The 144179-nt window shown below is 40.5% G+C and overlaps 4 protein-coding genes across 7 annotated transcripts in view; 1 reads left to right on the top strand and 3 right to left on the bottom strand.

Annotated features, from left to right (window-relative positions):
* Positions 1 to 45870, bottom strand: part of abhd12 (abhydrolase domain containing 12) — a gene marked incomplete in the record, with an annotated part of 48077 nt that extends 2207 nt beyond the window's left edge. Inside the window, 13 exon segments of the mRNA NM_001142129.1 lie at positions 1 to 1607; positions 4721 to 4848; positions 5733 to 5811; positions 6299 to 6381; positions 6819 to 6898; positions 8229 to 8266; positions 9332 to 9461; positions 12629 to 12674; positions 15161 to 15191; positions 16198 to 16317; positions 18173 to 18278; positions 20091 to 20215; positions 45661 to 45870. The exon segment at positions 1 to 1607 is cut by the window's left edge and continues 917 nt beyond it. Coding sequence (NP_001135601.1) covers positions 1577 to 1607; positions 4721 to 4848; positions 5733 to 5811; positions 6299 to 6381; positions 6819 to 6898; positions 8229 to 8266; positions 9332 to 9461; positions 12629 to 12674; positions 15161 to 15191; positions 16198 to 16317; positions 18173 to 18278; positions 20091 to 20215; positions 45661 to 45824 — 1161 coding nt within the window.
* Positions 45871 to 54815: 8945 nt separating this feature from the next.
* Positions 54816 to 57116, bottom strand: uqcc2 (ubiquinol-cytochrome c reductase complex assembly factor 2). Of its 2 annotated transcripts, XM_012963136.3 has the most exons (2): positions 57027 to 57116; positions 54816 to 55561 (listed from the first exon to the last, which is right to left on the bottom strand). In XM_012963136.3, exon 2 carries the CDS (start codon positions 55466 to 55468, stop codon positions 55094 to 55096), a length of 375 nt encoding a protein of 124 aa, XP_012818590.1. In that variant the 5' UTR covers positions 55469 to 55561; positions 57027 to 57116; the 3' UTR covers positions 54816 to 55093. The 2 variants fall into 2 exon arrangements, with proteins under 2 accessions (XP_012818590.1, NP_001072250.1); NM_001078782.1 differs by lacking the exon at positions 57027 to 57116 and having other exon boundaries at positions 54851 to 55550.
* A 326-nt stretch (positions 57117 to 57442) lies between these two features.
* On the top strand, positions 57443 to 62612 carry gins1 (GINS complex subunit 1 (Psf1 homolog)). Its single transcript, NM_001016164.2, is given in 7 exon segments — positions 57443 to 57541; positions 57818 to 57882; positions 59430 to 59528; positions 59937 to 60027; positions 61408 to 61524; positions 61917 to 61991; positions 62420 to 62612. Coding segments are annotated over 7 exon segments (591 nt in total). The 5' UTR covers positions 57443 to 57466; the 3' UTR covers positions 62489 to 62612.
* Positions 62613 to 66051: 3439 nt separating this feature from the next.
* On the bottom strand, positions 66052 to 130214 carry ninl (ninein like). 3 transcript variants are annotated; one of them, XM_018094234.2, is made up of 29 exons: positions 129945 to 130214; positions 112262 to 112466; positions 102416 to 102512; positions 102122 to 102300; positions 98054 to 98120; positions 95603 to 95793; positions 94915 to 95061; positions 92735 to 92902; positions 92131 to 92267; positions 91454 to 91594; positions 90758 to 90932; positions 89790 to 89900; positions 88689 to 88775; positions 85512 to 85671; positions 85360 to 85425; positions 84548 to 84666; positions 83381 to 83727; positions 77883 to 79199; positions 75926 to 76030; positions 75740 to 75809; positions 75128 to 75412; positions 74354 to 74638; positions 72936 to 73220; positions 72740 to 72814; positions 71349 to 71462; positions 70354 to 70467; positions 69249 to 69461; positions 68529 to 68642; positions 66052 to 68081 (listed from the first exon to the last, which is right to left on the bottom strand). In XM_018094234.2, exons 2-29 carry the CDS (start codon positions 112442 to 112444, stop codon positions 67890 to 67892), a joined length of 5544 nt encoding a protein of 1847 aa, XP_017949723.2. In that variant the 5' UTR covers positions 112445 to 112466; positions 129945 to 130214; the 3' UTR covers positions 66052 to 67889. The 3 variants fall into 3 exon arrangements, with proteins under 3 accessions (XP_017949723.2, XP_017949724.2, XP_017949725.2); XM_018094235.2 differs by having other exon boundaries at positions 70354 to 70458; XM_018094236.2 differs by lacking the exon at positions 77883 to 79199 and having other exon boundaries at positions 129945 to 130210.
* Positions 130215 to 144179: the final 13965 nt, after the last annotated feature.

Genomic DNA, 144179 nt, shown 5'->3' with positions numbered 1-144179 from the left:
TATCCAATGCAATGACGTGTGGGTCACATGACCAGGCCACGCGCCATCACGAACTCTGTAAATAGGCTCATGCACACATTAGTTCAGTGCCTAATTGAAGTGACATTATCCAGATTTAAAATGTGCCAATTTCAGAGACAGACTAGGTAAGGAGATGTGCACCACCGGAACACAACACAAATAGCCCCAAACAAACAGAACTCGCTTCACATCCACGAGATGGAACGTATCAGTTATACCATATCCAGGAATATATCACTGGGAATAACAGTGAATCTTGTTAATTCTGTGCAGACAAAGGCAACGCAGGACATATATGCAGGGTTAAGACGAAAAAAAAAAAATCTGTACATGAAATACCTCAATGTTAATTATAGCACAAGGCCAGGGTTGTGTCTGTAGGCACCCAGACAAGAAGTCATACCATCACAGTGAGCAGGCATTAAGGGTGATGTCCCTGACACCCAATCTGTGTATTGACACCCAATGCATGAATGGTGATTTTGCACACAAAAAAGTTGTTCAAATAGGAAATTAGCTTTCCAGTACAGTCAGTGGGAACTGGTCCATGAAGCACCCAGCACAAATAGCGGGCCGCCCCGGCAAGGCCTCCCACCAACTCTACTGGCAATCCATTCTGGCCAGGATTTTAACCTGGAAAGTCACTATATTCAAAATGCAGGGGGTGCACTTACCATTAGATCTGCTCCGTTATAAAGAGCTGGGATAATGTCCCAGACCCTAAACCTTGCCAGTATGACTATAATGTACATACATGCTCATTTTCTGGCCTGACATGTTTAGCATGTATATTAGAGGACAGGTTCTCTACAAGATAAATTTTGGAACATACCAATAAATTAAAGTGCAATGGAGTGTGGTTTCAACTTCAGTGTCATTATGAAATAAAATACATGTTTTAAAATATTAGGGTGGCTTTGGGATGGGAACCTAGAAATAGATGTGCTACTTGACCAGCAAGACGGTTGTATTTTGGGTAAAAATCCTGCGCAGCCTCCTAAAATGTAATATCCTATGTTTATCCCATGCAACCCCCCAGCATGTTTATCCCATGCAAACCCCAGCGCCAAAACCCCCATTATTGTAAGTTACTGCTGGGATACTTGTGGCGTCACACTGCATATGGTCCCACCTTTCCAAACCCTGCCAATGGAAAACTACAACTGGGAGTCAATCCAAACCAGCATCTTATGTGTTCCACTAGCATCCAAGGGTAATTCCATGGCATACTGACCAATTCTCAATGAAAGTAGCTGTCCCAATAACCATTTCTTAATGACAGCAGATGTTCCATAGAGCTTGGTACCAACCCAGTCCAGCCATGCATGTTGCAAGGCTAGCAGATAAACAGTAAGCAGGACACGCACTCATCCTGTAGTGGGACCCAGTGAGAATGGAACTGTTTGGACCCCATGGCATAAAGCACAGACAGGGAACACACAGCAGTAGTGACTCCAAAGCTCTGGGTTTGTTCGCTGGCTGCAAAAGTTTCCTAGGCTGCTGGTCCACAAGTCTTCATGCTAAGGGACAGCTGGGTTGTCTGGTTTTGTTGGGTTTATTGTTGCTCTGTGTTTCCCAGGAAATCCCTGCAAATTAAAAAAGGGTGTACAAGGTGAATAATAGGCATATAAAGGCTCATTGCTGTGTCACCATAAACACTAATCAAAAGGACTTTATTTCACAGAGAGATGTTTTTAAGGACCTATCCCTCAATCCTGTTTAACTCCCAGTGTAATAAACCCTGTGTTTACAGTAACAAAGTAATTAAAACATAATGTACAACTGCCCTGCACTGGTAAAACTGGTGTATTCTACAGAAATGCTACTATGGTTTATATAAATAAGCTGCTGTGTAGCCGTGGAGGCAGCCATGCGGCCATACTGTGCTGTGTCAAACTCATTACCCACAGTTTTTACAGCCCTCTTTGGCAGCAAAGTCATATTCCAAGAATTTGAACACTTCTCTGAATGTAACCTGAAAAATCATCTCATTTTGGCAAATGTTGATAGTTGATAGTCCACCATTAGAAGAACACTGAGCAGCAATGGTGTGTATGGCAGGGTAGCAAGGAGAAAGCCACTGCTCTCCCCCAAAAATATTGCTGTCCATCTAGAGTTTGCTAAAGATCATGTGGACAAAGCAAAACTGGAAGAATATTTTGTGGATGGATGAAGCCAAAATAGAACTTTTTGACTTGAAAGTGGAGCGTTACATTTGGAAAAAGTGTTCTGTTTTGCTGCATCTGGGCCTGGACGGCTTCCCATTATTAATGGAACAATGAATTCTAAACTATACCAGAGAATTCAAGACATCTGTCCAAGAACTTGATTTCAAGAGACAGTGGGTCATAGAGCAAGACAATGATCCTAAACACACAAGTCGCTCTACCAAAGAATGCTTAAAGAAGAATAAAGTGAATGTTCTGGAATGGCCAAGTCAAAGTCCTGGCCTTGTTGTTGACATGTTGTGGAAAGACCTAAAGTGAGTGGTTTGTGTGAGGAAACCCACCAACATCCAAAAGCTGAAGCTGTTCTGTATGGAGGAATGGGCCAAAATCCCTGTGCGGGACTGATGAACAGTTACCGCAAACATTTAGTTGCAGTTATTGCTGCACAAGGGGGTCACACCAAATACTGAGAGCACCATTCACTTACTTTTGCCAGATACATCATTGGATCATTTTTTTCAACAAATACATGACCAAATATAATATTTTTGCTTCATTTGTTTCACATTTGTTTTTTATCCACTTTTTGGACTTTTAAAAGTATTTTTACCTTGAAATTTTAAAGGGGTCACAAAATTTGGAGCAACACTGTATATCCATTAGGCTAATTTCACACCATTTCTCAGCTGGCAGAGGAGAGCCAAAACTACCCCTGCTGCCTCGCCTCTATAAGTGAGATGCGAGGGCCAGTTTTGACTCTCCCCTTTGCTTAAATGGGAAATGCCTTGCAACGCAGGAACTTTCAGTGGAGCATTTTGGAGCTGAGTAAAGCCAATACTAGTGCTACATGCATTTCCTATTCATGTAAAGGGGGACGGTGGTGGCTGGTTTAGCTGTTTCTAGGTTAGTAAACAAGTGAACAATGCTCTGTATCGATACTCTTTATTATCTGAACTCTGCACGGGTCCAGCTTATGGTATTTATAGAAAGCAGGGTTGCAGCATTTGATGGACTATTCACAGCAAGCCTTTGTACACACAACTTCTTGTTATTTATCCAAGTGTCTTTAAATCAATAGCAGGCATTGTGTTTCCACCACTTCCAACAGAAGGAGGGGCAGAAAGATTACAAGTAGCTGTGGCACAAAGAGACTTTTGTGCTACAATTTGTTAGGATTTTGGTGCTCTACTGGTTGTGATGTTATATGAAAAATTTTATGAGTGGGGGTAAAACGGACAAACTAATGGACTACAGAGTGGTAACTAAAGTGAGCCATAAACCCAAAGATCAACTAATTTAGTGGCCGTTGCCTGATTAGGCCATCTCACGGATCATAATAAGCGCCTGTGCAGCCCAAATGAGAGAGGATCGCATCCATGACCCAAAGCAGTCCTTGCCCAACCTAGCTTGATAGATCTGACTTATACCAATCCAAATATAAGTTGGGGAGGTTGTTGTTCTGTACTTAGTAACTCCACACAGGAGGGGTTAAATGCAGTGGTCTCTTGCAACTGGGATCTCTACTCTCTGCACCAGATGCGGCATTAAAAGTACAACAGGCATAAGGGCCATGGCAGACAGGGAGATTAGTTGCCACGTGACAATGCAACTGGCACCGCTTTTGCCATCCCACCAGCAATTTACATTCTTGCTGGTGGGATGGCATATCAGGGAGATTAGTCCCCCACAACATGGGAGATTTATCGCGGGCGACTAATCTCCCCGTCTGTCACGGCCCTAAGGGTACAGACCACAGCAGCAGATGCAGACGATAAGAGCATTGTGTGCTGGTGGGAGGGATTCTGTGCCCAGTATAGTGCCTTGCAAATGAACCCTATAGTGCATCATGCTTATTGAGGCTATTCCTGGCTTTTCTTGATCTGTCACATACCAGCACTTACAGTACCTTCCATTCCACCTTCTTATTAGTGAGTGGAAGCTTTTGTGCAAGCTCTGATTGGTACACAATGCGGCAGTTATTCCCAGGTATAAATCTCAATAAGGAATTATGACAAATGTGTATTTTGGCCTGAAGTCTGGCTGTATCAGATGCAGCTAGCTCCACTACAAACCCATTTGTGTCAGGAAGGGACTGACTGCAGGAAGGGACTGACTGCAGGAAGGGCCACACTTCCATGTATAACAAAGCAGTCACTGCTCATCTGTTTGATGTCCAGCATTGTTCACAAGCCAGAAATAGCCACTGGTACTAAGGCTTTTTAGGGCTAAATTATCTGGGAATGCTTTCTGCCACCTCCCCACAAAGTTTCTTAGCAGATACTTTCTCATTGGCAACAGTACAGGACAGGACTTTGGCTCACCCTAACCTCTCTGATTTAATCTAATCAAATGTAATTTAATGTATGTATAACTTTAACTTTATTAATCTAAGGCTAAGAAGTGAAAACTAGGCACCAGGTTAAAAGCAGCTCCAGTTCAGTTCGCAAAGTCCAATCTTTTCTGGACACAATCTACATTGGAAAAACAAGACTGCTCAACAGAATTTGCCCCCCCCCCCCAAACTGCTTTACCTCAGTATCTGGCGCAACTCTGGACTACGGTAGATGTATTTGTGCCTGTATCCCAGATCTTTATGGAATGGAACAAACTGGACTTTGTAATCACGTAAACTTCGTGCCGGGGCTGCAATGTTGTAAAGCTGCAAAGATTTAAGAACAGCGATGAGTGAAACATACAGCTGCTGGGGGATGAAATTAGGAAGAAAGCTGCCCTATGTGGACATATGCACTCACCAGGAGCACTGCTCAGACTCTGTTATCATTCTCACTATTTCCTGCTAACCAGGACATAAACAGTTGAGTGCCATATGCTTTAATAATCTGTCCTGAGAATATGATGGCAAAGTTTTATAAAAAGATAAATTAAAATACAGAAATGGATTTGTGCTTTAATAAATAATGGCCACTCACAAATGTGTCATTAGCTGATAATACAACTTCTGTATCTATACATCTAGAAGCCAAGTCTGTGCTAAATATAGACACAACTCAGGTTGGTCAATAGACACAACTCAGTCGGTCAGGGGTCAGACCAAAAATAAAAAGACGGAAACTTAACAGGGGTTTAAAAGCTATAAGAGTATATAAAGGGAAACAATGACAAAAACTAGGAAATGCTGATAAAGCAGTTGATAGGCAGCAGTGAATCCAAGGCCAATATTATATGCAAGGACATATAATTCAGACCTGTAAGGATTATAAGCAAACGGTATAAAAGCTTGTGTTTGCATGATGGCACTGGATGGTGTTTCCTTTAGCTACAGGCAATTCCAGTAATGTAATAAGCATGCTGTCATACTCTTGTCATTGTATGCATTGTAAATATATGCAGAAAAAACTATGATTTGCATTAAAGAGTATTGTTCAACCCTTACAAATTTAATTTACTTACTTTTTATATATTAGCAGTTTTACACTGCTAATATCATGCTTTTAGCTCAGTGGTGCCACGTAGTGCAAAGTTCTCTCTCATTCCAGGAATGCTATAAATACTACCTTCTCACAAAACATTTCTATGAATTACCTTTTTTCCAAGATGAAATGGAATAACAGGATCATCTTCTGCGTGTAAAATGAGCAGGGGACAGGAAATATATTTCACACTAGAACCAGAGAACAGACAAGAGGCATTTGTTACTCCACAATAGAAGTCTGGAATCTATAAAACAGACTCGGAAAAACAGGGCAGCTTTTTAATATTTAAAGTAAAGAGTCTAAAATAACGGAGAGAAACATTACTTTGCCTTGGTCTCCCACTTACTCAGCAGTGCTACCATACAGTATAGGACAGACTGTTTGTAGCGGTACATCTCGTAGAGTAATTATTACAGTCCAAAGTGCAACTGATGCAACGACTGCCAATAACCCAAGACAGCTGCACTGATGCTGAGAGCTGTTGCAAGTTGGATGTGCTTGGTATCCAGAATTAAAAAAAAGCTTGCTTTCTCAAAGCACACAAATCCCAAAGGAACACTGTTGTAAGTCATCATATTCAGTTCTCTAATGATAGGCTATCCAAGGCAAGCACACATGAACTGAGTCAGGTAAGAGACAGAAGGACCTTCTCTGGCGGAAGCATCAGTCACTTACTTGTCATCGTTGGCAAACTTAATGCCACTTGCTGTGATGGGGTCTAAGAAAAACCAGTCAAAACCCGGGAAGTATCTATATATCTGAAAGAGACAGAAAAAAAGTAGAATTTTAGATATCAGACACTTAAGTGCTGCTGCAATCACACCAGCCCTCTCCATGTGCAACAGTTTTATTACAAAACTATACCTTTTGTTGCTGCCTATGCAATAGTAGGGCCTATTTAACACTAAAATTGCTAAAATCTGCACCATAAATACTACTGGGGTGAAGACACACGGAGCTACTAGTAGCAGAAACTTTTTCACAGCTACTAAACTCCAGAAAATACCCTGCCATAGACAATACTGAAAATTGGCTCTACTAAAACACACAGAGACAATTATCAGTAAACGATCAGTCTATTTTAGTAGCCACAACAAGTAGCTGCTTCTAGTAGCTCTGTGTTTCTTCACCCTTATGTAGGTCATGATGGTGGGCAGGGCTTTATAAAAGTTGTATCAGCACAGATTATACTTGCCACAGAAAATGGATGACTCTTTGCCTCTTCCCGAATATTGGTAAATGGAGATTCCAGGATCAGAGAATCAGGAGGGGTTTCTGCAAATATAAAACTTATTACCAGAATATCTATTAATACAAAGTATATTATTTATTCAGCATACAAGCAGATCATTAGCAATGCAGTACTGAATGATTTATACTATGTGACATTTGTGGGGGACATATGGATATAAAATACTAAAATGAGTTGATTGATGAGTTGATATATATAATAAGTTGATTTCTAGGCTCAGTAACAGACGGCAACCCAAAACGTGTTTGGAATCAGTAGAAAAGAAGGTGGGGAGGTAATGGGGGCATCTTTGGTGGCACAGATCTTCATTGCTCAAGGGCTTTCCTATAATTCAAGTTCAAAAGTTTCTACCATAACAAATCTCTTAAATTCATAAACAATTATCTACCTGTATAAAAATTAATCAATAAAGAAAATAAATATTGTGTAACTATCAGTATTGTTTAATAATTTGCAGGTAAAACACAGTCCCTTTGTTAAATGTATATTGAAGCAGTAGAACAACAGTGTGTTTTTAAAGATTCCTGTTTGAGTTCAGTTAAATCTGGGAGTGGCTCAGTCATTCTAACAGAGGTACTATGGCTAATGAGCAGCCAACCATTCAATGGAAGGGAGATATTTTAAAACAATGTACAAGTCTGACTCCTAACAACAGAAGTATAGACTTATAGTACCTAGTTCTTGGGGGGGTTGAAAGTGCTGCCCATAGAAAATGGAATTGATAAAGAGATGTCATCTTTCATTTTTTTAATCTTGAATCTGTCTGCAAGTGACCTTTTCCTTCTTCTTCTCTGCCGCAAACACCATGTGACCCATAGGCCTCAGAAGATACAGTTATCATGCTCTACGTACTAACATGGAATGTGCCAAGGTTTGTACCTTTATCAGAGATCCATTCTGTGCAGCAGAACAGAACAGCAGTGCATAACGTTTGAGTTCTATAAGAGCTTATAAAAGTATAATCACAATAATGTCTGTGGGCAGGAGTAGATCTTTGAATGCCATGGTCCTCTAAGGATTAAGTGTGGGGCTCACAATACCCTTTATAGTTGCTTCTCATTCGTTTGAGTGGTGAGAAGAGTAAGGATAATCTATAGCTACCGCAATTGCACTAAAATTGCCACAGTCGTTGCCCAAACTGACAGCTTTCATTAAAGATACTTCCATACACACTGGACACATTGCAGAGATCTTGAATAGCAAAGGCTGTGATTAAAGGTTTAAGTTTCCAAGTTTGACTTATCAGAACATAAAACTACAAACACAACAAGTCCAGAATCTAGCAACCACTGCAGACCAACAACAGTATCCCATTCATCTCTGTCAGAAATGGAGAGAATATTGGAGCTTTACCTCTTTCACAAAGTCTTCTTACTAGATTGGTTGCAACCCTGGAAGTAAGAGCAAACAGTGAGGGAGATCTTCATAATTTGTATTCTCATTTACTAACACTGGTAACACAATGTAACCAGCCCCAGTGCAGTAACCCATAGCAACCAACCAGTAATTATATTTGATCAGGCAGCAGCATAAGTAAATCTTAGGTAAACTGCTATGGTTTATACCCTGGGGCAAATATGACCAAGATTGATAAATCAGGCCTTAGTGCAGGTGAATTTAGTTCTGCAGTTATTCCTTCTTACTAGCTAACCAATCACTTTCTAATGTTGTGGCCCAGCAGCAATAGGGTGTATACCTGGCCAATACCTCTGTCTGCCATCCGCCCTTCCGTGCCATTTCCTGCACAATAACTGCATGTAAATACTGGGCTTACTTGGAAATCCATCCTAAAACAGAAGGTCAAAGGGCCCCCATGCTTTTAGCCAGATTTAAATGTAGAAGTTTTTGGGGGGCTAAACCAGCTTTAAAAAAGTTTATTTGGCCATGTGGACTGGTAGTACTTTCTTTCAGTAAACTGATGTTATTGTGATACAAAGACTTACCTCCAAGCCAGGGATTTCAAAACAAGCACCTGCTTTGAGACTACTGGGAGCAACAATTAGAGGGAATATGAATATCCCAAACCTTAGATTTTTAAGCTAAACGTGGCCATACATGTTGCGATCCGCTCGTTTGGCATGGTCATAAAATGAGTGGATCTTCTCCCGATGTGCCCAACTAAGGTGGGCAATACAGGGCTAATTCTCTAGGGTCAAACAATCGAATTAAATCAGTGGGCATAGGCCCTGTCAAATTGTCTGAAGGACCCAAATCGGCAGCTGAAATCTGCTTGTGTATGGCCATCTTAAGGTGGTCAGAATGCAGAATGCATTTTTAAAAATTATTTCTTAGTAAAACATATGACCAAGTATATGCATTTTGGGCAGAAGTCCTGCCCAGTAAAACTAAATTTGGGTCACGAGCACTGAAGCTCCTGAGATGCATGCTATTTTCCCACCTCATTTCCAAACATCTAATATACCTTCTGGGTTCATTGTTTTTGACTGACATCTTACCCTGTGCCTAATGAGTGCCCCCATATGTAAACTGGATTGTCGCCGCTCCGTGCCTTTATCCAATCAAAAACGTGCAGCGCATCATAGGTCATGCCGCTCTCTGATGGAGAACCTACAGAATCTCCCCATCCTAAAACAGAGATTTTTTGTTAGTTTTGATGTCATTCCACTCTCTTAGCGTATGTAGATCAAGCAGATGCTAAACTGATAAAACATGATATACTTAATACACATTGTATTGATTTCTCTGGGAGGTTTTTTTTGGTCCTTTTGTAATTGAATTCATCAGTTGTATCTCTGCAGTACTGCAATCTAAACACATACCCAGCTTTAATTTATTCCCATCGCATCTAGGAAGAAGAATTTATATTGTTATTATACTGTTGTTTGGGAATGGACTGACTGCAACATTCCTTCCATGCATGTTCCCTGTACAAAACTAATTAGGGGTGCCATGCTGCTTGTCCTAGACTGTGCATACTGCTCGCCCTAAATGCAGCATCTACCGTACCTACAGGACACCACACATTCAATTCTGCGGCATCTGCAAAAAGCAGCTCACCCAACAGGACACACCTAGCAGTTAGTGCTGGGGTATGAATCCAAAAAGGCAGAAGGAAAGTTCTTTGCAAAGCCCAATCTAATCCTTTAAGAACAAGTGGAAAATAAACTGCTCTTATAAAGTGGGTTTCTGTTTAAGCAAATGCTTTGTGACCTAGTGCTTGCTACTTACTCTGATTGATTCTGTTCTGCCTTTGACAAATATTGATATTTACTCAACAGACGCCATTTTTGTCAATAATTAACACAATTATTGTTTTCATGGTGCACACATTCATGAGTTCAAACCAACTGGCCCTGGGACTGATTAGTCACATATTGTGCAATTAGCCACGGTACTTGGTCAGTTAACATAATCAGTGTTCAGGTATGATCCTAGGCTATTCTGGGTTGACCAGTAATCCATACTCATCCGAACAGGGGTCGTTGGCCAACCCGATTTACTGTTTTGGATGAGCATCTTTAGTGTGATCCTTCCAAAGGTACATACAGGTATCGGACCCCTTATCCGGAAATCCGTTATCCAGAAAGCTCAGAATTACGGAAAGCCTGTCTCCCGTAGCCTCCATTTTAATCAAATAATTCAGAATTTTAAAACTGATTTCCTTTTTGTCTGTAATAATAAAACAGTACCTTGTAATTGATCCCAACTAAGATATAAATAATCCTTATTGGATGCAAAACAATCCAATTGGGGTTAATTAATGTTTTATTAATTTTTTTATCAGACTTTATCAGACTTTAGGTATGTCCCGAGCATTCTGGATAACGGGTACTATACCTGTAATAAGAAATCAGTTATATTCCCTGGCGCGTGACCACGCTATAGGCCCCATACAATGCGCAAAAAAGCCTGCATCCTTTAGTGCTCCTGTGATACATAAATGAGCCTTAATAACTGTTATACTATATCTAGCCTGTGAATATATAAGTAAAGCAAAGGAGAAATATGTATTACCTCAGTATTAAGTAATTAGGGGCAATGGAAGATTCCTTGCTGGTGCTTAATCTTTTTCAGAGAAGTTCAGGACAAAACATGCCATCATACAGAACAAAACATCTCCAATACAGATTATAATACTGTGCCCACACTCTGAAAAAACTAATTTAGAGTAAAAAATAAAAAAAAATCTAGGGATAATTTAAAAGTAAAGAAAATAGCAGTAGAGGCTCAGGCTACTTGAGCTGAGCAGTACTGAACCCTGCAGGGACAGCCTCACAGAGCTAATAACAGAATATGTTTCTCATTAAATATAACAGATTAATAGCTCATCAGATCGTTTGCAAGCCTTGTTATTCTGCTGATCATGCACACCCACACACAGGCAAAAATAACTCACTGCATTTAAAGCTTTATATACACAATACTGGGCAAGTTAAGTTGGCCAGCTGGTTCCTTTCTTTTATTAAATTCAGTCCTCCATGTGTAATACCAGGCACTAAGCTGGTTGGTTAGCAAACCAGTAGCAATTTTGCACCTTTTATTACATTCCCTCCATGTATTATCTAAATTGTATGTCTGTTTGAACTGGCAGTTGCTCCAGTCTACCTTTTCCCTTATTATTCTACAGTGAGAGTTTATCTAATCAGCAAATGGCTACTGCATATCCCTCATATCGCATCTTACACATTACTCTGCTGCACAGTTAGATCTTGGCTGATGGGTTACACCATTGTAAACAGGTTGGATTTTAGGCCTTAAGTTTTACTTCATTTATTGTATCTGAAAACTGCAGAAATGCCATGTACAGCAGGTTATTTGCATTTATTTAGAATTGTCCCGACACCTGGTGCTTTGTACAGAAGGGCTCTTGCTGAATCAGCGCTGTCATCCAAGCTGAATTCTGCACAACAACTAGAAGAGGCAGTGCTGACACATACAATAAATGACAGGGTTAAGCCATGGCACCGGCTGAATGATATTCTGGGCTGCACATAGTAGGTATTAGAAAAGATTTCCACCCACAACCTTTTTTTCTCTCTCTTTTTCTCACTCTTTTTTTGTGCATAATGAAAAAAAATGTAATTCTGACACATTTTCAGTGGTTTTAAAGTTATCTCTTGTTGATGTTATTGCTTCTGAAAACAGTTTTTGTTTATTCCTTTCTGCATTCTGGGTCTGACCCTTAAAACAAGTTAACAGGCAGATCGGTAGTGCAGAGAATGTAAACAGTCAGACAAATACCACTTTCAATACCAATGTCATTTATACATAACTCTTGAACCACCAAAAACGTAAAATTAATATACAATGGAAAGTTGCTAATTACATTTTCTTCATTACACAAAACAAAACCTTTTTAGTGATCTCTACCTTTCATAATAATTTTTAGTTTATTAGTAGATCATTATTTTAAGTAAGATGTGTACTTTTACCTTTCAATTCCACCTATCAACCAGTTGGACAAGATTAGTCGATGCGGTGCTGCTATGGTTAGCCTTCTTACAGCTCTCAAGTTTGAAAGCCCACTCTACATGACTACAGAAATAAGTATTTATAATTCTTATTATTTTAAATTGTAAATAAAGCCTGAATTAGACATACAACTGTGCATAAGTGGTCAAAAACCATGGGAAAGATGTGGTCAGAAGTCATATTCACAAGACCTTTCTGTTTCATTATACTTTTAATAGTTGTATGTAAGCACAAGTGCGTCACCACACTAAGTCACACAGAGAAACTGTATAATAGCAGGTTTTCCTGGAAACAACAAAACATGCTTCAGAAAGGCTCACCTCTGTAGTCAAATGAAATGACGTGGTAACCCATGGAACTGAGCACCTACAACAAAATGAAAGTATATGATTACATAATTATCATCACCAACAAGAAAGGAGTGCAACTTGTAAATTAACTGGCATAGGCTTCTTCCCAGCTAAACCTGGGAATACACAAAAATATTTAGGGTCTCACTAAGTGCGGGGATGGGTGTTTCCAAACGCATATATTTACATAACATACAGTGGAGGAAATAATTATTTGACCCCTCACTGATTTTGTAAGTTTGTCCAATGACAAAGAAATGAAAAGTCTCAGAACAGTATCATTTCAATGGTAGGTTTATTTTAACAGTGGCAGATAGCACATCAAAAGGAAAATCGAAAAAATAACTTTAAATAAAAGATAGCAACTGATTTGCATTTCATTGAGTGAAATAAGTTTTTGAACCCTCTAACAAAAAAAGACTTAATACTTAGTGGAAAAACCCTTGTTTGCAAGCACAGAGGTCAAACGTTTCTTGTAATTGATGAGCAAGTTTGCGCACATTTTAGGAGGAATGTTGGTCCCACTCCTCTTTGCAGATCATCTCTAAATCCCTAAGGTTTCGAGGCTGTCTCTGTGCAACTCTGAGCTTGAGCTCCCTCCATAGGTTTTCTATTGGATTAAGGTCCGGAGACTGACTAGGCCACTCCATGACCTTAATGTGCTTCTTCTTGAGCCACTCCTTTGTTGCCTTTGCTGTATGTTTTGGGTCATTGTCGTGCTGGAACACCCATCCACGACCCATTTTCAGTTTCCTGGCAGAGGGAAGGAGGTTGTCGTTCAGGATTTCACGATACATGGCTCCATCCATTTTCCCGTTAATGCGAATAAGTTGTCCTGTGCCCTTAGCAGAAAAACACCCCCAAAGCAAAATGTTTCCACCCCCATGCTTGACGGTGGGGACGGTGTTTTGGGGGTCATAGGCAGCATTTTTCTTCCTCCAAACACAGCGAGTTGAGTTAATGCCAAAGAGCTCTATTTTGGTCTCATCAGACCACAGCACCTTCTCCCAGTCACTCACAGAATCATTCAGGTGTTCATTGGCAAACTTCAGACGGGCCTGCACATGTGCCTTCTTGAGCAGGGGGACCTTGCGAGCCCTGCAGGATTTTAATCCATTGCGGTGTAATGTGTTTCCAATGGTTTTCTTGGTGACTGTAGTCCCTGCTAATTTGAGGTCATTAACTAACTCCTCCCGTGTAGTTCTAGGATGCTTTTTCACCTTTCTCAGAATCATTGACACCCCACGAGGTGAGATCTTGCGTGGAGCCCCAGAGCGAGGTCGATTGATGGTCATTTTGTGCTCCTTCCATTTTCGAACAATCGCACCAACAGTTGTCACCTTCTCTCCCAGCTTCTTGCTAATGGTTTTGTAGCCCATTCCAGCCTTGTGCAGGTCTACAATTTTGTCTCTGACATCCTTGGACAGCTCTTTGGTCTTTCCCATGTTGGAGAGTTTGGAGTCTGCTTGATTGATTGATTCTGTGGACAGGTGTCTTTTATACAGGTGACTAGTTAAGACAGGTGTCCTTAATGAGGTTGACTAATTGAGTAGAAGTGTCTAACCACTCTGTGGGAGCCAGAACTCTTAATGGTTGGTAGGGGTTCAAAAACTTATTTCACTCAATGAAATGCAAATCAGTTGCTATCTTTTATTTAAAGTTATTTTTTAGATTTTCCTTTTGATGTGCTATCTGCCACTGTTAAAATAAACCTACCATTGAAATGATACTGTTCTGAGACTTTTCATTTCTTTGTCATTGGACAAACTTACAAAATCAGTGAGGGGTCAAATAATTATTTCCTCCACTGTATATAACAGTTGCAAACAGATATATTTTTGAAAGTTTGAACTTTGCTTTGCACTTTACACCACAGATGCGGGTCTTTTGCACTCCAGATAAGACTCTAATCAGCAATCTACACCCCCTTATTAAAAAGCCCTGCCCATAAACCTCTCAAACACTGCATACTCTCCTGCAATCCAGTTCCCTTGTGACCCATGAAACTCTTTTGAGTCTCATGGGACCCCATTCTGCCAGTGAGCCCTTTACTGGAGTAGCCCTGTTCCCTCCTGTTGGCAGCCCTCTGCATGGATGTAAGGCAGGGATCCCCAACCTTTTATACCCGTGAGCCACATTTAAATGGAAAAAGTGTTGGGGAGCAACACAAGCATGAAAAAGATTCCTGGGGGTGCCAGTGAGAGCTAGAATTGGCTATTTGATAGACCCTATGTGGACTGGCAGCCTATAGAAGGCTCTGTTTGGCAATTACACTGGGTTTTTATGCAACCAAAACTTGCCTCCTAACAAGAAATTCAAAAATAAGCACCTGCTTTGAGGCCACTGGGAGCAACATCCAAGGGGTTGGTGAGCAACATGTTGCTCCCGAGCTACGGGTTGGGGATCACTGATGTAAGGGGATTAACACATTGTTGACAAATGAAAAAGTAGAATGAGTAAAACATTGCAAAGAAACAGTGTGGGAGGCAAGGTAAAACATACCTTATAAAGCTGCACTCTGTGATCACCTCCTCTGTGGGGAACACATAAATGAAAAGCATTTTAATTGGTTTTAGAAAATTCTGTAAAATACGTCATATTAAAAATGATGAGCAGAATATCTATGTATCAGCAATCCACGATAAATAGCTGCAGACGTCTAAGTGTTCTAAACACCCTGAATCTCCACAAGTGACAGAAGTCATTTTAATTCAGTGTTACTTTTATAAGGAAACCTTTTTTCAGCATGAAAAACTACAGGGCCAGTGGAGACGCAATGCATTCACTTTAAGACAATGTTCGCCTTTTATTAGTAGGTGTTCAAGCTCAGGGCTGCTGTTGAGCACTACCACCCCACAGGACACAGTAAAAAATTGACACTTGATTTTTTTATAAATGTGTCAATTCACTGAACTCTTCCATGACTGCCAGGAGGAAAATGTTTAGTAATGCTAAGATCTGCATCTTATACTTTTTGATCCCTAAGTCTGCCATTCTGTATACCCACTTTAAATGCACTGCTGTAGTGATTGCTAAATTCAGAAATAAGCATACACCAATGCCACATGCCACAGAAACTCAAGGAACGAGCCCTGTTCAGTTTACTGTCCTATGTGAAGAAGCGATAGTAGATCAATTGCCCATGCTCAATTGGTACAAGGGGGTTTTACAGGAAAATATGACTTTCATATAATTTAATGAGCACATTTGGATCCACAGTTCTCAGCAAACTGGTTCTATGGATATCTGGATAGTGGTCTGCATAAAACTCTGTAAAGTGATTCTGATAACCAGCGTGGTGTTGTCAAAAACCCAGAAATTGTCCCACTCTCTATAATAACGTTCCACCCATCTCCACTTAACTTCTTTCTTAGCCTCTCATCATTACATGCTCTCCTTCCTGCACCATTTTTTTGTGTCTAATTTTTATGCTCTGCATTAATTCAAATCACCCCTTAACACCATACATAGCCCAACAAGTGTTTGAAGCAAACCATTTGTCACTAGTTACACATCTGGCTCCCAATGTAACCACTCACCGTGTGCCTGCATTTCCGTGCAAGTAGAGGATCACAGGGTAACTTGTAGACAAAACCTCCTCATACCACTCTAGGTCTTTCCCCTGAGCGTCTTTCCATAAAACTGCAGGAACGGTGTGCCTACAAATGATCATGTTACAGATATGTTAGATAGCTGGGACTTTCCTTTCATTTCAAGACTCACAGACTTTTATTTTAATTATTACCATATAGTTATAAATCACCAACATATTCATTTTATTACAGCACTGCTGAAATTGTACTAGTGTTAATACTCGATGAAAATGTGTAACGTAACAAATATCATTTTACTTTTAACTCTTTATTTTCCTACAAACCATTGGTCAAAACCGGTGCATGCTCTATCGAACATTATCTGCATTATATTCATTATATAGGGCTAAAGAGAGAAAAAAACAATGCAAGAGAAATAAAGAGAAAGATGGGGTGGGATGGGAAAAGTAAGCAGGAAAAAGGAAAGCTAATATTATAACCATTTCAACAGAAGGTAGGGGATATCAGTTTAACATGTAACAATGTAGTCAGTAGCAATCTCTTGCATCAGAAGTATTTTATTGCTTCACAATTTGTCATTATCACCTAATATTCTTTTAACTTATTTTGAAATCAATTTGAACTCGACTAAAGGTGGCCATACACTTTAAGATCTGGTTGTTTGGAGAGGTCACCAAACCAGCGGATCTTCTCCCGACATGCCCATCTAAACATGGGCGATATCAGGCTAACTTGATTGTTTGACCCTAGGGCCAGTTAACCTCAGTACTGATACCATTAAACGCTTACACAAAGGTAAGCAGTCACAGCAGCCAGACAGATGGGGGGCAACAGTTGGACAACACTGCCATAGGAGTTTAGTCACCTGCAAGTTAGTACTAGTCTACATGGTTTTTTTCCCCAAAACATATCAGTTAATAGAGCTTCTCCAGCAGAATCTTGCATTGAAATTTGTTTTTTAAAAGCACAGATTTTTTTATATTTAATTTTTAATTCACATGGGCTAGCCATAATCTTCATTTTCCAGGGTGCCACAGTCATGTGACTTGTGCTCTGATAAACTTTACTCACACTTTACTGCTGAGCCCCCCCCCCCCCCCCCCCCAGCAGCCGATCAGCAGAGCAATGGGAAGGAAGCAAGACAGCAGCTCCCAGTAGATATCAGAATAGCACTCAATAGTAAGAAATGCAAGTCCGTCTTGGGACTCCTCCAGTTACATGGAAGCAGCGCCGGATTTCAAACCTGGGCGCCCCTAGGCCGTCCCCCATTCGCGCCCCGCCCCCCCTGCTCAAACAAACCCACCTCCCCCGTGCCGCGCCGACGCAATCGCGCATGCGCGGGCATTTAAACTCCCATACGGAGCAGTGGGGAGAAGTCCCCATTGCTCCGTATGGGAGCAAAATGTCACAAATTTCTGCCGCCCTAGGCCCGGGCCATTGTGGCCTCGCCACTAATCCGGGCCTGCATGGGAGTAGGAGAAACAATAGTTTATCTGAAAGCAGTTCTAATGTGTAGCGCTGGCTACTTCTGAAAGCTAAGACTCAGGCACAATGCACTGAGATGGCGCCTACACACCAATATTAACAGCTACAAAAAATGCATTTGTTGGTTCAAGAATACAATTTTGTAATGTTATTATATATATATATATATATACATACATACATACAATAGAAGCCCTGTGGAAAAGTAATATGGAGCATGTGGTCAGCCTACAATCAATCACTATAGGCATAAAGCATAGCTGAATAAATATTCAGTTTTGAGTATTTTCAAACCAACAGGGAGAATAAACAGCACCCCCTTGGTTTTCCACTTAACATAACAGCCTGTATTCCAGTTCTCTACTGTTTTACTGAAAATAAACCACTTTCTGATCAGTGAAAGCATTGGTGACCACTACAGAATGGATGCAGAAATCAGCCTAAGCATGATGGTAGGAAGACCAAGGTATCTTACCAAACTCCAATAGACACATCCTCCTCTGGCTGTAAGTAAAAATTGCAAGTGTGATTTAAGCCTTGATCCTCAGGCCTCTTCAAGTCAATAAAATATGGAAACCTTACTGAAAAACAGAACACACAATGATGAAAATAAATAAGCCTCAAATTCTCATTTGAGTATTTACTGTCCAAAATCAACCGTCACTGGTAGTGATAGGTGGATTAAATTCAAGTAAATGCCAGGACACCCGACTGCATTTGGTAGCTGCTCTGCCAGCTAATAAGCACACACAGAAAATTTGCCCCATGGTCCATGGGCCTAGGGAAAGAAAAATTCCTTTAAATATTGCCCAATAATACAATTAGTTATGATTTGGGTAATATTCCATTTATCTGATAACACAAACAAATCCAGACTGTTCTAGGGATAGGGAGTGATAAAGGTTACATGGAAATTCCTGGGGTGGGTCCTGTTTATATCTAATTCTAGAACAGAATCAAAAGTAGATAATGTTCCTGCTAACACCCACGCACAAATTGCAGATATCTGAGCTGTGTTTTATGAAAACTTAAGTCAAAAAGCAGGGTACACACAGCGGATTTTGGGCAAAAAAAGAAAAATATTGCTTGTTGCAATATACTGTTTGTATATCAGTACTAGCCATACCCCAATATCTGAGGCCTTTCTGACAAATTCTAGCTTATAGCAGGCCAAATATTAAACTGCTAAAGTCTGCTAAAAATCATTTAGGGATCATGTACAAAGTATAGTTTAATTATTACAGGGTAAAGGTAAATTATTTTTAAAATGTTGAATTATTTTCTTAAAATGGGGTCTATGGAAGATGGCCTTGTTATAATTTGGAGGTTTCTGGATAATGAATCTCATACCTGTAACACACAAATAAGTATAAAAATCTATTTAAAAAACATTTGACTGTAATCAGTCAATTATGTGGCTATGATAAGATGAAACTAACAAAGACCAAAGAGCCCCCTATATGGGTTCCCTTTGTGCAGCAGCCACAAATAGCCATACCCATGCCCCACTTACAGCATAATAATGCACACACACAAGCCCACTCACACTGAGTCTCTCTCGCAACTCACACGCAAGCCACCTCATAACTTAGTCTCTCCACATACACATACAAGCAAATTTTGCCTGCCCTCCACACTGACGCAAGGCAACATGCAACATTTTAACAGCTATCCGGGACAGTGGGCTGTGAGCTGTGATAGGGAGGGGAAGTTGGAAGTGATGCAATGTCCCTTGCCCCTATTTGAGGATCCAGAATTGGATCTTAATAGAAAAATAAGCTAGAAAAAAGAATATAAAATGGAGATATCTAATTAATCTTCTTTGTAGTGGTATTTCAGGTTAGGAGAAAAGGTAGAATATTAAATGTAGGAAATTGCACTGCATTGCATTCCACTGCTTGAATCACTTTCATCTACAAGGTTCTGACTGTTGATTAAGTGCACTTCACCATTCATAAGGACCACCTTTAAACATGGTCAGTATAAGTGCTTTGCAAGTCATGACACCCCTCTAAATGATATTTTACAAAGTCTGCTATTAACAATTAACAATAAACCTTGACATCCCCACTTTGGCTAGGGTAAAATAATAATAATAAATGTAAACCAATCAGTTCATTTGCAGGATAGTATTCCAACAGCGGGTTGAGGAAAAAATGCTGTTCTTAAATATGTCACATGCCCCCCCAAATACCTATTCAGGCATTAGACTCCCGGGTGTATTGAAGGGTGCATTTCATGTAGAGAATGTTCTGTTGTTTTTATTCAGCTCTGCACTTACTTACCTATAAAACCTTTTTCATACAAAGGGAATCCCTCCCAGTATTTCGATAGCTTTTTTGTCAGCACACCTGCATTTTTTCTTAATAAGCCAACAGAAAAAAAACACTTACCTAAATTTAAAAACACCAGCTGAGTTTGAATAGCAGGGCAGATCTTTACAAGGAATGGAATAGCTATATACAATCCAAGTAGAAAGATTAGAAACATTCGGAGCCGGGACCACAAACCATAACGCCTAAAAAAAAGAAATAGAAAATTACCGGTGAATGCCAGTCAATTTTTAAATATGGGAAAAAATGTTTTTGCAAACTGCATAGCTCTGTTTGTCCCCCCATCTTTCTGGCTGCTGTGACTCCTTACCTTTCTGTAAGCTTTGAATTGTATCAGAGCTGATACTCTGCCTGCCCTACACTGCCTGTGTGTGCCATACTCTCCCTACCCAATGCTTCCTGTGTGCGCCATATTGTGCCCGCCCTACACAGCCTGTGTGTGCCATACTCTCCCTACCCAATGCTGCCTGTGTGCGCCATATTGTGCCCGCCCTACACTGCCTGTGTGTGCCATACTCTGCCTGCCCTACACTGCCTGTGTGTGCCATACTCTCCCTACCCAACTGTGTGTGCCATACTCTGCCTTCCCTACACTGCCTGTGTGTGTGCCATACTCTGCTTACCTGTGTGTTGTACCCTGCCTGCGCTATGCTGCCTGAGTGTTCCATACTCTGCCTGCCCTGTACTGCCTGTGTGTGCCATAATCTTCCTGCCCAACTGCATGTGGGAAGTGAACCTGGCAGGGGTTTGTTCTGGGCTTTTGTTAGAATTTGGAAATAGTTGTTAGGGGATCTCCGAGGTGTTAAATTATGTGCTGGGGGTTGCTGTGCTACCCACAGCGGAGGAGGAGGCATTTGGAATTAAGGCTATATCTTAATATGAGTAAAGGGTGATATCCATGCAGTGAGCACCAATTCTTTGAATTTTTTGGTGTGCTACCACCTTTAATGTGAGTATGGTCTTAAATCTCTTCTGATAATATGGGTGTGGTGTGAAGCAGAAGTGGTTAAAAAAGGAGTGTTCAAAACTGGCTTCCAATATCAGCCACCACCACATAGGCTAGACAAATTCTGGCCCTCGGTACCACACAGGTTGGACTGTTTTAGGACATAATATGATTAGTTTTTAAATGGTGACTAAAATGCACACATGTATATGTGTTTAAGTTGTCTTTTGTTGGTGCTGTGAGTGTGCAACAGCCCTCTCAAACAATGGTGTGGTCCAGAAATTTCACATTTATATCAATGGAGGGGCAATTCCCAGTATTTTTCTGCTGCCACTAAGATGGAATCATGCAGACAGCAAGACTCTAGGACGCTCCCTATGTGCCACTTCTGTTAAAGATGGCCAGGGCAGCTCAGGGACTATGGGCAACATAAGACTTGTTTTCCTATGGGAAAATTTAGAAAATATTTAGAATGCATGGCCTAAAGATGTCAGGATATATGTTTATTTCCATATAAGTCCTGGTGGCAGCTGCCATACTACTTTCCACAGCTGAGCATTTCCTTCTGCAGCAAAAAATAATGATGTCAAGCTTTGTTATTATATAAAAAAGATCTTGCGTGCTAATGTTCCCAATATTTTCCAAATTATCTGTTTTAATCTATAGCAAAAATAAATAAGGAGTTGTGGGGAAATGTAATAAAAGGCACAAAGTGTTTGCTTCGTTCTAATAAGCCTTTGTAACCAATCACATTTTCTTGATTGCTGCTATGTGTTATTAAAACTAGAGTAATTTTGCCCATTGTTACAGGTATGGGATCCCTTATTACCTTGTTGTGGAACATACAGCCTCTGTGTTTCGAGGTGATAATTATGTGCACATGTCTCACAACCAAATGATCTGCCAAACACTTTGCTCAAGTACTTGGGTACAATGCCTGATGTTTTGTCCCTGAGAAACACTCAGTATGCCCCAAAACTTTCCATGTGGTATAAACCTTAGGTATAACAAAGGCAGTGGGAGGGTACATAGATATAAAAAACAAAAAACAAAGAATGTGACTCAGTGGCGCAAAGTTCCTGAACTCTACCCCAGAGGGAACTCCCTTGTGCTAATCCCAATCACAACATCTATAAGCAGCAAAAGAGAGGTGACCGAAATTCTAAAAACAAAAATTAAAACAAAGTAACTAACATAGATTTTAACATAGAGAGAAAGAAAATCCCTGCTTTTCTTTTATTCTTCACCATAGTACAGGTCACGCGTTTCACATTTTAGCATAATTAATTTTAATCTATTTAAAAATTGTTCGTATTTTAGCTCCAGGTCTGGTTGGGCATGCCAAGAGCTGATGTCTGTGGATGACCCCACATACTCCAGAGGGCTGATTTACTAATCCACGAATCCGAATGGGAAAAATTCGGATTGGAAACCAACATTTTGCGACTTTTTCATATTTTTTGCGTTTTTTTCGTCGCCGTTGCGACTTTTTCGTAACCGTTACGATTTGCTTGTATATTGTCACGACTTTTTCGTATTGAGCGCTCATAAACAGCGGGCAAAACTTTCAGACTTTGCATGATTTTGGAAGCCTCCCATAGGGCTCAATGGCACTCTGCAGCTCCAACCTGGCCTAAGGAAAGTCTCCCATAGGGCTCAATAGCACTCTGCAGCTCCAACCCGGCCCAAGGAAAGTCTCCCATAGGGCTCAATAGCACTCTGCAGCTCCAACCTGGCCCAAGGAAAGTCTCCCATAGGGCTCAATGGCACTCTGCAACTCCAACCTGGCCCAAGGAAAGTCTCCCATAGGGCTCAATGGCACTCTGCAGCTCCAACCTGGCCCAAGGAAAGTCTCCCATAGGGCTCAATGGCACTCTGCAGCTCCAACCCGGCCCAAGGAAAGTCTCCCATAGGGCTCAATGGCACTCTGCAGCTCCAACCTGTCCCAAGGAAAGTCTCCCATAGGGCTCAATGGCACTCTGCAGCTCCAACCTGGCCCAAGGAAAGTCTCCCATAGGGCTCAATGGCACTCTGCAGCTCCAACCTGGCCCAAGGAAAGTCTCCCATAGGGCTCAATGGCACTCTGCAGCTCCAACCCGGCCCAAGGAAAGTCTCCCATAGGACTCAATGGCACTCTGCAGCTCCAACCTGGCCCAAGGAAAGTCTCCCATAGGGCTCAATGGCACTCTGCATCTCCAACCTGACCCAAGGAAAGTCTCCCATAGGGCTCAATGGCACTCTGCAGCTCCAACCTGGCCCAAGGAAAGTCACAATACTGAAGCTTGAATGAATCCGAAACTTTCGTACTCGGCGTGATGGCTACAAAAAAGTCGAGATAATTCGCGCAAGTCGTAACGCTACGAAAAAGTCGCGACAATTTACGAAAAAAATCGCAAAATACCGATCATTACGAAAAAACGCATTCGGACGCTTTTCGGACGTTCGTGGATTAGTAAATGTGCCCCCAGGTGTGCAGAAACATATACATGAATCTGTCAGTGAGAGCATGGGACAGTTGTGGTTTCACCTTGCCTGTTTACATGCTTACTACATGATATGAGGCTGATCGTAACTAAGATTGACCCCTGCTACCTTGAATAGTAAACATACAATATGCATTGCCTATAATGGTACTTTTCAGCCTGTAAATGCTCACTAGGCGGTAGGGGTATTTCAGATGCTTTACAAATGAACTCCGTGTTTCTTAATACACTTAATCCAGGATTCAGGATTCTGATAAAATTCGCCTTTTTCAGCAGGATTTGGATTTGGCCAGATCCATGGTCCTGGCTGAACCAAATCCTTAAAATCATGTGACTTTTGGTCACATAAGCACAAAAGGTGAAAAATTTTGGCCTCGTGGAGCACGTGGTTCTTTTTGGCCTTTCGGTGTCTTCATTTGCATATGCAAATTAGGATTTGGATTCATTCGATATTCGGCTGAATTTTTAAAATAGTGAATTCAGTGCATCCCTATTTCTTAATGGGAGTGGATTGGCTGATTATACTAGGGATGCACAGAATCAAGGATTTGGTTCAGGATTCAGCCAAATCTGAGCCTTTTCAGTCTTAGGCTAATGACACACCTGTGCCTTGGCTTCTCATCGCCTGCAGAGAAAATGTGGATCTGTGCCATTATTTTACTAGAAAAAAAGTGAATTCCACATCAAAGGGAAAGGTACTGGCCATATTCAGTTGATGGTTTATCTCCACTGAAGTCTACAGGGGCATCTGCAGCTAAGTTAGGAAAAAAGTTTTTTCCTTGCGCTTCATCTGGCCCTATATACATTTATTTAAGTGAAACAAAAAAGGCTTTTTGCACTAAAAATACGATGTTTGACAAAAAAAAATTCAGGAAACAAAGGAAAAATAAATACTAATTCAGGTGAGAATACACAATTCCACAAGTCCAGTAAAATAGGGTTAGTGTTGCTTACATATATAAAATATTATGTGCAGATTGGTTAGATGGAGTATGATTCTATCTTAACTGATTCCCATCTTTTCATATTAATTTGCTTCTAACTGAACAGGGTACAGTATTTAAATATAGCCTCCAAGTGTCATTGTATTTATTCTGAAAATAATGCTTTCTTTATTATATTACATTATTATACTGAAAAGGATGCATGTATAGGAAATGAACTGTGCTATGAATACCCTACCTGGATATAATTGCCCAAGGCGCAGTTGTGCAACAAGGCCTGCCACAGCCACTAGTACACCAAATCTCAGAAACAAACTACAGGTTCCCACCCTATCCTGCTAGCTAGTCAAAAATTGTCAGCTCTGATAATATAGGCTTTCCACACATTTTATTTGCCTAAACCACTACTTGAACATTTTAAATGTCCCTCATAGCACATAAGTCTGGTTGTAAGAACACCATGTGAGACATTAACAGACACTGGTGAGAAACAGGCTTTTGGACATTCTATCATATTTTAGATATATCTGGACATCTTGATTCTGTATCCAAAGGAAGAAAGAATATTAATGTATATACTCGAGTATAAGCCTAGTTTTTCAGCACCCAAAATGTGCTGAAAAAGTCACCCTCGGCTTATACTCAAGTTGGGTGCCATGGGTCCCTCCAGAATAGCACCCTCTGTCCTTTGTGAGCAAATCACACCCTAACCAGACCCTCCAGTGCCCTGGCCCACTCCCAAATTCATCTACCATCCTCACCTGTCCCATTCTGCACTAGTCATTGCACTTTATATTCTATATAAACCATAATTTTGAAGGATTTTAACTTTGTGTTTTAGCTTGGTTGCTGATTGAGCTAAGGGGGTAGTACTCTTAAGGTATCATTGTTGATATAGTTTCCCACCCTAGGCTTATACTCGAGTCAATAAGTTTTTACAGCTTTCTTAGGTAAAATTAGGTACCTCGGCTTATATTCGGATCGGCTTTACTCGAGTATATACGGTATTTCCAGAATCAAAGCTTTAGGCTACTGCTATATGGGGCTGATTCACCAGCCTTCTCCTGTATGTGCACCTGGAGCCACAGCATCGGCCCGGGTGTATGCACATTAAGGGGCACATTTACTAATCCACGAACGTCCGAAAAGCGTCCGAATGCGTTTTTTTCGTAATAATCGAATAATTTTGCGATTTTTTTCGTAAATTGTCGCAACTTTTTCGTAGCCATTACGATTTGCGCGAATTGTCGTGACTTTTTCGTAGCCATCGCGCCGAGAATGAAAGTTTCGGATTCATTCAAGCTTCAGTATCGTGACTTTCCTTGGGCCAGGTTGGAGCTGCAGAGTGCCATTGAGCCCTATGGGAGACTTTCCTTGGGTCAGGTTGGAGCTGCAGAGTGCCATTGAGCCCTATGGGAGACTTTCCTTGGGTCGGGTTGGAGCTGCAGAGTGCCATTGAGCCCTATGGGAGACTTTCCTTGGGCCAGGTTGGAGCTGCAGAGTGCCATTGAGCCCTATGGGAGACTTTCCTTGGGCCAGGTTGGAGCTGCAGAGTGCCATTGAGTCCTATGGGAGACTTTCCTTGGGCCGGGTTGGAGCTGCAGAGTGCCATTGAGCCCTATGGGAGACTTTCCTTGGGCGGGGTTGGAGCTGCAGAGTGCCATTGAGTCCTATGGGAGGCTTCCAAAATCATGCAAAATCTGAAAGGTTTGCCCGCCGTTTATGAGCGCTCAATACGAAAAAGTCGTGACAATATACGAGCAAATCGTAACGGCTACGAAAAAGTTGCGACAATTCGCGCAAGTCGTAACGGCTATGAAAAGTCACGACAATTTACGAAAAAGTCGTAACGGCGACGAAAAAAACGCAAAGAATACGAAAAAGTCACAAAAATGTTAGTTTCCAATCTGAATTTTTCCCATTCGGATTCGTGGATTAGTAAATCAGCCCCTAAGTTTAGCAAAATTCATACTCGCTAATTTTGCTACCGAAATTCGCTTTGTGTGTGTCTGCCCCTGGGCCGCAAAAACAGAAGGCAGCTGATGCTAGCGCGGCTGCATTTATCTGCAGGCCAAGAATCAGCCCTGTGTGGCAGTTGTCTTAAATACTGAAATGAATGTTATTATGACAGAACTGAACGCAAACCAAATGAGCTAGAACAGGTATCAGATCTGTCACCAGGAAACTAATTATACCGAACGTTCCGAATAGTGAGAAGGTCGTTTACCTTAGACTTTATTTTTAATCAAATAATTCAAATTGTTAATAATGATTTCCTTTTTCTCTGTAATAATAAGACAGTTGATCTCAGCTAAGCTACAATACTTATGGGTGACTAAACAATCCTACTGGGATTAATTAATGTTTAAAATGATCTTTTACTTAAAGTAAGGCCCCCCTGCTCTCAGCCTGTTGGGTTTTTTTTTTAGCCTGAGAGAAGCCGATTGGATCGGAGGTTGGCTCCTGCTTTAGCATTTTCAGCCCAATCTCTGAGCCACTCCGCTGCGTGTGCCTGCAAGTGAGGGGATGGTGTGTAGATCAATGGAGTGGCATGCAGGAACATATACACTTCTCTCAGGCTGATTAAAAAAAAAAGCCAGGCTAAAAGCAGCTGAGCCAATGCTCCGTAGGGCCTTACCCTTAAGGCATGCTGATACAAATTACGTAAAGACCCCTTATCCAGAGAACTCCAGGTCCCAAGCATTCTGGAATAACAATTGAAATTGAGCAGCCTGTGTACAAATAGCACAACAATAATCATAATAACAATAGCAATAAGCAAGTCAGGGCTTACCCCTATATAGAGCCCAGGTTCTTTCAGATAACTACAGATCCATAGGGAATAATATTATAAACACCCCAGGGGCTGATTTACAGACTTAGTTGCACAAATACAGGTGTCAGTAGTGTCCAGTAATGAGTTCTGAAGCCTACTACAAGTACATGATTTGCAGTTGCGCAAGTTAGCGTCTATGTAGGCAAATATGCTGTACAGGTCTAGGTAGCATTTACTATTCACAAAACATCTGACTGGTTGCTAGGGACTACTAGGCCTGAAGAAAGCATCCTGAAAGACTGAGGCATTGGTTATATTTGGCCTCAGCTTACTGGGACTGAAGGTGGGAAAACTGAAAGTAAAATTAGAACCAGAGAGATTGTGACCCTTGATAAATGATGGAAGTGTTAATATAAATATAAAAATACCCAGCAGAGATTATGCCCTGTGTTCCACAGCCTTAGGTAGATTTTAGCCAGGGAAGCATTTTAAAATATCAGAGACACATACAAGGCCACAACCTAATATTACTTGTTGGGAGGAGAAGCTGGATCTGGTGATATAAGAACATAATTGAATGTATAATGTAGGTAAGGCTGACGGAAAAAGGGGGGGAAACATTGTACCATTCAATTCAATGGAAGGCGGCAGGGAGCTTGGGTACTTCTTTGCCTACTAAAAAGCACTCTGTGGGCCAGTAGCCTAAAGCAAAGCAGTAAACTTTAAGAATCCACGTTCTCCCGTAAACAATGCATAAAGCACTGAGCCTACAGGATACAACTTGAATGCGTTTAATATTAATATCTATAAACAGGATGGAAACAAACATTAAACCCCTTTGGGCTCCAGTTATCTACTGGAATAGAGCAATGCCCGGATGATGCTGCAGCTTTCTCTTGGTCGATAACAAACAGCTTGGATGGCAGCCATGTTATCCATATATTTACAAAAAAAAACAAAAAACCATGTCAAGGGGATTCTGTAATATACCTCATCTGAGATACTAAAGTACTAAAGTTAAGGAGAAAAAAACTGATGCTGTTGCTTAGGGTTGCTGTACAGCTTCCCATTTACAAAAGCCTTATTGCAGTGACGGACTAGAGCTTAATTCCGCCCCACCTATTCTTCCAGTGTGGTGAGACAGGGCACAAAAGGAAAGTTACACAGCGCAAAAGCAGAAGGTTATAACTTAACTTGTATAGCTATATGATGTATGTGTAACATTATATAAGAAAGGCAAGGTATTTTAGGACCTTCGTTGTACTTTGGAAATGTTGTCATGAGAAAAATAGCCTTATAGGCGCTGAGACATAAGCATTTTGCGCACCGCAGTGCACTCTATTTTTTATAATAAAGCCTAAATAAAGCTTTGGTCACCATGATAGCTCATATGGCAGTGTGCCTCCCTGCTTCCATGCCTGGAAAGCTTACACAGTCAGCACTCGATCTACGGGGCATCCCATAGGTCTCTGCATTCCCTGGCGAGTTACACAATGCAGCCAGCAAAGTGGCAAATAGCAAAAAAAAATGGCTGATTGGACCTTTTTTTCATTTTTTTAAGCACTTTGTATTGTAAATAAGGCCTAATAACTGTTATTATTTTCCCACTACATGTTACTTAATAGTTGAGCAAATGTGTTTTGGTTCTTTCTATAATCTTTGATAAATGCCAAATGGCACCTGGCCTGTATATGCCAGCTCATGTCCTTCTAATATTGAAACATTTGGGCTCAAGTGGTTAAAAAATGTTTCAGAGGACTTCTCTGATTTCAACACAGGGAATGTGGCCACCAGTGAGTAATATCAAGGCATCTTAAAATACTGTGTGAGGGGAAGTGAGGACAAGTAACATTCATTTTATTACGCAGCATTATTAGCATTGAACAGGAACAGAACAAGCTAATAGCTAAGCACAATACTTGGGGGTGGGGGTTAAATGTAATTCATCTTAAGGCTTATATTTTCTACTTTTTCTGAACAGTATCATCAAAATATGATTCATTTTTGCAAAATGAATATGTCTGAGACAGGTGTTGGAAAATATGATTTACTTTAGAGGCACAAGGAGTGGATTTTGGCTCAAAAACACACAAGTATGCATTTCAGCGCCAAAATCCGCTCCATGTGCCTGTACCCAGTCCAACGCAATGGCTCTGGGTGCAGATACAGAGGGAGGCTGATGCTAGCATAGGCTAATTCTTGGTCTTTGTTTATCCACAGGTTGTGTTCTAACCCTGTTTAAGTGAGATCGGCTGCTTGTGTTGCATCGGTCCAACAAACAACTCTATAAATTACTTACTGCATATACCTAGGTACCTATAAAATGTACATTAGCTTGATATTTTTCCTTTAACAGATATACAGGTATGGAATCTATTATGTGGAAACCCATTCTTCAGAAATACAGGATCACCATTTTGCACTGAAGCAAGTAATTTATTATTTTTTATGGATTTCTCTGTAATAATAAAATAGTAGCTTGTACTTGATGATAACCGAGTTGCATGAATCCATACTGGTGGTAAAACAATCCAATCGGGTTTTTTAATGCTTACCATTTTTTAGAAGCCCAAGGCTAATGTTGTATAAGGCTTTTTCTACAATGCCAGAAAAAAGCGAGTGGAGAAAACCAATTCACTGCTATCCGCCATACTGTGTTTAGAAAGCAGTGACATGCACAGCATCCTACTCACATCCTGCTCACAAAGGGTAAATTTTAACTCAAAATGCACACTCCCAGCAGCTTGGTGTTTTCTCCACCAGCATTTTTATATTGCAGTTGAAAACCCACATGTGACATTAACCTTAAGGCTGAGGGAACATGAGGAGCAGGCCCTGCGTCTCTCTGCCTGCATTTTTCCCACAGGTTAAGGGAAGCTGATACGCTTCAATCCACACTGAGCATATATCGGAACAGAGACACAAAACTATGCATTTTCATGCTGATATCCGCTAAGTGTCTGCATGCAGGCCAATGCCGTGGCTGTCAGTGCAGAGGAACAGCCAAGGGGATGGAAGCACATCAACTTTTCCCCACAGGAGGAGAGAAGTTGAGCCATCACCCTGTGTGCCCTCAACCTAAAGCTGGTCATACACTATAAGATCCGCTCGTTTGGTGGGGGTCACAAAAAAGTGGATCTTTTGGAGGGTGGGTGATATTGAGCAAATCTGATTGTTTAGCCTTAGGAAGGACACAGCAACACGCCAAAGCGGCCCTTAATACAACAGGAAAATCAAACCTAGTTCATTAGTGCACTTACCATGTAGCCCTCTCCTCTGCACAGCTAGTACATATTCATATGGAGCCATCAACAACTGTCCCTAATCTGTTTATTTGTAAAATATTATTACTTTTAACATTATCATTAACTTTATCCAGCTACACAGAGGTATGCCTGGGATTCATGCACCTTTACTGTATATTTTTACTCTAGCTACTAATTTTTCATTTATCCCCAGCGACTGCATGTACAGGTGTAGGATCTAGTATGCAGAATGCTCAGGACCTGGGGTTTTCCAGATAAAGGATATTTCGGTAATTTGCATCTCTATTTTTAAGCCTTCTAAAAAATAATTTCTACAATAAATAAACCCAATAGGATTGTTTTGACTCCAATAAGGATTAATTCCATCTTAGTTGGCATCAAGTACAAGGACCTGTTTTATTACTGCAGAGACAAATGAAATATTTTTCAATTTTTTTTTAATTATTTAAGGGAGATGACCTTCCCGTAATTCAGAGCTGTCTGGATAACAGGTTTCTAGGATCCCATAACTCAGTGCTGTCCAACTGGCGGCCCACAACCCCTCTCTGTGTGGCCCCCCACCTGTCTGACTGCTTTGATGGCTTACCTTTGTGTAAGCTTTAAATGGTATTAGTACTGTGATTACCTGGCCCCCTGCATGGTTCTCACCTCAGATTCAGGCTGTAATCCCCCTGTATTGTTTAAAAATGTAATCCCCTGTGTTGTTCACACCTCAGGCTCAGGCTGTAATCACCCACATTGTTCACCTGTTCACACCTCAGACACTGTATGTACTACCTGGCCTACGCTGCCTGTGTGTATGGCACACACAGGCAGCATAGGGTAGGCAGAGTATGGCACATAGGCAGCATAGGGCAGGGAGGGTATGGCACACACAGGCAGCATAGGGCAGGGAAAGTATGGCACACACAGGCAACATAGGGCAGGCAGAGTATGGCACACATGAAACATAGGGCAGGGAGGGTATGGCACACACAGGCAGCATAGTGCAGGGAGGGTTGGGCGCACTACCACCATTGTGATAAAATGGGCATTGTTTGAAGTGGGTGTGGTTTAAAAGGGGGAGAGGTCAAAACTGGATTCTATTAGTGGCCCTCCACCATGTATGCTAGAGAATTTCTGGCCCTCTGCACTGCAGAAGTTGGAGAGCACTGCCATAACTGTACTTGTTATTACACTAATGATGTTATCAGTGCAGGACACAGGTCATTAGGCCCATTCACTGCCCAAGATAATGGAGTGGAATGAAAGTACTACTTCCTGGGCCTTCATAGACCATTCTGCTGACACGTTAGTAAATTAGCCAAATAAAGCACTTTTACTGCTGACCTAGATACTCCTTGTAACAAGAGAAAAAAACTAATGTGTTTGTGTGTGTGATTTCTTAAGCACATGATTTTGTTAAGCTTTTATCTAATGGGTTTCAGCCAATGTAGCCAGTAGTTTTCCAAAGTCAATTTGAATTAGAATCATGCTCTAAGCAGCACAGAGAAACCTCTTGTATTGACTGTCAGCCGTAAAATGTGTTTAAGGTGACTCACATGACTTAGTAGGGAGTATGGAAAGAAAAAGATTACCAAGAACAATTTCAGAGGCATTAAATTGGCTAGTTATTAAGTTAAACCATACAGTATGCATAGGGTCTTCCCTGTAAAATGCTTTGGTCAAAGTATATTCTGCGGTAGATCTAGGCAAGAAGACTAACATTTTTTTATGATAATGCGGCCATCAAGGCCACTAGAGGTTTAGCGAAAAAATAATGGCTGCTCCAATTCATAAACACAAAATATGTAGAATGCTCACTGGGCAGTCTGAGCTATGTTTGTTTCATTCATTTAAATGCAAAGCATAAATACATTTTTTGGCAACAAGCCCTATAAAATTCTTGCAAAAATGGCAGGTTTTGCACTGAAAAATATTATCTGCCTTAACCCATTTGAGTGCAAGTAGCATCTGGTTGGCACAACGGGCAAACACTGTTTGGCACAAACTAACAGACATGGTTCCTGCTCGCTGGCTGCCATTCATCTGAATGTCTGACAACCACAGAGATTCTTTAAAAGGTGGTAGAGAATGGATACAAGCAAAACGGCACCTTCAGATAACTGCTGGAACTAAAAAAAAACAAATAGAAAGAATGTAAAGTAAACATATTTTAACCTTGCAGTATATTTAAAGGGGTCAGTGATTTGCCATAAAATTATTGATCACTCAGCAGGATTCAGATTAGACTGAAACCTTTATTGCTCAGCTGATCTAAATGCAAACCCTTAAAGGAGTCGTTCATCTTAATGTTTAGTATGATGCAGTGAATGATATTTTGAGACAATCTGCAATTGGTCTTTATTCTTTATTTGTTGTGGTTTTTAAACTATTTTGTGTTCAGCAGCTCTCTAGTTTGGTATTTCAGTGGCTATCTGGTTGCTAGGGTACAATTTACCCTAGCAACCAGGCAGTGGCTTGAACAAGAGACTGAAATATATATTCTAAGGGGACTGAATAAAAAGACAAAAAATAAAAAGTAGCAAAAACAATAACATTGTAGCCTTAAAGACCTACAGCTTTTTGGCTGCTGGGGTCAGTGATTGAGCTGGAAAGAGGCAAAATAAGTCAAATAATTCAGAAATGATTAAAAAAAAAAAAAAAAAAAGGACATATATTAAACATATTAAAAGTTCACTCAATGGTGAATAACCCCTTTAAGCAAGTGGAAGTGACAACTGTTTTAGTTGCAGTTTGGGGGGTTTTAGTGAATATAAATATGCAAGTTAAGTTTCAGAATTAGTTTGGTATTTGAAGAAGTGAAGGATTCGTTATTGGAGCAGCACTACTTGAAATAATCCTTTTTCAGATGAAATACTCTGTTTACTTATTTTAAAATTGTCAACAGTGCATGAAAATGTACGTGTCCCATGATATTTAGTCAGTGTAATTAATCATACAATATGGTGCAGTTGTTTGCAATAAAGCTACTAATCCCCTTGCTGCCGTACCTTGTACTGTAAGCATGTAGCATCTGTGCACATAAAAATGCTCCCTTGTTTTTTGTGCTTGAAGCACTTTGCTGAGTGGTTTAAGAAAGTACTGAAGGCAAAAATGTTCTTGTTCCCAGAGATAAACAATCAATGTTATTAAGTTCCCTACAGAGTATGTTAGAGCCCTGCAGGTCAAGGAATTGGAAGGACAGAGGGAAATTTACTACATTACAGCTATGCTGTTTGCCAAGTTCACCTGCTGTCATAGAGCAATGCTGTGTAGGGTCCCAGCCACGCATTCTACTCTTATAGTACATGGGGCAATTTAGAGCTGCATGGGAGGGAAACAAAATTGCTAATCCATTAAGTTCAAATTGAAAACACCCAGTATAGTTTTAAATGATGATTAAAGCTTAAGCAGGAGGCAACAATACTCAATATTGCCCCATATGCTGTTGTATTAAAGCTTAATTTAAAGGAACAGTAATACAAAAAGAATGAAAGTGGATCAAAGTACTTAAAGTGATACTGACTGAAAAAACGACTTTTTAAAATATGAATCTACGTAAAAAGTTACCTATAGGTCATGTTGATAATTTTTTGCGGATAGGGCTGCTTTTGTAAGTAATTGTTACTTAAAGTCCCTAAACTAGACTGTTTTGCCAGCCTGACTGTCCCTTCTCAGCCTGTCAGTTACAGCTTCTAATGCTAATGGCCTCCTGCTGCACAAACATGGCCGCCCCCTCATAGAGGAACATGGGGGATCAGAGAGGGAATGTAAACGCATCAGGCAAATACTTTTATGGCAAAATTATAAATAGCATGCAAAGACAATGTTATGACAAATGTAAAAAAGATTTTATTTCTGGTGTCAGTATCTCTTTAATATATTATGTACTATTGCCCTACACTGGTTGTGTGTTTGCTTCAGAAACATTACTATAGTTTATATAAACAAAGCTGCTGTGTAGCCATGGGGGCAGCCATTCAAATTGAAAAAAGGAGAAAAGGAACAGGTTATCGAGCCCCCATGGCTAAACAGCAGCCATCTATATATACTATAGAAGTACATAATAGTTTTCTGGAAAGAAAATTGTCTTACTTTACATTTTTTGTATAATATAACAGCTAGTGATATAAAGAGTACATTTTACCTTTAGTTCAAATAGCAAAACTATAAATAGCAGTGTTATCCCCACAAAAAAATATTGTGCCATGAGGAAAAAAACAGAGCTGTCAGTCCTACTGGCTTCTGTACAAAGTATTTTATTATTATGTCAAACGAGGTGGGGCGGGAGCAAAGCTGGACGGCCAAGAAAAAATGCTGTGTGATGCGCCAGGCCAAAACAACCTGGGGAGAACACTGAAATTGTATTTACAAATTTATTGTCCAGGAAAATATAATAAAATATTAATTCTATGCTATATATATATATATATATATATATATATATATATATACATACACATAGTACATAATTGGCACTTCTATCTATCTCTTTCTATGCTCTGCCCTGGCGTTTTTGACTTTTGAAACAATATAGCAGCACAAGCATGCAAGGCTGCCTTTTGCTACATTGTATCAAGAGACAGAACCAAGAGTGCAGAAAGGGACAGGAAAACCCTACTTTTAAAGAAGCTTAGAATTATATTTTCTGTCATTTTGGGTTTACATCCTCTTTAATAGCATCGCTATAAGTAGGTCAACAAAGGGATTAACATCAGTAATTATTTTCTTCTTCTTCTGTTTAATCATCATTACTTTTATGGGACAGATCCTTTCACTAGCAGTTCAGCAACAGCTGGAGTTTCACAGTAAAGCAGTCCCACTCTATGTAAGTTCAGTTTTTAACCACTATTAAAAACCCAAGTACCATTTAAGCTGGCCATACACGCACCAATATAATCGTACAAAAAGTAGTTTTGTGCGATTTCCGGTCTGTGTGTGGGCTCCGAATTATCATCCCAATAATTTCGTACCATGGCGATCAGGTGCTTAATTGATCTGACAGGTTAGAAAATTTTGGTCGGATAACGATAAAATCTATGCATGTATTATATATCTAACGATATCCTTGGGGGACCCACAATGCATTTTTTGTATGATTGTTGTCTGGCGATTATTTTATGTTCAAAACATCCTCTGATTAATCTGAATGTTAATTTTAGATTGTTGCATTTAAAATTACACTCGATATTCGGCATTGCTTAGAAAAGCACTCTCATGGAGAGTCCGGGTGTTGTACCCCTAAAAGTGTAGGAAGAGTAGCTTTGAAAAAGGGGGGGCGCTAAGAATAAGAAGAGAGAGATTAGAAGTGGAAGAATAAGATGAAGTAGAAGAACATTATGTGTTTTCAAATCAACATAATTACTACAAAATAAATGCAATCAGGGTCCCCCATCCTTCTCTAGTTTAACTGGAAAGCCTCTTATATTATATTTAAGTTTTTATGTAATAAAAGGAACTAAGTTTGCCCAGGAGCAGTAACCCATAGCAACCAATCAGCAGATAGAATTTACTGGTTACCAGTTTAAAACCTAAATTTAAATGCAATAATATGAAACCAACACTCAGACTGAAATTGTAGGATAAAGCCCTTAAAATACAAATTGGAGGATACTCTAAACATGAAATAGTTGGCAGAAACCAATCGTATGAAAGTGACTTCCTGGAAATGCATTGTAGGACCCCCAAGGATACATCCGCAGATGTTATTGTTATGTAGGGACCCATAGGGTTAAGCTCCCTATGGTGTTATCCCTTATCTATATCTTATCTGTGCTGTAATAGGGCAGAGCCCTCTACACTCAGATTTCAGTTATTAGGCTACCCCCTATAGGTTTAGCCCAGGTTTACCACTCCCCTTGTGCAGACTATATAGTGTCTTGCACAAGGAAGTGTCTTCCTCTTTGGCTGTTGGTGTCTAAAGGCTCCTGTCACTGAGCCTGAGGCATTGGCCCCAGTAAGGAGAACTGCTTAATTGTAAGTCGGGGACAGGGCCCCGTGAATGAGAACTAGCCAGCGCAGACAGTTTTAATTATAGCACCCTCTAGGAGAGGTGATTGTAGTCAGCCTATTTAGCAAGGGCAGTTAATAGCCCCAACCAGGAGTTGTAACAAAGGGTTTAGTCCACCCCGGCTCTGTAGTCGTTCTTTAGGGACCGGTTTTATTAGACGCCAGGTACCAGTGTTAGGAGCTCTCCCCTGGACCACAGTCGGCCGGAACACTCCCTTCTGAAAGGTCTATATCTCAGGTGTCAACTAATCCTCTGTGCATCCTCCAAGTGGGTTATTCTGTGCCTAAGTGTCACCTTTGTATCTTCCACGGTGATCACATGTTCTATACTGCTGTGTCTGTGAGTATAACCCTGCTGCACTATTAAGCTGTGCCTTTGTCCAATAAATTGTACTATAGTTCATGAGCAAGAACCTTTCTGGCGTCCATTATTCCATCTGCACCACACAAGCTCTACCTAGTTGTAGTTCAACTACACCCTCAGCTCCATTAATACCTCCCATATAGCGGAGGCCCACTCCTGTGTATTAAGGTCGCATGTAACACATGCTCTATACCTATCACTAGCCTGGGTTTTGCCATATCATAGCCAGACAAGTGTTACAGTTATATGACCAACATTTTCTTACCTGGTCGATCAGCTAAACACCTGATCGCCCACACGCGGTCTGAAACTAGGTTTCATCATATTTTAGCGGTACGTGTATGGCCAGCTTTAGGATACAACCAGATACTTCAAGTGCACAACATCTGCCCCCAAACTGTAATAGGAACCTGGGAGGAGGAATTGTAGAAGTGGAACTCCTGACACTTTGCCAAAATGATAAAAAAAAACACCTCTTGTTTGCACGTTAGGAATTATATGTATACTTTGCATTCCCTGTGCATCCGAGTGCTCTAATAAATGAATTAAATGATCTGATCCTACATTTTACTCTTCTGTGCATCAGATCAGGTGAAAACCAAACGCATCAAGTGGATTTATCACAGTGGGCAGCTCATGTTACAGTTACTGGAGACCTGCCATGTATTATATTTCCAACCTGGCTGAAGTCTGATGCTGCCAGTCTGCATTACAGTTATACTAGCCTTTCTGTATATTACATTGTTTCCAGTTCATGGGAAGGGGGGGGGGTATAAGACCTTTAAACATTTTTGCAGTTGAAGAAATATAAAGGGCCTACAATAGGCAGGATAGAGAACTACTCTTATAATTATCCATATTTTTGATCCATTGATTAGTTCTAATTTCCCAAGCAAGAAATCTTGGTTTTATTCACTGCCGTCACCCCTTGGCCTCCAACATGCAAGAATCATTAGCTACAAACACCCAGACAGTAGCTCCTTTCCAAATTCAAATATCAATGCTGCTGAACTTCCTTAGCTATAATCATGTGATATTTTCAGACAGTTTAAATGGAAGGAGCTTACCATAACCCTTTAAGTATCAGAAGAATTTCACATTTCATTTACTTGAAATGTCAGATGTTTTTGAACAATTTTGTGCTCTCTCATTTTAGGGGCATTTCCTAGGAGGGAGTTTAGTTTAGGTAGGAAAACTATAGATCCGCAAGATTTATTAATATCCTGAAAATGATATCCTTATAAACAGTGCTTAGTGATGTAATTTATGTCATATGTCACCTCAGAGTTCCATGCCCTGTATAAAAGCACTCAACCTTCAGCCTATAAGGTAATGGAACTTATAATATGTCTATATTTCATAATGGGGGAAATGAATCACTATATATTATATTGTGTGATTTTATTACTTGCATCTCACTTACAGGAGAAAAAACAGAAACCAGAACTAGTAACTATTGCAACATTACCCTAATTGTGTGCAGACACATAGCTACAGCTTTTGTGTTGATGCAGAGAAAAAATAGCATGGCTTAATGGTGTGGCATCAGCTCTTTCATTTCCTATTTTAACTCTAGGGTGACAAGGATAGCAGTATGGATGCTTCTTACACTGTGTACATATTCAACTATAGTACACCACCATTTCTTCAATTACATAAACAGCAAGTTCTGACAGAGTAGAAAGCAACTAATAATCTTAAGTGGCCATCACCCTATATATCTTTGCAAAGTACATTTAATAATTTAGTCCAATGCTAATGGCACATGGGGCGTCTTGATCGCCACTAACATATGGCAGAAAAGATTGGCTGAAAAATTCTATAGCAAAATGTGTGAAGACCTCCCTGCATTAAGGGATATGTAGATTTGGATCCTGATTCAACAGAATCCTACATTATTTTTTTTATTTTTTTTTGCAGGATTCCGATTTTGAATGCTTAGCTGAACTGAATCATGTGACTTTATGTGCCATATTGTGGCACTCGCATGTGCATAATAAGCTAGTGCCACAACTCACTTATTATGCACATGCATGTAAGAGGTCAAATCCAAAAATTGCTGATTCAGTGCATCCATAGTCCTACACGCAGCAGTCATGTGTGCATAGCCAGAAGCTGCAGCACTTTAAGAGATATTAAACCAGTACTGACATGTTCCCAGGCCCAGATTTGTGGTGAGGCCACAAAGGTCTGGGCCTAGGGTGGCACAAAATTTGCCGCAGCGAAATTTTGCTTCCATACGGAGCAATGGGGACCTCTCCCCACTCCTCTGTATGGGAGTTTAAACCTTTGCGCATGTGCACTCGTGGGCGGGGTTGTGCGCTCGGGGGCGCAGAATGGGGGTGGCCTAGGGGTGCCTGGATTAGAAATCTGGCACTGCATGTTTCTATAAAAATCCATAGAAATGTATAGAATCAGTATTGCTAAAGAATTGTATCCCCAAACTATTTTTGGCCAAAAATCCCCCAATATCCACCCCCAGCCCAGCAATAGAGGAGCCTTTATCTATATCAACACTCTGACATAGCTAAAGGCTCCTCTGCAATCACCTCAGTCACTCTGGGCTGGATGTGGTATGATCCTTTCATAGGCTGGAGTTCTATTTTTATTTGTAATCAGCCTGTAGAAGAATCATGCCGCCCCAGCCCATAGTTACAGTGAGAAATCAGCGCAGCTTCTTCTACTATCCATCCCCTTACCTGCCAAGCAGGTACTGCTGGCCTGCCTGTGGCTTCTCCAAAGCTATCCTCAGCTGTGAAAAGACTTCACACAGTGGTTGATGAGCTTTGCGGTCTCTTTACACAATGCCAATCCTAAGTATAGCACTCAGGATTCTCATTGGATAACTTGTTTGCATATGAAATCACAAGGGAAAATGTCACTATTATGAAAAAAATCGAGTAAACTGTAATAGTTGTTTAATAACTATTTTCGACAAAGGTTTTAATATATTTTTTTTTTCTAGCACAAATAAAGGATTTATTAATTTACAACCTCAACATCATCATTTATTTATATAGTGCAGGCAAATTATGCAGCGCCTTACAATAATTTAACAAAGGGATCTTACAATAATTTAATAAGCAAGGGTTTACAGAGGAAGAATATGATCAGAGTGCCCAACTCACATGAGCTTGCGATCTAAAAAGTTAAGTGTACAAATAAAGCAAAAGGAATATAGAAACAGATCTGTGCCCCTAAGGGCAATGACACATGGAGCTACTTGTAGCCAGCTACTTGTGGCTACAAAATAGACAATACTGATAACTGTCTATGTGTATTTTAACACAGATAATTCTCAGTATTATCTACGGCATTTTGTAGCTGCAATTATCTGGCTAAGAGTAGCACTGTGTGACACAGGCCAAAATGTGAGTGTTAGTAATCTGACTTTGATTCTAGAGAGACTGGGAGCCAATGAAGAAATATGCATAGGGGAACAACTTAAGTGAAATAGTAATATTGATGACGGAGTCTAGCAGCTGTGTTTAGAACAGATTTGAGTTGCAAAAGGCGATGTGTTGGAATGCCTGCAAGGAGTAAGTTATAGTAATGGGATAAAGTTAAGCTGTGTCTAAACTAAGGTATAGGTGTATTGGTGCAATGTTGTGCAGGTGAATATGACAAGATCTGGCAAGTGTATGCATGTGCGGTGTAAAAGACAGATGGCAGTCTAAGATCCTTCCTAAGCAGCGTGCATGTGTGCTTAAATGAAAGGTGATGTTACTGACTGTGAGTAAAAACCTGAGGGACATGAAAAGATGTTGGAGGAAATATAATGAATTCTGTTTTAGAAATATCCAGTTTCAGGTGGCGCTGTGACTGTGACATAACACTTTTTCTCACTACAAATATCACAACCATTCTGTAGGTCAGTGGTGCACTGTAAATTGCTGCCTCAAGCTGGAATCAGCCAGTTACAGCAGGTGAAATCAGTCACTGACACACAGCTGCCTCAGCTGCAAAAACAAAAAGAGTTAGGTTGAGCAACCAAATTGGTTAAGACAAAGTATTAAAAGTGCTGAAAAATCATCATTTAAAGGGAGTTGTGCAATTCTTAGCAAATTTTCAAGTTTTTTTCATATGTTTCTTCTTCTTCTTCTACTGCTTTCCAACTGTCAGATTGGGTCACCGACCTCTGTAGTCAAATAACTACTGCTTCTGTAGGGTTACAATTTTCTTGCTATTTTTATTCCTTATCTTTTTAGTTTAACCCTCTCCTATTCATCTTTAAGTCTGAACCCACTGCCTGGTTGCTAGGATAAACTGGACCATAGCAACCAGCCAGCTGCTGAAATTCCACACTGAATAGCTGCTTAACAAAACACTAAATAATTCACAAACCACAACAAATGCAAAATGAAAACTAATTACAAATACTCTTATGAATATCTACATCATACTAAAATATAATCAAAAGGTGAACCACCCCTATAACATCCACTACAGTTGAGTGTATTTTGTTTTAGAAATGGTAACAGTTCCCCAAGATAAATTTGCTTGTAATACAACCTCATAACAAACAGCTTTATATATATAAAAGAAAAAGTAAAGGTAAACAAAGATAAACTGAAAGTAAAGCACAAATAATATATATAAAAATGATAACAGAGACCATAAGGTTATTTAGCCCAAGGTCTAGAGCACTTCATGTACTCATGACCCTCAGTCAGATGAATAACTAAGCTTATACATGTCTACCTCTCACTTTTGATACTTTGTTTTAAGGAAGTTGGATCTAACTCAGCCATTGTTTTGTGTTCTTTTTTTCAGCTTGATAAAACAGATGTTGCTCTGAATAATGAGAGTCTTCAAATGAGTATTGTTTATAAAATTTTTCTGTAATGAGAAAAATTCCAATAAAATGTATTACAAAAATGAAAACAGAAGTATTAATTCTCCAATAGGCGTAACAAAAGGTGCTCAGAGAGCATCCTGTACCCTAGAAGGCAGCAATTAGGAGCCACTTTGACCAATACTATAGCACCAGCCACTTTCCATGCAAATAATCTGATTTAGTCTCGCTATGATAAGATGCCCAAGTTGCACAAACTAGTGCTGTTTGGCAAATTTTCCAGCAATGCAAATTGAGACTGATTCACTCTTCACTAATCAGATTAGATGCCATGTACCAAGGTATCAACATGCAGTGATACAAAAGGATCAAAGACAGAAAGGTGCTTCCCATGTCAGTATCTGTTGGTCAGTGACCTCCCACAAAAGCCAGTGAGAAAATGAATGTGGTGGCAAAGGCCCATGTCCAACTGTCACAATTCAGTGTTACCACCCAGTATTATTTAATGGAAAGTGCCCTGGCTTATGCACATGGAGTGAGTCAGAACATGGTGCATATGTAGAGTGGATGTTCCCCTGTCACCACTCCATGTGCCTCAGCCAGGGTGCTTTCCATTAAAGGAGAAGGAAAGGCTAATTCACTTGGGGGTGCCAAATCGCTTAACTTTTACCCCGGGCTGGTGCCCGTTAGGCGAAAACCGCACCAGCCTGGGGTAGCTGCAGCAAGCGTTTCCTCTTCCTTCTTTGAGTACTTGTGCATGCGCAATACAGTGAAAAGCTGAACTATAACAAAAAAGTCGGCTTCTCACTCTACCTTCCAATTTGTGCCTGTATGTTACCCAACCACTTAGGAGTTCATTCACTAAAGTGCGTTAACTCGTAACGCATGTTTTTTTGCGTTAAAATAGACGTGCTAATTAAGTACTGATTCATCAACGAATTTTCGCATGTGTTAAGTCGCATATCACACGTGTTAAATAGTGCGCTACTGCAATGTGATAATCAGCGAATAGAAATAGTATTAACGCATGATTCACAAACACATATGAAGCGATAAACGCACTAAATATCGCATTAGTCTGTGCGAATATTAACACCTACTTGAGGCAGGTGGTACTTATAGAAAATTGCAGTTCGTGAGCTTTTGGCAACACGATATGGACTTTGCAGTAGGATTTTTTCAAGTATGTGTTGGCCCTCTTCGCGAGTTAAATAACGCAAACAGCATCGTGTCTAAATTTTGACACGTGTCCTTTTAGTGAATCGTGCGTTAAGTCGCAAAAAATAAAAAGCGATCAAATTTTTAACGCATGCTATAAATAGCGCTCATTTTAACGCACTTTAGTGAATCAACCCCTTAGATTGTAAGTTCTACGGGGCAGGGACCTCCTTCCTACTGTGTCTCATACCACATGGCACTTACTCCCTGTTTATTTATACTTATTTATTGTATTTATTATAACACTTGTCTTCCCTGTGTGTAATTCTGTATATTGTAAGATTGTACAGCGCTGAGTACCCTTGTGGCGCTTTAGAAATAAAGTTATACATACATAGATACATACATACGCATGCGCCGGCCCAGGGATTTTGACACAGATGGAAGAAGGAAGCGCTCGCTGCAGCTACCCCAGGCTGGTGCGGTTTTCTTCTAACGGGCACCAGCCAGGGATAAAAGATAAGTGATTAAAGTCACTTGGGGGTGCCTAACATTTTAAGTCATGTTTATGACAGGGGTAATTTGATGAAAGCTGCTGGTTGACAGGTGCCTTAACCTAAGCTCTAGAGCCCTGGACCATTATTATTTCAGCTCCAGCACTGCTCTGGCACTAAAGCATATGGGTTCTCCCCAATTTTGACTGATGGCTCATGAAGGGCAAAGATTGAATTGTGCCTATGAAGAAAAACAGTGCATGCAGTATAAAATACACAACGTTCTACTCAAGCGTAGACTGATACTATGTATCTCTTAGGGACCTATTTATAAAGCTGTGTCAGTAACTGGTGCACAATTACAATTGACCTTGCAGCATCTTCCACACTATTACAAAGAACGCCATAGTACAGCCATTAGTACAAACTGATGCTTGATGCCAATGTTATAAATAGGAAAAAACATAAAAATCTAGGAAGGCCGGTATTTTTTGCAGAAAAGGTGGTAAACCTCTTCAGAACCCATGTCTTACTTCTGCCTCTGATGACATCATATGTCATAGAGAGTTGGGCTTTCTGGTAGCTTCGTCAATATAGAGGGTTGGGGTGGAAAGGGGATGCTGTGAAAAGGAAGAGGCCTGCAAAATACCCCATACCTAGGATGCTGACCTGAATCCGCAGTTCCCACAAGTTTCAGAACTAACCATGCACCACTAATTTCTATGGTCCCATGGTCTGTCCACATGTTTGTAAGCCTTTTTTATTTACAATATTATTTTTTTAATTGTTAACAGATAACTGATGTAGAAGGAAACTGGGTTCTGGGCTTCGCATCTTTAAAAGTCCTTGCAATACCTCTTAGTGCAGATAAGACTGAGGGTGGTACTGCCTACATTCCCAATGGATCTTATCAGCACAGCACATAAATATATGCCACTGCCCTTTACAAGCTAAGGACACAAATGACAGCTGACTAGCCATATAATACAAAATACATACACACCAGATAGCCTAACCTTCAACCCAACAATTGCTCTTAAAAAAACAAAAACACCATAAAATGACAATAAAAATGATTTATATTTAATGGTTGTTTGCTCAGCACCAGCAGATTACATATCTCATGGCAACAGCACTACTATTTGTATACAGGAAAAGTTTTCACTCTATAGGAGTCTAAATAGCTATGAATACCAGCTAACCCCTGTCTATCTTCATTAAGATAAAACATTAATGGCAGTCCAGTTGGCCATAAAGCAACTGTACAGTGAGTAAACTAGATTTGTTTTTAAATCTTGTAAATCTTGTAATTTAAATCTTAAAAAATATATTAAACACGCAATTTATATATTAAATGTTTATACAATTGCTTTTCATTGTTTTGGTGTTACTGACCCTTTAAATTGCAACTCCCCAACAGTCTGGCAGGAGTCTGAAGCTCCAAGAGGCTGACATGCCCAATATACCGATAGAAACAGCTGAATATAGCGGTTGGGTGCACCTTAGAGGCAATATTGACGTGTAGCTGTTGTATTGGGGTCGCCTTGCATCATCACTGAACTGTGCTCCATCTATAACTGAGCTAAGCTCAGTGCACACAGTGATGTTCCTTTAAGTACTACATACAGAATATTCCATTTGCATGCTTTTCATATGGTGCCATTCTACAACAGCCAGAACTATCAAGAGAGCAAAATGTGCAGTTATTTGAGCTGAGAAATGGATGGCACAGAGCCTTTACCCAAAGGAACAGTCTAACACTAAATTAAACAAAGCAAACTCAGGGATACACAGCCAAACATAATATCCTCTGACTGTCAGCAGGTGCATATAAACAGCATTTAGAACACAAGGGGGCTGCTCAGCAGGACTATACTGTTACACAAGGGATTTCCAGCCAGGGGTCCAGCAGCTCCAATTGAACTACAATCTCAAGCATCCTGGAAGCAGTATTTCAGGGCCTCATACTGAAATCTCTGCATGAGCCCCTACACTTACAGGCAATGGCAGACAGGGAGAATTGTTGCCCCTGGTAAATGCCCGGACAATGTTTTGAATCGTAAGTTAAACACATTTCTGGCAGTGACCAGGCTTCATTGCAGGGAAATGAGAAAGAAGGCAATGCATAGGAGTTGCACACAGGCAGCAGCACCAGCAGCTCACAACCTTCAGTAGGAATATACAGTGAAATACATCTGGGGAATACTGCTAGGCTGGCAAAGCCAATCACTAGGAAATGAGTGGCAAGCTAGGCAGGAGAGGGAAAGGTGATGGCTTGGAGGGCATAGATGCCATGTATTGTTTTAGGATCCAACAAACGCACACAAACCCCTCTGCTCTTGCCAATATAGATGCCTATAAATCGCCATGTAGCACATCCCTGAATGCATGCCAGCCCTTGCCCATTCAGTACCTGCCGAACCTCTTCATGCCCTTGCTGTCGCAGTCGGAATCGTGTGGATAATGCCCCTTTGTCCCAGGGATTCTCAGTTTCTGCTTTATACTGCACTCCCTGTCCAGTGGGGCCCTGCCGAAGCTCTCATGTTCCGGGGGCACCGGCTCGGCTCTCTTTCTCATCCCTGGGCAGGTAAAGGGGGCACGGCTGACAGGCTGCGGCAGCTCCAGGAACCAAACTGCTGCTGCTGTTCCCCCGCTCCCCCTCCCCTTACAGCTGATCGCCAGGGCCCGCCCCCTACACTGTGACCTCCTGCCGCCAGCGACCAATAGCATGAGAGAGGCAGGGAGGAAATGTGCATGGGAACTGGAGCAGGGGCTGCTACTGATGCTTCGCTTCCACCACACAGACGAGCCAGCCGTTCAGGACCGGTATCCCCAGGCACTGATTGTTGCACTAAACACAGGGAAAATAGGAGCAGCCAGTATAGCCAGGGATGCTGGGAGTTGTAGTTCAGCATTAACTAGAAACCTTTGCGTGATATCCTTATTTTACTGGGTAACACATTGGCCAATCTACAAGGGAAATAACATTATGGCATACGTTAATTATTCATCAGTGAATTGTTCAGTGCCCATATAAAGACATGTGGCCAAAGAGCTTACTACTGCATGTTCCCTCAGTCCCTCTGACTGGATAAGTTTGATTTGGTCCAGTTTGTAGGTTACCAAATTGAGCTGAGATTCACACATCTGGCAACCTCCCCAAACAAGATCTAGTGTGTATGGCTAGTTTAAGAATATCAAAACCACAGGCAGTAAAATCCTTAAACCTAACCTATGTGCCTTAAGGTGGCCATACACAGGCAGATTTCACCTGCCAATATTGGTCCTTTAGACTGATCCTTTAGTGTATCTGCCGGTGTATGGGCACCACAAACGGTCCTCACCGACATCTGGCCTGAAATCAGCCAGATCTCCATCGGGCAGGCTTAATCTTTCATTCGGACTGGGGACCACATTCAAGAACAAAGGTTCCTATGCCCACCGTTTTGATTCAATCAGTTGGCCAAACAATCGAATTAGCCGGATTTCACCAACCCATAGGTGGGCATATCAGGAGAAGATCCGCTTGCTTGGCAACCTTGCCAAACAAATGGATCTTACAGTGTATGGCCACCTTTAGTCCTATGAATTATTTCATATATACAGAGCTGTCAACCTAAACTGCTGAGGTGCCAGGGGATGCTGGGTGCAAAACTTTGTTGGGTTTGGCTTTTGTGACATCATCACACATGCACAGTGGGAAATGGGGGATCACCTTTAAGTAAGCTTTTAATATGTTACAGAATGGCCAATTCTAAAACTTTTCAATTGGTTTTCATTTTTTATCATTTTTGAATTATTTGCTTTCCTTTTCTTACTCTTTCCAGCTTTTAAAAGGGGGTCGCTGACCCCAACAGTCATAAAAACTATTTTTTTTTTTAAGCTATCATTACTTTTTATTACCATTTAGACCCACTCCTATTCAAATTCTAGTGGTTACTAGGGTAATTTGTATCATAGCAATCATATAGCTGCTAAAATTCCAAAACTTTTAAAATAGCACTGTCTACAATATACATAAAATTAAATTAAATATGAACAATTCCTTTAAATGCTAGGAGGCAGGTGAGAAATGAACCCCCACTCCAGTAGTGGGAAACAAAGGCTAAGTCACCCGCAGTGGGAGGAAGCTCTTGCTGTGGCCAGCCTTGTTGTGACACTAAGCACCTCCCGGGGCAGGTATCTTTAGGTGCTCGCAGGGCATTTAAACAATAAAAAAAACAAAACTATTGTTTACCCCAACCAGAGTGCAGGCTCTATTAGCCCACACTTCCAGTGTGGGAAACAATTTTTCACTATAGGTGTAACTTAAAGGTGAACCTTCCCCTTTAGGGTATATGTAAATAAAAAAAAAAGTTTGCCCACATCTAGCAACACATAGCAACCATAGCAACTTTTCTGCAATGCAAAACCCAGAGAACGGCAGACTGCCTATACCTCTGATTCAGGGATCCCATTATACCCATGAGCCACATTCAAATGGAAAAAGTTTTGGAGAGCAACACAAGCATGAAACAAAATCCTGGAGGTGCCAATAAGAGCTATAACTGGCTATTTGATAGCCCCTATGTTGACTGAAAACCTACAGAAGGCTCTGTCTGGCAATTGCACTGGGTTTTTATGCAATCAAAGCTTGCCTCCCAATTATAAATTCAAAAATAAGCACCTGCTTTGTGGCCACTGGGAGCAACATCCAAAGGGTCGGGGAGCAACATGTTGCTCACGAGTCTAATTACTACAGAAAATTGATAACACACATATTAACCACAGAAGAGTCGGTATAATTACTACAGGTATCTGACCCCTTATCCGGAAACCCATTATCCAGAAAGTTCCGAATTACGGAAAGGCCATCTTCCATAGACTCTATTTTAATCAAATAATTCAAATTTTTAAAAATGATTTCCCTTTTCTCTGTAATAATAAAGCAGTGCCTTGTACTTTATCCCAACTAAGATATAATTACTCCTTATTGGAGGCAAAACAATTCTATTGGATTTAATTACTGTTTAAATAATGTTTTAAGCAGACTTTAGGTAGGAGATCCAAATTACGGAAAGACCCCTTATTTAGAAACCACCAGGACCCATGCATTCTGGATAATGGGTCCCATACCTGTACAGAAAATGGATAATCAGCATATTAACACCATGGGGCACATTTACAAAAGCACGAATGCTCGAGCGTTCATGCGAACGATGCGAGCGTATTTTTGCCGATTTTTTCGGGCGTCTGCACGACTTTTTCGTACGGCGCACGACTTTTTCGGACATTTGCACGAAATAATCTGAAAGGTTTTACCGCTGTTTACAATTGTTTGGTACGAAAATTTTGTGACTTTCGGATCGCCAATACGATATTATCGTGACTAATACGATTTTTTCGTAAGCATTTTCGTGATATTTGCGATCTTCCGAAATTTTCGTTTCCAATGCGATTTTTTCCCATTCGTGATTCGGATTCGTGGATTAGTAAATGTGCCCCCATATGTAGTAGTATAATGACTGCAGAAATGGCAAATGGGCGTTCCATTAACTCCAAACAATAAAGTAAGATGAATGCAGAAATGGATGGATTGAAAACTTCTTCTTTCCTGCTGCTCACACGCTGCTCGTCTTTCTCTCCCTCCCTCATCATTGCTCAAGTAAAGAAAATCCAAGATGGCCGTGCACACCCAGCGTGCAAAAATAAATTCCTCCCTGGCCACCAAAATGAATACTTCATGCCAATGTTATTAATAGGGATGAAAGAAAAAAAATATAGGAAGGCCGGAATTTATTTTACAGAATTGTTGCCAACCCTGCCCCTTACACATGTTTGCATCTGCATTTGCCTTGTGCTGCTACAAAATGCATTTTGCAGGGCTGCACTTATTGCATGTAAAACAAGTTGCAATCAGGGCAGCATCTCTAGCTGGATTTTCTAGACGTGTCCCTGAATTTCCAAGTGACCAGATCACCACGGGAGTCCACAGAAATTTTTTTTTAAGGGAGAGGCAAAGTCAGCAAGCAAAAACAACCTGTATTTCTAAGACTGAGCCTGTATACAAATAAGTAGGTGTCAAGTTTGCAGGAAACCAATTAATTGGCAAAACCCATAAAGCTGCTCACAACTTACATAAATGTATAACTGGGGGGTTTGTTTAAGCAGAGAGGGCAAACCATGAAAATCCGGCATGCGCTGTGAAAATTTTTCACCGCATGAACTTTGTAAATACACCCCTAAATACCACGGCCATTTTACCACAACATACCAGAGTATATACAGTATAGGTACAGGTACAACATTTTCCAATCAGGCTGCATTAGCCACAAGCAATGTTAAATATACCTTTAGGCAAAATTAGTCGTGACAAACTCATTCTTGCATTAAAATTCCCACAGCAACATGTCACACAAACTGCCTTCTCAGGTAGCCAGGGAATAAACTAGATCTGCTGCATGAACAATTAGATGCTCTATGCCAGCACCCCCCACTGAGCCCATTTCATTTTTCACTCTTGTTTGTTATATTATTGTCATATTAATTAATGTAAAGTGCTGCAGAACTTGCTGGCACTATTTACATAAATAAATGATGATGATGGTAATGATGAAATAAATGATATGCATTCGTGGGCACTGTCCTTACTGCCTGCACTATGGCACACATTAAAGACATGTCTGGCCTGCACCCCATAATGCCACACTGTGCACCATCATGCCAGACTATTTATACAGAGCTTTGTGATATCATGACTGGCACCCTAAACCCAGAACCAATGTCAAGATCCCGGTCTCAGCTCGCTCTTCTGCCTATAGCAACCGCCTTTGGCTTCGGGAGGAGCCCTCAGCTACTCAGATGCCACTAGGTCTTAATGCAAGAGGAACGGGACGAGGGTTCTGGGCAAGCAAAGGGGCCGAGTCGTAAGAAAGGGGAAGGCAGGCAGAAACACCAATGCAATGGGTACTAGCAGGAGTTTGGTGAGGTTGAATATGAGCAAGGTTGAATTGCAGGCAATGGTCAGTCCAGCCAGAGTTCAATCAAGGTCAAATAACATGCAGAGCTCGGTAGCAGAAGGCAATAACAAAACACACTCGGGAACTATGACTATAGACCTACAACGGGCACTGAATCACTGGGCAAAGGGGTTTTAACATTTGAATTTTCGTATAAAAGATGACATCACGCAGCGTGTAATCTTTTGGTGCCGATCCATTACTTATTGGCACGCCTACGCGCTGAGGAGATGGCACGTGCACGTGGCCGGTGCACACAGGATGATTGTGGGTGTCCCAGTGATGGCAGCAACAGCTGTCCCCACTGCTGCCCCATTAGACCACCAGGTTATCTCACAGGTGTACAATGCAGCCACTGCCCGGGGCAGAAGTGCTGCCTTAAAGAGCATGAAAAGAATGTGATTTTGCCCCCCTAATTACTCTTGCCTGTCTACCCAAAGGAATCATAAATTACCCTTTTGATTTCAGACATCCCTCTGCGGGGAAACATTTTCCAGGTCTATCAAGCCAATTATCACATAACATGGTCATGCCCTGCTATAGTTCCAGGGATATCCAAAGGAAAGCAAACATGAAGCCAACCAGGAGTTTGTCCTTCTAAAATTACCTGAAGTAACTCAATGCCCACATGCCATATCACCAACTGGCAGTGTGAATGTATATATTTCACAGGCAAAGTTACACCTTGGAAACACAGTTCATACCGACATGGAGCTACCAGTTAGTGGGTGATGAAACACCAAACCATGCTTACTTAAACTCTCATTCATTTTTTAGATAAAAGAAAAGAACATCTGACAATGTAAATTGTATATTTCTGTTATGTGTACATACAACAATATTTTTTTTACTATTTCATTTCTATAATGGGCACAGCAGTACTGGGCCTATTATCTCCAGAGATACTTATGGCCAATCAGGAGCCAGTTACAATACCTATACTGCTATACCTGTATGGGTTTAGATTTGTGCTTGCATGGCAAAGACATTCAGGATTATTTACTGTGCCACTTCCTCTTCTGGAATAGTGTGCCCCAGCCAAGAAACAGGACAAACAGAGAGTGTCATTGATGTTTAAACCCAAAACAATTCAGTAAGACAAGCCATCTAAATAAACTGCCATACCTACTACCTACATGTAAAAATGTCAATATGAAGGGGATACTCTCTTTGCATGGAACTACGGCTTATTTTACTGTATTGCAGAAGGTGTAGAGTATAAATATGACTCCAAGAACAAAGTAGCAGTATAATAAGCAATACAAGGACAGTGAATGCAATAGAGTACAGGATGGACTGCCCTGATATAAAGCGTTACAAACATCATGCTAGAGAATTACAGGCTGGATTGTAAATTCTAGTGCCTTGGAGAGCAAAGCTCTGTTTGTGCTATGTCACCTATTATGGCAGAAATGTGAATTTTGTTTGGAATGTGAATGAATACATACTGTAGGTCATTTCAGCCACTCAGTGAGTTTGCTGTTTTTTTAAATATGTAGTCATTGAGATAACACGTTAGTTCATACACACTAGAGGAATGCAGAAAATCAGGTGGAACAAGAATTTGTTGTCCAGGACTGCACGTTTCTCACCAGAAAATAGAAGTAGAATTATATAAACATATATAAATAATCATTTATAAATTAGTAATCAACACTATTAACCAGCAAAAATAGATCAGCAACCAACTGTTTAAAAAAAAAAAAAAATTAGGAAAATAAATAATGAATTTACATTTAAATCCAATACAAGCTAAAATTAACAAAATTTTGAAACAAATACTCTTACACAGTTTAATATACCTCCACTTAAATTGTAGAAGGTAATGAGGCAAGGTTTTTTGTTATTTTTGCACAAAGGTAGATGAAAAGAACAAGTTCAGGAGCTGCTGAATGTGCTGTAGGCAAGGTGCTTGTCTCTGAGGGGTGGAAGAGTTAGCAGAGACACCGTCGATAAGGTGATGTAAACAAGCACAACATAGAGAAAAGCTACAGTGCCTAGGGAACACCCAGAGACACAGTACGCAAGCTGTTCCCAATGCTCAGCTATTTGGAAATATGTTTTGTAAGATATAGCTGGAAGAACACTAATCAGTTTGAACTCAATTCTATGGATGAATCTGACATTTTTTAAATTTTAACTGTATATATTTCAAAAGTTTAGTAAATGTGCCATAAAAGTTAATCACAAACAATAAAATCAACCTGAACAAAATAAAACATAACACAGACTGCTGTTCATTATCATATGAATTAATCGATCCATATATACGGTAGGGTAGAAAAGAGTAGCCAGTTCTATGTTAAACTTTCATGTACACTTATGAGTCCAAAGTGAGTTATACTCCACTTGACAAAAGGCCTTTGGTAGCCTCAAACATTGTCTACTTAGCATCATAATAAATATGGGAGCACTCCGCAACTAGTAACCCATGTGTCAGGTAGTGATTCTATTTTTTTTTTTTTAGCAATCAACGTTTTTGGACTTAGGAGTAACCTTCATTTTGCCATGGACAGACTTCGGCTGGCACGTTCCTTTTCATTACCGCATTATGTCATCCACAGATTCCAGATATTGTTATATAATTTATATTTTCCACATGTTAAGCTTCAAAGTCTCTCTAGGATTAGAAGATTTTTCAAAGAAATTTCCCATTTCAAGGATAGCTGGTTTCCATGTCCTTGCAATGACTTGTTTAGCAACAGAAAAGATGTGGGTAATGTGTTTCCATACATATTTATGTCCTCCAGAAATTGTTTTTATTTAGGAGAGCCTCTGCTGAGTTTTTTCTCAGTGATAAGCTTGATGTTGACATAGCAATAAAAACACTGTTGGTAGGACAGGATTCTCACATTATCACTATAATGATTTATTTTTATATAACTAAATGTCAACTAAATGTTTGCAAAGGCATCATTGTGTTACAGCTAATAAGTAAGTATACTGCTACCAGTTTATTTGTTCAGTGGCATAACTTTTTTGAGGGGGGGGGGGCTGTCGTGGGTAATTATGCCACTGTCCAGGTTGGAAAAAAAAAATGAGCTACTGGCCTATGAAGGGAGGACAATTGCATAAGTAAAGATCTACTTTGTCCAGTCAGGGGTCCTTTCATTTGCTGACATAGAGATTGGTATTAGGAAGCGAACTAATGAAATACTTGTTAAAGAACTATTTGATTCTTTGTGTAAAAGGGATTTGCCTGGCTAAACTGAATCCAAATCCATAATATTAAGACCGCTAGACAACTAAAGGTGACAACTGTTTTACTGATTTTTATTTTATTATATGTAAACTAATCAAGCTTAGAATGATGTTGAGAAGATGTTACACACATGACTTGTTTTTACAAAAAAGAAAAAATAAAAGCTTGAAAACTTTAAAGGGACAATTAACTTGAGTCAGTTCTGACTCTCTGATTTATTCATCTGGAAAGTGTTTGTGATATTTTGTGGAAAGAGCCTTATGGACAGCAGAAAGAGACAACTGAAGACATGCTCACAGCAAGGATAATCGGCTGCATCAATATGAAGGAAAACTGGTTAGCCAGTCGATCTGAAGAGGTTTTTTTTTTTGTTTTTGTTTTTTTTTTTTTAAACACATCTGAAGCTCAATACCCCATCTGGTTATATTCAGTGTTTACACCGAGTGGGCTCTTGTATAACCATTGGTTGTGATGCTACTACCACAGATGGTGATCCCAGCACGTGAGTTAAGGTGACAACACATCAGGTCAGTGTTTCTTGTCCTGCTACAGTGACACCTACTGTCATATATTTTCCTAAAGAAACCATTCAGTATATATGTTTCTGTTCATTAACTGTTAGCAGCCACTTTGTGTGTGTGCAGTATTGTCACTAACACTACTAGGACCAACAGCAAAATATTTTAGGGCTCCCAAGAATTTGGCTGAAGGTGTTATTCACCTTTACATTAACTTTTAGTATGTTATAGAATACCCTACTCTTGGCAACTTTTTACCTGGTTTTCTTTTGTTCGTTTTTTTGGTCTGTGAGGCTACAGTTTTATTATTGTTAAATTACTTATTGTTACTTTCAATTCTTTCTATTCAGGACCTCTCAAATGCAAACCACTTTGTGGTTGCTAGGGTAAACTGCACCCTAGCAACCAGCTGCTGAAATTCAGCTGGAGAGTTGCTAACAAAAACCTAAAAATGAAATCCATATTCATATAAGACTATGTAAAATTGGTTTTCTACATGATACTGAGTGAACCTCCACTATAAGATGACCGACCTTCAGGATGTGAAAAATACTAGCAAAATATGGTTAATATTTCTATGAAGATAAGCTGTATGCAATATGCATGCATATGTTTATTACCGGTTTTGTCACTATACATGGTTTACTTAGGATGCAAAGAAGGCATGCTTTTTAGAGCTAACAATCTGATTTGGTCAATGTGTTGTAACTTGTATGTTTGCTATATTATATATACACCTTTCTATCGTACAGCACTTCAGAATATGTAAATAATAATCATAACAACAACAATTTTAATGTTACTGGCTGGTTAAATCAGGTAATTCGAGAATATAAAAATAAAAACCAGAATTGTTCAGGCTACTGTATTTTCAGAGGTTTTTTTTTTTTTGCAAACATTAAAATTTATTGGCAAACCACTGAAGACATTTCCAGATGTAACTTGTACATGTCAGTGCAAGTGAATTATCAAATTTAAGATAAACACACCAACAGCGTGACTCAAGGAAACTCCATGTACCATTCAATAACTTGAGTCAAACTTTAAAGTACCTAGGAAAGTGCCCTGTGTACTGGTAGATTATTTATATGTGGTAGAATGCATAAGGAAGAAGTTGGTTTGTTCTTTTCAGCTATTCTCCTCTGATGGTTTAACATTAAACTTATCTCGAAGTCTCTTCCACATTCCCTTTTTCATCTCTTCCATCTGCTTTAGGTTGTCAGATGCCAGAACCATTTTATATTCTTCTGCAGTGACCTCAGTGAAGCTTGTATCTTGGAGTCGAGGATACTTCTCTCTGTAGTAGTTTGTATTCATTCTGTTTAAACTAGCATACATTTCGTCACAGGCATCTGGATCATCCACCTGTGTGCTCTCGCCCTCACGAAAGGCTTGTGCTACCCGTTGTCTAATAAATGCACCTAAGTCCCGGCCAACTCTTGTCTCATCCACTGGCCATTCCTCACATAATTTCAAAAAACGACGGTACCGTAAAGACGCCATTTCCTTATTTTCTGTGACTTTTTATGGATATGAAAGCTGGATGATGGTACTGTTGCCTTTGAACTTTCAAATTAGTGTCGACTTTTGAGAATACTGCAGATGGGAAGGAAAACAAATTAATCCTCGACTAAATGAAGCCTTATCTACTAGAAGCACAAATGACCAAACTGAGGCTGTCCTATTTTGTACATACTTAGAGAAGATCCAGTTAAATGGAGGATTATTATGTTAGGAAAAAAATTAATTCAGAAAACAGGACCTTCTGGGAGACACACTTTCCATATGGACCCCAGTATTCAAAACCGACCTGACACTGTGTTTGTTATTACATGGAACTCGGTGATGGTACAGGTAATAATAACTACAGCTGATAGTTACTGAATTTGTCATTCGATATTTCTTCCACCTTCAAATTTGGCTACCACAAAAGAATCACAAATAAGAAAAAAAGTATTTAAAGGATGCATTTTATAGTATGTACCTGCTCCAGCAACGGACTCTAGTGGATTACAATAGTTATACAATAGATCAATAGTACAGAACCCCAGGGCAACACCTTATAATTACACACTTTAGTAACACAGCCATCAAACCTACAAAGGCTGTTGTTACATGAACATATAAACAGACATGGTTATACTCAATAGCTATATAAACATCACAGACATGACTGTGGTTAGACCAAGTGCAATTGAGATGCATATACCCAAATGTACATGATTATATTTGGCGGTTTCTTAAAATGACCAGGAAAAATGTCTGCCAGCAATATCAATAGAAAGCCAATCAGTGACACATAACTACCATTTTACCATTATCCCATTAAATACTATACAGTTGGGTGCCTTTTAAATAGTTTGAGAGATGTATCTGCTATCACTAGCAATTATTGTATTCTTTCACTTAATTTATTTTAAACTTTAAGCGTAATTTCACTTAAGTTTTGAGTGACCATTAAGCCATTGTGTGCCTGATATACCAAATGGCCCAGTGCTACCTGTGAGCAAACATTTACCTGTCATACATCTGGGATCACTACATATCGGTTATCCCATCTGCATGGCACCAGTGACTACATTAGGTATGCAAACCAGTCCAGTTGTGTAGGAAAATGGAGCAAGCCAGATGTGACCAGCAACTCACCCCAGACCAACACCTGAATCTGACTTGAGAGATCACATAGTTATCACACTGCTGGGCAGGGCCTCCTACGAATAGCCCTGCAACATGCATTTATTAAATGTTGAAGCTGCCTGGTACCCATACTGGAGTCTGTTCTGAGCTAAATGGGCTAAACCAAATGTTATCATAAAACAATATCACAGCACATTGCTTCAGGCAAAACCGACAATTGCCCTGTACAATCCTTGAGCTATTCCCTAATTAAATTCTTTTACAGCCTAAAAATACCTATATAAACTCTTATCCCTCCTTCCTCGGGGCCCCAAGCCCCTCATCTACATGTGTAGAAACATGTTGGAAGTCATAGTTAACATACAGAGCTTCAACACGTTCCCAATTCTTGATATAAGACTAAAGTTTCCGCAGAGCTGCTCACCTTCGGATCCTAGGACAGTAGCCACGCATTGAAACCTTCAGTCCGGTCACACGCCTTTACATAACAATTGTCTCCCTGCAGCATCCGTATACGGCCGCCTGTCCTCTCATTGGTAGAAAAAAATCTACCGCCAAAGCACGTAACCTTGACACCAACAGCTTCCACAGCCATATTAGCTTTGGGCAGCGAAAGAGAAAATCAAGTAGCAGAATCACTTCAAGTTAAGAAAACAGCAGTAATTAAGTGACAAGGCTAATGAAAATTGTAACGAAGAACAGCGCTATAAATGCCGTTTTAAAAATAAAACGGAACTTTTATTTGCCAGATTTAATGATGGCCGCCCGGTAGCGTTGTCGCTTCTTTTAGATCACTTGTTTTTTTTTTGGTCTTCTCAGTACCAGTGTGGTATATGGTGGCAGAGAGTGAGCAGTAAAGGGATCATGTTCTGTGAGAAAGCTATTGAGCTGATTCGAGAGTTGCACCGTGCTTCGGATGGGCAGCTTCCTGCCTTTAACGTGAGTGCCAGTGCGTGTATGAGAATATGCAGCTGGAGGGAACACAGGCGTTTGCCCGGTGCCCCTTGTATCAAAATTATAGGGCCCACTGGAGAAATAAAAAAGCTTTAAGGAGGATTTATAGTATATGTGTGTTTACATTTTTAGTCTTTTTCCCAATCCTATTTTATAGTTTTATTATCTTTTTCATGGCTAGTTTCTAGTAGATACTTCCAAGCCTGTTGCTTCACCTGAGCAAAATAATAACACATTTTTCTATACCTGCACGTTTTGTAGGAGGATGGAATCAGGCAGGTCCTTGAAGAGATGAAGGCTTTATATGAGCAGAACCAAGCTGATGTGTAAGTTGGTTTTCACTAGTAAAAGAGATTTAGTGTAGAGTCACTTATACAGTATCATCATTTATTTATACAGCGCTGCAAATTACGCAGCACTTCACAATAAATTTAAACAAACAAGGGTATACAGAGTAATAATAGAATTAGGAGGCCCTGCTTGCAACAGCTTACTATCAAAAGGGTTGAGGGTACATTGAAACAAAAGGAATGTGGATACAAATTGATTATTTATGATACATATATAAATGTCTGATCAGTTTAGATACATTTAGTATGCCTATATGGATTTTGAAGAGCAGAATCGGGGGGGGGGGGGTGCTGCCGCCTATAGTGGTATGGGCTACGGCCCCTAGTTCCAAGGGAAATCATACCTTAACTCCACAGTGTAAAATAATGTACTTGACTGATATGTGCGTTCTACCTTATGGGAACAGTTTGTTTTCCCTTTTTGATCACTATAATGCCCCCCTGCAAAAAGCAAGGCCCATACACGGTTTGTTGATATGAACCTGAGTGTTCTGCACAGAGCCCTGATCTCAACTGAACTAGGATGCATTGGAATACCGACTGCAAGCTAGGCCTGATCCCCAACATCAGTGGCGAACCTCACAAATGCTCTTGTGGCTGGATGGAAGCAAAGTCAAGCAGCAATGTTGCAAAATCTAGTGGAAAGGTTTCCCTGAAGTAGAGATGAACCCCTCCTGATGTCCTACCAAGGGTGGAAATAATATCTGAATTGTAGCAAAAATTGAATTTTCAGGCAGAATTCTAAGGCTCTTTGAAAGTTTACGGCAAAGCTAGTATTAGTTGGAATTAAAGCTAATTGTGTGCATTGTAAAACTTAATGGAAATAGCAAAGAGGACATGTTGTCACCTGAGCAATTTGCAGCATTGAGTAGAAGGGATAGCAAAACACTTGATATTGCTTCCACTTAATGTGAATGGAAATTTCCCAAGTCCTGGTGCAGTCAGTTGACTGGCTCCTTCCATATGAAAAGCTCTGTGCCACATCTCCGACCAACAAGTGTCACTTCTCTTCTCAGAAAGGTTAGAGGCTATTTCCATTCAAACTCTTTTAAAATTCCCTGCTGACAGAGCAAAATCACTCAGTGTGCCATTACTGTTTAATGTACAGTTTCACTAAATGCTGCACATGGTTTACAATGTTTCCATTTTCCCACGTTAGATGTGCTTTGTAAATAGGTTTTGGGGCTTGCAGCAAGCCCTAGGTTTTGCTGTTGAGCCATTTCCATGGAATGTAACAATACTGGTGGCTGTATTGAAGTATAAAGATCATGCTGTATGAAGAAGTAAAGAATATGCTGGTGTTTATGACTGATGCACCTAGCTATATGTTTGAAATAACAGCTGGTTGGAGACATAGAATCAGGTAGTTTTACTTATACCACTAGTTATCTTATTATTGACTTTTTAAAGCATAATTTTAAAAAATGAGTCACGTAATTAGTGCAGAGAGGGGAAGAGAGCACTGATATCACATTTAAAATTCTGTTCCAGAAGTGTTTTAATTTTTCTGTTCCACCCATTAGAAATGAAGCCAAGTCTGAAGGCCGTAGTGATTTAATACCAACAATTAAGTTCCGGCACTGCTGCCTCCTAAGAAATCGCCGCTGCATTGTTGCATATCTGTAAGTCTTTACTTCTTACTAAAACCTAATTGCTGCATAATCTCTAAGCAATGCAGGCTTATTCTGTGGTAGGGTGTAGTTCAGATACTGTGCATCCCATTGCCACTAGCCCTCATTTAGCTTTGATTCATGAGTGTAATTGCAATAATAATAGCAAATACATGGTTGCTATGGTTTTATGCCTTGCCGGCGATGACTGATGCTCCAAGCCTTGGTCTAAGCCAGCACTGTAACATGAATGTAAGCTGAATGTATACAGCACAGCTACATAGGTCGCTTTCAGGTGTTTGGGGCCACCCTGGGGCAGCACATCAAACAAAGCCATAATGGTTGTACCTTTGTAAGGGGAAGGGGTAGGTATTATAGTTAGTGTATGATTCTCTTTAACCAGTTTTTTGCAATCTACAGATATGACCGCTTGCTTCGGATACGTGCTCTGAGATGGGAGTATGGAAGTGTGCTTCCGAATGCCTTGAGGTTCCACATGTCTGCAGAAGAGGTTTATCCTTTTTCTTCTGTAGTGTTTATTAGGGCTAGGCTAAGCATGTGGAGGATCATCATCTTGATTGCTTTAAAGAGATACTGACACCAGAAATATTTTTTTTTACATTGGACATAAAATTGTCTTTGCATGCTATTTACAATTTTGCCATAAAAGTATTTGTCAGATTCTTTTACATTCCCTATCTGATCCCCCATGTTCCTCTATGAGGGGGCTGCCATATTTGTGCAGCAGGAGTCCGTTGACTAACAATTACATAATCTGCCCTATCAGCATTAAACGATCAACATGACCTATAGGTAACTTTTTATGTAGATTCATATTTTAAAAAGTAGTTTTTCCATGTCAGTATCACTTTAAGTGATCTATCCACCTACCCATCACAGATGCCATCTCCGTGCAGGGATGTCATTGGCAATATAGTGGGTATCAAATGTTTTCATTATTGGTATAGCTAGCAAGCTGCAATTTACACTTTATAAATACATTCTATCTAGTAGTTAAAGCAAAGAACAGCATTTTACTTATTTCATCTTATGTTGTAACAACAATGATATACAAAATATATGAATATAGTTTCCCTTACAAGATTCATGTTGAGGGTCCCTTGATATTACCTGTGAAACAGATAAAATATCAGTGAAGGTCTGGCATATTTACAGTTGGGCTTAGATCAATTTTCTATAATGCTTTCTATTCACCTCCTAATCTCCACCATTTAAATATTGATAAGTTGACATTATGACCAACCTCAACAAAATGTCCAGCCACAGCATGCTCTGTTCTCCTAGTATCTATAGCAGATGTAAGTCCTTTTATGAGATTACGGGTTAGTCCACAAATTCCCCTATAAGTTCCTATAGGAGTACAGATTCACTCATTTGTATGTTAGTGACAGCTGCATTTGAAACAGTCTTGCATATACTAATTTTGCTTTGTTTGACTTTTTTGCCCAGAATTCTTTTTTAGTTACTTTTTTTGTATGGAGATTCCAGAAAGATCGCTTATCCTGAAAACCGCAGGTCCCAAGCATTCTGGGTAACAGGTCCCATACCTGTATTTGCCATGTTTCTTAGTTTTGGAACACAAAAAATGAGTACTGGTTTAGTTACACAAGAAACATTCATTTGGCACACCACTTGGTTACTTTATCTGGTGCCCTTGTTACAGCTTGCCTGCTGGTGATTTTTAATTTCGAACATGTAATATCAAGAAAGGCTAGTACAGAATTAACAAATGGGTCGCAGAAAACCAGAGCAAATCCTGTACTGCTTTTCTTTGTATTACATTTACCTTATAGAGTAAAGCTTTTCCACAGAGCTCCAAATCACTAATTCATCTCTGATATTTTCTGTGTTTGGTGGATCCAATGTACAGATGGACTGGTTCAATCAATACAAAAGGTCTTTAGCCACATACATGAGATCTTTGGGTGGTGAAGAAGGCTTGGACATTACCCAAGACATGAAGCCTCCCAAAAGCTTATACATAGAGGTGAGTTTCAGTACATGGCCTTTGTTTGTTGTTTAGCTAGAGGAGGTCCTCAGTCTAGGTATCAGGGGTGAAGCATTTTAGCCTGTCTTTAAAGGTAGTATACCTTATAATAAGGGCTAAGTAAAAGTTGTACTTTTTATTATGCTTAGTAATATTTCCCAAGTTGCAACACAAACAGGTCTGGACTGGGATACAAAACAGGCCCTGGCATTTTAATATACAGAGGCCAAATAAATAGTGACTGTCTATGGCATGTTACAACAGCCCCTCTGGCATTTGCCAGAATCCACAAATTGCCAGTCTGGGCCTAAATATAAAAATAGTTGTGAGTACATAAACGTAACAGACTGGTTGGCAAGCATTCTGAGGACATGCCTTTTAACTCTTTATAGGTCCGTTGTTTAAGAGACTATGGTGAATTTGAAATTGACGACGGCACCACAATTCTACTAAAGAAAAACAGCCAGGTAACTAAAAATATTTTTTTTCTTTTACTTATTTAAAACACAATGGGTGTCGTTCAGTGTGTGTGTATGTATATATATATATATATATATATAACATTTCTAAATACATTCTCAACCATTTTTATTTGTAATCCTTGATAGCAAAAAAATTTTAACTTTACTGCTGATGTAGTTCAGCGCTAAAAATGCATTATGAAGAGAGGGAAGCTTGCCACAGATCGCAAGAGGAAACTTTCAGCGCGGTCTTTCCATTTCACCACTGATAAATATGATCCTTTTTTCCCCAATGCATTTTTTGCAATAGTTGCACTTAGATATCTACTGTAAGAAATGTGGTTCAAGAGATGCTGGATAAAATTATTTTTGTGTGAAATAGAGGATGGTTAATTATCTTCTTTACTTACAGCTTTTGGTTTGGTTTTTTTCAGCATTTTTTGCCACGATGGAAATGTGAGCAACTGATCCGACAAGGGGTTCTAGAGCACGTACTGTCTTAATCTGTATTTGCATTAAGGCACAAACTGCTTATGCAATGTTTCGAATATCTGTAAATATTTCAACCCTTAAAAATGTATTGTTTAAAAATATTTTATATTGCTTTAATAAAAAATTAGCATAAAATAATTGGGTGTTCATTTTTTTTTTTTGTACAGTAAATTGAGATAAATTAGATTAGGTAGTGTAGGCACACCGAATGCAAGCAATAAGACAGAAAGGTAGGCGTCCCTGCTCCCTAGATGAAAGGAAATTTAAAAAAAAAGGGGGGGGGGGGCAGCTACACTGGGCATTGAGTGGACCAGACCAGACAAATTCTGTAGGGGTTTGCTGAAGTAAAAAATCCAAAACCATTAAAAGACCAAGACAGATTAACTGGAGTTTGATCACGCTTGTTCAACCTCTACAGTTTGGCCATTCACACGTAGGGGTACATTGGTCAAAGGGTAAGAAACTGCTGTTACTTGCTGTTACCTGTCTGTCAGCAACTTAAAGGAACAGTAACACTGAAAAATTAAAGTGTTTCTAACAAATTAGAATATATTGTTTCCATGTACTGGTAAAAGCTGTGTGTTTCCTTGAGGAACACTACTATAGTTAATATAAATAAGCTGCTGTGTAGCCATGGGGGCAGCAAATCAAGTGGGAAAAAATAAAAGGCACAAGTTACACAGCAGATAACGGGGAAAGCTCTGTAGAAAACAATGGTGTTTTACAGAGCTTATCTGCAGTTTGAATGCTGCCCCCATGGCTACACAGCAGCTTATTTATATAAACTATAGTAGTACATTGTTTATTTGAAAAAGTCACCTTTAACAGCTTGTTAAAGTGAAATAGAAGAAATCCCTCTGCCTTGTATTTTCCCTAATGGCCAAAAAATGCTTGTGATGTCTTTCACGCCGCCATGCCCAGTGTGTTGGGTTATCTTTCATTGCTTAGAGGGAAAAAAAAGACATTTTATTTCAATTGGATTTAAGAATCACGTTAGTGCTGGGCATTGGGTATTTAAGTTGCCAGTGTTGATACAGATTTGGTTGTGAATATGATGGTGCTTATTCTTTCTATAATATACTTTAAGGCGCTCTTTGTTCAGGGAGACCAGTATCCTGAATCATGCCTTGGGCACTGGTGCTGCTGCATTTGCTCACAAACAGAAAGTTGACCCCACAAAATGCACCTCATATTTTGTGGAGCCCGTTCAGTGGATGGAAGAAGCTCTGCTGGGGGTAATGGATGGACAGGTGAGGCTAATGGTGCTCAGTTTTGTGTTTTGCATAATGTTTTATGCAAAGCTACAACTGCAAGAAGACTTAGTAAGAGCTTAATCAAAGGCAAAGAGAACAAAGCAATATGGGAATTGCAATACAATCACCTCACAATACATCTATACAGCAAATCCTAAGGGGGAGAGGGTAATGTGTCTGTAAAATTGAGTTTAGATTTCAGATAGTATAGTACAGTTATCCCTCTTTTTAATTATAAAGACTGACTGGCCAGTTTAGATTTCTCTACAGTGGACAAGAGGCACATAAGACAGATGAACTCTTGTTGTATGAATATGTAAGGGGCCATAGAGTAAACTAACATAAGGCCCACGTATCCCTATAGTATAGAAGGAAATCCATTGAGACTGGTGGGGTCATTTATGTCAGGGAAGGCAGTGTTCAAAATGTCAAAATTGAAAGGGACTGGCTATTTTTTGCATTTTACCCTCTGTTGGCCTTTTGGCTTGAATTACAGATGACAGAGAACACTAGTTGTGTCTGACAGCACTGTGTTTTTGAGGGTTTTGCAGAGGGAGGGATATAAACATACCCTCCCCCACCCCCCCAAACTTCAACCCATCCCCTAACTTGCATATTGTTCAGACGCACTCCATAGGTAGCACTGGACGCAGGCTGCACAGGGCTCAGTACTTACCACCTGCCCTCTGGAAGGACAGGACTGACCTGCACCCACTGGCTGATATTCAGATATGTTATGACGTTGAGGCTTTTGGTTTTGTGCTGCCTGTGTGTGCCATACTCTGCCTGCCCTATACTGCCTGTGTGTGCCATACACACAGGCAGCATAGGGTAGGCAGTACATACAGTGACACAATTCACTGCTCCTACAGTCTGAGGTGAGAACAGGTGAACAATGTGGGGCCTTACAGTCTGAGCCTGAGGTGTGAACAATGCAGGGATTAAAAGGTGTGAACAGTACAGGGGATTACATATTTAAACAATAAAAGGGTTTTCAGACTGAATCTAAGATGTGAGCCATGCAGGGGACCAGTTAACCTCAGTACTGATACCATTTAAAGCTTACACAAAGGTAAGCAGTCACAGCAGCCAGACAGGTCGGGGGCCACAGGCCGCCAGTTGGACAGCACTGATCTACATGGTCCAGTCACACTACACATGCCTTTTATTTTCTGGGTGGGCAAACCCCTAGGAAGACTATGGTTAAGTAGACGACTGGCACTTCCCATTAAGGCCCCAATGTTGTGATATGTAAATCAGGCCAAAGCTCCATGGGTAACATTTATTTTTGGGAAGTGTTGAACATATTTTACACATTCTTAGTACAAACTGTGTGCACTGTATGCTACTTATGTGTTAGTAGAAGTGCATCCTTATCCTATACTTTATGACGGATGGGGTAGAGGCAGAGATTCCCATTCCTTACCTGTGTGTTGGCTGTAGTGTTACACTATACACTTGTCTGGGAATTATCTGTACTATAAACTAGCTGCTGGTTAGAGATAAATTAGTGATCCACGAAACCAAGTTAAAACTGTCTAATCAGTTAGGACACCATATACACCTTACATGCCGGTGTCCCCATGTGAAATTCCCCTATAACTCTGCTGCCCTCTGAAGCCATCTCAGATTTACCTATACACGTTAAATAGATTGGACCACTGGATTTGGTATCTCCTGTTGAAACAGAATAAGCCTGATGTTTGGCACAGTTTGTAGCTGCCACCAAAATACTTTTAGCACATGACGTATAGGGTTAAAATGGCAAAACATCTGCAGTAGCAACAAAATGCAAATGGCACTCAGAGCTGCAGAAAAGGGAGCAAGCCCTTTAAGAAACTTTATTGCGGAGGTGCAACGTATCATGCTTGATTAAAGGGGTCACTTTGCCCCGAAATGTTGCACCTCCATAATAAAGTTTTTTTAAAGGGCTTGCTCCCTTTTCTGCAGCTCTGAGTGCCATTTGCATTTGTTGCTACTTCCGGTTTTGGGAGGGTGCCGATCCCCCCAGCAGTGTGCACCGGGCGTTTAGTTATTTTGGAGAGCCAAAGGGTGTGCGGAATAGGTCTCTGTTTTGCAGAACACCTGTAGTCCCAGCTTTCCTTAGAGCCTGAGAAGTATGGAGTTGAGGTAGTGGCAGACAATGATGTCTGACAGAAAACAAACCTTCCTTTGAGACTGACAGCTAGAGCTTTCAGACAATGATGGGTATTATAACCTGTGTTTGAGCTGCTAAAAACGCCCAAAAGTGATCCAGGTACAAGTCCTCAGTGCTGATTATTATATAACGATAAGGGGGAGTAAGGGAAGAATTAAGCCAATTTTAGGAAAGACTTGTATTCAAAAGTGTTGTCTGTACATAACAAAACCAAAACTGTTCCATTCATCATTGTTACATAAATACCTGCAGGTTGATGGATGTTTCTCTGTATATAAATATATACATTATTCATTCATGTATACAAACACTGTACAATTGCCAAGTAAATCGTACAATCATCACACATATATATACACAATGGAATCCATTGCCAGAATGACAAACCACATTATATCAAGGTAATAATTAGTTTAGCCCAGCTCCAATACAACCACCATTTGTCTTCTGATTGGCCCATGCCTCTAACTTATGTGCTATGGGATGTCTCACAACCAGCAGTTATTTCAACATATGTTACCACCATGCTGTTCAAACGTATCCCTGACAATACATTTCGTCATGACTTAGTTGAGAAGGAAGGATGGAAATTGTTCTTAACCAGCCAATTTTTAAAAAGAAACCAGAGTGAATCCACCAGGAGGTCATAGACAGTCAACCAGTGAAGGCACAGACGTTTAAAGGCAGCCATAAATCTTCAAATTTGGTTGGGCAGTTTGGTCAATTGGACCCAGGTCTGGTGGCTTGCCACCTGCTTTTTTTCCTCCTTGTGACAGGCACAAAAGTATAAGTGCTCCTGTGCATTATAATTATGCTTAACATCAGGATCGAACTGGTGCACTGGGATACTAGGAAAAACCCTGGCAGGTCCTTTAATCTTTAATTTAACAGCGAAGGAAGTAGTGGAGCTGCAGTGGTTGGGGGCAAAGTGGGGAGTGGTGGTGGCTGGGTGGTGGGCCATTGAGTTGGATAACCTGTGGGCTTGGGTACCCCAGTCCAACTCTGCTTAACATGAATGGGTGCAGGTAAAGTACAAGGTGGCACCCCTTAAGGGTACAAGTATTCTGGCTGAGATTAGGTTGTAGGGTTTGGAGTAAGTATGAGCATGTATAATGTGGAAAATTCCTTTAGGAGTACTGGGGTGGGACCTCAGTGAAGGGTGCAAGCCATTGTGCTGTACTTGTGCTAGTGTTACATGAGCAAGACTCTTTCCTTATCACACTATGGTCAATAATAATAAATGCAACAAAATATTTGGTGACATTCTTACAGAAAAATTCCTCTGCATTTACCCATAGGCTAACAATGGGATTTAGTGCAAATTTAGCATCTCTAGGACTATGACAAACAGAACAACATCTTTTGCATTTCTACCCAGGCTCTGTGTTCCCATCGTGGGAATGGATTGCTTGACTCAGCCTGGCCTACACACTGGTACACACTGGCTAATATAGATATACAGAGTGAGGCTCAAAGGGGTTTCTGAAATATATCTCAATTAGTTACTTCATCTTTTAAAGGGCTTTCAAGGGTTACGAGACTGCCTTTTTTAAATAAAATAAAGGATTTTTCAATTAAAAAAAAACAAATAAAAACAATTGCACTGGTGTGTGAATAATCAATTTTCTCCCATTTTAGTTTGTTGTTTGGTCTAGGTAGTGCTCCAGACAGTAGGTGCATTCACTGGATTCTATGCAGCTGCCCAGCAGCCACTAGAATATCAAGTACTCACAGACAGTGACTGCACCCAGTCTTTCAGTTCATATAGTCATTTGCATTGTTACTCTCTACAGTAGACTTTATCTCAGGCATAATGTATAGGCCCTGTGCTGGGTTCTCAAGCTATATCTGTGTTATCAGTTGAACCAAGGGGACTCAGGGTCCTCATCTGATCTCCAAGCACCAGGCCCTACAATTCAGTGCAGATTCTTGCTGAGCCCCAAGTGAACACGGATCATACTGCATTGCTGGCCCACTTTGCGCATATGCAGTGTGAGAATGTCAGACTGCGAGAGAGGCAGGTGCAATTCTTCCAATCACTTTATTCAGTGCTGCAATTTTCTCCTCCAGGAGGTAGTTCTTCTTCTCTGCGCTCTTTTGCCTTTGCTCCGTGACCTGAAGTGCTTTCATGAGCTGCGCATTCTCCACATAAAGATCTTTCAACAGCAAGCCAGATTTGGCATTCTTCTCAAGCTGTCAAGAAATGGAAGTGACAGTTACTAAAGAAATTAAATTTTTATATCCTCATGAGCACATGAAAAAGAGCTTCTCCATGAGTACATGCAAGGATTGCACAACATGAGAACATGCCACTCCAACAAAAGGTACTGGCAAAGGCCACACACAAAGGGCATTCTCAAATAACAACCTACAACTCTCAAAAGGGTGTACTAACATCTAGCACCCAAGTCTTTTATAACAAAATGATAACCTTTGGGACCTAAGGACCCAAAAACCCCTCCCAGTGTCTTCTCACTATAAAGCTGGTTACAATAGAGGAAGATATTGGGCATCAACTTAGATTCTCTTGACTGAGCAGCACCCTATTAGTCAATTAACAATGCCCTCCATAATGAAAATAACTGATTAGAGATCTGGTCACTGCTGAGCCTGTGGGATACCAACAGCCATATTACCCACCTGCTCCTTTAGCTGATGAACTTTCTCTTGAAGCATGAGCCGCACATTCTTTAGATCCAGTTCCACCTCCTCCAACCTTTCTTCCATCCTACGCAACAGCTTCTCATGCTCCTCCTGAAGCAGAAGTTTATAAAGAAAGTGGGTGTTTGATAATACCCTTGACTTATTTTTCCCAAACAATGTTTAAAGGGGTTGTTCACCTTTGAGTTCACTTTTAGTATGATGTAGACAATGATATTCTACAATGAATTGCAATTGGTTTTCATTTGTTTTTTTTCCCCTTTTTGTTTAGCAACTGAACTGAATCCTTAAATTTACGTGACTTTTGGTTGTATGAACACAGAAGTGCACACTTCTATTTAACCCTTCTGTAGCCTAATTTACATATGCAAATTAGGATTTGGTATGGTATTTGGCCAAAACAGTCACAAAGGATTCAGGGTTCAGCAGAACCCAAAATAATGGATTTGGTGCATCCCTAATTGAAAGATGAATTGAAGAATTGGTTATTCTATAACAAACTAAAAGTTAAAGGTGAACTACACTTTTAAGATACAGCCTATGAGTTATCAGATCATAGTAACATATTTGAGAGCTGCAGTTTAGTTATAATCTATAAATCTGGTAATCCAAAAGAATGCCTAATCAGTGCTATTCTCCTCATAGAAACGTCTATGGTGTGCTGGTACAGCATGATCAGTTGCCCAGTGCGTTGCGTACCTGCTGCATAGCCAGTAGCCGGTTTGTCTGCTCAGCATGAAATCTCATCTTATCCTGCAGCTGCTGTGTGTTCTTCTCTTCCTCTCGCAGTCTGTTCTGCAGCTCAGTCACCTGCTCCACAGGAACCGCGCAGCTGACCCGCTCTTTTAACTGCTGAACTTGCCGCATATGCTGTGACTGCTCAAGGGTAAGTTTGCTATTAGCTTCCAGCAACTGCAAATGATAAAGGAAAGTCCAAGTATATAATATAATATATTATATATACATACATACACACACACACACACACACACAATTTTATACACACAAACATGGTACATACTCCTTAAAAGTAGTTTTTTTAGGAGGATTCTAAGCAAATGGGGGCTCAGGCAAGGCTACTTTCAGTGTAGTTTTCTGAGTTTAGCTTAATATTATATTACAGAGGATAAAAAAAGTAAAGTAGTGTCTACTTTGTAATGTATAGTGCAGGTATGGGATCAGTTATCTGAAAAACCCATTATCCAGAAAGCTCTGAATTACAAGAAGGTCATCTCCTATAGACTATTTTCTCTGTAATAATAAAACAGTACCTTGTACTTGATCCGGACAGGTAAATAATCCATATTAGTGGCGAAACAATTCTTTTGGGTTTATGTTTAAATTATTTAGTAGACTTGTAGTATTGGGTTCCAAATTACGGAAAGACTGCCATACCTGTATACATAAGCTATCCTTTTAGGGCTTTATTTCTAAGCAGTAATGTGTTCTACCTCACCACTTTGCCAGTTGGTTTCTGCCAAGGAAATCTCATTTATATATATATATATATATATTGTGGTCCAACAGTAATGGAAACAGAATCAGTAGTGAACTGTTACTAAAGTCCCACCATCTCAGTGGCATTTCAGTTAATGATTTCTTCTCTCATTTAGCCAAATAAGTTCCCCCACCATCCTATAGGAAGTCTAACTAAAATCCTATGAATCTGTAAGATTCGGATATGGTTTATGCTTCTCTGTACGGAAGAGCTGGTAGAACAGGTAAATCAGCAACAGACTCTGGATGCTCACATACTAACATTTTGAGCTCCCTCCCTAAATGGATTCAGTTCTGCTCATTGTACCTGATCCTGACATTCAGCCAGTGTCTCTCGTAATTGTGCCTGGTTCCTCTTCAGCGTTTGGCTCTCCTCATGAGCCGCCTTAAGGTCACTTTCCAGCTTGAGCATCTGCATGGCCTGTGCAACAGAACAGGCGCAACATAAAGAAATACGGTTGTGATACAAAGGGAAAGTCCTGTGCTGCTAGTTCTACAGATGTGGGTTTATTGTAGGGTACAGTGTGCAAGAATCAATGGGATGAATACATATGCATTCTCTAAGTGCTATGGATTCATATGGGAGTAGTTTAATGAGTGCAAAAATCATTGTTTTCAACATACATTTGCATATAAATCAACAATATCTTATACCTTTTTTTATTCTAACTGAAATCATAGGAAACACTGCACCGTTTTTAGCACTAAAGAGTTAAAAAGCAGTAACATTTGATTTAAGTAAACTACATGAATTTATGGAATACAGGGTTGTACAGAGAAGCACAGCCCTGTTATTATCCATCAATAACCAACAGGCAACTATCAATAACCAACAGGGCGTCTTAATTTGGAAGTAGGAGTGAGTATGGCCCATTCTAAGAGCAGCGAGAGATGGAAAGGAGGTACCCAATAATACCAGCACAAAGTAGTCATTGCTGAGGCAGAGACAAGGATACATATCCATGGATGAACAGGACTTCAGAGAACAGTGCCCCCAAAATTACCAGGCGCGGCAGAAAGCCGCTGGGCCATAGTCACCCAAATGGGCATGTACACACCAGCTCACAGATGAGATTCAGACAACATTTAAGACAAAAAAAATGACTAGGCATGATAACACCCTTAAGAAAAAAAACCAGACATGACTTTTTGGAGGAAATTAGGTTATATCAGCCATGTCCAACCTGCAACCCTCCAGCTTTTGCTGAGCTACAAAGTCCAGCAGCAATACCTACACTGCCATGCCCTAAGTGCAGCTCTGGGAGGCCACATAACCAAAATATGTGAAATCTTTGATTTTACCTGGGCAGCTGCATCCTTCAGTTGTGTGGTTAGATTGTGACACTGCTCCTCTAAAGACTGCTTTTCTTGCCTGAGAGATGTATTTGCTTCCTGGAAAGAGTCCATGACAGAAAGCTACAAACAAAAAGGCAAAAAGAGGCATAGTGGCTTGTGTAAATAAATCCATTCAGCAAAGAGACAAAGTAAGATTGTCAGGCAGTACTCCAGATTTAGCAGCATATACAGAGTGTTGATAACTATAGCTTTATGTCCTTTAAAAAGAACTGCAGTGTGCAGAACAGAAGCCTTTGTGCAAAGCCACTGCTTTCCTGAGAAGATTATAATCCATGTGAAAATGGAAAAAATGGGGATATCTATGCATTAATAATGTAAGCCCCAAATATTTGGTTTCAAACTTCTACAACAGGTTGATCTCCAATAGGGAAAAAAGTGTTGAAAAACAAATTTTGTGTTCCGTAAATCTGTACACACCTGTATTAAAAGATAAGGAGTATGAAGGCTGAGCACATCCTGTCTAGATTCCCATGACCAGCAGTAAATTTGCCCCCAGAATACAAGGGCCAATGTTCCCTCTAAGCCATACAAAGTAAAGTGTGTGCAATCTGACGTTCAAATAACAACTAATGACACTGGGTAGAAGCAGGAATGCATTCACTTTGTTTTACTACAATAATCATTGGCTTATTTTACACATTCCGACAGACAAAAATTATATGTATAACTAATGCAGTAGTGCCATCTCAGGGTCCTAATGGATATCCTGGGCATGCCACACAGTTGTTTTTAAAGTTGTGTATTTAGCAGCCACATTTTCCCCTATGGAAATGCATAGCACCTAAGGCTAATTGTGATATTTGGCATTTGCTCAGCTGAGGAAATGCCAATCTGTTTTTCCAGAAGAACTGACAGACAGCATTCACCTGTCTGTGCTCACACAGGGTGGATTTGGCCCAAAAGTGCACAGTGTGGCCCCAGGTTACTGCCTCTCTTTCAAGAGTAGTAGTGCTTAAATCTAAAGGGGTAGTATTGTCTGTTATTGGGTATGCTGTAGCACTGTCTGCCAGTTAAACACACTAGCACACAGCACAATTATGCAACAGATTTGTAGCAAGCCCTGCACTTCAGACGCACAAGTAACTAGGCAATGGTGCTGCAACTCAGGTTCATATATAAAAGCAGCCTCTGCTTGACAAGCCTGCTTCCAGGAAGGTACACTATGTACAGTAAGAAATCAATAATAATGCTAGACATGAGCATTTGAAGCAAGCCCAACTACCATGTACATGATTATACTCTGCATCTTCCTGTTGCCAATGTGGAGGGTTGAGACCACAACTTATGTTCCTTTGTCACAATGGGAAAATACTGAAAAGCTGATGTAACATTCTCACCTGTTTGTTGCTCTCATGTAACCCACTCAGGAGTCCTTCCTTCTCTTTTATGTGCTTCTGCATCTGATTTTCCATCTGTCTCATGCATCAAAGAAATGGGATATGAAAATGAATCATGAATGTGGTAGAGAGTACCTAGGGTTCTGTTGCTTTTATTATATGATACTTATAATCATCAGATGTATAATGGTTGTACCTTTTCATTGGACGTGTGCAGCTGCTGAGCCAGCTGGTTTCTCTCTTGCTGCCATGCCCCCAGATGCTGAAGCTTTTCTCTCTCCAGAGTATTTATCACATCTCTCAGTTGTTCCACAGCAGCCACTGCATCTTCCTTCTGCTTGGTCACCTCTCTCAGCCTGTTGCTGAGCTGCTGAATGGCCTCCTGGTTGCCAGCATGCTGGGCGCTTAGATCAGATACAGAAGAGCTCAGCTGCAGGCTCTGTGCATTCAGTTGGTGCAGCTCCTCCCGGTATCTCTGGCACTGAAAAGAGGAACATTTGGGCATCAAATTCACATTTCATTATTGCACCATTTCTACCAATATCATTTATCTTTGTAAAAGGGTAGTTCACGGTTAATTTTTAATATGATGAACAGTGATATTCGGAGACAATTTGCAACTGGTCTTCATTTTTATTTTATTTTTTTTTTAATGGTTGTTCAGTTATTTAGCTTTTGCTTAATAGCTCACCATTTTGCTATTTCTGCAGATATCTGGTGCTAGGGTTCTGTTTCCCTAGCAAACATACACTAGTTTAAGGGCTCTGGCACACGGGGAGATTAGTCGCCCGCGACAAAACTCCCTGTTCGCGGGCGACTAATCTCCCCGAGTTGCCATGACCCGCCATCCCTCCGGTGAACATGTAAGTCGCCGGCGGGATGGCACACGCGTTACATGTTCGCCAGTGGGATGGCGGGTCATGGCAACTCGGGGAGATTAGTCGCCTGCGAACAGGGAGTAATCTCCCCGTGTGCCAGAGCCCTTAATGATAGAATATGGAATATTAATAGGAGGGGGCCTGAATAGGTAGATAAGGCAACAATAAAATTGTAGCATCACAAAGCAACAGTTTTGGCTGATAGGGTCAGTGACCCCCCATTTTAAAGCTGGAATGGGCAGAAGAGGAAAGCAAAAAATCTTAAAACTATCATAAACGACGAAGACCAGCTGCAAAGTTGCTAGGAACCTACCACATACTAAAGGTTACCTTGAAGGTGAACCACCCTTTAAGTGATCTACATAGTGGGTTTTCCTTCCACAAGATCTTACTACCTTATCAAGAGTCTCTCCTGTATTTCTTTTATTAGACTGATCATAAAAGGTTTTTGAGACGAAATTCTACAGCAAAAATTGTACTAAAACAATGTACAGGGAGGATTAGCATGATGGATGAAGTGAAGCCTTATGAGAAGGGCAAGCTCTGCTCCCAAAAAGATCCCACATACGAGGAGTACAGCTCAAGCTCAGTGACTCACAGACTATACAGCATGGGCACATTCAGAAGCAGAGATCTTCCCTCTCATTTAGCTGCAGTATAACCAGCCAGGTACAGAAGCCCATTGATTAAGGTACATCAGTGCTATAGTTTGTCCCGCTGTTTTCCTAGACTGTACCTCCTCTTTCGACACTTCCAGCTCGTGCTCAAGCCGATTCCTATCTCTTTCCCATTGTGACTCCAGCTGAAGTTTCTCGCTCTCCAGAGCACTTAGTACTTTGTGCAGTCGCGTCCCTTCAGCTTGTGCCGCTTCTTCCTGCTGGGTCACTTCTCTTAGGTGGCTGGTTAAATTCTGCATGGTTTCCTGGTTCTCCATTTTCCAAGCACTCAGATCAGCAATGGTGCTGTTCAGCTGTTGGGTCTGTGCATTCAGCCTGTTCAACTCATCCTGGTATTTCTGATTCTGAAAGTGGAAAAGTCATTAATATGGTTCACAAACAAATTATGCAAGGTCTTTCAATTACACAATGAATGCAGAACCTGCCTTTTGCTCCCTATAATCCTGATACATACATACTCATGCTGCCAGGACAAATGGTGTCAGATATGTTTCCCCCATTAGATTCTCATTTTTTTCTTAAAATGTGCAACAAGCAAGATCAGTGAGCATGTGCCTGTCTGAAATGTACAGTAACTATATTAATGTACCACAGGGTAAAAGACAGAATGCTAGACAGATACTTCATATATTATTTGTATTCTTATTATCATCATCATGCATATATGGAGAAAGACATATGCTGCTTAAAGACAGATTTTTAAGTTTCTAATTGAACATAAACCAGGCAGTGAATGTACCCGGACAGATGGTTGTGTTACCTTTGATGGAATAAGGCACTAATATATGGATCAGCAATAGTATAAACTCTATGTTTTTGCTTGTGTTCCTTACCTCATCATTTAACTTCTGCAGATCTTGCTCCAGCCAGTCTCTCTGTCGCTGACCCTCTGCCTCCTGCTGGACATTTGCTTTCTCAAGACAACAGATCATTTCTTGCAATTTTGTCATAGAATCAGTTGCTTCTTCCTTCTGCCGGGCCATGTCACTCAGACTACTGGATAACTGCTTGATTGTTTCCTGGTTCTCTTTGTTCTGCCCAGTAAGGTCCGAAATGGCAGTACTCAACTGAAGGTTCTGAGCGTTCAGCAGGCATACTTCCTCTTGACATTTATGACTCTGGATAGAATAGCATGCTGGCATAAGGTTCATGTCCATTGAATTCACTATGTGTATCTGAGATATATGGCACACAGTATGTATTCAACATCACTATTTGCCAGCCAGCAGAGAAACACCCAAAACATAGCAGAGGAGCCTGTCATTAGTACTACTAGTGGAGACACATTTCAGTCAGAAAATGATTGTTCTGCGACACCAGCCAGTTTCCATTAAAATAAATGAGCAGCCCCTTGGCAGTATTGGGGTGCTTCTGCACAGGTTGGAAAAATGCCAGTGCAGAATAAGGCCAATGTGCTATAGAAATGGCTGAATGGAAATACTCACCTGTTTATTAAGCTCCTTCAGCTCACAAACTAACTGCTCTTTTTCATTCTTTAATTGTTCCACCTCCTTCCTGCAATTAAATAAAAAATAAAGGAGACTATAAGAAAAAAAACCCACATTTCATCCTGTCTAGCAAATTTATTGCACTAGCCAGTATTTGCCAAAGAAGAGCTTTTATTGTATTACCTATGCTTGTTAGTTTGATCCTCAAAGTCATGAACCTCTTGCTGCAGCCGTTCCACTTTTTCTCTGAACAAGCAGTTATCCTCAGTCAGGCGACAGAGCTCCAGCCTACATAAATAAATTCTCTGTTAGGCAACAGTGTTACATAAGTGATCAATACCTAACATACAGCATTAGCCGCCCAAGGGAACAGGGGAAAAGACTACAAAGAAGCAATCTTTAAAGCATAATGGTGCCTCTGAAGCCAGTCATGGACTGTTACTTACCATGATGTGCCTGAAGGACATAACTACCTATCAACCTGAGGCCCATTCTATATTATCAAAGCAAACCTCCATGAAGTTCACTACTCTTCCCATTTTTAAACAGCATCAATAACAACCCAATCCCAATGCCTGAAATACAGATTTTTGACTCCCATCAATGAGTCCACTAGAAAATGGTAAAGTTGTACAGTATAAGACTGTGCCTCCTAGGGCCTACTGTAAGAACAATTAGCAGGAGTGTGTCAAATTAGCGTGTCAAATAATGTAGAGATTATGTAAGCGTATGATGGAGATAAAGAGCTAAAGGGAATTTTCTAAGGCTGGTGGCCCTCTAGACACTGGCCCATTGATCCTCTGGTATACGGGCAAGGCAGTCCAACCCTGGTTATGTAGCTATTACAGGCTACTAACTTCAAGCATATTTAGAGCAGCAGTTCCTACACTGCGAGACTGGAGCCCCTCATAGGGTTGATATCTGGCCAATATTTTACTACTATTTAAGTACCAGGTAAAAATGATGCTTGATTAAACAGGGCAATAAGATAAAAATACAGTAAAGTATTTTTTTCCCAAAAATGGTGGCAACTGTAGCTCTCAGAGGGATGGGGCCAAAGCTATGTTTATGGGGCCCAGGATGAGCAGTATGAAGAGTATTTACGTGCACATTTGGATCTTAATGCTTACTGTTTTTTTTGTTTTTTTTTAAATTTCCAAGTTTAGCAGATGTCCTCACTGCTTTAAAGAAAATGAATAATTTTATAGTACAGGTATTGGATTCAGTTATCCAGAATTATGGATAAGGGGTTGTCAGTCATTCATGGTAGCATAAAATAAACCCAATAGGATAGTTTTGCCTCCAATACGGATTAATTTTATCTTAGTTAGGATCAAGGTACTGTTTCATGATCACAGAGAAAAAACAAAATATAAAAAATAGTGGTTCTATATTTCTATATACTGGGTTTCTGGATAATAGATCCAATATATGTACCCGTATTATTTAAATATAAATTGCTTATAAATGGAAAACTTACATCAGATTCAAACAATATAAACATACATTACATTCGCAATCATGTTAAAAAAAGGTGTAATTTGCAATCATTCTTGAAGCTTAAACATTTTCTTTTAAACCAGGGATATGAAGAGTACGCTGTATTTTCCTCAACAAACACTAAAAAGGAATTTGGGGATCTTTGTATTATTTACAGTATTTGTTAGATCAGAACCTGTAACCAGTTGTTAGTCGTATTAGATGCTGCAGTGTGGTGCACAACGGCCACATACTCACGTACTCATGATGTGTTGCTAGCTAGCATACACTTGGCCATAACAGCCACAAAGAGGCCAGAACAGGATGAACCAAAGAAGGGGGGGGGGGGGGGGGGGTCTTCAGAGTTTGATAGAATACATGAATACATTCCTAATTAGAAATATTTAACCAAACTGGAATCATACATTTTAGGGTTGGTTATTAAAGATAAAGTGACACAGGTAAGTGAGTTGTACAAAGGTGTGGTTAGTGGATATAGTAGCAGTCAGGCAAGTGTTAAGTGGTGACAGCACAAAGCAAATGATTCTTCCCAGAGGAGTAGGCCTATCTGCTGGGTGTTGCACAGGCTCTGGTAATTTAGTGGCTTCATTGGGATTCAGGTCATTTCATTAACATGCAAAAGGTATTTTTCATATCAAACCTGTCATCTTGACTTGCATTGGTTTCTCTCTCCAACTGCCGCACCAAGTCTTCCAGCTCAACAAGCTTGTCTATAACACAATCTCTCGCCTTCTGGCTCTCATCCTCTGCACCAGAGGGGTATTTATGTGCCTCTATTTCCAGCTCCTGCAACCGTCTGACCATTATATTTATTTTCCTTTGTAAGATACATACTTCTTCCTCTTTGTCATTCAGTTGCTGAGACAACGACACATTTCTTGCAAGAAGCTCCTCTATGAAGACGCTGTCATTTGCAGGAATACCATCCGGTGTATGGCAGACATTTTGTTCTGAGTGTATTCCTTCAATAGTTTCTGACAGGCAGGCTGTCATCTCCTGATACTTGCCACTAAATGCGTTTAGCTTGTGTTCCAATTGCACTGCCTCTCCTGTGAGCGCCGCCACCTGTTTCTCAAGTTCCTCCTTGTCTTTGGAAATGTGCTGGAGCTTGGAATCCTGCTCTTTGATGAAGTCGGATTTCTCCTGCAGTTGAACCATCAGTTGATGCTGTTTAGCCTCAGACAAAAGGTGCTCTTCCTCCATGGCTTCTAGCCGGCTGCCTAATTGTGCTTTTTCTTCCTCCAAGTAGTTCTGTTTTTTCAAAAGAGCCTCTATTTCTTTCATGTCATCCTGCAGCTGAGCTCTTAATGAGAAAACCACACACTCCATCTTGTGTAGCTTTACCTCTGTGCTCTCCTCTGTTCCTTTCAACAGAGACAGCTTTTCATCCACATCCTTTAAACGATATAAAACCCGAGTGCATTGTGGATTTGGGGTCACATTATGCTGCCCAGTCATTTCTGACAGTTCATCAGAATGACCCATGTCTGCCTTGTTTACACTGCCTTTATCAGCTGAGTTCCCATACAAACATTCACCAGATTGCACTGCCACCCAGGCAAGTGGTTGTCCCCTCTCTGCTGTTGTCATGGTGGTGACTCTACTCACCAAGCACTCAATCTCCCTCTTTAGCTGATCAATCTTTATGTTATATCGACTTTCTATCTCTTCCTTCTCAATAGCAAAGGTTTTGCAGATATGAGCTTGCTCCTCGTTATGCTTTTCCTCCTGTTTAAGCTGTTCCTTTTTGCACTGGGCCAGCAATGTCCTCTCTCGTTCTTCCCAGAGATTCTGCTCCCTGAGCTGCTCCTCTCTCCATGATATTTTGGCCAGTTCGTGCTTTTCCAAGGCCTCGTTCTTTTCATTGTAGTGTTGCTGCAATAAATTCTGCCAGTGCTCGGCCCACTGAGCTTCGCTTGCTGCCAACGTTTCATTCAGCGCTTCTTCTGCCTCTTGCCTATAGACAAACAATGTGGAAGTTTGCCTAAATTAGATATCATTTCATGCTTTATCTTTTTTACAGAGGGGTTCAGCACACACCCATGGGAAATCTTAAATTGGACTTAAAAATTATATAAGTTCAAACCATCCAACAGGTTGAAAGTTATAAGGGAATAAACAGAGCATTCAAATCGATGGATTTGGGAAAGTACAATTACTCTGCTCTCTACAATCTGTAGTTTGAGGTTTGCTGGTTCTGCCCATTTATTTGTAGGATTTTGGGCAATATCTTTTAGAATGTGTGCAATGAAACCCCTTCTGTCATTTATGTTTTCCCTTATTAAATGGTGTAAGTGGGATTCATTTGCAACATACCACAAATACAAACTTAAGTAGCTGGCATGTAGTATTAGTTCTACAATTATATTAACACTTGTGTGTTAAATACAGATGTTTTATAAGGCTGCTTGTGTGTGTGAGCCCACAGCCGCAGCAACCCAATAATGTTAACATGCCTATGTAAATCTCAGCCCCCCTTGAACTTAGCCTTCCCTGAGCCATCGTCCCACCACACGTTTTCTACCTGCTGTCTCTAGAACGACAACTGCACATATAGAGCCGATGTCACCATGATGGCACACCACTAAATTGTAATCAGCCCTAATGTTAGTCCCTTCATTATTAAAAAAATAAATTGTTTAAAAGCAAGTGAAATGTAATCTACCCTGCACTGGTAAAAGTTACGGGTTTACTTCAAAAATCCTGCTATTTTTTAGATAAACTAAGTAGCCGTGTAGCCACAGCAGCAGCCAGTCAAGCGGGAAAAGGACAAAAGGCACAGGTTACATAGCAGATAACAGATAAGATCTATATATACACACAATAAGAATCTACACAGTTTATATGTTATCTGCTATGTAACCTGTGTCTTTTCTCCTTTTTTTCCAGCTTGAATGGCTGCCCCCATGGCTACATGGCAGCTATGTTTATATAAACTATAGCAAGATAGCGAACGCACAGCTTTTCAACAATGCAGGGCAATAGAACATAATATATTAATTACAGTTTCATTTCTTGGTATTACTGTTCCTTTAACAGCATTGGTGAACTGGGTGGAATGAATGAGGTAAGCAAAGGTTACAAAGGGAAGAAGAAATAGGTATTATATAATATTTGTGTTAAGATTAAGCCGCACAAATGAGCGCATTGGTTGCATTACTGTGGTTTCACTTTGGTATGAAAACGGCACCATCTATTTTGTACAGCAGCTGGTGGTGCTCCATTCATATTAACTTCTGAATGGAAATCTTACAGGAGCATGATTGCTTTGAGTCTAGTTACCCACAGCAACCACTTAGATATTTGCTGCCAAACAAAGGCTACCTGCTGCTTTGATACTGTGGATTACTAGAACTGAAACAAACCTACCTTTTACCTGTGCTTACTATTGCCTGTGCCCTGCAGTTTGTGGGGAAAGGATATTAAGGCAAATAGGAAGAGGTAATGTAAATGGAAAAATCAGAAATGTAACTCGTATGATAGACTGGGCTGGCATCAAGGTTAGCTTCAGTGTTAGAACTTTATTTACCTGTAAAGCTGGCCATACACGTGGCGATCTCACGATGTTTCGTACGACCGTCGGTCGCACGAAACATCGTCAGATCCGCCACACACCATTCAGGGCTGAATCGGCAGGTAAGGAGGTAGAAACAATAGGATTTCTACCTCCTTCTGCCGATTCAGCTCTGAAGGGAGAATTTTGGTCAGGCGCCTTCTATGGCGCCCGATCAAAATTTTCTAACTTGGCCGATCGGCGAGCCGACCGATTTCAGCAGCTTCCTGCGATATCGGTCGGCTCGCTGACATGCCATACACGCACCGATTATCGTACGAAACGAGGTTTCGTACGATAATATCGGTGCGTGTATGGCCATCTTTAGTGTCTCGGTTTATGTTCTCTTGGGCATTTTTCCCATGGGAGGGATCACATTTGTCAATAGGAACACTACCTCATCCCTTCCTGATGTACATTATGTTTGCTTTAGCATTCTGCATACCCACAACAGGAAAAGCTTCCACATAAATTGTTTCCACACAGCCCTCCACATTGAAAACTTGGATGATATTATATATTGTATATAAATGTATCTATATGCAAAAGTAGGCACACTCCTAGGAGACACATCATCCTCTAGGTGCGACCAAAACTTTAACAATAAAGGATTTCTTTTGATTTTTTCTAAGTCCTATAAGTGCTCCTACTTTTGCATATGGACATTTGTTTAGATTGTAGCATCTGTGCATTTATGTGTGTTAGTATGTACAATATATATTTCCCTTCTTCAGTTATATCTATATAGGCATCACTTCAGGCTTCTGATGAAATGACGTGAAGCCATGAAATGCGTTGAGCATATGGTGTAAATCTCAGTAATGTGGATGTTCTTAATGATAGAAATAAAAGTGAAGTTTTAATATAAGAAGCAGTGCTCCTTGTGCATGTGCTCCACAATATTCTATTGTCAAGCTTAAGCAGTATAAATGCAAGCTCTACAGATGTTCTGGGCACACCATGCTATTGTCTAGCGACAGAATATTTACTTTATATTTTTTCCTTTTATCCTATATCTCTATATCCTTAAGGAAGAATAATTTTGTTTTGGCACAGTTGTCTGTATTAGTCTCAGGGACTGGGACAAAATACTCAGTGTGGGGCCCAATAGTCACAATACAATCTGCAGCTTTCCACCTGACCCCAGGCTCCAGCAATTGAAATACCAAGGGCTGGGGGGGGGGGGGTACAGACTGATGTCCAGTTAAAAGTGACATATGAGATGATCACTTATTTGCAGCTGGGACTATAGCAGTAAGTCCATTGTTTTGTATAAGTGAATCTGTAGGATATATTAGGGGGACCCCAAAAAAAATAGTTGGGCTTACAGCCAAAAAAGTCAGAAAACCAGCAATTAAAGCGAATATAAAACTAGGCAATAATGACACGATACTTTGCACTATCTGCCAATTACAAACCCTTCCCCAAAAAGTAAAAGCTACATATTTTGGGTTTTGCAGATATGTGGGCCCCAGTTGGTCAGCCTAGCGTCAGCCGTACTTATTCAGTCACTCAGATATCTAATTGAAAAGTAAAAGGACAAAGCAGTGGAAGCCAGTATAGATGATCAGCCTTAAAATGCGTTTAATTATAATGAAACCAAATGAAAAAGAAAATCATTAAAGGGGCTAAGTGCAGGAAATCACAGATTTCAAAAGCAGCTCTGTCTTATAACATTCTAAATAAAAGGTTAAAATGCTTAAACAAGCCTATTACCAATGTTATACGTTGTGCTCAAAAATGCAAAAAATATAAAGGCAGAATTCCCAGAGATTACTTCCAAAGGCTCAAACTGAGGCTGTTGGGGTGATGGTGGGATTCTGAGCTTTGTAACGGGTGATATACAATAGGATAAGGGGACACTAGTAAGTCCTTAAGGAAAAAAGTGCAATATAAAAGGCATTTTTAAACCATGTTATAAGTCAGTGCTACGTCTTACAAAGACAACTGTACAATTTTAAGGCAACGCACCAGCAGACAGAGACAATGCCATGCAAGACCATGCCAAGCAGCACATAAAGGCATCATACCCATGCGTGTTTTACCACCATTTAAGGTGAGCTAAATTCATAGATTCAGCAACAGCACCTTGAATATTCTATAGGGTCAGATTACCAGAATGGGCATATATTTTAGCCATATTGTAACCATAGCAATGAATGTTTTTGCATCGAATGCACTCGAGAAGTGCATATAAAACACAGGTATAGTATAAGACTACAATCTGGCTAAAATCCCTTCCAGTTCTCAGAATATGTCCTCCACTTTTCAAGGAGTGACAGGAACGTTTATCACCACACCTTGATCACTGGTAAATGCACCAGTAGGTACATAGCCCAAGAGGAAAAATTAAATCAGCACCCTGCAAATGTTATAGTCTTGCTCTTGAATAAGCATAGAATGCAATTAGATTGGCATTTCAAAACTGTACGCCAATTTAAGCCCCTTTCTTCTAGAAAGTGCAAAAAGCAATGATGAGCAAGGACAAAGGAAAAGGAGGCGGGTAAGCACAGCACTGTAATTAGAATACTGCTACAAACCATACCTACTCTAAAGTACCATAAAGTAAGTATGTGATATCAGACCTCATTGACTGCAATTCATGCTGATGTGTCCTCCTAAGCTCCTCCTCCAGTTGGTCCTTCTCGGCAGTCAGTCGCTGACCAAGTGCTGATAATTCCTTTGCATAATACTGTTCCAGCTCAAGTTTCTCCTCTTTAAACCTCTTTTCCATCTCTTGGCATTGAGCAGATTTTGAGAGCTGTGTTTTTAATCCATCAATGACCTCCTGATATTTCGCATTTAGTTCCTCCAGGTCAGCTCTCTGCTCCTCCAGCTCACTGATCTCTAACTTGAAACTGTGCTCAGTTGCCTTCCTTTCCTTTTCAAAGTTGGATTTCATAAGCTCCACCTCTCGCTCATAATAGTTGACCTTAAAAAACATTGCCATATTTTAGTATGACTGGAATATTACAGTCGTAATACTTACTTTATATAAAAAGCATAACACTATATAAAAAGTTACATTAAGTATACTTAAAAAGGTAGTTTTATTATTTTATAGAATTGTCCAGTTCTTAGCAACATTTCAACTGGTCTTCATGTTTTATAGTTTTATGATTTTGCCTTCCTCTCCCTCTTTCCAATGGGGGTCACTGACCCTGGCAGCAATAAAACCACTGCCATGTGAGACTACAATTTTATAGTTACTTTTTATTACCAATATTTCTATTCAGGCCTCAGGCCCTCTATTCCATTTTATGGTCCTCATTCAAACCACGGCCTGGCTGCTAGTGTAAACTGGACTTGGCAACTAAGCCTATGATAAAAAGTGTTAGACACGAAACATGTCAGGCTTTATAAGAAGAGTGTATAATAGAGATTTTTTCTTTTTAACTTTTCAAACTGCCTGTCTTTTGGATTTCCAGAGTGCCCCCTTTTTTTCTTTTTTGTTTCTGTGCTAACAGCTTGTCTGCTCCCTTGAGACGAGGGTTTGGAGCACCTGGATTATGCTTTTCACTTTGGCGAGTTCTCTACGGCTTATGGATGCTAAACTGCTAGACATAAGTGTGTGTTTCTATGTGCCTAATACTTCACTAGCTGTTTATTATAAATTCATCTGAATTGGTTATATTTTCCCTTTCATTATACTCATGGTATAGGCCAGTGGCCTTTTCATTACAAAGCCACGGCATCCCAACATTATAAATGGACACGATCAGCCTCGGAATTCAGTGTGTTCATCTCCTTACCTTGGTTTCTAACTCTATTTTCAGATCCTGTATTTCCTGTTGCTGTTCCTTTAGCTGTTGTTTTGTGAGCTCTGCTTCTATATTAGATGGAGGCAGTTCTGGTTCCATGGTTACTGGTCCTGCAATGTTATTGCAAAGTTATCCTTAAAATAATGTGATGAGAGGGAAAGGCAGACTCCCTAAAACATACTGTGCAATAATGACTAGACTATTGGCTGTTCAATATAGTTTTTATGTAACAAAAGTATAACCTGCACTGTCTAAATCCCCAAACTGCGATTTAAAGTTCTTTCAGGTTTCCAAGACAATGAGAGCACAGAAGTCAGGAGAATGAAGAAGGGGAATGCAGATGTTTATCTACAGCAGCAACAGTGCCGTTGCAGGTTGCAAAAAAGTTGGGGCTTGTGAATGAGTTGGCAGGTTTGGGTAAATCAGGTGTGGAGTTATTTTTTTTCCCATAATTAGAGGCTGGCCAGGTTGGAGAAGGGGAGTGACCATGAGTGCATTGGAAGCATTTTCCCCCTTTTACTTGTTAGCAGGGGTAACAATTAGGGCCTTCAGGGGGGTTGTCCCTTGCTAACTTAGTAGTACGAGTCCCTGTGCTTACTGATGGTGGCCCTGATCGTGTTATGTTAGTGGTGTGGAGGTCTTTTGCTGGTTTATCAGTACACTGAGGGCACCTTGCTAAGTTTACAGTTTTAGGATCACATACTGAGTGATAAGCTACAGCCCGATGTTGGTGAAAGGGACTTATTCCTAATATACAGCTTAAATCATTTCAGGATCAAAAAATACTGGCATAGTTAACGTACCATTTGCACCTGCAGCCGACACACTTCTCCTCACCTTAGCTGACAACCCCTTCTTTCCATGTGAACCTAAAATTAAAAGTCAGAGTTCCAATTACCCATGATAGAAAGCAACTGTACATGCTTAGGCTTAGCTTCTCGCTAATTTCATTTACCATTGCTGAGGCTGTTGTTGTGAATTTTTTCCTTGGCCTTTAGGTGCAGCAACTTGTTGTCTTTTATCTTGGCCAACAAACGAGAGTATTTGCTTTCGCTGAGCTGGGAGCGCAGAGTTTCCAACTGGATCCGTAGTTCATCATTCTGATCGCGAAGTTCCTGTGAAAAGTATCATTTGTAGTCAATTCTTAATACAGAATGCTGTATCAGTATTATAGATATAGATAAATAGAGAGAATATTCACACACAGCTGCACTCAATTTAAATGCAGATGCGCTCACTGAATGCTTACACGTATACTACAAAACCTACACGTGGGATTAAGCTCCACCCTCCAGGAGGCAGGACACTTGAAAACCAATTAAGGGGTGTGCCATGTCCATCCCAGCTTTACCTCTACACTGCACCAATTCCACTTAAGTTTTCCAAGTGTCCTGCTTCTAGGAGGTTGGATGACCATGTCTCTAGTAAGAGCATGGAGATTTTCTCTTCAGTCCGAAGTTAGTGCTGACACTGGAAGCAGGGCTGCCTGTATCCCTTGTTAGCCTCATACATTGGCCAGCTCCATGGGATCAGACCTATCCCTTTTGGCTAAACAGACCACCCAAACATTCTCTGCATCCCTAAACAGAGGGCAGATTGTCTGGCTGGAGAGACACTGGGGTGAGTGTGTCATACACCCTTCCTCGTCTGCCATTGCCACAGGCTGCTAAGCCCCCTGTGCTCTGATACACAGCAATCAAAGCTGACATCTGCATCTAATTTTGTACCAGTGAATAACTAAAAAGGAAGGAATGAAAAGAATGTCTAAAATTATATGTTACTCAAATGTCTACATATATTATACAAAGAAACAGTATAAAACTATGCCAGGATAGGTATTGTCTTGTAAAATTCAGCATGAACTCTTGGGGTACAGTAGCCCTTTAAAGAACTTACAGCAAAGTTCAAACCTCTGCAAAACAATTTTCATAGTACCAGAAAAAATAGAACAGAGGTTTTGTTGTAACAAATCAAGCATGCTTGGCTGTCATTTAAAACTATTTTCTGTTCCAAGGATAAGAATGGAATAATTATACAGAATTACAATACGTACATGCGGAAAGTACACAAAAGGAAAAACCAAGGCAAAAACCAACGCGCCCCAAGTAATGTTCAGAGCACATAGATAAGCACTCATCATCAGAATGTCAAGGTTAAAAATACACTGCAACACATCCCAATAATCATTATTATTATTATTTGTCTATCTATATTATGCTCTTTGGGGATGATGGCACATTGATTCTTTTCAAATGGTGCCTTTAGCTCTATAGAGTGGTTTAAAATGTAAATGTTCCAGTACTGAACGGTCATGCATTTCCCATTCAACGCAATAGCAGGGGTGAAGAGCACCTCAGTTGTCAACAGCCAATATTGGGAAAAAATGAATTTATTTATTTACACACACAAAAGCACCAAGCCTGGCTAATCGAATTTCACTGACCACCGGCAATGAAACATAGCAAAAAAAAAAAAAAAAAAAAAAAAAAAAAAAAAATTATATTATATATATATATATATATATATATATATATATATATATATATATATATATATATAAACAAGCAGAGTACCGCACACAAAGGAACTTTATGAAAACAAAAAAGGTTTATTGGAAAAATCCGACGTTTCGAGCACCAAACTGTGCTCTTCCTCAGGGACAAACCAGTGGTTTGTCCCTGAGGAAGAGCACAGTTTGGTGCTCGAAACGTCGGATTTTTCCAATAAACCTTTTTTGTTTTCATAAAGTTCCTTTGTGTGCGGTACTCTGCTTGTTTATTGAACTATTTGACCAGCACCGAAGGCAGTTGATTTTTGCTCAGAGGGTGTGCTCCTCTCTGTTCTTGTATATATATATATATATATATATATAGTAGATCAGTGCTGTCCAACTTCTGTGGTACCGAGGGCCGGAATTTTTCCGACCTACGTGGTGGAGGGCCGATAATGGAAGCCAATTTTGACCACTCCCCTTTTTGAAACCACACCCGTGTTATCACATGACCATACCCATATTAATGGTTGTAGTACAGCAAAAACATGCCATACTCTGCCTGCCCTACCCTTGCCTGTGTGTGCCATACTCTGCCTTCCCTACCCTGCCTGCGTGTGCCATACTCTGCCTGCCCTACCCTGCCTGCGTGTGCCATACTTTGACTGTATGTGCCATTCATGGCCTGTGTGTGCAATACTCTGCCTGCCCTATGCTGCCCTTGTGTGCCATACTCTGCCTGCCCTACCCTGCCTGTGTGTGCCATACTCTGCCTGCCCTACCCTGCCTGTGTGTGCCATACTCTGCCTGCCCTACCCTGCCTATGTGTTTGGCACACACAGGCAGCATACAGTGACACAATGCTGGCACTGCTTCTACAGATTAAAAGGTGTGAACAACACAGGGGATTACATATTTAAACACAATACAGCCTAAATCTGAGGTGAGAACCATGCAGGGGGGGGGGCAGTTAATCACAGTACTGATACAATTTAAAGCTTACACAAGAGTAAGCCATCAAAGCAGCCAGACAGGTGGGGGGCCACACAGAGGGGGGTCGCGGGCCGCCAGTTGGACAGCACTGTAGTAGATGGTTGTTTTAAGGTTTTTATCAGCTGCTAAATATATTCATTTATTTTTCCTTTTTCTGAAAAAATAGACAAAAGATATAACTGTATATACTCTAGCCTTCCTCAATGGTAGACTGTTTATATGACTAATTGTATGTTATGCATTCTTCAGCATATGAAACAAAGACTAAAATGGAAAATAAAGAAATACCCACAAGATAATCAATTTAGTGTAATGGGAAGCAACGTGCTTATTATGTGTGGTAAAACAGCTTAGGGTGACCATGTGTATGTGTTAAAAAGACATTATGGACAAACCACATTTCAAACTCCACAATATGAACCAGAAAATGACTGCTCAGGACCAAGCCAATGTCTGGCAGGCAACAATTCAAATGCTGAAAGAGTCATGCATGGAAACACGTGCATATCACTGGCAAAGTGCAAGCTCACCTTTACTCTCTACAGTCCCATATACAAAGAAACAAAAAATACAGAGAGTCAACAAGAAACATATCACAGTGACATTTGTACAATGTCAGCCTGAAGTAGGAAACCACTGTTAACTTACCCTGCATTGGATTTCATATTCCTTGATAATGTCTGCAAACCTTTCCTCCTGACTGCAGAACTCCATGTGTGGATGATCTACTTGTCTCTAACACAGAAAATACAGCCAGAGAAGAAAAACAAATGAATACAGAACACTAAAGCTTGTAATTGTTCCTGATAGCAAATTTCTATACTGAAAGTTATACAAACCCTGTGAGATGGTTTCATATCCAATCCATAGCAATTATCAAATGGGAAATGTTATCTAGCTCACCCTTTGTACAGGAGATTGGTTTTGCATAGTGGATCAGCAGCAGAGTTGGACATCCTATATCCCCACATTTTGAAAAATGGGATCTTTCCACTTCTCCACCACAAGTGGAAGGAAGTAACTCCCTTTTGCCTCTGTATAGTTAGGGAGGATGGTGTAGCTATACAAACACCCCTACAGAATATTACCCACCAGCGTCAGAATTGGATGCCAGGGGCCAAACAGAAAACCATACACCATTCTTCAAACTATTTGTACCCATCTTCTTACTCAGCCTCCTTATTCTCCCAGTCTCTTTTCTTTAGATACTAAAATGCATCATTCAATTTATTTTTGTTTCATACAGAAATTGGGAATCACCATGAAATAGGCCAAATGGTTAGGAGCAGAAGGGCCAATTGACACCTGGGCCTACCGGGGGTTTTACTGGTATTCCATACGGGCAGTCTGACACTGGTACCCACTAGCAATTTGAGGGAATAGGATCAGTAAATGCTTCCCTTTACTGGCTCTAAATAAAAGGGAAGCTACCCAATACATTCAATATAAGCCTCACAGAAATAAACTGCTAAAGCCTGTGTACCTTTTCTAAAACAAGTTACGGAACATTGAATTGATTATTTTGGTAAGTTTCTTATGGAGATTAGTCTAATGTTATTTTTGTTTTCATGATGGGAAACTAAGCAACTGAATAATACGTTTTTGAGCATTTTATACTTCCAAGGATTAATACAGTTTTCCCTTGACATCCAACAGTAAGTTCAGTAGAGGGGGCAGGTAGATGCACACAAGCTACATGCAGTGCACACTACCACCATACAATTGCTATTGACAAACAGCTTCTTTTACCTTTCCTTTCAGCAGATCATCTACATTGGTCTGTAGTTTCAAAACATCATTTTCAGTTTCAGACAGTTTTTCAACAACTTCAACCATTTCCTTTTGTAACCTGGAATTTTCCTAAAAAGATTTTATATATATTAATACAGTGTTTTATTCCAATCTTAATACAAGCAACTTGAATCTGAACTAAAAGGCAAATTCTTATAGCTTTTTATGAAGCAAAAAAAGGCCTCAACAGAAACAAAACAGCTATAATTAGCAGTTACTAATCTGTGTGAGACATAAGGCTATAGCTTCATTTTTTCCTTTTAGTGTTTAGTTCCTTCTCACAATCCTGTTCCCAGTTCATTCATTTATTGTGCTATTAGCTGCCAGAACGGACAATAATGTGTTGGTTTATGGGTTTTTTTTCTTGTATTATTCAAGAGGAGAGCATATAGAAATTAAGGAAGAAAGGCTATAATTTCTGTAAAGAGACCAAAATGACAGTCTCTAGAAAGGCGGTAACCAGTCAAATGCTTAACATTCATGTACTAAGAACAGCATTTGCTCATAAGGCCTTTTAAATTCTGAACTTATGAATACCGAATGCTCTCTTTCTTTTCAGGTGAAGACACATGGAACTACTAGTAGCAGCTACTTGTCATGGCTAAAATAGACAATGCTGGCTTCTTACTATGAGTGTTTTAGCAGAGGCAATTCTCAGTATTGCCTATGGCAGGGTATTTTCTGGTGTTTAGTAGCCATGACAAAGTAGCTGCTACTAAGTAGCTCTGTGTGTCTTTGCCCATTTCAGATCAAGAGGCTTTTTTCTCACAAAGCAACTCCATAGCAGCTCCATAGTAACATTTTTACACCTGTGTCTAACCTCCTTTTGGAGTTGAAGTAAATGTGAACAGTGTGCGGTGTAGTGTGTGTTTGTTTATTATTTATTTATTTTTTTGTTTGATTCAACAACCAAACAAGGACCTTACCTTTACAGATAAATTAAGTCTCTCTCTCAGAGAAGCTTCTTCCATCTTAAGATTTGCTAGGTCTGCCTCTAGCTTGGTTCTGTGTTGGTCTGATTGATGCATAAACTGCTCCTTCTCACCCTCTAGCTGAATCCGCAGTACAGAGAGCCGCTGTCTGTATTCCAGCTCTAAGTCCCTGCAATACAACATACCACTATATGGTGCCATGCAGCTTTTACAGGCCAGTTTGAAGGTACTTTAACTTCCTGTCCCACAGGCTGAATATTTGTATACTATGAATGTATGAAAAACATGATATAGTAATGCATGAATGAATATATGAATGTCACACGTGGCTGGGCAATCTGCACTGACCCAGATACTAAGTTGATTGTCAAATCAATGGAAACAGGGAAGGAAGTTGTGGACAGACTTCAAAGTCTGTCTGCACAGAATGACTACAATCCAACGGGTTCACAGATCTAGATTTACAGACAGGCAGATAAGCTTCCAATCATAGTTGCCAGATATTTTACATCACTGCTTTCCAGCTGAAGGCCCCAAGGCCAAAGGGTTTTGTGAACCTCAGTCGATTCTACTGACTCACAGAACAATTTAAAATAATCCAGCTATTACAGTAAACTACATAATCAGCCCACCACATGGCAAAGCTTAATAGAGTACTGTAAGTAGAATGTCGTTCGCCACTGAGCTTACTTGATTTTGCTTTCATTGAGCTGCTCCATTTCACTGTTGTGATCATCCACCTCACTGGCCAACTGCAGGTTCCTTTTCTCTGCTTTCTCAAAGTCCTGCTTGATTTTGTCCCTCTCCCTGGTGACCTGTTCAACAAGCCCACTGCACACAAACAGAAAAGAACATGTGGATAGTTTAGAGGAGCAAAAATGTAGTTTTGGAGAAATACAGTAATTTCAACTGCATGTTACAATAAATCTGGCTAACTCACAGCCTATAAAATCCAATTAATATAAATCATGCAGTAATATGGGGTTTATAATTAAAAGAATATACATATATCCTCATACAATGTTAAATACTTTTCCAATTCAAAACTGTGGTCTTTATCAGGGGTGAGAAAAAAAATGCACCAGGGGTGCATCTGATCTTGGAAAATCTTCTGCTATTACATGGCTTTGGATTGGTATCGGGCCAAAGGCAGACAGTGCACACAAGGCCAAAAAACAGCATTTAAAACAGAAAACAAAAACAGCGTCTGAAATAATCTCATACTTTAACTTCCATAAAGACGTTTATCCCTCTAAGAACTGATTTAAGATCAGATCCTTAGGGATTTAGAGTGCAAGAACAGGTGCAAAACCCTTGAAGTACTATTCTACACAAGAGCTCTGCACAGGTTAGCAGTGCAAACTTACTGTCTGTGATACAGCTCATTCTTGTAAGAGGCCAGTGCAGCCAGGTGTATTCTGTTCTTTGTAGCAATCAGTTCATTGTCTAAAGCAGATGTGAGATCCAGGAGGTTCACTTGCTCTCCCAGGTTAAAATCAAGGCTCTGCAAAGAGAGAAGGAAAGAAGAACAGTGCAAAGCTGGTGAGAGCTTAACTGACTGGTTTATGTTTGGGTTTTACAAGGAAGGCATCAATAGGAAAAATGTATGTTCCACAAGGATGTCATGCCCAGTCCCACACATCAATAAAAGAGCCAAAGATAATTAGCCCACTAACTAACTAACCAGGGGTCTCTAAATGAAGAGAAACTGTTCTGCCCAATTCTTTGAGACTCCTAAGAGTTGGGCAATGTGTGTTGTGTAATACATCTTGCTTATTGTTTATGGGCTACTGTTTGTATTCTGATTTGACAATAACATCCCTGATGTCTCTACAGTAACAGACTACTGGCATTGCAATATCACTTAATTCTCTTTTCATAACAATTATAGGAGTAAGAGAGCACTGCACATAATTTTATAGCAACAATGCATATTTAGAACAAAATGAAGTGCATAATAAAGCTCCTTACCGTTAAAATTTCTTTGCCATCTTCTATTCCTTCTTCTTCCCAGATAATCATAATCTGCTCAGGACTCCCAAAACCAGTTCCATCATCAATACTGGAGAAAAGGTGTAATCCACCAAAAGCAGACAGCAACGAGGGGGTAGTTGTCATGCGGCTGCTGTCTTCCATGGGCTGTAAGAAATGTTGGCACAAATTTGCTTCCCTGAACAGTTGTTTGCACCCTGTATCTCATTCAATTTATAACATTTATCAGGATTTAGGAACAATTGTGACTTTTTGTACACAAGCTCTGTAGTTTGTGTGGATGTAAAGCTTTAAGAGGGTTGTTAACCCTGTGGGAGAAGGAAAGGCTAAGTCACTTGGGGGTGCCAAAATGTTAGGCACCCCCAAGTGACTAACTGCTTACCTTGTACCCCGGGCTGGTGCCCCTGTTAGGAGAAAACTGCACCAGCCTGGGGTAGCTGCGAGCGTGGTCTCCTCTTCCTTCTTCACAGAAAGAAAGCGCTCACTGAAGCTACCCCGGGCTGGTGCTGTTTTCTCCTAACAGGGGCACCAGCCCGGGGTTAAAGGTAAGCAATTAAAGTCACTTGGCGCTGCCTAACATTTTGGCACCCCCAAGTGACTTAGCCTTTCCTTCTCCTTTAATTAAATTTAAGTATGATTTAGAGACTGTTATTCTGAGACAGTCTGCAATAGTATTTATTATTTTTTAATTATTTAGATTTTTGTTCAGCAGTTCTCCAGTTTGGATTTTAGCAGCTGTCTGGTTGCTAGGGTCCAAATAAATCAAGCAACCAGGCAGTGGTTAAAAAGAGAGAGAAATATAAATTTTTAATAAGATAGATAAGTAACAATAACAAATTTGCAGCCTCACAGAGCAATATTTTTTTAGGCTGCTGGGGTCAGTAACTCCCATTTAAAAGCTGGAAAGAGTCAGAAGGAAGGCAAATAATTTATAAACTAAAAGAAAATAAAAATCAGTTAAAAGTTGCTAAGATTCTATAAAATACTAAAAGTTAACCTGAAGGCAAACAATCCCTTTAAAGAGGTCCTTTACACAAAAACTGCCATTGAATAAATCTTGCCATAGCCACACCAGAAGTACTGTGTGACTATTTGAAGACACATATTTATTGTTTCTACCTACAGTTGGAAGCCACGGAGAGAGCCAGGGAGATATTCAAATAAAATGAAATGTATTTTAAAAGGAATGACCAGGCAATTGTTTTATATCAAAAGTCAATTCCACCCTCTAGGTGTTTTATAGATAAATAGGTAATTACCACATGGGGATGTCCCAAATTGCTCCAAACTATAAATCTTAAATAAACAAGGGACTTAATGACCCCAGAGGTAATAGACACATTAAAAGGTCACACATAATAAGATAGTACATAGTTATAGTTACATAGGGTTGAAAAAAGACCAGTGTCCATCAAGTTCAACCCATCCAAGTAAACCCAGCACACCTAACCCACACCTACCAATCTATACACTCACATACATAAACTATAAATACAACCACTAGTACTAACTGTAGATATTAGTATCACAATAGCCTTGGATATTCTGATTGATCAAGAACTCATCCAGGCCCCTCTTAAAGGCATTAACAGAATCTGCCATTACCACATCACTAGGAAGGGCATTCCACAACCTCACTGCCCTCACCGTGAAAAACCACCTACGCTGCTTCAAATGGAAGCTCCTTTCCTCTAATCTAAAGGGGTGACCTCTGGAGCGTTGATTGTTTTTATGGGAAAAAAGAACATCCCCCAACTGCCTATAATCCCCTCTAATGTACTTGTACAGAGTAATCATGTCCCCTCTCAAGCGCCTCTTTTCCAGAGAAAACAACCCCAGCCTCGACAGTCTCACCTCATAGTTTAAATCTTCCATCCCCTTTACCAGTTTAGTTACACGTCTCTGCACTTTCTCCAGCTCATTAATATCCTTCTTAAGGACTGGAGCCCAAAACTGCACTGCATACTCAAGGTGAGGCCTTACCAGGGACCTATAAAGGGGCAAAATTATGTTCTCATCCCTTGAGTCAATGCCCTTTTTTATACAAGACAGCACTTTATTTGCTTTAGTAGCCACAGAATGACACTGCCTGGAATTAGATAATACAGCCATAAAACAAACAACAGACGCCACTCATGGAGTGGCTAGGCAATACCTACCTGAAAACATGCCCATGGTCTTCTATGCTTGAGAGGTGTAGAAGAGATGGGCACAGGGGCATGGCTAAATAGCCCCTCCTGGAATTCCTGAAAGCTCACCCTGCCATCTCCATCCCTATCGAGCTTGTTAAACAGGTCCTCAAGCTCCTACATAAAAAAAATAAATGAATATGTCCTTCAGATATGGGCCACGCACTGCAAGTGTAAATCAACTCCTACTTTGATTAAAGCTCACAATGCAATATATATATATCTATATATCTATATATCTATTTATTTTTTTTTTTGTTTTTTTTTTTAAATGTTTTTTAGTAGGCTTAAGGTATAGGGATCCAAATTAATTAAAGACCCCTTATCTGCAAAATCCCAGGTCACAAGCATTCTGTATAACAGGTCCTATACTTGTATATACAAAGTCAATATAATGGCAAGTATAAGTCAAAGCTTATATCCCCACACACATCATTATAACCCATTATATACTGTGATGAGACTTATAGAACATTATTTAGGAGGTAACCAGTAACAGCAAAAAAAAAAAAAAAAAACAGCATTACATGGGTTTAAATATAGTATATAAACCTATATAAGCATTGAAGACAGAATCAAACTTCCAGCACTACAAGGCAGTGAACCACTCTTGTTTTTCCTGAAAACCTTGCAGAGAGAAGTGGTGCATTCTCCATACCTCCTTACTAAGGTCTTTCAGTCCGATGTTTTTACACACGGTGGCAAGCTCTTGCTGGTTGAGGTAGCCATTATGGCCTACACCAAGTTCCTCCCAGATGTCCCGCACCTGGTGTTCTGTCATATCCGAGCATGGGCTTGAATTTCTTCTTTTCCCATCAAAGATCTCTGGATTCCATGACCTTAGCTGGCCTATGGCAAGCAAAAAGACGGTGGATAACCAGAAACTATCCCATAAATCACCCTTAGTCTGCATCTTAGTTTTTATTTTACAGATTTAAATTTTTATTGCTGCCTTCCACGTAACAGCTTGCCAAGGTTTCTGGGAGTTGTAGTTCACATCACTGGAAATGCCAATTTGATGGCTTTTTAAAGCACATATTACCGGTAAATATGCAAAACAAAGGGTTTATACACCCCTATATTTAACACCAGCAAAAAATAATATATCCAATGGTAATATATCCAATGCTGAAATTAGACTTTCAGGATCTGTACCCTGTGGCTCTAAAAATACAACTATACAAAAATTCCTATGTTGAACACCTTTTACACACACAGTATCTAGTGAATCCACCTGAAATATGGGAGACTGCAGTGATCTAGATATATTCGAAATTGTAGCAATTTATTTTTCATTCAAACCTTCTCATATTTATCCTTTTCTATTTCACCGGTCACTCAAGTAAGTGGGACCCAAGCAAACAGAAACAAAACATAGATTCAAATATAACTTGCAAATTATTTTAGAATGCCATTAAAGGACAAGTTACTTGTCAGAGGGAAAATGATTTACAATTGCAGCCCATGTGGCCAATATTTTAAGTCAGAATGTGAAATTTCCATTAAGATACCAATAATACTTTGCTAAAGGCAAAGTTATTGCTTAATTTTTCAGCAATAAATTTGCCAATTGCAGTCTGACTTCTTTGTGCAAATGGGTCCCCCACAGATCCCTGGCCACAGAGCTGGAAGAAAATTGAAAGAAAAAAAAAAAATCTAGGCAACTAATTCACCATTTACCCTTAAGCAATCATGAAACAGATATTCCTTTAACATAAAAGGTTTTAGTCCTTTATTTCCGGTATACTCCCACAGCAGTATTATAACCAGTTTCCTACAGTATGACAATGATTATCGAGTTATAAAGTACAGAAATACTGGCAGAGAAATTAAATCTTGTGAACTAAATTTTCCTGTTTTTATGCTACAGTAATGCTGATCCTTTTGTACAGCGGCCACTAACCCGACTTCTCTTTGTATTCAAGCCATTAATAATATTTACTGGGCTAAACTGGATCCCGTGTCATAAGCAGCTCTGCGTGAGTAGCCTAACTGTGGGGCTGTGACGAGGAGTATCTAAACTGAGTTACACTACTCCCCTGATGTTAATCTGTGCATTACCACCAGGACGCATTACTTCTAGCAGCTTTAGTGCATTTCAGCCTATCCCAGGACTATCACTTCATCCCTTTAATCACATACGCACATCAATAACATTCACATCCTGCCAAAATAGCAAGAGGCATAAAAACAGTTAGCAGCTATAGATATTATTGCAGCCCTGTCTGTAGGGTTAGTTATTATTAAATACTCATTATTTAAAGGTGAGGGGCAAGGTTTAACTTGAAACGAACAAAAAATGCCAAGAATGTTTTGAATTGCTTTTCTATTTTTTGTTATTTGGTCAGTTTGGGGGGTTATTTGGTTGCTAGGGTCCCACCTAACCTAGCAACCAGAAGCAGATTTAATGACAAGAGAGGGAAAGGATGAAGAGATTATGTAAAAAACTACTCATAGAATTCATTTGCTTTGGGACTGCTGGGTGTCACATGCATTAGCGAATTTAAGGTTACAAAGAGGCAAATAATTCAAAAACAAAGAAAAATACAAAGAGGACCAATTGCAATGGGTCAAATTCACTAAAGCATCCCTCCAGTTACATTAATAAGGCTTTTTTTGGCGATAAGTTTACCCTCCAAGTACAACATTTATGAATCTGGAGTACCAATTAAGAATCACATAAATTAATGACAAAACTTGATTAACACAAGCAAAATGGAGTTTATAGCATCAAGTTCAGAAAAATTGTGTTAAATTGGCAGAAAACAATGTTATTTCAACTTTCTGAGGTTAAAAAAAAAACTGGCAATTTGGTATTAAGATTTTCAGGTTTAAACTTACACCTTATTCTACTTAAATTACAATCTCAGGTAAACTTCCCCTTTACACCAAAAGCAGTTTGGCAGGTGCAGGGGATATGGTGCCCCTCATGGTAACTGATAGTATGGTAAAAAAAGAACAATTGCCCCAGAGAAATTGCTCCCTCTAATTTACCCTGAAGCACAGCAACATTTTTCCTAAGAGGCAGCAGTATCCCTTTAATAAGTGTCTAGTTTTAAAGCGACAAAGCAGTACCACCAGAGTTCTCCAAGCTTTCTTCAAACCTTACCTTGTGCCTCAAAGTTCTCGTTCAGAGGTTCCTTGCCATTCTCTGCTTCTTCATCTGACTTTAAGCTCTGCAGAAAGAGAGCACATGTGAAACAGATTTATATATAAATGATCCAAGATGGAAATCCGTTGGAGAATGAGCATGAACGTGCCAGGCAGGGTGGTGGGGGGGGGGAGACAGAGGGTGGGAACACTTCTCTCGGTTTATGAATGTGACTTGGCTTCCCAGACAAGCCTAGAGCCAATGTAAACAGGCAAAACCTCATGGCTCATTCACTCTGCATCTCTTCATCTCAGCTGAATCCTAGCCGGCCCCAACTCATTAAAGGCTTTAAGGCTCCGCCTGCATTCAGCTGCAGTGAAACATTAAACGGGACTATTCAGGTTGCAGGTTTATTTAGCTTTCATTTTTAACCCATCCAGCAACATATTTCAGAGAGACAGTCCTGCAGTGGTGCTAAATGTAAAACAAAGAATGGCTGGGAGCTTTGGTTTTTGTTCAGCTCTAGGCACTAAAGACTGTATCTTCTGACATAAGCAAAGCAGGTACATTTATAACAAGAAGTTATTTCAGGAGGAGTAGAAGTTCCAAATTGTCTTAACTTTGGTGTATTTCAGAAGTTTTGCTTTACAAACCATAATGTGGGAAGAGTACAGATAACTTGGGTCCACAGAGACGGCATTTTTTTTTTTAACAATTCTCAGACGGCATTTTTAATGGTGTTCCCATGCATTGATGTTTTAGTATGTTTTACCACACAGGACCTCACCATCCCCAGTGCTCTCCTCCAAAAGGACTGTACTCACAGGAGTGCAATAAAAGGCACAACTTAACAGAGTGTGGTTTCTGCATACGTCATTTCTGAGCTCCTGGGGGTACAGTCCCCATTGAGAAGAATGAGGTCATAAATGGGCATATTTCAGCTGCTGATTCGGGTCCTTAAGACTCGGCAGCTTATTTGCCCGTGTATGGGGCCCTCCAACAGGTCTCCCTGACCGATATCTGCACAAAAAAGGCTTGATTTTTTTTGTCAGATCAGGGACCGCTTTGCTCACCGATGTGGTCCTTGATCTGACTTTTCCTATCCCTAGGGCCAATCTCGCCCATCCAAGGTAGGCATATGAGGGGGAAGATTTGGCGATCTCGCCAAAGGAGCAAATCTAACTATGTATTGCCACCTTAAAGGAGAAGGAAAGGCAAAGTCACTTGGGGGTGCCAAAATGTTAGGCACCCCCAAGTGACTTAAATTGCTTACCTTGTACCCCAGGCTGGTGCCCCTGTTAGGAGAAAACAGCACCAGCCCGGGGTAGCTGCGCATGCGAGCACGACGGAAGGAGGAAGCGCTGCAGCTACCCCGGGCTGGTGCTGTTTTCTCCTAACAGGGGCACCAGCCCGGGGTACAAGGTAAGCGATTTAAGTCACTTGGGGGTGCCTAACATTTTGGCACCCCCAAGTGACTAAGCCTTTCCTTGTCCTTTAACAGTTCTGTGTGTGTATGTACAAGCAGTTTTTTGTGGCTTTTCTATCTTTTCCACTGCACAACTTAACAGATTTGGAAACAGAGACTGAAAGTTGCACTTAAGGGAATTGCATGTAAAAATGTCCATGTCCACTCCTACACTCCAGTGCTTCGCTCTGTGTTCACCTGTGGTGGATCTTTTCTGCAATCTACCACAGGACGAAATGCAGCCTATTCTTCCTGACTGGGATGTAATCATTCAGACACATGCAAGCATTAAACGCAAGTGAAACACAAATTGATGCGTTCCACTCACATTCGGCACTTGCACGCAGGTGGATAAGTACAACCTGACTGAGAAGAATTTGGTGGAACACAGGAGAGAGCCACTACAGGAGAATGCAGGGTGAAACACCCTTGTGTAAGAGCCCTAAGATGTCTCTAGTTACTGCTTAAATGAGAAGCAGTTCTTCGTAGACCTCAGAGAAATAAATTGCACACAAACCTGGACAAAAATGTGACAGGCAGTTGGAGCGGATATCGTAATGAAAATTAATAGTTAAGCAACAATACCCAATCCATATGTCTGAACACAAACCAACGCTGTGCCCCCAGTTTGCTATTACCCTAAAATTCCTGCCCATTAACAAACAGCCCATCGGATCTCTGAAAGGATTATGCATACATGGAATTCCCTTTCAGCTGAATGAACATGGGACATAGCCTTAGGGAAATAGTGACCTTACCTCACTTGCACACTACACTGCACAGTTTATTAAAAATAAGCTTTAGTTTTTGCACATTGGTAAATATTTTGTAGAAAACCCCCAAGGCAAATAACTAGATGTGGACCTGTCCAGTGCCAAAATTGAACCATAAAGCCAAATTCCACAGAAAATATTAAATTAGACGCCCGTTTTGACGGATACACTAGACAGACACACTAAACCCTCATTTATTTACATAGGTGTAATCAATAGGTTATCAATACCAAGCAATCAGACCTTTACTTTCAAAGTTACCTGATCGAATTTGTTGAATGGATGCCATTGCCTAGTGCTACCTACAGTAGGGTTGCCAACTTTTAATTGTCCTCTTTTATGGGGCAGGCCTGATAACATTGAGGAGCAGGGCTATGACGTTTATAACACAAGGCGGTGGGAAAATGACGCAACGGGCATATCATTATTGCATTCCAGGGCTCTTATCAGCAATTTTGTCGAGACTCAAAATAAGACAGATGGCCATCCTTTAGTAATGATTGCGCTGACCTGAAACCCACATGTTGGGTACATGCAGGCCACAAAGGTGAGACCCAGGTGCAGGTTTGGGTGAATGGTGGGTTCATGCCGATTTCCTCCCTTTTGGTGATGTAATAGTGCTGACCCCACCCAAATAGTCATCAAAAGGTAGCTAGATTGGGTGCAGGTCATAAAGAAGAAAAGGACTTCGGGCTGGAACGACAGTCTGCCTAAGAATCGCAGGACCATTTCCCAACCCCACCTTAGGCTCACATGTAAAGCATCCCCCTCCTCGTTGTCCCATTATGAATTAATGGATTCTGGGACATGAAGTCCCTCTGCATTACATACAAACTGTGCACCACTATGAAAAGCAAAGGAACTTCAAGTTCCTGTGTACAATTCTTTGCACACACAAACCAGGGAAGGAGCAAATGTAGACAAGGTTGCAGACACCAGGGAGCAGCAGACTCTAAGCTAACTATTATGGTAAACTCTTATGACCCTGGCCCATTTTTTTTTTTAAGGACACAATGCTGTCTATACTGCTCTAAATTTATAGCTATTAAGACAAAGATGCTTTTAATGTTATTTTATTTAACACTGTATTGCTATAAGTAAATACTGCAATATTCTGGATGGTTTATGTTAAGAGACTTTCACACATCCATCACGCCTCAGAGTCCTGTTTAAAAGTGGCAAGACTTGGGTTTACTAACTTGCCTTTACTGTAAAATGCTTAAGATGTTAAGATGACCCTAGATGCAAGTACTTCACGGGTAATAACGCACCCCTTAATGCTCATTTAAACAGCACTTACATCCAGGGCCTCTGGCTCCTTTCTGGAGTACCAGAACCAGTGACTACAGGCGCTGATGTCGGGGCATTGTGCAAGTGAGGAAAAACTATGATGACTTGCGCCTGGTTTTTTTTTGCATTTTGCATCATGTTTCATCATCAGTAAAGACCATTAATTCTTCAAAGTTTCATTGTACCAAACTGAGCTGTCCAGCTGACCCATACCATAGGTTTCTTTTTATGGCCTTCTGGTTTGTCAAAGGCCCCACAGACTACTTTTCATAACATCAGCATTTTAAAATGAATCAGCCTGCAGCATGGTGGATTATACAAGCAGGCTGCTACACAGAAACATTTGAAATGCACTGCTTTAAGCTAAGGAATGGATAATTGCTGACCACAAAAATTTCCAGTTAAACATTAATTTAATCCCAAACACTGAGCGAAGGGCTGCAGGAGAGGAGGAATACTAGTCACATGCAATATAAATGTGTGGCCTCGTGGCGGCATGCAAGGGTTCTGATGCAAGCAGTGAGAGTTTAGAATACTTGGCTGATGAATCATTTCTACCTCCACACTCTCCAGGGATGAAGACCTTTTCAGCTGACTTTTCCTCTGGCCTTTGCCTTGGTGCTGCTCTTGGAGAAACTTGTTGGCTTCATTTTCTGCAGCTTCATGTTCAGGCTGCGTTCGCCGCCCATATCTCTTGGTGCCTTTCACATACTTTGGTTTCACTTCATCAGGGATTACTAAAGGCATAAGGAAAGTTATTTAGTAGTTTAACTCCATATACAGGTGAACAATAGTTCAAACAACCTCCCCGCTGTTATCCAGAATAGAGCGAGAGAGATTTTGGGATCTTACCTGGTTCTAAATAACTGCTTTCATCTTCAGAGATGCTAATGTCAATAGTAGAGGACAACACAGCAACAAAGCCCTCTTTAAACTCCTCAAAATTCACCTGTAATACATAAACATAATTTATGGACAGGGTGCCATCACTACAGATCATCCTGCAACTGTGTAGAGCTCAGGTGATCTGACATAATTCAGTCTACCCAAGTTCCTCCTAACTTCCTGCAGTTTCAATTATTTGGGCTATTATCTATGGCTATTAGTACAAGTATGTATTCTTTCAGCTTGCGAGTCAACTGCCTGATACCACAGAAGATAACCAGTATATGGCGACATGAAGGTTTTCAGTGTCTCTACAGACAAGTGAGGGTTTTCAGGTTGAAAATGCAAAACTGGAACTTACAAGTGTTTCCCATTGAAAGTAATGAATACCAGAGAAAGCAATTTTGTGTACTTTCCAACAAAACGTGTCATGTGTGCTTTAAGGAGGGTCTAAAGGCCCCCCTCTGCTGAAAAGGTAATGCAGTGTAAAGTGCATGGAGTACTTTTGTGGTTTAAATACATTATTTTATTCTGGTTCATGTTTCCCACAGCAGCTTTGCATTGCTGTGCTATCCAGCTAGCAGTCAGAGGGTTAAATGATGCAGGTAGCACCTACACTGGTCCAATTTAACATCTATATTAGTAAATAAACTACACCTCAAACTACTTTTGTTTATCAGTAAATGAATCCTGCTTGAAGATTAGGCTAATTTCCCACTAAGGGGCACATTTACTAACCCACGAACGGGCCGAATGCGTCCGATTGCGTTTTTTTCGTAATGATCGGTAATTTTGCGATTTTTTCGGCGTCTTTACGATTTTTGCGTAAAAACGCGAGTTTTCCGGCGTCTTTACGATTTTGCGTAAAAACGCGAGTTTTTCAGCGTCATTACGAAAGTTGCACAAAGTCGCGATTTTTTCGTAGCGTTAAAACTTGCGCGAAACGTCGCGCCTTTTAAGTTTTAACGCTACGAAAAAGGCGCGACTTTGCGCGCAAGTGTTAACGCTACGAAAAAATCGCGACTTTGCGCAACTTTCGTAAAGACGCCGAAAAACTCGCGTTTTTACGCAAAAATCGTTAAGATGCCGGAAAACTCGCGTTTTTACGCAAAAATCGCAAAGACGCCGAAAAAATCGCAAAAAATACGAAAAAGTCGCAAAATGTTTGTTTCCAATCGGAATTTTTCCAATTCAGATTCGAAATCGTGTCTTAGTAAATCAGCGCCATAGAGTATGGAGTATATTTTGCAGAGAATACGCACCATACGCTCCTACCTGTGCCTGCACCCAAATGAATGGAATACGCTCGGGTGCAGGCACATGTAACTGAAATCCGCATTAAAACGCGACACTTTGCATTCTCTCACGTTTTTATGTTGATATCGGCTACATGTGCCCGCACCCAAGCATATGGTGCAGGCGCAGGTAGGAGCGTATGAAGCGAAAATATATGCCATAAGCATTGTGTTGCATGAGTCTTAGATATTTTAATGCACACACAAAGCTTTAAGGACCAGTAACACTATAAAGTAAAAAGGTATAATTTACTGAAAGTTAAATTATACCTGAAAGGTTGCACCCATGGCTTTATAGCAGCTTATTTATATAAACTGTAGAACCACTAAAGCCAACATTAAGTGCAGGTTACGTTATACATACAAAACCTATAAGTGTTACATAAAGGATAATAAATCATCTTTTTAATAAGCCCAAATAGTAACTCCAGAACGCTTCATTGCACCTATCTGAATCCAAGTAAATTGGGTAAATCCTCTACATAAGCAAGTTAATATTAATGGGGTAATAAAAGGTGCAAATTTACAAGTTGTCTGGTCACCTATAGCAGCCTATCAGCAGGGAGTATTTACTGGTTTGCTAAACATTTTATTGGTTGCTATGAGTTTATGCACCTGGGAAACCTGGTGCCTTTTATTACATATGAGAGTACGTGCCTGAGCATATATTGGATGACTAGAAATCTGGTAGAGCCAATACCACAGTATGCTCAGGTAGGTTTAAGAGCATTTCGAGCACTCCACAAAGAAAACCTGTGCACATGCTGCTCCTTGACTACACTTGATAGGGGGTGCATAGCACTGGCAGTTATCTTAGCAAGAAGATGGGATGGAGCAAATTTCTACTTAGCACAGTGATAGGTGAGAGTATTTGTCAGTATGACACCATTTACAAACGCTGATGCACCCATTCAGCCTGCTCAATTTTTCACAAGTAATAAGGACAGAGCCATAATGGCAAAAGTAACACTGGGTCCTACCTGGAGTTGCTACTCAAGGGCCCACTACCCTTGTTGTGAAACCTTTTCCCCACCCACCGAAGTAACTACACAAAAGGTACAATTCTCAAAACATTCCTCCTTTGAGAAGGGAGTGGAGATCGGACACTAGCCCTAGAAAGGCTGAAGCACAGTGGATATATAGATATATATATATAGATAGAGTAGCTGTAGAGAGAGTCCGCACTCACAGGTCTTACAGAAAATGTAGAGGTGTTTATTCAAATCAACATCTAACATTTCGGCTGCATCCACAGCCTTTCTCAAAGAAAGGAGAAAGGCTGTGGATGCAGCCGAAACGTTAGATGTTGATTTGAATAAACACCTCTACATTTTCTGTAAGACCTGTGAGTGCGGACTCTCTCTACAGCTACTCCATCTATTATTTTGGGACTGCACCCAGGCTCCCTTGGACCTACTAATACGTGAGTGCCTGTCTTCTTGCGATATATATAGATAGATAGATAGATAGATAGATAGATAGATAGAGATATATATATATATATATATATATATATATATCTCTATCTATCTATCTATCTATCTATCTATATATATCGCAAGAAGACAGGCACTCACGTATTAGTAGGTCCAAGGGAGCCTGGGTGCAGTCCCAAAATAATAGATGGAGTAGCTGTAGAGAGAGTCCGCACTCACAGGTCTTACAGAAAATGTAGAGGTGTTTATTCAAATCAACATCTAACATTTCGGCTGCATCCACAGCCTTTCTCAAAGAAAGGAGAAAGGCTGTGGATGCAGCCGAAACGTTAGATGTTGATTTGAATAAACACCTCTACATTTTCTGTAAGACCTGTGAGTGCGGACTCTCTCTACAGCTACTCCATCTATTATTTTGGGACTGCACCCAGGCTCCCTTGGACCTACTAATACGTGAGTGCCTGTCTTCTTGCGATATATATAGATAGATAGATAGATAGATAGATAGATAGATAGAGATATATATATATATATATATATATATATATATCTCTATCTATCTATCTATCTATCTATCTATATATATCGCAAGAAGACAGGCACTCACGTATTAGTAGGTCCAAGGGAGCCTGGGTGCAGTCCCAAAATAATAGATGGAGTAGCTGTAGAGAGAGTCCGCACTCACAGGTCTTACAGAAAATGTAGAGGTGTTTATTCAAATCAACATCTAACATTTCGGCTGCATCCACAGCCTTTCTCAAAGAAAGGAGAAAGGCTGTGGATGCAGCCGAAACGTTAGATGTTGATTTGAATAAACACCTCTACATTTTCTGTAAGACCTGTGAGTGCGGACTCTCTCTACAGCTACTCCATCTATTATTTTGGGACTGCACCCAGGCTCCCTTGGACCTACTAATACGTGAGTGCCTGTCTTCTTGCGATATATATAGATAGATAGATAGATAGATAGATAGAGATATATATATATATATATATATATATATATATATATATATATATATATATATATATATATATATATATATATAGGTGCTTGAGAGAGGGTCAGCACTCACAGGACTTTTAGCAACAAATTATTTTTATTAAAGAGGAGATTAACGTTTTGGCTAGCACTCTAGCCTCTAGCACTCTTGATAAAGGCTAGAGTTGTAGCCGAAACGTCTCCTCTTTATTAAAAATAATTTGTTTATATAAGTCCTGTGAGTGCTGACCCTCTCTCAAGCACCTTCAACATTATTTGGACCTGCACCCAGGCAACAGCAACTTATCTATACGTGAGTGCCGGCATATACTTGGAAGTTGAGATATATATATTTCGATTAAACTCACTAAGCCCATAGGGACTGAGTAAAGATTTTGACTTACATCTGTACCTTTAAGGGACATTAAATGCTAAACATAAAACGTAAAAGGTAAACGTAAAAAATCCTCACCCATCTGTAACATTTAAAATGCAACAATAGCTTTATGTAATTATTTATATAAACCAGTGAGTATGACTATTTAGACAGTGTGCATTAATCTTGTTTATATGTACTATAAGATGGGTTGCCATGGCATCCTTAGATGCAGGGAAGTTGTGGGTGTCCTCGCTTCTGTAGTGATGTGACTCTTTCCTGCATTGTGCTCTATGGTATCATTTGACATCAGTTTTGAGAGCTAATAATATTAACAAATTTAATGTCACATATAAGAAGTATCATTTGGTCACTGATACAGAGACAAGCTTGAAAAAGGGGATGGATAGCCCCTGAAATGCTGGGTAACTCTGTTCAGATAAGTACATAAGTGAATAATGAATGTGCTATGATTGGCTTGGAACTTATATATGTTTTAGAATTGCTGATGTGCGTCTCAGTTGGAGTTGCTGTATGGATTAGTAGAGTGACCACTCTGGAGAATTTGTTGGACTAATATATATGTCACATTTAGCCAGCACTCACTCACGTTAAGGTCCATTAATGTGGCCTGAGTACAGTCCAAAAGCCAGAATATCCAGTACATAGTGAGGGTCCACTTAACTCAGGGCTTAAGGCAACAAAAATATATGTATATACACATATATATGTCTACATAGATAGATGGATTACATGCAAAAAGATTTATTAGAGAAATTAACTATAATAAATCAATAAATCTTTTTGCATGTAATCCTGATGAGTGTGGTACTCTGTCCTGCTATCACAAACTTTTTACCAGGGGCTCCTCCTTTGTTTTTTATAAAAATATATATATAACTATTACTCCTCCGAGGCATAGAGCACTAAACCTACTTTATTACTTCATGCTGTGGGCACACCAGAAGCCTCAGTAGAGATGATCTGGGTATCCTGACATGATCTTAGGGCTCTGGCACACGGGGAGATTAGTCGCCCACAACAAATCTCCCTGTTCGCGGGCGACTAATCTCCCCGAATTGCATACGCAGCGACGCGATTTGTCCAGAGCTGTTTGTTGCTACGTCGAAAGGGACAAAATGCTAGAAATCAACCTCCATTGTGGATCACTGGTACACAGCATAGCAGAGGGACACAGAATGTGGAGGTTTTATCTAGCTTTTGTCCCCCTACCAATACACTAACACTTGCCATTAGACTAATATCGCTTTAAAGTTCATGCATGTTTATAATTATTTATGGCATTATAAATGGCAAAAACCTATTGTGAGTAGAATAGTCTTTTAAGGATGGCTATGGGATATAAAATGCTTGTATGGAGATATTACTTGTTGGTAAATTTACATATTATATTATTATATAGTGTTGTCTTTCTTTAGTATGACATTTGAATCACTGTACAATTTTATTGTGGTAATTGCAACATTTGCCAACTTATTGAAAAAAATGATTTTGGGACAGGACAGACAAGAGCCTTTTTAAATTACAGGACTATGTGAATTGTAAGTCCAGGATTTCCCTTTGCCCTTGCTTGTAAAGAGTAGGACTTGGGATCTGGGGTGGTGATACAATGAAAGCAGTGCTCTGCAAAGAGCAGTGGATCTAACAACTACAAGCCTTGGTCTGCATAAGGATCTGGGATTTTCAGCATCTATGTATTAAGGGGAAAATACAGTGTTTTGTGATTGGCTGGGTCCTCAATAAAGAGCCCATTAAGGTATGGGTACATTATTAGACAGTACAGTTTGTAATTCTAACATACTTGTTTTTATATCATTTAGAAGGGATTGCTGTATTGAATCATGTAAATTCACTCACTGAGTGTAGAAGGCAGATGTATATGGGGGAACTATGATTTTGAAAGCATGAATATGGCATTGATTTGTTTCACCTGATCAGTGGACTTTGTATTTGTTCCAAGAATGATTATCATAGCCATTGTGTAAAGATTTGTATGTGAATAAACCCTTGCACTGTTAAAGAACTATTGTGCTCTATTAGGGGACACATGTGTAGAGCGATTATTGGACCTTATTGGGTATCAAATCTCTCTTTTGGGTTTCAAATCTTATGAAAATTTGTTCTTTGAGAAAATAATAGTATCCATGACAACCAATGAATAGTTGTGGTCCAGTTTGGCATGCGCATTACTGACTTTTCGTTTGCACTTGGATGATAGACATGCTGACGATGAATGCCTGGGATAACCTATCATTTGGGGAGACTTATCGCTGAGATTGAACACTCTGTGTGGGCTATTGTATTGACTGTCTTTATAAGAGGACTGTCACGAATCAATGATGTCACTCTTGATGAAGCCCGTTGTGGGCAATACGTGTGGGGTGTCATGTCTCCCCGTGCCTAGACATGGGACATCCGCAGTAGCGCTACTCGTACCGGTAGCTATAAATTGGCCTGATTTGTGTTTTTTTTTTTTTGTAACTTACAATTTTTATTGAAAAAGTTTGGGGGATTCAGAAAGGAAAAGGGAGGGGAGATTAGTCGCTTCGGCCTGATTTTTTTTTAAACTAATGTGCTTCTGGTTTTATATTACATTTGTACTGACACTGTTTTCCAGCAAAATGTTTAGCTTGCAGTTCACTGGTCTTATTTTCACTTGTGCATCCCGATGCAGTCATGTAATTGTGAACTGTATGGTTCCAGTCCCGGTGCTACCAAGGGGTGTGGATCTTGGTGGTATTGGGGGGGGGGGCTCGTTTTTAAATGCTTTATATTGCGAGTCCTTGTCTATTCATATATATGTAATTTGCAGTAAAGGTATTTGATTTTGATACTTGAGTGTGCATGTAAGCAGGTACTTTAAAAGCAGCTGCATCTGATCTTGCGAGTGCTGAAGATTGTGTATTATGGTTGGTTTACCTGTTTGCACCTGAGACTTTTTTTTTTAAAGTTTTTATTCTTGCATTTTTCAATTTAACATAAAAATAAAACAGCAAAAGGAGAGAGAGAGGAATAGAGTAGAGCAGTAGGGGGGTAAAGAGAGGGGGGGAGGGAGGGGGGAACAGGCAAGCTGTAGAGCTGGAGAGATTGGGACCAGTTTATTTCCGTTGTTATGGTGTATTGTCCGTGATGTATTGATATTGCATCAAATTTTTTAGGACAACCCCTTGCAAGGTAGGTCAGTTTCTGGTTGGTGAGAGTGTTGTTGACTAAAGTTCTCCAGAATGGGAGGGTTGGGGGGGCTAAGGATTTCCATTGCAGTAGAATGGCCTTTTTGGCATAGTAGAGGAGCTGGAGGTAGTAGAGTCTAGAATGATGTGAAAGTCCCAGGTCCTCGGCCACTCCCAGTAGGCAAACAATAGGTGACAGAATCCGGGGAAAGCTTAGGGCATCTGAGATATAGTTGACAATTTCCTTCCAAAAGACCTGAACAGCTGGACAGTTCCAGAACACATGTATATATGAGCCAGTGTCCCGGTCACATTTTACACATGTGTCTGGGGAAACATCTTGGACAGCCTGTATGGCGTAAGGCAGTGCTGTCCAACTTCTGTTGTACCGAGGGCCGGAATTTTTCCGACCTACATGGTGGAGGGCCGATAATGGAAGCCAGTTTTGACCACTCCCCTTTTTGAAACCGCACCCACTTGAAACCACACCCATGTTATCACATGACCATACCCATATTAATGGTTGTAGTACAGCAAAAACCTGCCATACTCTGCCTTCCCTACCCTGTGTGTGCCATACTCTGCCTTCCCTACCCTGCCTGTGTGTGCCATACTCTGCCTGCCCTACCCTGCCTGTGTGTGCCATACTCTGCCCTACCCTGCCTGTGTGTGCCATACTCTGCCTGTGTCTGCCATACTCTGCCTTCCCTACCCTGCCTGTGTGGCACACACAGGCAGCCTACAGTGACACAATGCTGGCACTGCTCATACAGTCTGCACAATAATATATATATAATAATAATATAATAATTGCAGTACCACCTCAGTATATGTTCTTTTTGTAGTGTGCAGGGATTATTTGTGGGTTTCTACTGCTCCTGAGGTGTGAACAGGGGAACAATATGGGTGATTACAGTCTGAGCCTGAGGTGTGAACACTGCAGGGGGTGAACAATGCAGAGATTAAAAGGTGTGAACAACACAGAGGATTACATATTTAAACAATACAGCCTAATTACAGCCTGAATCTGAGGTGAGAACCATGCAGGGGGGCAGTTAATCACAGTACTGATACCATTTAAAGCTTACACAAGAGTAATCCATCAAAGCAGCCAGACAGGTGGGGGGCGGCCGCCAGTTGGACAGCACTGGCGTAAGGTATACCCGGTTTAAGAACTTCATTTGTATGTACCTGTCCGCTAATGATATTGTCAAGTCTGGAATTTGCCTTAGAGCATCTACCCATGTTTCTTCAGTTAAGCTAGGTATGTCTCGCATCCATTTCTCACGTACCTTCCCACCTCAGACATTTAGTGAGTTACTTGGAGCTGTGAAGAGGTCTATAAATTTACATTTTCACTTTACAATTACATACTGTATAATTTTTTTCCTTCGCCTATAAGCTTTACATTGCAGACATTGTTTGACTGTATACAGCATGGTAAAAGTCTGTGTGCAGTTTCCCTTCATTATATCATAGTTATTGGTTTCTGTATTTGTATAATACAGACACACAGAAGCAGATTTTGACAAAGCAAAGTCGTGATAGGCAGTTTACTTCACTTCCAGGTCAGTCAATGCCCCTATCAACACATTAACGGAAAGGATCAGAATGCTGCATATTAAACATGTTCAATGGCAGCATTATAGTAAACTGGAATGTCATATGGAGACAGGCCATATAAATCCCTTGGAGGCCACATTCAGCTTCCAATTGTGCAGACTGATCTACCACCTATTACATAAGCATTGACCTTCAATTGTAAGGGTTGGGGATTGCCAATATTATTTTGTTTAGGTATTAATAGTATGGGAGCCAGAAACACAATAAAAGCAAGAATGCAGCACCTCTAGTTTGTCCAATGAAGACGTATTTGCTCTATTGAGTATATCACCTAAGAAAGAGTGTTGCAAGACACTTCAATTTATTGTGCTATAATGTATAACTATGCAAATATAAATATGCAAGCCTTCCATAGGACTGGCAGGTCCCTGTCTCCAGCAAATAGTATTGTAATAATACTATTTGCAAAATACCTTGTGTATCATATGGAAAGTATAGAAATTAAAAAAAATCAGCCAGCTATCTATTAGGGCCATGACACACGGGGAGGTTAGTCGCGCCATGACAAATCTCCATTGTCGCAGGTGACTAATCTCCCCATAAGTGGCGCCGCAATTTGCCAAAGTTTTCTCTCAAGGCAACTTCGCCAACTTGCGGCACCGCGTATGCCATACCACTGGCGATTTACATTCTAGATGGTGGGATGGCATTGCGGGGAGATTAGTTGCCCGCGACAACGGAGATTTATGCGGCGCGACCCATGTGTCACGGCCCTAAGCCATGTTCGAAAAACCTCCTTGGGTGCGGAATGCATCAGCCCTTTCATGGGGTTAGTTGACATCTGTTGCACAACATCTGATAAATGTGAAGTTTTAAACTTAACAGGTTAAGTCTACGTTAGAAAGAGAACCTTAAACCTTCTTCAGCTTTCTTGGCTTCACCAATATTCTCTCCATACAGAATGGCTTACCCTAGCAAAGATGTCTGTTCCTAGGAGCGTCTGTAAAAGCAGAGGAAGTTGCACATCCAGGTGGAGCTTGCGGCAGAGGTCTGTCAACTCGTCTTTGTCTAAGTACCCAGTTCCTGTAGTGTCACAGCTGTTAAACACATCCAAGAGTTGGGATACGTATTTATTCTCTTCTTCCTTGTCCATCCCATAGCAAAGGACAGCAGATCTGCGTTTAAAACACAACAAGCACAATCATTATTTCCTTTCAAGATTAATTATAACATACTGTCAACTGATTATTTTGGATATATATATACTTTATTGGGTATTTTTTTAGTTCATGCAAAACATAAATACATAATAACCACTATTCCAGTCAAAGCTAATAATATATCAAACATTCATCCTGTTTATTCTTAAAAGGGTGGTTCACCTTTATGATAACTTTTAGTATGTTACAAAATGTCCTATACCTAGCAACTTGTCTTCATTATTTATTTTTGATAATGCCTGTATTATCTGCTTTCCTCTTCTACATTTTTCAGCTTTCAAATGGGGGTCACTGACCCCAGCTGCCAAAAACTGTTGCTCTGTGAGATTACAATTGTAAACCAGCTCCTGAAATTCCAAACTGGAGAGCTAAATATCTAAAAAAATAAAACGAATAATAAAAGAAAAACACATGCAAATTGTCCGATAATATAAATGTATGTGTCATACTAAAAAGGTAATTTAAAAGGTGAACAAACCCTTTAAGAACTTCCCCTGGAGGACTGGCAGAGATGGATCAGGAAGGAAGAAACCAAGACTGGTGGAGATGGATTAGAGGTTAAGTGGCAAGACAAGACTAGAGAAGATTGATTATAGTTCAGAAAAGTAGGACTGAAGTGGATGATTTAATACTGCCCTTACACAGTAGAAATCCTTCCCCACCAGGCCAACAATCAGGTCAGAGTGGAGTCTTATGCAGATCCAATGTTGGACTTGGCCTCATAAGGGAACCTGACATTGTGGACTGACTAACAGCTATTAGATGTACCTGTAATAGGTGTCATATAGCCTTATGGTGCAAATCAGAAAGGGTGGACAGGAATTATCTTGGCTGAGGAGCACTAGGACAAGGACCCACCAGGAGATCCTGGTAGTAACTATGTAAGGCCAAGTTGAACTTGTGCAGGCTCATCTCTACTGAGATTTTCAAAGATGCCCAAAAGATATCTGGATTATCCACAAAGAAATATCTATCAGGCAAACCATAATTTTGGCCCCATACAGTGGCCAATAAGCTACTACTCTGTCTGAAATGGTCAAGTCACCAGCTATGAATGTCCCCTGTGTGGCCCGCTTTTGATTTGGGGAAAGGCAGGATTGGAAGAAAAGGGATTGGAGGAAGGCATGACTGGAAGACATGGAATAGTGTGAGGGAATGGCAGGACTGGGGGAGATGAGTAGTGAGGCAGAAGAGCAAGGCTGGAAAAGCTGGATTAGAGGAGGGATTGAAATGCTGGACTGCAGAAAACTGAGGGTAAAAGAAAATATTTGACAGAATAATATTGAAATGGTAAGCTGTTGGAGAGGAGAAAGCAGTTGAAGTATTTCACCTCAAATATGTACCTTGAAAACTACACCACTCAAGCCTTTCACAGCTTTTTATAGCCATAAGAATGCCAGATTCTTTGCTTTGTTCTATAATGAAAAGCATCCCTCTTTCATTTCAGTACATAAAAAAATTTCTTTTCTGAGGTTTAGTATTTTGTTTACTTTAACATGACCAGGTCTCTAGAAACACGTCCAAACAAGAACATAAAAACAGATACAATAACATAAGAAATCCAATAATATACACGGTATGTAAATCTACCAGGAGATGTACCTGAGAAAGCCAGTTTATAACCAATATCCTATTTAGTCACATGCTGTGTTTTAAATGTAGTATATTGAAAATAAAGGGAGCCCATTAATTTGATCTCTGCTAAGAGTTCTTTGGTTGCAACTTTCATTAGCCATTACACAGGTTACCCAAACCTGATTAACTACTACATTAACAAGTAAGATGACACTGCTAACCTGGTCACGCATGGTGATATGGTTGGGCAGTTCAGACAATTTCCTGTGAAGGTCCCTTGGCTCGGCAGCATCTGTGTCAGGCCATGTTGTGATCCAGTCTAGGCAGGACATTAATTCTACCCAAAAATAATAGGGGCTGCTCCTCAGTGCTGTTTCCCTTTAGATTTGTTCATTCTGCCCAGTGGACAAATAAGCAAATCCGTGTGTGTTAGCCAACACATGCATTGCTAGGGAACTGGGCAGGATATAGCTAACTAAAGTAAATTTATGAGATGCATGTTGCCACTTAATTACAAACACCAGTTTTGTTTTTTTTTTATATAAATGACCCCTGTATTATATTGTACTGGAAATGCAAACCAATTACTGCCTGGTAAGAAAGTATAAATAACAGTATTGAATTGTCTCCCAGTGCCTGGCACAAAATGCATGAAGATTTGTTTTAAATGAGAAGGAAAGGTAAAAACTAAGTAAGCTTTATCAGAAAGGTCTATGTAAATGCAGACATAAGTTTTTCAAAAGAAACACAGGATTTCTTGTCTCTTTTTTTGTAAACATGATGTTCTAGTGTCTGACTTCCTCTCCAAGAAAAGTCCTTAATTCTCATGGCCAGAGTCTGCGCAGTTCTCTCCCCCTCCCTTGAAAATGCTAAGAACTCCCTTCCCCCTCCCTTAGGAATGAATGCAGGCAGGAAGCTACTTAAAATGGCAGCTGCTATCTTAAGCAAATGTAGAAACCTTCTAAAGCTGTTTAATCGGGTATGGTAATGGTCTCTGCAGAATAAATATATTGTTCTAGGTGGCACTAATGTGGCTAATCTATTGGCAGTAAAATGCCACAATGACTTTCCTTCTCTTAAAATGTAGAAATATTGTATATAATTTTATGAGCTGCTTGGGTAAACAGTATACACCATGGAACGTTTTTCTGAACACAATTGTTAAATGTAACAAATTCAGTTGCAGTTAACAGTCAATCCACAGTCTACTGCAAGTTAGAAAATAAAAGCAAAGATCCAGCTGGAAGCTATAGACAACTGCTCTTGTGCAAGTTAGCACCTATGTTAGTAAATGAGCCCTGGCATGTTTCTAGCCCAAGTGCTGAATGTGATGCTATATATCCTGGCTCAAACCTGTCTTCTTTTGGAACTAATGGCTCCTCTAAATATTGGGAATAAGACATTTTTAAATGGGTTGTTTACCATTAAATTAACTTTTTAGTTATGATGTAGAGTGATATTCCAAGACAATATGCAACTGTCTTCATTTTTTAGTATTTGTGTTTTTTTCAATAATTTCTATTTTTGTTCAGAATCCTTCCAATTTCAGCAGCTATTTGGTTGCTTGGGACCAAATTATGCTAGCAACCAGGAAGTGGTTAAAATAAGAGACCTGGATATAATTAGGAGAGAGCCTTAATAGAAAGATAAGTATTAAAAGTAGCAGTAAAATGTAGCCACGTAGAACAATAGTTTTTGGCAGCTGGATGAGTAACCCCCCATTTAAAAGCTGTAAAGCATAAAAGGCAGTAAAGAGGAAAGCAAATAATTAAACTACAAAAAAAATGAAGATCAATTAAAATATTGCTAAGAACTGGTCATTCTATAACATACCAAAAGGTAAACTACCCTTTTAATAACATATATGGAAACTTGTCAATGCCATACTGGCTCCCTATGCCCCCTCGGCCCCCAGCAGTTGCAGTGTCTGCTTCCACTACAGTTATGCCCCAAAGCAGCATAAAAACACACAAATTCACCCTGAAATGCCCTCAATCTCATGAATGTTTACAACAGTTGCAAAATAAAACCTTCGCTTTCTACATATCAATTCACTGCACAAAAAAGTTACAAAAACCATAAGTTATGTTTAAATGAACTATACTGAAAGGGTTAAACACATTGCTGCCTCGTTGCATGCTGCCTCAGCACATTTTTTCCCCCTGTGCACTACCAAATCTTGGTTTAACCTACTACTAGAAAACCACAGCCCTAATATAAATACTGGGCTCCTACAGGAGGACTGTGCAGGGGAGGGGAACAGATTTAAAGTCATATCGCTGCCTGCCCACACACATATTCCTGCTATAAGCAGCTCTGACCATCATTGCTTGATTCAAAACGAATCATATAAGGTGCATACAACAGAAACATTCCTCATATTCTACTGTAGTTGATGGAAAACATGATGGACGAAATTTGGGGAAACAAAACTGCATGAAAGAAATGAGAGAAGAGTTCCCATGCTTCAGTGAGTCACAGGATTCGGCCTGTAAAAACACAAATAAAGGCCAGGTAATAGGCGCCTGAATATATTACTGCTAAGCTGTACAGGCTTTTCTTTTTTTTTAGTTCAAGACCCCTCCCTTTGTGGTCCATCTCAGCTCCCCCACCCTTAGCCTTCAACAAGATTCCTTATCAAGGAGAGCAAATAAGCATTGTCCACAAACCTTACCTTAAATGGCCTTCAGCTAGGGCCCCCACAGTCACTGCTACAGGCCCCCTGAGTTGGACTAATACCCCATTATAGCAGCCACTGGTTTACAAGGAACAAAATGGCAAATTTGCTGCAGACATGATGAATTATTCTGCACACTGGTAGGAGAACTCAGCAGAGTTTGTTTAAAAAGATAATGAGCTCTGTCTAAACAAGCCTCTCCCTTGCCCCAGCCTATATTTGTCTTTTTACAGACAAGGTTTAGTTTATTATACAGGGTGTTTAAATTGGAAGGGTAATTTGAGTAACTGCATTTACCTCCTCACACAATTGCTCTGAAGAATCTTAAGTTGGAAAATGAAAGTGTGCCCTGTTATTGCATATATGCTTCTTAAAGGGGTAGTTCACCTTAAAATTAAATTTTGGTATGAGGTAGACAATGATATTCTAATCTAAGCCAATCTGAAATTGGTTTAGGATTTAAACAGCTATCTGATTGCTAGGGTCTAGTTTACAATAGTAGCAAGACAATTGTGGGAATTAGTAGGGGGGAGTCCTTAAGAAAAAGATTTAAGCTGGCCATACACGCACCGATACTATCGTACGAAACCTCGTTTCGTACGATATTCGGTGCGTGTATGGCATGTCGGCGAGTCGACCGATATTGCAGGAAGCTGCTGATATCGGACGACTCGCCGATCGGCCAGGTTATAAAATTTTGATCGGGCACCATAGAAGGTGCCTGACCAAAATCTGCCGTCAGGGCTGAATCGGCAGAAGGAGGTAGAAATCCTATTGTTTCTACCTCCTTATCTGCTGTTTCAGCCCTGACGGTGTGTGGCGGATCTGATGATGTTTCGTGCGACCGATGGTCGCACGAAACATCGTCAGATCGCCACGTGTATGGCCAGCTTAAGTAAATAAAAGTAAGGGTGGTCATAAAAGGGCTAATAAAGCTGCTGAAGGACCAAGTCATCTGCCTGTGTATGGGGTCCTCCCATGGAGTTTAGCCCAATATGATTCAGTAGGGGTTAGGGCTGATGCTCGGTCTGCTGATAAATGCAGCCAGATTCAGAGTGGGGGGTGCAGGGCCCACTGGGGCTCCTGCCTCAGGGGCCCCTGCACCCCCCCCCCCACGCAAAGGTGCCCAACGCCCTCCGCCAAGCGTTCCGGGGGAGGGAAACGGCGTATTGTGGGAGGGCCTTGGGGGGGGGGGGCGTTACAGTCAAGCTTTGATATCCAAAAGCCCAGAATGTAGTTTACCTGCTTGGAACAATCTGACAAAACTGTATTTTGACATACTGTCAAAAATGTGGCAGTTTGTCCAAAAGAGTGTTAATAACCTGAGAAAAAAATCTACCGAGAAGCCATCTTTATTTTCTAGTTGGATATTAATAAATCTACCTCAGCATTTCTAATTACACCAAATGACACTTCATATGATACACGTCATAATCTGCTTATTTTAACAAACTAACTAAATACAGAGTTGCGCCATGAATGCAACTGATCTTATTGTGTTACGTGAATGTAATTGGGACCTTAGATTGTCAGCTCAAATGGGGTGGGACTGATGTGAATGATTTACATAATATAAATGTGTTGGCGCTATATAAATAAGGATATCCATAACAATTAAACAAACTCAGGTATGCAACCTTATAATGAATGCCACCATAATGACAGAACAGCTAATAACAAGTGAAATAACTTGGCCCCCAGCCCAAATAATAGGCAGGCTTTAACTTGCCCGGCAATTCATTTAGGAAGAAATATCTCTCCACATAATAAGCAGGATCATTAACCTGTAACAAGGTTGCGGCATGTCATGATGGCAACAGTAACATATTAAGTATTGCTCTGTTTGTCTCTGCTTCTGACAAGTCATATAAAACATGCTATTTGAATAAGGTTTTTATGTATTCAATAGAAAATCAGAATACAATACCCATGGAGAACATAAGTTGACCACAGAGGCCTTTGGTCTTTTGTGCATCTCAGACTGAGCATTCTGATTATTTGCCAGTTCTGCCTATGCCAGTATGAATTTAATGAGAGTAACATCATTCATATCAATGAACCACTGTTAATATCTTCTAGTTCAGGGATCCCCAACCTGCCCCAAAGCTCTGCTTGGAGTAAAACTGTGTGTCTATGCTTCCAGAGAGGCCACAAATTCTAAAATGGGCACCTACATTGAGGCCACTGGGAGCAACATGAAGGGGAATGGGGAGCAACATGTTGCTAGTCTAGTTTATATATTTCTCTTTTCACCAGTACAGCAGCCTCTAATAGATCAGGTCCAGAGCACCTCACTGAATATCAAAGCATAAACTGTTTGAAAAAAAACCTTTGGCAGAAAACACAGCTATTGGGCTGTCACAAAGGAGTTCAAAGCTCTTATGATATAATAAAGCTATTATAAGACTAGAAGGGTTCTTACACAGGGACAATTTTAATGCATTTAGAAATGTATGCTGAACACATAACAATACATATATTGTGTTCATATGCATTACTAAGCAACTAAGTGTGTTTTTGTCATTTCCAAATGCAACCCTCTATTCTATTGTCTTCTGAATGCATGTCAAGCACCATAAAATGCAACTCTGAATGCTCATGAGTACAAAAAGGCAGAATAGAATGGAATCTATTAGCTGATGCGTTTAGGTGTGCTTAAACCTATGCCACAAATGCGTGTGAAAACTCCTTAGAAGTAGGAAATTCCATAAAGATATGAAGGGAAAATGTGGCAGGCTAAGTGCTTTTAATAAGGCAAAAGTAATCCTTAGTAATGTCTAGTAACCCAATCGTTAAATGGCTATGCATAATGGTACTGAGGCAATCAGAGCTTCACTTTTGTACACTTTCATATTGCTATAAACCAGTGTGAGTTTTGGGATAGTTCTACCAGTAGTTGGTGATTAGATTAGTATTATTTTATTACAGGTAATGGACCTGTGACCCAGAATGCTCAGGGCCTGGGTTTTACTGGATGTGTGATCCATAATTTTGATCTCCATACTTAATGTCCACTTACACCATTTAAATTACAGATGCACTGAATTTACTATTCTGGCATTCGTCCGAACCCTGCATCCTGCTGAAAGATTCGAGCGAATACCGAACTGAATCCTAACTTGCATGTGCAAATCAAGCTACCGAAGGGGAAAATTTTTTAATGCCTGTGTTTATGTGATGAAAAATCACATGATTTTAAGGATTAATTTTCGGCTCGACCAGGACCATGGAATTGGCTGAATCCGAATCCTGCTGAAGAAGGCCGAATCTTGACCAAATCCCTAACTGAATCCTAGATTCAGCGCATCCCTAATTTAAATGTTAATTAAACCCAATAGGATCATATTCGACAGTGCTGTACAACAGAAGAGAGTATACATTAAAAAAACCAACTACACAGAAATAATGACCAACAGAGGAGGTAAAGAGAGTCCTGCTCAATAGTGCTTACAGGGGGAGGTAACAGAAACCGATTAGTGACACCTAAGACACTTTGGTAATCTTCCCTGCCAATTACCGGGGTGCAATGAGCAAGACAGCCATCTGCAAATGGATTTATGCTTAAAGACAAGATGGTTGGTAAAGGCAAATTGCTTGTAAAATACCATGTGACACTTCATAAATAAAAAACAATGGTTTACCTAAGGATTATTTAAAATTTATATTGGCAGCATGCAACTGATGAATGTGCTTCTGTATGCAGTTCTGGAAATACACTTGAGATACGGGCTATTGTATAGAAGTAGCACAAAGTTTGTACTCTTTTACCCTACTTGGATAGCAGATACAAACATTTGTATTCTTAGTTTCTTCATTGAGTAACTTGGGATTACAAACCTAGTTAAGCAATATTCTCTTGACATGCTGAGAAGTTATAAATATCACGGTAATGACAGAGCAAACGTTACAGCAAACACATCATGGAAACTTGTGTGGAACTGCATGTTTTTTTCTTGTTTGCAAAAAAGTGAGAAACCAGACTTCATAGGGCTGCACAGTTCCATTTACATGGCTATGTTTCATTGTGGTCTCAATTCTCCAGCAGTTATCAAACTCTGTAAGTTCAAACCTTCCTTGAAGATTCTACCTTTGCCCAGGCCTCCCCCTTGAAGGTCCAGCCTCCAGCCAGGGTCCCCCTTGAAGGTCAAACCTTGGCCCAGGGTTCCCATTGAAGGTCCAACCTTGGCCCACTGTCCTTCTTGAAGGTCCAACCTTGGCCCAGGATCCCCACTGAAGGTCCAACTTATATTACAAAATAACTAGGAACGCAAATACATATTCACCAAAACCTTACCCTGACCACAAATCTTTGCCAAGCTAGAACCTCCCCATGTGTATCCAGGTCAGCAAATGGCCATTCTCCACAATTCTTATCCTAACTGATCTTTAGGATGACCCCCCCTCTGCCACTGCCCCAAGTTCTCCCAGATAGGACAGTTTGGGAAGAACTGCCCCTGAATATGCATAACAACAAAACTACTGGTTAACTGTGGGTCTGCATTTCATTAGCAGGGCCTGGCATTTCATTAAAATAAAATGAAAAGTACACGGAAATACTGAAATTTTTCTAAGAAAACGTTTTCATTTTTCAGCAAAAATATGATTAGAAACACAAGATCAATAGAGTAAAGCAGTGGCTCAAAAACATGAACATCCATATCCATATCAGTCAAACCCTCATCTTAATCCAACTGGGAAAACGCATCCAACTAACCCATACATACCCAGCCCAAGGAGCGAGTTAGTTGGCAAAGAGAGGTCTCTCCTGCCACAGGCAACTAACCGATCTGAAATGCCTTTCCAGTGGCAACAATAGGAGTCGCCAGAGGACAGGTCTAAGCATCATTTCGTGATGCAGGCAACTTTGTGCGACTTCAAAAAGTCAAATATTGGCGTTCTAGTTTCTCCAAGCTAAAAAGTAAATAGGACTAATTTAGAGATGAAAACATGTACCTTTCACTCTATGGTGCCTTCAGTCCGGTTCCCTAGAAGTGTATAATGCTAGGGGGTGCCCATGTATGGCCACCTCTAGTCGTCAACAACAGATTTCTGCTACTGCAGGCAACTATCCTCTTCAAAATGACTTTCCAATGACAACAAAGGTAATCACAGGTAGAAAGGCCTACACATCACTTCCTCCTGGAGGAGGAAACTGAATCAATGCATAGGCCTTTCCACTAGTGATTCACTTTGTTGCCAGTGGAAATGCATTTCTGAGAGGTAAGTCACCCATAGTAGCACAGAGCTATTGCAGGCGTCTAAATCTCTCCATGGGAGATTAGGGAGGTGGCACACGGGGAGATTAGTCACTTACGATAAATCTTCACTACCGTGGGCGACTAATCTCGATATGCCATCCCACCGGCAAGAATGTAAATGGCCGGTGGGATGGCATACGTGTTTCTTTGGTTTCCCGAAGTTGCCTCTCAAAGAAATTTCAGGCGACTTCAGGAAACTGAAGTGATGCATATGCCATCCCACCAGCAATTTACATTCTTGCTGGTGAGATGGCATATTGAGATTAGTCGAGATTAGTTAGGTGAGTGAAGGTTTGCTTACATGGAAACCAACATGACCAAACCACTGTGACTAATTAAAGCTGTGCTTGTAGCAGTTCTGATTAAAAAGACAAATGTCAGCTTTAAATTTTCTTTACAAAACAAGTGTTTATCAGCCAAGCCAGCACCCAGCTCAGCACCACATGCTGGAAAGAAACAAAGTAGAAGAGACAAAGGGATTGCCCTCTAGTTTTATTAGGCTTATCTTACAATTTGGCAGCCCTTTCCCTAGGAACAATAGGGGAAATGTAGAATCTCAAATAAAAAGTGACAAGAAGCTCAAGCCAATGAGCTGTGTTAACTCTGTAATCATTCTAACGAGGCGAGACATAACGATATAGTGGAAAAAACCCTTTAAAATTCTGGAGTAATGTGAAACATGCACTAGAGATGTGCCAGATGCAGGAAGTGGCTGGATCCTATTTAAAGGGACAGTATACAAACTGTCTCAACATGAGTTCAGTGAATAGAGCTTGTGCCGAAAATATTTTTTGCCTATTGTTTTAATTAAGCTACATCCATGGTTTTAATTATTTCTGACACTAAACAAGAATATAAAGCCAGTTTCCCTGCCACAAAACAAATAACTGGTCCACCAAGAAGCCCCTGATAATGAGCTTCTAAAAGGCTGCTGCTTATAGAAGGGAGTGGCTTATTTGTTTAAAGGTAGATAGGGAGAGCTGAACAAATTGTCCTTTTATAACAGAAAGGGGAGGGTTAAGATGGCCATACATGAACCAATAACAATCTTTCCTGCAACAAATGGTTCATTCATTTCCTCCATTGACGTTCACGGCTGAAACGTCAAATATGGAGGGGATTCTACCTCCACCTGGTGATTCAGCCCTAAATGCAGATTCGACGAGGCGACCGATATCGGTCATCTCGTCAATCATCTTTTTTACTTAAAAACACAAGAGAACGTCAATGCACACAATGTGGTCCTTACCTGATGGGGTTTTCAAACCTGACAAATATCTAGCCAGTTTTTGTCTGAAGGGAATAAGCTGCTAACTTCGTCTAAAGAGGCAGAGTTGGTAGCTTTGATTGCCACTATACAGCCAGCCAAAGAGAATAAAAGCAGAGGTCTGATTGGTTGGTTCGTGCAAGTCACTAAAATCAAATTTGTGGACCGATGTTTATAAACTGTTATAACAACAATTATGCAACATTCTAACCATTTTCTACAAATGATTTAACCCTTTCCTTAAGTATTCAGCTCTTTGATCTATAAAACCTGTTGCCATGTAAACAAATGCAAAGTACAGATCAAAGAGCCATCTGAAATCATAGAATCTACAGCCCTGACACCATGGACTTTTACACAGATGATATAGATTCTACATACTGTGAAACTTATTGGACAAGAAAGACAAAACAGTTATTTAAAAAACTGGCCCATTACAGAGTTACCTAGGTTCTAAGATAGTGTACAGGGTTAACCCTATTGTTTTATTCTTTGTAATACAGCACCATACAGATTTCATTTCTTTGTTGCAGAATTGTGTTAGATCAGCTTGAGAATGTACCACACAAATTGTTATGATAAGTGGCATTAAGATCACATGTACCCCGGGACACCCTGTCCCAAAGCAAGCTAACAGGGATTGTTTGGTTTGACTGGAGCTTTCATCCCACAATCCTTTGCTCAGGAATTAGCCACTTCCAGCATGTGGATTCCTGCCAGTTACAATAACACAGCAGCATGTCAGGTTCTGTTTTCTGTCAGCTCAGTATATGACGACAGCAGCAATACAGGACCCCTTGCAAGCAGTAACCTACCCTCAGAGCATGTATAAAGCAGCACAAGACGTAAAAAGGTGACTTAAACTGCCCACACATAAGGCAATTTGAGATATCTCTGATATTGGGTAATCCAGCTACACATATTGATGCTTGGGTTGTACTGATCTCATCAAACATATCATAAAGCAGAAAAACAGGTCCATTTAGTTCTGGGTAGGCAAAAAACCCATAACCATGCCAGAGGGGCAATCTGCCTATTTATGTTTTTGGCGTACAAACTGAGCCTTATGTTATTAAACTAATACTAAAACAGATATTGTGAATTTTGTCCAAGTAATTCCCAGGACACTATATTTGGGAGAACAATCTTTTTTTTTATTTTTTAATCTGACAATAGGTACATCTGCAGTTGCTCCCTGTGGTGACAGTGGCATAATGGCATTTTGCAGGTGGCCAGCCCATGAGCTGGGGGAGAAGGCGGGCGGCCCATGAGCTGGGGGGCAGGTGGGCGGCCCATGCGCTGGGGGGGCAGGCGGGCGGCTCATGCGCTGGGGGGGCAGGCGGACGGCCCATGCGCTGGGGGGGCAGGCGGGCGGCCCATGCGCTGGGGGGGCAGGCGGGCGGCCCATGCGCTGGGGGGGCAGGCGGGCGGCCCATGCGCTGGGGGGGAGGAGCAGGTGGACGGCTAACCATTACCCCATGGAATGCCATTTGAATTATAGGACGGACCTGTGGGTTCCGAAACATGTGCTATGTATGCATCTCTACTAAATGTAGCTTTTGATTGGCTCTCTGGTGGATCCTTCTAAATTTATATGCTAATTGAAAGTGGCGAACCCTGAAACTCTGTATGAGGAGCAACACAATTAGCATTTGAAGCAGACCTTTGGGACTTCATTGTAGAGAGTCTGTGATCTTCTTAGTCAGCTGCTATTGGGAAACAGCAGTGAGTAAAGCATTATTATTTTAATAATAACCATTTGTATTATAATTTTAATTCCCTAATAAAGCATGATTTATTTTACTTATACAGCAGGGGTAAATGATGTACCAAGGCTTACTGCTCATTAATACCCACATGTTGCTAAAAGAAAAATAAATTGATGCTTGCAGCATCCAGCCGCCTTGACATTTCCCAGGATATGAGTATCAGTTCTGCCTACTCCTTTCATCACATGGTTGTTGCTATTTGATTTTTGCTGTGTGAGGGTTACATATCCATCATTAAAATACAATCATTTATATTGATTATTATGATTTTGCACAGGAAATAGACACAGTCTATCACAGGGGCATTAATACAAAGGTGGGAGTAATTGAAACAACAATAGGGCCACAAGACCTGAACCCTTAAGAGCTGTGGCACAAAAGGAAGATTAGTCGCCCGCAACAAGGGAGATTTGTCCCAGGCGACTAATCTCCCTTGTGTGCCACAGCCCTAAAACATTACAGGGAAAAAACAATCTGGAGTTTAAAGGAAACAACCCACAATGCCATATGCAAGAATAGTTGTGGGGCTCTGGGCCAGATTCTGCAAAAGGCAAATGTAATGCCAGGTACGTCTCATAGGTCTCTTTGCTAATTGCTTTTTGGTGACTTTATCACAATGGGAAGCTGCACCAGCCCTAATATATATGTGTAACATATGTATTCCTTTAGAAAATTAATCCAGATTTTAGGCTTTTAAGGTCACAGCTTTTATTCCATAAGAAAAGGGGATTTGGGAACGCAGACAGTCTGAGACTATCCTGAATAATCTGGTGGCATCTGGCCCAGTCTATTAAAGTGGGGGTCTGATATAGTGGGAGCTATAAGTCTAATAATATATTTGTACTAATGCAGATTATTTTTCTTCTGGGAAAATTCAAGGCTATGAGTATGGCGGTTTGTATGCCTGAATCTAGCACATGATGTTTCAGCATCAATAAGGAATGGGACAGAGGATGGACAATGTTGTGGCATCAGTTTAAATGGCATCTGTTTTTATCTTCAATAGGAAAAATAATTACAGGCATTATGCCATTCTCTCACCCCATGTTCTCTCTACAATTTTTAGCACTTGCTACCTCCTAAACTTATTACAATAGGGTCAGTCCATACCAATATAGTGCAGGTGGTGGAGAAAGTAGATACCACTTCATCCAGATGGGACTGTTGCTACCGGGGGCGACTAATCTACCCGAATGCCATCACACCAGCAAGAATGTAAATCGCCGGTGGGATGGAATATGTGTTGCTATGGTTTTCCACAGGCAATCTGAAGTTTCCTTGTGAGGAAACTTCGGCGACTTCAGAACACCGAAGTGGCACATATGGCATTTTGGGGAGATTAGTCACCTGCGGTAGCAAAGGTTTATCACGGGCGACTTATCTTTCTGTCTGCCATCTCCCTTAGAATTGGCTTGTGGGTGCCAACTAAGAAACACAGTAGACAGAAAGACACCCTACTGACTGTAACAAGTTCAACAAAATGCCAACTTCTTGCCAAGTGTGTCAACATACCAGTCAAGCCTTAACATCACATATGTCATATAATAAGCTCTTTGTTTCTGTTGGATGGAATAGGCTATTGGATGAAAGCCCTAGTTGTTGGAAAATACCAACTGTGTATAAATATTTACCAAGATTAAAACAGACACGAGATAAATAGAAGATACAAAGTATAGTAAAAAATAAGGTGTGGCTCCTGAATTAATTAAGCAAACAGTGTCCGATCGTGTATAAAAATCCTTGCCTAATATTTTGATAACTGTTGCTTGAGAAAGAGACTTTAGGTAGGTGGCAGACAGGAAGATTAGTCGCCTGCAATAAATCTTCGCTACTGTGGGCGACTAATCTCTCCGAAATTTAATCCCACCAGTCTTTGACATATGTGTCACCCAAAGCTGCCTCACAAGGAAATTTTTAGGGCATATAAGGAACAATTTTCAGTGATGAAAATGTTCAGCTAGGTGAATTCTGGGATAGAATTCTGACATAATAGAATTATTACTTAGCTGATATGGAAGAAATATGTTTGTACATTCACTCACCAAGCAGGGGAATGCCTGCCACTTCAAAAACAGAGTCTGTAATACTTAGTAAATTTGAATTACAATTTAGTCTCTGGCACACAATGGTCCCCAGTTGCAGCACATTAGGAGGATGAGGAATGGCAGACAGCATATACGACAGCATATACGTAGGCATGTAGGTGCCACAAACTGACTATTTCTGTACATCCCACATTCAAACCACAGTGTCCAGTTGAATATTGCCTTAAAGGAAACATTAGAAATCACGGCAATCTGATATGAACACTTTGCTTCATGCCCTGTACTAGCTTTAAGCGCCAGTGCTTATAATGGATAGCAGTTAATTCAATTTTGGCAATAAAAGAATGAATGAACACGAATTTCAAAAGGGGTGTCAGACTACCTATCCTCCGAGTTTCAGCCTCCCAATATAAATCTTAATCAGCACCCTCTGCACAAGATATAAACAGCAGATGGCACGCTCACACCAGAATGCCCAGCTGGGTCCAGGCAATCAACAATAAAAGCAACAGAGGGGCAATTTTTAGCATTTTTCTGCTAGTCACGCTGGAAATTGGGCTATTGCCCTGAAATGAGTTTGTGAACATTCTAATATTCTGATAAGCTACAAGTTACCTCCAAATCCACCCAATTCAAAGCTGGCTACTAACATAAACGCAGGCAGAGAATCAGCCTCTATGCTGGCATCAGCCCTTCTCTGTGCCGGCACCCAGAGCCATTGCTTCAGCCGGGTTCAGATTTTGGAGCTGGAATACAGTCACAATCATTTCCAAACATCTCTGCAACATCAGTAAAAGTAAACACAAGGCACTCAGCCCAAGCCAATATTTTAGAGCTATTTAGACTCTCTCCATAATCCGGAAATATAATTTATCATCACTTGGCAAATTTGCCCATGGACCATAACCCATAGCAACCAATCAGTTCTTTTCAACCAGCTGCAGGTAAGCAAAGAATGCAACAATTTGACTGGTTGCCATGGGTTACAGCGCACTGACTGATTTGCCCAGTGTTGATAACTGACCCCCAAGGTCTCCTGCGACTGACATTAACGAGGGGGGTATTCACAAAGTAAAAACTGGAGGACCAACGTTTCTTGATATTAAGTTGAAATTGAATTAGTCCAACTTTTTGATAATTTTGGTGTAGGGTGAACTCTGAGTTTGCATTTTATGGCTTAAATATTTTACTCCGATTTAATCCAATTTGTCCTATCACCACTGTTGTGAGTTCCCTCCATTCAGTTTAAAAATAAGACATTTCTGCACAATGGCCCCATAGGTAGCGAATAAAGCAACCAATTCCAGACAAAAGCAGCTGGCGACCCCCATTCAGCAGCGCCTCTGTGCACCGAGCAAAACACAGCCACCTGGGGTAGAATAAAATGCACATTTCCATTGCCTCAAGGGGAGATTAACCCAATGTCTGTGACAAAAGGAGGTTGTTCTATTGCTTGGAAATTGCCTGAACAAAGTGCAATAAAAATAAATCCAGCGACCCCATACATTTATACTTATATTTAAATAAAAGTAATCTCTTAGTGGGTGTACTTTCACTCTAAGGAATGACCCAACATTAAATGGCCCAACAGGAGCAAAATAAACTGTTATAGAGGTATAGAGGACTTTCTCTTATGCGATTTAAATCAGGGTTGTACAATTCGCCATCGAGACAAGTGAACTGAATATGGTGTATTTATCATTACTGTCACACAGGAATATACCAGTTCAGTCAATGTAGCTCTTGCTGAACTACAGCCACCAGAATTTTGCAACAGCAATGCAAGAAGCTGTAATTCAGCTAATGCTCCATGGTCCCTGTGTGCATATAATTGCACCTAATTACACTCGAGAAGCTTGATACTAAATACAATTTCCATTTCAGAAAGATGGCAATGTTACACAACATATTGCCTAGCCTGGCCATTTCAGGATAGCATTTAAAACTCAAAGGGGAAGTAAATAAAATAAAAATTCAGCCTTATCAAAGAAAAGTTAATTGTAGGCAACTTTTCTTGGCTTTAAATGTAATCACTTGAAAGCAGTGTTTGTCCCTGTCTGTACTTCTGGTCAGTAACAGCAGTGCAGAGAATAGCAAGAGACAGTCACTGCTTTCAACAGCAATCACATTTACAAATAAATTGAGCAATATTGGAAATTTTTACTGAACATATAATGGAAAGATGGCCATTTGGGTTTCTTTTGGGTTTTTTTTTATAATATGCCCTTTAATGCTGATGAGGAGGCTAGTTCTCCCAGCATCCTCACTCAGCCCTCAGAGCTGTAATTGCTGCAGGTGGAAAGCTTGACCCATGGCACAAATAGCTGCTGAATCCCCTCAGGACATGTCTGACAGACAGGTGCATAATACTAGCAATACTGGGATAGATTGTAAGCTCTTTTGGGCAGGGCCCTCTTCACCTCTTGTATCGGTTATTGATTGCTTTATATGTTACTCTGTATGTCCAATGTATGTAACCCACTTATTGTACAGCGCTGCGGAATATGTTGGCGTTTTATAAATAAATGTTAATGTAATGTAATGTAAAATAAATACAATGAATTTATATTGGCCCAGATCTGCCTCTCAGCCAACATGGCATTCATGTCGCACCTCACTTCACACAGACAACTATTACAATACTACAGCTCCCAGAATCCCTTGCCAGCCCTACTAAAGTGGGATGCTTTCCCCCCCGCCCCTCTGGAAGCGCCCACAGACACTGGGGAGGAGGGCAGTAATAAATAATTCGTGCTCTCGGCTGGGCTACATAGGGCAGGAAAGCACAGAGACGGAGACAGGATGGTCTCCATTGAATTAGAGGAATATATGTAACAGTTACCTCTCCCTTTATCCGTGTGTGCGGGGCATCAGCTGGGCGAGGAGCTGCTCATACCACAGACCCGATCGGATGCGCCGCCTGTCTCCGGGCCGATGAGAAGTTGCGCACTGTTGCTTCAGCCCTGAATGTTCCAACTTTCCTCAAAGAAAGTGTGCGCTGCTCTAGCGCCTCCCATCCCCCTTGTATCCACAAGCCCCGCAGCGCGGCATTGGAGAGGGAAAGGAGGCTGAGCTCTTCCTAAAGAAAGCCTGGGACTGGCTATGCCTCCATCTCCTCCTACTACTGTTCATCCTTCTCCTGTGTCTCCCCCACCTCACTGGAGACCTGACAGAATGGTTATCTGACACCGTCTCCTTCCCTGCCTGGACCGTTAGCATTAGCGCCCCCTGCTGGTATCACTAGAAGGCAGCCTGGAATTTCCTTGGTTACCTGGATGGGATCCACTAGTAACTAGTGCTTGCTGCTCATACAGACTAAAGCATTGCTACATATATGTCCCGTCACATTTTGTTACAGGTCTGTTATCCAGAAAGCTCCTAATTATGGGAAAACCATCCATCTCCTATAAGGTCCATTTTAATCAAATAATTCTAATGTCAGGGGCAGGCACTGGTGCTAACATTTCCTGAGTGCTAATCTGATCTTGCCCACTCCCACACCTTGTGTCTCAACCCTTTCTCCTTGTAGATTGTAAGCTCTTTTGGGCAGGGCTCTCTTCACCTCTTGTATCGGTTATTGATTGCTTTATATGTTACTCTGTATGAAACCCACTTATTGTACAGCGCTGCGGAATATGTTGGCACTTTATAAATAAATGTTAATAAAAATAATAATTCTAGTTTTTAGAAATGATTTCCCTTTTCTCTGTAATAATAAAACAGTACCTTGTCCTTGATCCTAACTAAAATATAATACGTATCCATGTCAAAACAATCCAATTATTTTTATCAGACTTAAGATACAAATTACGGAAAGACCAATTATCTTGAAAACCCCAGGTTCCTAGCATTCTGGATAATACCTGGATGTGGTTGAGCAGTTTGGCTGATTTTAACCATACTACCTGACTATCTTGGGGTTGTATTCTGGTGGATCATTGATTATCTGTACTGATAGAAAGTCTCAGACAGTTGGCTTAAACCAGTGATCCCCAACCAGTTGCTCGCCAACCCTTTGGATGTTGCTCTCAGTGGCCTCAAAGCAGGTGCTTATTTTAGCATTTATGGTTAGGATGCAAGTTTTGGTTGCATAAAAAACAAATGTAATTGCCAAACAGAGCCTTCTGTAGGCTTCCAGTCAACACAGGGGCTACCATATAGCCAATTATAGCTCTCATTGGCACCTCCAGGAACTTTTTCATGGTTGTGCTGCTCTTCAAAACTCTTTCCATTTGAATGTGGCTCACGGGTATAAAAGGTTGGGGATCGCTGGCTTAAAAGAAGCAGTTAGCCTGAATAAATGAAACAACTGGGAAAGGAAATTTTCCTGGAAAACCTGAGATGCAAGGTTTAGAATTTTTTCCCAATCCAGATATAGCAGTTGATATCAGCAAGTGCAATGTCAGACTAGGTACCTGGTGCTGCGGTCACCTGGTGAACCAACCATCCAAGCAGGGCTGTATTTAGATTCAGTCCTACCCTAGGCACTGGACCTAAATACGCCCCCTACATTGTAAGATGCCTTAAGGTGGTCATACACATACCAATTACGATCTTTGGTCGCAGGAAAGATCGTTCGTTTCCTCCATTGAGGTTTAGGGCTGAATCATCAAATATAGAAGTAGAAACAACAGGGATTCAGCCCTAAATGCAGATTTTGCTCAGGCGCCTTCAACGGCGCCCAATCACAATCTTTTGTCCTCCGCAATAGACGAGATTCGAAGCTTTTTATTGGTTGTCTCGTTGTGTATGGTGATACACGTATTGAGTATCGTACGAAACCTCATAATATTGGTGAGAGTATGGCCAGCTTTAGACAGTCACTATTTAGTGGGCTGGTCGGGGGCTGTTTGGGCCTCTGTGTACTTGAAATGCCAGGATCTATTTTAAATCCCAGTCCAGACCTGCTGGGGAGGTGGATTACTTAAAGCAATAGAGGAAGCAGACCCTGCAATCTGGGACCTCGTCCCCTGAGCCCCCCATGACCATAGGGTCTGCCTTTTCTATAGTTACTGCTGGTGCTATCATGATAGTGGTGATGATGATGAATAGTGGTGCTGCAATCTCTTACATAGCAGCTCTGACCTGCCTATGTGTGACATCACCATGGGCAGGATGGGCATGGTTATTTATGACATCTGGGGTGTTTGGGCCAGAGGGGCCAAAGAGGTCTGGAGCCCACCAGTGTTTTTTCTGGTAATCCAGCAGGCCAGTCCATCACTGAGCAATACAAAAGAAACAGTCCCTGTAATACCTGTACTATTATAACACCTTTTTGAAACAGTTAGTGGGGGCATAGACCGGCTGATCCATAGGACCAGCCACTTAAAGGCTTTTATGAAATATTATTTATGATTACCAGCTTTTGTATTTATTATTGTAATGTACTGTTTGTCCTTTGAATTTATTGTCCAGCTGTATAGAGTTGCATGCATAAGTAGTGCTATATAAATAAAATATATACATACATACCAGCTATTCCAGAATCTATTCCAGAATTTCATAATTAATTATTGCTTAAAGTATGGGGCCTAAAGGACAAGAAAAGTTACTTTCGGGGACTAATTTGTTTGGAGTTTGCGTATGCAGTTGGGATGGCTGGGTGGTTAAGGTGCTTTATTTGTAAAGGTTAACTGTCTGCATAGGTTCAAATCCTGCATAGGGAAATTATTTAAAAGTTTGGCTGCTTTTAGAAACGTAAGTTTCATGAAATGTTAAGTGTAATTAGCTGCATCAATACAAATGATTTCAAGTGTTGTTTCATAAACTAGCCGTGATCAGACTACATCTTACCAAATTCTAAATATGCCTCCAAGCTAATCCCATTATACACACAACAATTAAAATATGTGAACACATTTTTTCTAAAAGTCCAATTTTTAACAATTTTTTTTAAAATTTATTTCCCTGAAACATCTGAGCAACTAGGCAACCTGGGGTAGACAAAAGAGGTACATGGCTAGCACCCCTCCCCGCGGTATTGGGCCCTAGGCATGTGTCTCTTCTGCCTACCCCTAGCTCTGGCCCTGCATTGGAGAAATGTGGATTGGCCTTCATCCCAATTCAGAAATTCACAATTAATAAAAACAGAATGAACAAGCAGAAGCGCTCAACCAGGAGTGGGCAATGCGTTGGATGTAAGATCCTTTAACAGATGTCTGTGTGGGTTCAAACCCCATTCCTGGGAGGCTTTTTAACATATTAACCAATCAGCCATCCTGGTTATCAGCAGGTGTGTTATTTATTTCTTGGTTTACTCTATAACTTGTTATTTGTAATATGGTTTAGAGAGAGGAAGAGTACATTGGCTAACATTGCAATTGGCGCAAGTAAAACAAATTACTCGCCGGGAATTAGCCTCCCTTTGCATTTTCTTGAGATTATACCAGATCGCGTGAGTATTATTTTTTACTTGTGCCAATTGCAATTTTAGGCAATGGCAGGGCATTTTTGGAAGATTTGTTGCCCGCGGTAACACAGATTTAACTGTGGGTGACAAATCTTACCGTGTGCCATTGCCCTAATGCTGACAACCTCCTTCTCCTCTCCCCTTATCTGATATTTTTTCTTTTCCTGTACTCTTTCTCTCCCCAAACCATATGACAACAAATAAAATGTAATATAGTAGTGATAAATAAGATATCTGCTAAGTAACCAGGATGGCCGAGTGGTCAAGACGTTGGACCTAAGATCCAATAGATATATATCCGCGTGTGTTCGAACCCCACTCCTGGTAAGTCCCACTTTTAACTATATATGAATATATTTAGAAAAATATAGATATATAATACACAAGAGCTATGAATATCTTATATATATATATACTTATAAAAGGTGCTTGGTTATGTCATAAGTTATAATCATTGTTTAGTAGGTGTAATTATTGTCACATGACTCACTGAAACTTGTGTATTATAATAAATATATACCCCTGTTGTAAAATATCAGGATATTAAAAAATTTAAAAAGTTCCATGACCTGTATAAAAATAGCCAGCATTTAGCCTTGTGCCTTTACATGTCCATGGAACTCCTATCGTATATATTATTATATAATTATAAATATAGTAAATATTATTATAACAAACAATACAAAACAGTTTAGATAGTTTGAACACTTCATCAGAACTGACACTTAAAATTGCATATTTTTAGGAGACAATATTGCAGGGGCTCTGCTTGCGAGGGCTTACATATATAGTATATATATATATATATATATATATATAGCATATATTACTTTATGAACATATGTAAACGCAGGATCTAATTCCACTTCTGTGTTATAATTGAATAAGATTTATTTTAAAACTCCAGTTTTAAACTTGTTATGTTGTGTCACATAACAAGAGCAGATTTAGAGTTCCCCAGACCACCAGGCCCCAGCCACCTGCCTACTTCTCTTATTTTTCTTGTCTGTTAGGGACACTGCTCCTCACTGCAGACTTTCAGCAGAGGGGTCAGCCTTCTGTTCCAGGTGCACTAGGCCCTACGTATCCTAGTCCGTATCACTCTGGGTCACTAACTGGATGAGTACTGCTGGGACACCGGCCCCTCTCTTCCTCCTTGGTGGAGCCTCAGCTGCTTGTCTCTGTCTACCTTATCACTAATTATCACAACCTGCAGTGAGCTCGAAAAATTCTCTATTGCCATTATCTCACCTAATCACTTCTACCAGCTACCTTTCTGAGGCGGCCTACCTCTGGTTTCCTGGCATCTTTCACTATCCCCTTCTCATTGGCCAAAGAAAGAAATTGGCTTACTATACTTCTTTTTTTTATAGCTTCCCAGGGGTATTCCCCTTCTCAACAATGCCACCTGATGGCTGAACCACAAATCACAATAGTTACAAATAAGACATTTTCTCGCTACTTACACTTTATTTTACTGTAAGCACACTCTTACTCTCCTCAAACCATCTGATAAGTTAAGATGAGAGATGTGTGTTCTTTGTACATCTAATTTTATTTTGCATACAAGTAGGCAGCTTCTAGATAGCACAGCTAGGGTTAGCATATGCACTGTATAATAGTAACTACCTTTTTGCCTGCTATTGCTCCGTGTGAGATAAGAAAGTGTAATTCTTAATAAGGTTACCAAAGGCACCAGTCAGACAGGTTTAATTCGAACATTCCTGTTTTCCACCAGATGGCAGCAATATCAAAGTGCTCATGTGCTATTATCCTAAGGCAGTGGAGGCGTGTAGTTCTTTTTCTTGGGTCCCACTTCTGGAGCACAGACCTGTTGACCTGTTTTTGATTCAAGCCAGGGCATTACCTGTATGATGGTTGTATGTTCTCTCTGTGCTTGTATGGGTTTCTTGCCACACTCTAAAAGGATACAGGAAAGTTAATTGCCTTTTGATAAAAATGACTGGTCACTGTAGATTGTTAGCTCCACTGTGACAGGGATTGTGGGGATGATATACAACATCTATAAAGAACTGTGGAATATGTAAGTGCTATATAAATAAACAATAATAAAGGAAAATGTTAGATCAATAACATTTGGCAAGGTTGTTTTCATAGCTGCCAACTCCCCTGTTTTATTCCAGAGTTACCTAATTTAGGCCCTTTCCCCCAGCTTCCCATCACTGGAAGGAGATATTCCCCCAATTTTTGCCATTTCATTGTCTGAATGCTTACTGCGCATGCAAAGTGTGAAGAATTATTGTATTACAGTAATTAAAGCTTATGCACTGATTATTCCTGACCCTTTTTTTTATTTATTTTGCCAGTTAGTAGGCTATTGCCCCAAAGGGACATTAGTCGGCCATAATAAATCCCTGCTATTGCGGGTGATTTGACTGTAATCTCCACAAAATGCCTTCCCACAGGCAGTAATGTGTACTGCTGGTGGGAAGCCATATGCAACACATATTTTTCCTTGCAAAGGAAACTTCGGGCGACTTCACATGTGTATGCCTTTCCACCGGTAGTTCACATTATTGCTGGTGGGAAGGCATATCAGGGAGATTAGTCACCCCATTGGGTATTAGCCTTGTACAAAACCATTGTGCTCTCAGCACTATATTATTCTGTTACCTTTGTCATGTAACAGCACTAATACATGTTATATTTAATTCATATGGGATTCACAGAGGATTACGAAATAATGCATATAACAAATTTAGAATGTGAATATAAAGGGTCATTTTTAAAAGCAGCTGTAGTCATGCTAAAATGTGCAATTGTTACACTAATAAACGTCTAAAGTAAGAAGAGCTGTCTCTAAAATACAGTTTATTCTGTGAGTTGAACCAAGTTATGGAGTCTATTTAGATCAGGGCTGTCCAACTGGTGGACCGCGGGCCGCATGCGACCCCCCTCTGTGTGGCCCCCCACCTGCCTGGCTGCTTTGATGGCTTACCTTTGTGTATTACCTTTAAATGGTATCAGTACTGAGATTAACTGCCCCCCTGCATTGCTCACACCTCAGATTCAGGCTGTAATCCCCCTGTATTGTTTAATCATGTAATCCCCTGTACTGTTCACACCTTTTAATGCCTTCATTGTTTTCCCCCTGCAGTGTTCACACCTCAGGCTCTGGCTGTAATCACCCACATTGTTCCCCTGTTCACACCTCAGACATTCGCTCAGACACATCCAGCATTGTGTCACTGTATGCTGCCTGTGTGTGCAATAGGGCAGGCATAGTATGGCACACATAGGCAGGGGGGGGCAGGCATAGTATGGCACACATAGGCAGGGGAGGGCAAGCATAGTATGGCACACATAGGCAGGGGAGGGCAGGAATAGTATGGCACACATAGACGGGGGGGCAGGCATAGTATGGCACACATAGGCAGGGGAGGGCAGGCAGAGTATGGCACACACAGGAGGGGTAGGGCAAGCAGTACTCTGCCTGCTCTATGCCTCCCCTATGCTGCCTGTGTATGCCATACTCTGCCTTTCCTATGCTGCCTGTGTGTGCCATACTCTCCCTACCCTATGCTGCCTGTGGAAGGTGAACCTGGCAGGGGTTTGTTCCTGGAGTTTGGCATTTGAAATTGTCATTATATGGTCCCCAAGGGGTGTAATTATATGCTGGGGGGTTGCTGTGCTATCCACAGAAGAGGAGGAGGCATATAGATTTAAGTGTATGACATATTATAATTCTTTCATATATAAATGAAGGGTGATATCCCTTCAGTGAGCACCAACCATTGGGTTTTTGCTGTGTTGCCACCATTAATGTGGGGATGGTCTTAAAAGCTCTTGTGATAGCATGGGTGTAGTTTGAAGTGGGTGTGGTTTAAAAAAGGGGAGTGGTCAAAACTGGCTTCCATTATTGGCCCTCCACCATGTAGGCAAGAAAAATTCCAGCCCTCGGTACCACAGAAGTTGGAAAGCACTGATTTAGATGCATAGAAAACGTCTATTTTTCATGCAATTAAAGAAAAAATTGTGAAAACAAAACACCTTGGGCACATTTACTAATCCACGAACGTCCGAAAAGCGTCCAAATGCGTTTTTTTCGTAATGATCGTATTTTGCGATTTTTTTTGTAAATTGTCGCGACTTTTTCGTAGCGTTACGACTTGCGCAAATTGTCGTGACTTTTTCGTAGCCATCACGCCGAGTACGAAAGTTTCGGATTCATTCAAGCTTCAGTATCGTGACTTTCCTTGGGCCAGGCTGGAGCTGCAGAGTGCCATTGAGTCCTATGGGAGGCTTCCAAAATCATGCAAAGTCTGAAAGTTTTGCCCGCCGTTTACGAGCGCTCAATACGAAAAAGTCGCGACAATATACGAGCAAATCGTAACGGCTAAGAAAAAGTCGCAACAATTTACGAAAAAGTGGTAACGGCAACAAAAAAATCGCAAAAAATACGAAAGTCACAAAATGTTCGTTTCCAATCCGAATTTTTCCCATTCGGATTTGTGGATTAGTAAATCAGCCCCCTTGTGTCCCATTTGCTCAAGGCAAGTTACCACCCCCTTCTGATCAAGTGGGTTTTTTTTCACATTCAGCGTCAATAGACACTGCGCACTTGCAGCTAAAGAATCAGGCACAGACATCACTCACACACAACACTGGAAATAATGGCATATGTACTTCCGCGTAATTGTGTCCAATTTGTGAAGAAATGCACACACAGTTACATTCATTATGGTAAATAGGGTGCAATTGTATCAGGCACAGTGCAACTGCATCAGATGTATGTATGTATAACTTTATTTATAAAGCGCCACAAGGGTACGCAGTGCTGTACAGTCTTACAGAATACAAAATTACACACAGGGAGGACAAGTGATATAATAAATAAATACAATAAATATATATCACCATCTTGCAACCACAATGCCACAACTGCACTAAAAATTGTACTTTGCTTACTGCACTTGGGAATGTAAATGACCCCTTTTAAAGGCCCGGGCTGGGATTCACAATTGGCCCTGGCATTTCAAGCACACAGTGCCAAAATGCCCCCCGCCAGCCCATTAAATATTGTCTGTCTATGGCATCTTACAACAGCCCCATTTGCCAGAATCTACAGATTGCAAGTCCGGGCCTGCCCTTTTATCTACAGCTGCTGACAGCATTTAGGAGGTGCACAATCATAAAGTATATGGAACCTTGAGTGCACTTAGTGCAGCTTATAATTCATTTTTAGTATGATGTAGATTGTAGACAGTCTTATTCTAAGATGTTTGCAATTAGTCTTCATTCTGTTGTTTATTTTTTGTTTTTTTAAATAATTATATTCTTTCTATAATGCTCATGCTTGGCATTTCAATTGCTATCTGGTTGCTGGGGCTTAATTAACCTAGCAATCAGGCAATATTTTGGACCTCCAAATAAAGGTCAATAGGAGAGCGCTAGAACAGAAATGCAAAATCACATTTTCATATATATATATGTATGCAATAAAGGATCATTCCGTAATTTGGATCTCCATGCCTTAAGTCTACTAAACAATGCTTTTAACATTAATTAAACCCAAAAGTGTTGTTTTGCCTCCAATAAGGATTAATTATATCTTAGTCTTAGTCTTACAGAGAAAAAAATTAAATCATTTTTAAAGATTAGAATTATTTGCTTATATTGAAGTCTAAAAGAGGTGGCCTTTCCGTAATTCTGAGCTTTCTGGATAATGGGTTTCGAGATAACGGATCCCATATATAGGTATGGGGTCCGTTATCTCGAAACCCATTATCCAGATATACCTATATATAGGGGCATAATTAAGGTGGCCATACACGGGCCGACTATAGCTGCCGATATCGGTCCCTTGGACCGATTCGGCAGCTAATCGGCCCGTGTATGGGGAGAGCAGAGCGGCCTGGCCGACCGATATCTGGCCTGAAATTGGCCAGATCTCGATCGGCCAGGTTAGAAAATCTGGTCGGATCGGGGACCGCATCGGCTCGTTGATGCGGTCCCCGATCCGACTGCCCCATTGCCGCCCACATAATCCGATCGTTTGGCCCCAGGGCCAAACGATCGGATTATTATTTTTTTTACCTAAATGGTCCCCGATATCGCCCACCCGTAGGTGGGGATATCGGGGGAAGATCCGCTCGCTTGGCGACATCGCCAAGCGAGCGGATCTGCTCGTGTATGGCCACCTTTACAGATACCTAGGCCTCCCCACCAACCATATCCTTGTGGACCACCCACCACCCACAGACTCAACAGCCCCCCATGTCAGCATAAAAATGATGCAAGCAAATACCTTTATTGCTGTTGTATACCCTAAGAAAAAAGGGGGGGTGCTAATCAGGAATCAGCCCACTCGAAAATAATAGCACATTCAAAAACAATATAGTAACATTTATAAACAAATAGTTAGGGGCCCTTGATAAAGACTATAATGGTTGAAACGCGTTGGGCACTTTCTATTATGTAACTATTTATTCATATTTTTTTCTAAAAAAAAGTGTTTAGTTCCTTCTGCAAAATGTTTATTATACATGCTGATAACCTTAAAATGAATGCAGACACATGGATTATACAAATTAGAACGTTAGGACTTTTTGCATAGTTTGTCATTAGAAGTCAAGCCTAACATGATATGCTTTTTGCTACCCTACTCATAATGTTACAGATATATATATATATATATTTTAAGTACAATAACCTACAAGCGAAGCCGATTGGCATATATTAGCTTACAGTCAAAATCTGTTGGTTTTTCTGTGACCTTAGCACAAAGCTTATTTGCTATGTTGCTAAAATGACAGGGCTCTATGAGGTTGACTGGCAACTTTTCCAGGAAGGTTTCATTCAAAGATCCTGTTGAAGAAATTACAAAACGTTTAAAACAAATGTGAATGTTCAAGTTGGAAGTATCATGTTTATTTGTTATTAAAGCTATATAAAAAGATTATAATATTAAACAACCTGCTTTCGTGCTCCATGTTGGTATCCAGCAGTTGCTCAAAAAAGCAATGAGCATCCAACTGTCATAAGGAAAGCAGGCTGACTGAACTACTTTTCTCAGATCTCATCTGTGGTCGCTAGTAAGGCAATGTTGTTTTCCAGTGTTTCTGCATTATATTTTGGGTGTATAATTAAACTCATTATTTTGTTTGCCCCACTTTGTTTGGAAATGTCAGTGGTTCCAACATTCTCAGTCAATGCTCTGTCTCTGAAAAGATTACATTAATTTAGTATACTTATTTTGCTAACAGAAGAGAAGGAAGCTAGGTAAAAGAGCATGTGATGATTGCAGTGGTGTAGCGTGGGCTTTCGTCGCCTGGGGCCGACCGGAAATTTGCCGCCCCTCTATTTAGTTATTCTTAAAAAAAATAGACAAAATAAAAAAAGCAGCCCCCTCCACACAGTGCCCCCAATTGCCCTTAGACAGTGCCCCCAATAGGAAGTGCCCCCATACACAGTGCCCCAATTTCCCCATACACAGTTCCCCCATAGACAGTACCCCCCAAAGACCTTGCCCCCCCCACAGAAAGTGCCCCCATACACAGTGCCCCAATTGCCCCATACACAGTTCCCCCAATAGAAAGTGCCCCCATACACAGTGCCCCCATACACAGTGCCCCCAATTGCCCCATTCAAAGTGCCCCCAATAGGAAGTGCCCCCATACACAGTGCCCCAATTGCCCCATACACAGTGTCCCCATAGACAATACCCCCCAAAGACCTTGCCCCCCCAATAGAAAGTGCCCTCATACACAGAGCCCCAATTGCCCCATACACAGTGCCCCCAATAGGAAGTGCCCCCATACACAATACCCCACAAAGACCTGGCCCCCCCCATGGAAAGTGCCCCAATTTCCCCATAGACAGTAGCCCCCACACAGTGCCGCCAATTTTCCCCATAGTACATACCCCCAACAGACCATCGGCGGCGGCTCCTTCTCTCTTACAGGCAACAGGCGCTTCTATAAGGTTGCGCCTCGTCGCTGACGTGTGACGTCATACGCACGGGCGCAACCTTATAAAAGCGCCTGTTGCCTGTAAGAGAGAAGGAGCCGCCGCCGATGGTCTGGTGGGGGTATGTTATATCATGGTGATTGCCGCCGCCCCTTCTGATACGCCGCCCGGGGCCATGGCCCCCTCGGCACCCCCCTCCTACGCCACTGGATGATTGATGTTTAATGACGGTAACTGAATGTTAAAAGGATTCTGTCATGATTTGTATGGTGCAGTTTTTATTATTAAATTACATACCAAGTAATTCATTCTACCATTTAAAATGTTATAGTTGTAATATTCGTGTGTAGGCAGCCATTTCAGGTCATTGTGCCTGATCAGCGGTGTAACTTGGTCCCTCCTCCCGCGCCCCCCCCCCCCGGCCTGACCCCACTGCACCATACCTCCCGGCGCGACCACGCTGATATATTTAAAGGACATGTAAACCCCACACACAAAAATTTAATCAGTGAACAGCCTCTTTGAAATCTTTCAATACCTGCCACACTGGTTGTCCAGAGGTTAATAGTAAGGCTGCAACATCTCCTTAATCACTTAGATTTCCTTCTCCTCCTGTAACCCACTCGCCCCCCCCTCGGGAATTTGCTTTGATTTCTGGCTTGTGGGCATGCTCAGTTGTACTAAACTCAGATTACTAAACACGCCATCCAGTCTAGCAGCCAGTGAAGAGATGGCATTGCTGGTTCCCATAGAAACTATGGGACAGCAGACCTGCTGCATATACAGTATAGTTTGCCACTGTGCCTGGTTCTGTTCTTTCAGAAAGAGCCAGCACTGCACAATGGAACTGCTTTAAGATAGAAGCTTTAAGCTATTGTTTTTCCTACTCCTGTAACTGGAGGAGTCATTGTCAGACTTAAATGTTTTACTATTGAGTGATATCATATTTATTACTAGGTGGGACATGGAAGCATTTTTAGGGAGATAATATCTTGTTACATTCCCATTGTTTTGCTGATAGGCTGCAGGAAGGAGGGTGATATCACTCCAACTTGCAGCACAGCAGTACAGAGAGACAGGCCCGGATTTGTGGCCAGGCCACAAATGCCTGGGCCTAGGGCGGCACAATATTAGGGGCGGCATGTTTGTTTGCGCATGCATGCCCGGGGGGGCACGAATGGGGGGGCGGATTTGAAATCCGGCACTGCAGAGAGATGTTTATCAGAGCACATGGGAAACTAAGAGCATGTCTAGCCCCACCTCAAATTTCAAAATTAAACATAAAAAATCTGTTTGCTCTTTTAAAACTCGTATTGTAATGCAGGAGCACTATTAATTAATACATTTTGTAAAAAAAACATGTTTTTCTGTGACAGAATCCATTTCATGACTGCACAGTTGAACATTGTTTACAATCAGTTTCCACAACTGAACTGGCCAAATCCTGGAACAGCGAAGAAGAGAATTACTTACATTCCACTGAAGCATTTTGCTGCTGCCACAAGCCATGATGAACTTCATAAGGAACCTAAGCGGATGTGATAATGAAAGAACCTGCTCAAGAAAATTCTTCTTCAGAAGTGGCATTGGGTGGATATTTTTCAGGTTTCAAGTTTACCACTACAATCTGAAAAGAAAATACATGTAGTGAATGAATTATACTTTATCAATTATTTATGTGCATTTGATTATGTATCAGTTGCTCCATATGTAGCACTATGGTTATCCAAACAAACAAATATATATTACATGGATCAAATGTATAGGTATGAGATCTCTTATCTGGAATGCTTGCTACATGAGGTCTTTCAGTAATTTTGAGAGAAACAACCTCACTAGGATTGTTTTAACACCAATATTTATTTATGCAGTGTAGGTACTGTTTTATTATTACAGAGAAAAATTAATCATTAAAGCAAATAGAACTGCTTGCTCAAAAAGGACTGTATGGAAAAAATTGGAAGTTTTCTGGATACCGGGTTTACAGATAATAAACCCCCAAAAATTCTCTCTTTAATGCTGTATATATTTATAACTGCTAGAAATGGGTTTAAAAAAGTAAAGGCATAATTACTAAAGGGCACAATCTTTATTAATGTGCCTAATATCATAAAGAGTAGAGTAAATATTGCCTTTTTATATCTTTAACCTAAAGCCACCATTTTGTGAAGTTTCATATGTCTGTAACTGATCATCTGACAAGAAATAATGATGGGTAGTAAGATACACAGTTCTGTCCATTCATTGGATGATATAGCATGTTTACGTGCCCTCGGTTTGTGTGTGAGCACAGTGCCTCATACAAGGTATTGGGTGGTTTTTAGAAATGTGCAGGTCCAGGTCGAAACCCGCAGAACCAAGGTTGGGTGGGTTCAGGCCAAAAAATTGACCTCTACTAATATTGTATTTGTGTGCTGTGGCTGGGATCCTTCCTTGTTGGTGGGTGGCGGTAAAACTGCTGGAGCCAGCCCTTTAAACGTCATCTCTGATGAGCCAGGTCTGGCTAGGGTTGAAGAATGGGTGGGTGAGGGTGGTTGAGGGCCAGAAAATATTTACCCACACACCACTTGCAGCTTTAGTAATTAAAATTATTATGAATAAGGCACCATTATTCCCTGCAGTTCTTGTCTTGTACATTCTACTATAAAAGTATAGCTTTCATAAAAGATATATTTTTACATAGACCTGGACTGTTCAAGAGTATAGTTTCCCTTTAAATTTTTTGTAAAGGGCCTGAAT

This window comes from Xenopus tropicalis, chromosome 5 (assembly GCF_000004195.4).
Source record: "Xenopus tropicalis strain Nigerian chromosome 5, UCB_Xtro_10.0, whole genome shotgun sequence".
Taxonomy (NCBI): Eukaryota; Metazoa; Chordata; class Amphibia; order Anura; family Pipidae; genus Xenopus; species Xenopus tropicalis.
Note: the sequence above shows the minus strand (reverse complement) of the source record. Positions and strands in the feature narration are given on the sequence as shown.

Bases quoted from the DNA above. Each gene is read 5' to 3' on its own strand.
- uqcc2 (XM_012963136.3), bottom strand. From the start codon at position 55,468: ATGGCGTCTTTACGGTACCGTCGTTTTTTGAAATTATGTGAGGAATGG.
- ninl (XM_018094234.2), bottom strand. From the start codon at position 112,444: ATGGACAAGGAAGAAGAGAATAAATACGTATCCCAACTCTTGGATGTG. The intron at 89,901-90,757 runs GTAAGGTCCTTG...AAATCTTTTTAG, and splicing joins GACTTAATTTATCTGTAAAG to GAAAATTCCAGGTTACAAAA. The intron at 74,639-75,127 runs GTAAGGAACACA...TTCCACTTTCAG, and splicing joins TGCAGAAGTTAAATGATGAG to AATCAGAAATACCAGGATGA.